Source organism: Poromitra crassiceps (assembly GCF_964638095.1).
Source record: "Poromitra crassiceps genome assembly, chromosome: 18".
In the NCBI taxonomy this organism is placed as follows: Eukaryota; Metazoa; Chordata; class Actinopteri; order Beryciformes; family Melamphaidae; genus Poromitra; species Poromitra crassiceps.
The window spans coordinates 1248333-1392511 of record NC_139636.1 but is presented as its reverse complement, the minus strand read 5'-3'; the positions used below and the strand labels follow the sequence as shown (position 1 = coordinate 1392511).

At 43.3% G+C, this 144179-nt stretch overlaps 2 protein-coding genes and 1 long non-coding RNA gene across 8 annotated transcripts in view; 2 read left to right on the top strand and 1 right to left on the bottom strand.

Moving 5' to 3' along the window:
• The window catches only part of map1ab (microtubule-associated protein 1Ab), a gene marked incomplete at both ends in the record, with an annotated part of 96730 nt that extends 81695 nt beyond the window's left edge, over positions 1-15035 (top strand). Inside the window, 6 exons of the mRNA XM_083654133.1 lie at positions 748-885; positions 1405-4927; positions 5288-10361; positions 11142-12631; positions 12875-13107; positions 14880-15035. Coding sequence (XP_083510259.1) covers positions 748-885; positions 1405-4927; positions 5288-10361; positions 11142-12631; positions 12875-13107; positions 14880-15035 — 10614 coding nt within the window. The remainder of the gene's footprint in view (positions 1-747; positions 886-1404; positions 4928-5287; positions 10362-11141; positions 12632-12874; positions 13108-14879) is intronic.
• A 12221-nt stretch (positions 15036-27256) lies between these two features.
• On the bottom strand, positions 27257-139641 carry ppip5k1b (diphosphoinositol pentakisphosphate kinase 1b). Of its 5 annotated transcripts, none has more exons than XM_083655008.1 (29): positions 139378-139641; positions 137635-137830; positions 133655-133745; positions 133073-133158; positions 131602-131756; positions 125600-125701; positions 124994-125155; positions 93926-94047; positions 92271-92372; positions 91675-91761; positions 90752-90827; positions 87594-87703; positions 83079-83164; positions 81654-81779; positions 74265-74386; positions 72921-73103; positions 70612-70753; positions 69707-69930; positions 68035-68162; positions 65658-65781; positions 63941-64048; positions 62364-62480; positions 60301-60441; positions 58122-58233; positions 54150-54299; positions 47270-47332; positions 37088-37225; positions 36162-36275; positions 27257-30127 (listed from the first exon to the last, which is right to left on the bottom strand). In XM_083655008.1, exons 1-29 carry the CDS (start codon positions 139543-139545, stop codon positions 30036-30038), a joined length of 3627 nt encoding a protein of 1208 aa, XP_083511134.1. In that variant the 5' UTR covers positions 139546-139641; the 3' UTR covers positions 27257-30035. The 5 variants fall into 5 exon arrangements, with proteins under 5 accessions (XP_083511134.1, XP_083511135.1, XP_083511136.1 ...); XM_083655009.1 differs by having other exon boundaries at positions 65667-65781; XM_083655010.1 differs by lacking the exon at positions 47270-47332.
• Positions 109627-115133, top strand: LOC310793400. 2 transcript variants are annotated; one of them, XR_014553523.1, is made up of 4 exons: positions 109627-109734; positions 110053-110176; positions 114659-114865; positions 115037-115133. It is a non-coding gene; the product is annotated as an uncharacterized lncRNA (long non-coding RNA). The 2 variants fall into 2 exon arrangements; XR_014553524.1 differs by lacking the exons at positions 109627-109734; positions 110053-110176 and adding an exon at positions 112967-113054.
• Positions 139642-144179: the final 4538 nt, after the last annotated feature.

Here is a 144179-nt window from a genome sequence, read left to right as displayed (position 1 = left end):
TGGAGGAGGATCTTACCACCATGATCATCAGCAGAGCTCTCCTCTAGAGCAGTGAGTACACATCTCTGGGGCCTGTACTACGAATGGAGATAAACAGATCCAGGTTGACTTAACCAGACAATCACAATCGAGCTAAACGATCAGCTGGGTCTGTCAATTTAGGATTTCCCTATCTAGCTCTGAGCTCAAGGCTGGCTCCATAGGGTCCCATTGCCGTTTCCCCCCGGAAACGCGGTTTGTTTACCAAAATGCTGCTCGGCTGATCCCTCGTACAATATATATTGAAAAGGTCTTGCATTTAACCTCAGGATTGTATAAGTGGGTGGGGTTTAACACAGGAACAACAAAGAACCTCCGGCCCCTACAGGCGGGGCAAGTCAAAGGCCATTGTCTTAATTTAAATATTCCACCAGGGATTTTAGAAAGACTGGTGGAATTTTTCAATTTGAATTCCCCACATTTGAATCCTGACAATCTTGACGCAGCTGACGTGCCTCTTCCTTTGTCATTGATGTCACTGTTGTCTCTCATTGAACTCCTCTCTCTTTCTCTCCCTTTCTCTCTCGCCCTCTCTCCCTCTCCCTTTCTCTCTCCCACCCTCTCGCTCTCCCTCTCTCTCCCTGTCCCTCTCTCCCTCTCTCTCTCCCTCTCCCTTTCTCTCTCCCTCTCTCTCTCCCTCTCCCTTTCTCTCTCCCTCTCTCTCTCTCCCTCTCCCTCTTCCGCTCTCCCTCTCTCTCACTGTCCCAGATCCAGTCTCTAGTCACAGACTCAGCAGGAAACAAGCTTCTGGTCTTGAGTGGCCAGAGCTCAGATCACGGTGACCTTCTTCTTCAAACTGGGGTTTTCACCTACCAGACTTTTTCACGTATCGTTGCTGATCCTGGGGTAAGTCAAATCTACTCTCTTCTTATATTTTGTGATCTTTTGAAGGAAAGTTATAAATGCACAGATTCATACATGTATGTGAATGGTTTGATGTTGAGTACATGTTAAGGATCTCATTTAATGGTGCTGTAGATATAAAGAGACAAATTTGGCTAGAAATACATAAAATACCTAAAATGTGTAATGAATTGTAACTGGGAGGCACAAAAGGGATTTGCCCTGCACAAAAGAAGATAAAATAGGAGAGCATTCAGGCCCTCCCATTACAATTGAACTTGATAATTCATTTATGTGAATATATTGCACAGTCTTACACAGTGTTTTATATACTTGTAGTCCAACTAGGCACCTATTTTCTGCAGTGTTGTTCATCAAACAACAAATAAATGTTAACATAATAAACACATCCCTATACTTTACTGTTTTATTCCATTATTTTGTAAGCCTTGACAACAGAAATAAACCACATCTATACATCATCACTGACCATGATGTGTCTGGGCATGTTCTTCCCTGCAGGTCAGTGAATTACTGGGCACAGCAGTCCCCAAGCAGCGGGCAACACTTACTGTGTCCTGCCGCGGGGAAGTGGGCTGGAGCTCCCTGGGACAGCAGCAGCACCTACGGGAGTTCCTGGAATACAAACTAAACCCTGAGCCGGTGCTCCCTAAGATGGAGGGCGTCACCGAGTTCACGGAGTACATCTCCGAGACGGTTGACGTGCCTTCACCGTTCGACCTCCTGGAGCCACCCACGTCCGGAGGCTTCCTGAAACTGTCCAAGCCATGTTGCTATATCTTTCCCGGTGGGAGGGGAGACTCCGCTCTCTTTGCTGTGAACGGCTTCAACATTTTGGTGGATGGAGGCTCAGAACGAAGGTCCTGCTTCTGGAAGCTGGTCCGTCACTTGGACCGCATTGACTCGATTCTGCTCACACACATCGGCGCCGACAATCTCCCAGGCATCAATGGGCTTCTTCAGAGGAAGATAGCAGAACAGGAGGAGGAGCAGTCCCAAGGCTCCACCAACTATAGCGAGTGGATGAAGAACCTGATCTCTCCAGAGCTGGGTGTGGTGTTCTTCAACGTACCGGAGAAGCTCCGTATGCCAGAATCAAATCTCAAAGTCAAACGGAGCATTGAGGAGGCCTCGCTCACATTGCAGTACCTTAACAAACTGGGAGTCAAGCCGGAGCCTCTCCATCGAGTGGTCAGCAACACCATTGAGCCCATCACCCTGTTCCACAAGATGGGAGTGGGCAAACTAGACATGTACATCCTGAACCCTGTGAAAGACAGTAAAGAGATGCAGTTTCTAATGCAAAAGTGGGCGGGCAACAGCAAGGCCAAAACTGGCATTGTGCTCCCTAATGGGAAAGAAGGAGAAATATCTGTGCCCTACCTGACATCAGTTACAGCCTTAGTTGTTTGGCTCCCCGCCAACCCTGCGGAAAAGATCGTCAGGGTGCTGTTCCCTGGGAATGCACCACAAAACAAGATCCTAGAGGGGCTGGAGAAATTAAAGCACCTTGACTTCTTGCGCTATCCCGTGGCCACACAAAAGGACATTGCTTCAGGTGCTCCTCCCTCCGTCGTAAAACAGACAAAGTTAAAACAAAGGACAGACAGCAAAGAAAGCCTCAAATCCTCCCCCAAGACGACTACAAAAGCCCCAAAGAAAGAAACTGATGGACAAGATGACGTGTCAGTGGCCACAGAGGCAAAGAGTGATTCTGTAAAGGAAAATAAGGTTGAGAAAAAGGAAGAGAGAAAGACTGTTAAGACTCCAAAATCCAAGGCCGATCTGCCAGAAAAGAAAAAACTTGTCAAAGAAAAATCCTTAAAAAAGCACTCCAAGGAGCGGGTGTCAAAAATGGATGAGAAAAAAGACAAGGAAAAGAAAGAGATCAAGAAAGTAAAGAAAGATGACTCAGCTAAACAAGATGAGAAGAAGGATGGAAAGTCCAAAGAGGACAAGAAGAAGGACGCATCCAAACCTGAGCTAAGAAAGATTACAAAGCCTGACCTAAAACCCCTGACACCAGAGGTCAGAAAGACGCTACATAAAGCTAAAGTGTCAAGTAAAGCCAAGGCTGGCAAAGTAAAAACAGGCAAGGCAGTGCCTGCTCAACCCAAACCAGAGGAACCAACACCCAAAACTACTCAGCCAGAACCAGTAGAGAATGGAGCTGTTGAGGACATATCTGCCTTCTCCACACCAGAAGACCTCACCAAGGAGTATGAGGAAATGAAACAAGCTGAAGTTGTAGCTGTGTCCTCAGAGCCACTTGGCAGTACTGAGGTTGCATCAGAGCCAATGTCACAAATCCTTACTCAAGAGGAGGAGAAAGCACAAGAAACCGTAAAAGAGATTCCACCCTGCACAAAGTCTCCTGAAAAGGAGGTGTCAGAAGTGAAAGCTCAAGGTGAGGCTGGACATGAACAGGAGGTAGCATTAGAGGTAGAAGAGGCTGAAAAATTTGAGGATGAGGGAGCAGCCATTGATGATGAAGAGGAGGAAGAGGAGGAGGAGGCAGAACCTGCTGAAAGGAACACGGTAGAGGAAGAGGAGGATATGGGGATAGGAGAAGAGGAAGATGAACCAAAATGGAAGGAGGCAAAAGACAACGGGCTTGATAGGAAACATGAGGTGGAAGAAATGGAGAAAACAGAAAATCTCTCAGCTAAGGTTGAAACAACAGAGGAGTTAAAAATGACTCCACCCAAAGAGGAGGAGGAAGAGGAGGTTGTGGAAAAAGCTGAACTGGAGGAGGTAGAAGATTTAGACGTAATAGCAGATGAAGAGATCAAAGTCAAACCTGGAGATGCTGCAGAAGAACAAAAGGCCCAGGTCATGGAAAGCAAAGCCACTGAACTTGTGACTATGGCCAAAGACGAGGAAGATGAGGAGGAAGGCTACCTGTCACATGTGGGAGGGGCTACAGCTCCCATAACCTCAGTAGCTCAAGGAGCCGTTGCAGCAGAACCCATCTCCTACATCCAAGACGAGACCATTCCTGGCTACTCCGAGACAGAACAGACTATCTCTGATGAGGAGATTCACGAGGAGGCAGAGGACAGGATACCACACCTTCAGTATGATGTCGGCACATATGACATCTCCGTTCCAGATCAGACAGGCTCGTTTGTAAACATCCACGGCATGAGGGAGATGCAAGCTGCAGCTATGTCAGATAAAGGTTTTATATCAGGTGTACAGGAGCAAGTATCTGTGTTCACCAACATCATTGCTGCACCTTTGGCAGAAGAAGAGCATGTGTCCTCTGCTACATCTATCACAGAGTATGACAAATTGTCCTCCTTCCCCACCTCTATTGCTGAAGATCAGTCTGTGGCATCTGTCACAGCACCTCAGACTGAAGAAACAGACAAAAGCACTTTGGGTATAGATACTGTAAACACTGTTCCCCAGTCAACGCCAACCATCTCACCATCTTCCTCTTTAGAGGATGATAAGTGCTTCAAGTCTCAATCTGATGACTTGCAGCTTGCTGCCGCCAAAGTGCAGACAGGGGCTAAGGTTCCTGATGCTCATGATGAAGAGGAAGAGGAAGAAGAGGAAGATGAAGACCAAACTCCTAATGTTGACATTTCACTTGAAAAAATCCAAGAGGGCTATGCTAAAGAGAAAGATATTGAAAAGCTCGTCGGCTCAGTGTCTCCAGTTTCAACATCTATCGAGGAAACCAAACCACTCTACCCACTTGTTGAAGAGGAGCATATAGATACCGGTGCACCAAAAGATATCTCATCTGTTGTGCCCACCAAGCCTTTTGGAGCAGACTCAATAACTTCAGAGAGTGAAGAGCGTTGCTTCAGTCCGGATGATAGCACTGTGAAAATGGCCTCCCCTGCACAGTCTGGACCTCCTAGTGCAGCCCATTCTCCACTTCGTCAGTCACCAGTGGAAGAGAAGATGAGGGGCTTCCCTGAATTAGAGCCACAAAAACAAGAGGAGGTCCCTGATGTCCTCACCAAAGCCGAAGACAAAACTAAAAAGAAAGACGAAGCAGAAATAGATAGTAAGACACCAAAAGTTGTTGACGAACAGAAAGCTCAGCATGCAGTATCAATGGATAAACACTTTGATCTACTACTAGCACTGATGAAAGAGACAGAAGAAGATGAAGATGAACAAAAACAAAAGTTGCCTCTTGCTGCTGCACCTGTAATGGGAAAAGTTGAAGCATCCATGTTAGAGAAGGATTCTCTCACCGAGGACATTTCTAGTGAGAGAGTATTATCTGGACACAGTGATGAAGAAATTGATGATGGCTGTCAAGAGAAAGGACCCAAAGTGCCTGAGAGGGAGAGTCGTTTCCTGGATGACGATGATGATGACAAGGGAGATGATGATGATGATCATGATGATAAATCTGCAGTTAAAGCTGTCAAGGAGGAACAGGGAAAAGAGGCAGCAAAGGATGGCACTTCCGATGTCAAACAAATCAAGGATGAGCAAAAAGATCCTACACAGGATGATACTTCTGATATTAGAGCCACTAAAGACGAGCAGAAAGAGATTGAAAAAGACCATATCCCTGATATCCAGCTTATCAAAGGAGAAGGAATGGAGAAGGATACTCCTGATATCAAACAAATCGACGATGAAAAGAAGCAGGAAGATACCATACAAGAGGACGGTTTTGACATCAAGCCCAAAGATGACACAAAGGCGAAAGAGATGAAAAAGGATGACGTGTCTGATATTATTGAGGAAGGGAAGAAAGAGACAGAAAAGGATGATACTTTTGACATTAGAGGTATCAAGGATGAGGAGATTGTAAAGGACCATAGTACTGATATCAAAGCCATTAAAGATGAAGTGGAGAAAGAGGAAAAGAAAGATGATCTGCCCATTATTAAGCCCATTAAGGAGGAGGAAAAGGAGCTAGAAAAGGATGCTACTTCTGCTACCAAGCCCATCAAGGATGAGCAGGGCAAAGAGAAAGAGATGGATGATACCTCTATTGCTAAACCCACCAAAGAAAAACCCGCCATGGAAGAAGAAAAGGAGCAAGAGACGAGTAAAGATGCTAAATCTACTATTACATTGACCAAGGTGGAGGAAAAGGATATGACGATGAGTAAAGATGAGATTTCCACCGTCAAACCAACCACGGAAGGAGAAAAGGAGGAAAAGACAAGTAAAGATACAAAGCTAGAGGAGGATATAACGACAAGTAAGGAAGACACTTCTGCTGCCAAACCAACCATAGGAGACGAAAAGGAGCCAGACGCAGGTAAAGATGATACTTCTGCTATCAAACTCTCATGCAAGGAAGATACTTCTTCTGTCACACCAACAAAGGTAGAGGCAAAAGAGACATTTAAGGATAATGCTTCTGCTGTGAAACCAGTCATGGATGTAGAAAAGGAGCAAGATGTCAAACCACCCAAGGAAGATGAAATGACCGCTATGGATGATACTTTTCTTTCTAAACCCACCATGCAAGAAGAAAGTAAAGATTATATTTGTGTTGGCAAATCAACAACAGATGAGGCAAAGGAGAAAGCTGATATCAAACCCATCAAGGAGGAAAAAGATACAATAATAACAAATATTTCTGATTTACTTCTAAAAGGCATCACAGACGATGAGAAGAAGGTAGAGTTGGATGAAGTTACAACATCTGATGTAAAAGCCCTCAAGGAGGAGAAAGAGACAGCAAAAGATGATAGTGTTATTAAACAGGTGAAGGATGAAGAAGAGGCGATAGAAAAGAGTGATATTTCCACCAAGGATCAGAAGGAAAAAGAGACACTAAAAGATAGCACTTCTATCAAAGCTGTGGAGGATGAAGAGAAAGAGGTGCAAAAAAGTGATATTTCTGATATTAAACAGATAAAGGGGCAGGAGGCTAAAGAGTTGGAAAAGGGCACATATGAAAAGAAAGATGATGATATTGAAATGGATGTCAAGAAAAAAGAGAAAGAAACCGATGATGATTCTGTCCATGCTGAGCATACCGAGGCAGAGGCGAAAGAGCATAAACTTGAAACTATCAAGGATGAAGACAAAGTCAAACAGGACAGTTATGAGCCTGAATCAATCAAAGATGTGGAGAAGGGAGAGCCTAAGGAGGTGTGCGTGCCAACCCAACACGTGCCTGAAACCAAGACGGAGGATAAAAAAGAAGTAGATCATCCTGTGGCTGAGCTCGTGAAAGAGCAGAAGACCGAAAAGGATCATATCTGTGAGGCCGGTGCTGCTAAGGATATAGATGAAGATGCTTCTGGTGGTAAGATTACGGAAGTACAGAAAATGCAGCAAAGCCTTGAAGATACTTCTGTGACTGTTTCAAGTGAAGACAAGAACAAAGTGGAAGAGGACATTAGTGTAGCACTGCACCATGCTGAGGAGAAGAAAGAACAAGTGAAGGATGAAGAGGGAAATGTTATCATCAGTCAAGAAGAGAAGATGGAGAAAGAAAAAGACGACACCCATGTTGCGGAATTGACTAAAGAACAGAAGATGGAGAAAGAACAAGAAAAAGAATACACTTATGGCATTGAAGATATCAAAGATGACAAGGTAAAGAAAGAGGAGGAAGAAATGTCTGAAGGTGAAACTGCGAAAGAAAAAATGCTTAAAGAAAAGGATATTGTTGACACCAAAGACGAGAAATGGGAGAGAGAGGAATTGCAAGAGAAAGACCTGAACAAAGCCATCAAACAAACTGCACAAACGATATCAGGAGAAGCAGTGGTGGCATCTAAGTCAGAGTACAAGTCTGGATTTCTGGTTCAGTCCTCTGATGACGACAGGGAAGAAGATGAGGAGGAGGACATGTGTATGGGAGGAGCAGGCTCCAGACCTTTGTCAGTGGAGCCTAGAAAATCAGAACATGACATCACCTCTGCAGGCCTTCCCTCAACTCAAACTTCACAGAAGGTGCCTAGTGATCAAACTAAAGAGGGCACGATGCAGGAGCCTTCTCTTGATGAAGACATCAAAGGGTTAGGAAAAGAAGAACACAGACTTTTACCAGAAGCAGACAAGACTGTTGCAACAACTGAAACCATGTCTGCACCCCTTGCCATGCCAGAGACATCATTTACCACTGCTACATCAAAGGAGGAGCCAACCTCTATTGGAATTATTTCTAAAGAAGAACCGACTGACAGTCAACCCAGGAGGTGCACGCTTCCAAGCACTGAGAGCCAACCCAGTGTGGAGGAAGCACCCCAACTAGAGAAACAGATCCCAGCTCAGCCAAGCTCAGTACTTACTCCTGAAGAAACAAGCTCAGTACTTACTCCTGAACTTACTCCTGAAGAGAAACATAAGCAGGATGAGAAACCAGGCAAGGAAGCAGAGAGGGAAATGGAAGGAGAACGAGAGGTGGCTTCTCCAGGATTATCACAACGTTGTTCGTATTTTACGTTGGACAAAGATTCTGAGAACATTTCTGGCCATGCTGATGCTGTAAAATCAGACAGTGCGACTGCAAAAGTGGAGGGTGTTGCCTCAGAGAAAGAGATGGCCAGTGGAAGCCAACAAGAGGAAAAGCAAAGCTTTGGTCCATCCAAGTATGATCCATATGAAAAGCCTATCTCAAAAGATCATGATTCAGACTCCAGAGAAGAAAGTGCAGCTTCCCTAAGTTTTGATCGTGCCTCTGACATTGGCATTGATGATAACAGGAGAGCTAGCCCGACAGAGTCTGCTGAAGCCATGTTCCCCCTGGATGAGCTATTGATCAAAGAAGAGCCCCTGTCCTTCAGTAGAGTTGACTACAGCCCAGTGTCTCTTACAGAGAGTGAAAGAAGCAGCCATCACAGTCAAAGCGCCTCCCCTAAATTTGAAGACAGAGAGAAAGGCCAAGAGGAAGAGAGTGAGAGAGAAGAAAGACCAGATACACCTTATGTTGAAAAAAGCTTTACATCCATAGATGTGCAGGACAACAAAATGGCCCAAGCTGCTGAGTCCTGTTCTTATGCCTTCAGTCTCAAAGAGGACAAACCTGAAAAATCAGAGAAAGAGAAAGAGGGTATGAAGGGGAGCACTTCATCAGCCCCTCAAACAGGGGCTGTAGGAGATGATGTTACAGATAAGGTTTCTACCAGTATAGATATGCATGCATCAATAAGACAGGAAACACCATCTCCTTCTTGGAGCCAATCAGACCTTGGCACCCAGGCAACTACTTCCATGCCTTTTGAAGACTTCACAGAGAAGAAAACCACAGAGAAGGAGAAGGAAAAATCATCTGCTGAGTCATTGAAAGAAAAGATGGAAACCTCTGACACCGAAAGAGATGGATCTCCCTCTGGTCGGTACTCGCCAGCGGAGAAAGACATGAACCAGCGTGCTTCACCTTGTGAGAAAGAGGGAACGGCCAGTGATTCAACAGCTGCCCCTGCTGCCACACTTTCAGCACATCACATAGATGACAATGTCCTCGCATCTGACAATAGCCAAATTAGTAGCTCTGTCACTTGTAAATCTATGCTAGACTTTCCAGAAAGAAAAGATAGCATGGTAGATAAAAGGTTACTTGTTGAGGGGGAAGATTTTGATGATGAGGATGAAGATGAGGAGGAGGAAGAGGAGGAGGAGGAAGAAGAGGAAGATGAGGTCAGTGATGTGGATATGGAGAAAGGTGCTAGAGAGCAATCTGAAAAAGAAATGTGCCGACATAGCTCTGGGGATACTGCCACCACTAGGTTAGTAGAGACAGAGGACTCAAATAAAAAGTCTCAGTCACCTGAATCAAGCCCTCTTAAATATGAGAAAACCTCTAGACCTGCAGCTGATGATGCATCCACTTCCAAAGTCATTGAGACAGATAAGCAGGGCTTGGATGAGAAATCTCCTGAAACGAGGCCTCTCAAAAAGGAAAACACAGATGAAGCTACAGCTAATGAGAGAACTCCATCCAAGGTTCCTGAGACAAAGAGTGAAGATGTAGACAAAAAGACTCCATCGCCTGAACCAAGTCCTCTAAAAATGGATGAAATCGGTTTCACTACATCCGATGGTACAACCTCCCCAAAGCTTCCTGAAACAAAGAAAGTAGAAGACACAGACATTAAGCATTTGTCAACTGAACCCACTCCTCCAAAAAAGGTGTCATCTGCTGAGGATGCCGCCTCCTCTGAAGTGCTCAAGTCAAAAGAAGATGAAGACAAAGTGCCTCTATCACCAGAGCCAACCTTTTTGACAAAAGAAGAACCAATTGCCACAAGCAGCCCACCAGACCATGCAGAGCCCAAGCCTATAGCCAGTGCCTCCCCGCTGCCAACAGGCAGCTATGCCGATATCGGACAGAGCGGATCTGGAGAATGTCCCTCAGAGTCTGAGCATTCTTACAGTGAGGACAGCCTAGTAGAAAGAAAAGAAGAAACCCTGGTGTCCTCCGACATCTCCAAACTATCCAAGTTATGTGACGATAAATGTTACAGACAAGGAGACACTGAAGTAGAAAGGCCGACGCTAAGTCCAGATGAGAGGCAAACGCAACATATCACTACAAAACCTAAGGAAGCTGCCTCATCACCTTGCACATACACCACCATGACATACTCTTCCTTGACATACTCCTCACACAGTTACTCTTCATCAGCCTCGGCTCCTATCCCAGCTCCTGTCAAAAACGAGCCACCTTCATTCATAGAGTCTACAAGCACTGGAGGGCTTCAGACAGACGAGTACATGGAAGTGACCACGAAACCTGCAACAACTGCTTCTAGTCTGTCAAAACTGTCTTCGCCTAGTCAGTCTGAGACAAAACTACCACCTCCAGTCTTGTCTGCCACTGCCAAAGAGATTGTGGAATGTGATGGTTCTACACTCCCTGAAATGGACAAGAAGAGCTCTGATAGTTTTCATGCACTAGAAACTACGGATATGACTTCAGTTGCAGCACCATTTCTACAAAGTACCCAACCAGTAAAGCCAACAGAGAGTTTCTCCACATCAGGGGCTCCGTTTGACATTTCTTCCCCGCAAATCACTGAATCTTCTGACAGAGGGTCCCAAGGGCCAGCACAACACAAGGAGCCTGATGCATGTGAGAAGCAGGACAGTACCCGACCATGTCTTATTGGATGTCAAAGCACCACAATGGCTGAGCGAAAAGAGACAGTTTCAGAGTCATATGTAGTAGAAAGCACCATGCACACTACAGAGACAAAGACAGTTACTATAACCTCTACTACTATGGTATCTCAGCCTGAAGTGGTGACAGAAACAACACAGCAGACAGCCTCTGCTACCCCATTGTGTGTTAGCTCTAAAGACGCTCTCAGTGGAGCAACCAAAACCTCATGTGCCATAACAGAGGAGAAAGAGACAAAGGAGGAGAGGCTAGAGTTTAGGGAGGAAAAGAAAGATGGAGAGATCAAACCCCTGAAGGAGGAGGCCACGGTGTCGGAAAAAGAACCTAAGGAAAGGGATGAAAAGACAGAGGTTGTTAAAGAAGACATTGAAGTCAAGGGGAAAATAGAAGAAAAGACATTGGAGGGAGAGACATGTAAAGAGAGCAAAGGAGAGGAGAAGAAAGCTACAGCTGATCCAAAGACGAGTGAAAGAGTAGAGGAGAAAATGTTGGAGAAGCCACCAGACAGAATGGAGGTAAGGAGAAAGAGTAGCATATCCGATTGGGAACTCCTACAGAGGCCTGAAGGCTGCCCAAGTGCCCCTCCTCCAGGTTATGGTGATGATGATGGTGGTGGTGATGATGATGATGATGATTTGGAAGCAATGGAATGGATGACCACTGCCCATGGTACCTCTCTATCCTCCAAAAAAGATACCTACCAATCAGAGGCATCTAGCAAAGCAGGTGGACAGTCTGAACGCCCCTCTGACTTGTACACAGGAGCCACCTCCTCCTCTTTCTCCCCTCCAGGATACTCCTCTTGTGAATACAAACATCGCAAAGGAGAACTTTCTCCATCCTTCATCAACCCCAGCCCCCATCTGCTCTCCAGTGATGAGGGTGAGGAGGACGGACGTAGTGACCACTCCCTGGAAGGGGATGAGGATGATCGTGAGCAACACTCTGTGAAAAGGAGGTCACACAAGCAGAGGCATCACCATACTCCGAGTCAAACTGGAGATGCCGGACAGGGGCCACAGCAGTTGCCTGGTCCCATGTCTACTGGGCTGACTGTGACATTAGCTGGAGAAGAGACGCCACCAACATCCGCAAGCGAATCGTTGCCTTCACAGTCAGATTCTGACGTCCCTCCAGAAACGGAGGAATGCCCGTCCATAACAGCCGAAGGAAATTTGGACTCAGATGAAGATGCTGAACATCTGCCAGTGGACAAACTGTCTGCTCCTGGAGCCGGTGGGGGCCACCATCCCTCATCACCTCGGTCAACCGAGAAGACACACGACCCTCTTCCCACACCAATGAAGGACCCTCTTCCCCACCTTCCCCACCCGGATGTGTGCATGGTAGACCCAGAGGCTCTTATCAATGACCTTAGCAGCACAGACAAACCTCTCAAGAAGGAGCACAAGACCACCAAGGTCCTTAGAAAGGGCAAACCCAAATCAGCTTCCCCTGCTCGGAAGGGGGAAGTCAGGAAGAGATCCTCCACTCCAGTGAAGCAGACGTCTAAGGACTCTGCCTCACCCCGTTCAGCCTCTCTGAAGAGGAAAGACACGGAGAGAAGCTCCAGGCTGATTAAGATGTCTGAGACCCATGAATCTAGGAGTGAGATCCACCACCCTGGGAAAGGCTTGGTCAATGGTATCAAAAGCAGTTCAGGTGCGTTAATATCTTGAGACTTTTCTACGTCCTAGAGAAAGATATTGTGATACTATGTCTATACAGTATATTTCATAAATATGACATTAACATTATTTTTAAATGCTATGGGCTTCTTTAAAGTCCTTGTATCAGATTCAATCAAATTTAAATGTACAGTATAATTTGTTAATTGGAAAAGATCATCCAATTAAGTCACTTTCTTAGACACTAACACTGGTTTCTATCCTGGTTCTGTTCCAGGTAACAACTCTCAGAAAACTACTTCAGCCGTCCCCCCTGGGCCACCCATCTATGTGGACCTGGCCTATGTGCCCAACCACTGCAGTGCCAAGAACGTGGACCAGGAGTTCTTCAAGAGAGTGCGGGCTTCTTACTACGTGGTGAGCGGGAACGACCCGGGCAGTGGAGAGCCCAGCCGCGCAGTCTTGGATGCCCTGTTGGAGGGCAAGGCTCAATGGGGCTCCAATTTACAGGTAGTTAGTTCCTTAGCTATCCACCTGTCTGTCTTTGCCACCATTTCTCATGTTTTCTGCATGCAAATGTGTTCATTTGTCATGCTCTCCACATTTGTAAAATGGTAAATGGACTGCATTTATATAGCGCTTTTATCCAAAGCGCTTTACAATGTGCCTACATTCACCCATTCACACACTGAAGGCGGCGGGCTGCCACGCAGGGTGCTGGCACAGCCATCGGGAGCAATTCAGGGTTCAGTGTCTTGCCCAAGGACACTTCGACATGTGGACTGGAGGAGCCGGGGATCGAACCACCAACCTTCTGATTAGTGGACGACCCGCTCTACCTCCTGAGCCACAGCCGCCCCCAAATGGCACCATTTGTGTCATATACATCCTACTACTACAGTATAAGAATGAGAAGTGTCTGTGTGAGTGAGTGAGCAGCCATGCCATTACGTACAATCGGGCTGTAAAATTACACAGGAAGTGTCAAGATTTGGCCAACTAAATGGGTAAAAATGGCTAATTAGTGGCCAAAATGCCCCAACACAGGTTCAGCACCATGGAGGGCTCCAGAGTTGGGCGCAGTTTGAATCAGCCAGTGAACTCTGGAGCAGCACGCAGGTGAGCTGAGTTGTAATCAGCCACTGAAGAGCACTATGAAACCCCTCTGGGGAGAGAGAGGAGAGGCCGCATGCCAACTCTGTGAGCGAGGCCTGACTAAATGGCCAGTCACACAGGGACGGGTATTCTGCTAATACAGACAAGAAGAAGAAGTAGAAAATGTGTGAGGTACACATCTCTGTTCATGCAAACAGCTCGCTCCTTCAAGCAGTTAGTGTGAATAAAGCATATAAAGGGTGATTTAAATGTTGTAATGGGTAAGATGCATGAATTAAATGACTTTGACCTCCTGAGATTGTGCAATACAATGTCTAGAGTTGACCGACAATGATGTGATAAAGGGGCAGAAAACTGGGGGCAATAGCATGATCCTCCCACACGTTATGCCCTGCCGCTGAAACTCCTCACTGTCAGGTGAAAAGAAGTGGCTGGTGACTGCACATATATCGGAGGAAGCATGTGCATTAGTCTAGAACTCTCCCCAGCCGCCAAAAATTTGGTAAGAACTGAGTGATGCTATGAAGTTAGTATAGACCAAGACCTGTGTGGAACATTTCACCACCTTGCTGAATCCTCTCACCTAGCCATTAAATGGATTCCTGGTAGACCAATTCTAAACATCTATTTGGTATTTTGGTGAGCTTGATATGATATTTAGATATGATGACTTTTACATGTTTTTCTGTCTGATTTCAAATGACTGTGCAGTAGGAAGAAATAATAACGTTGTAATGTGAGGCGTTTTGGTAGTGAATTTATCTCTGCCCCAAAAGTACCCAGATGGCTCTTATGTATCTGTAATTTCATTGTTGTGTCAGTTACAAGCTCTCTGCTCATTTACCGTATTCACTCATCCAAAGCCTTTGTCAATTCAAACCAGTTGTCACTGACAGCTGTTTGACAAGGAGTTTTACAACATTATGCCAATGTTTCCTCCAAGAGACATTGTGATCAATTTTGATGACTCAACCAGCTGTGACATTTGCTGTTCCATAATGGTGACGTTATTCACAGTGATTTCCATGTCTGTCACTTGAAACTTGGGCAAGGCTCTGGTTACCACGGTTACCATAACGTTCTGGTTACCACGGTTACCATAACGTTCTGTAAATGTTTCTCTCTCCACGCTCTCCCCTCCCGTTTCTTTCTCTGCTCGTTTCTAGGTGACTCTGATTCCCACCCACGACACGGAGGTGACCAGAGACTGGTATCAGCAGACCCACGAGAAGCAGCAAGATCTCAACATCATGGTGCTGGCCTCCAGCAGCACCGTCGTCATGCAGGACGAGTCCTTCTCCGCCTGCAAGATCGAGTTCTGAGCTTCATAAGCCCCTCCCACGCTCCCCCTCCCTGTCATCTGTTCACACTGGAGGTACAGCGGGGGTGTGCGGTACTCTCGGCTGCTTCAAAGCTTCTCGCTCTCTCATGATACCCATCTCCATTGCATTTGATGCAGTCCTCAATATACTCGATTCTGTCAGCTGAAATCAAAGTAAAAAATGGGGCTCGTGCTTTGTGTGACAGTGGGGTTGTCATGAAAATAAGACCATACTGTAAGTTTGTGTTTGCCTTCTGGACTGAGTTGTACAAGCCATATTATGGTTTGGAACTTTGGACACAGTCAGAGAAATCTGTTTTTTTCCCAAGTGTCTGCCCTAACACATTTCTTATACTAGCACTAATAATTGTAGCAAAAATTGGATGGGTGTTAGAGACAGCACTTTGTCTTTGATAATAGACATTTTCAACAATGATATAATCACACTTAACATCATACTTTGCCTCACATCTAACAGACAAGTGGACAAAATTTCCCCAAAAATGCATTAAATGCATAATGGCACAATTTATCTTTAGCATTAGTGGGGAGTACTTCACACCATCACACCAAATTATAATTTGGAAGAAAAGAGGAAAAACTCTGAAATAATTAAATTAAATACTCCTTCAAAGCAAAGTGGCAAATGTGTAATCCAAAGGGCCAAAACAAGTGCCAAAACACTTTCAACATAAAACCCCGTGTTCGTTAACTCTCCAAAAATATCTCCTGAATTGACCAATGATGAACAGCTTGTTGATCTTTAGATTATATGCACAGTGTTTTAAGATGGGTATTATTGTTTCTGAACTTGGTGGCTTTATTTCCATGAGCTGTAGCTCACTGCACACAAAGAGACAGGATAGCATTGTGCTCATGCTACACAGCAGTGTCTGGGTTCACTCAGATCCATTGAGGTGACATAGGAAGGATCGATCTTCGTCATTTGTCGTGACGTTTGAGGAGGTGCCCGAGGTCGGCACTCTTCAAGAACTAGCATCTCTGAAATCTTTCTTCTTGGCTTTCACAGCTTAGCTGATGCATGATGCTTGCATTTTAGCTCGCACTCTTTCCTCCAACAGAAAAAAGAGAGTTGCATAGGGTTAAAACCATTTGTTTAGCCAGCCTCCCAAGTGGGGAATGGAATGCCGTGTAGTGTAGATAGGTTACCACACCGTTTGGCTGTGTCTACGCTCAAGTGATCGTTAATTCAGTAGGCGCCAGGCAAAGGGATGATGTTTCTACACTAACCATCGCTCTGCTGGATGTAATGGTTCTTTGGATATCTTAAGTCATTGTCATGGTATTTGGTGGTTGTATGTACTCAAGTATACATAGGGTAAAACATTTCTATATCGATATAGAGGTTATGTTCAATAAATTATATATTTTGTGATGACGCGGCAAATTATGATACCGAGGCGAATGCTGTTTCTTTGGTCTTGCATTTGAGAGTAATGTTTAAAAGGATGAATCACATTTTTACCATTTCCTCCTGTTCAATTACATCACACTGTCTCAATATCACTAGGCGATGGAAACGGCAGTGACCTTTTGACAAATGTAGCAATGGAAGCTTGTCCGCCCCTTGTGACTGAATGTGATGCCAATGTGAATTGCAATATACATATTTATTATTAGGGTTATTTTTCAGAAAACGGAAATCTACACGAGGTGTGTTAGGGAGAAGGCTGCTTTCATGTGCCTTTTAGGTTGTGGTACTGGGTGGGGCCAGAGAGAGGGATATTTTAAGGATATGTCAGCCATTTTGAGGAAACCGACACCAGGGTAAATCAACGAAAATGAATAGCCTATACCACTTTGAAACAGAGGACCACTGAATAATACCACTTTGAAACAGAGGACCAACCAGTTCATACAGCACACACAACTCGCTTGTGTCAACTTGTCTCATATTGTGCCCAATGTACTCACAAAATGGCTCACTTATAGAGCTATTATTTACATTTTTGAAAATATGGTTACCATCCGGTTAATAAAGCGGTCATCCCATGTTCTGAAATGTCACAGAGGGAAAAAGTATCAAACCAATATGAATGTCTAAGAGCAGGTTATTGCACCAAATAGGAATGCACTTTTCAGAGGCGAGGGAGGAGAGTTTAGGAGTCGGAGCTCTGTTTGTAGTCAGAGAAAGCACAGAAAAGCTACAGTAGTGTTACCATTCAAATAGATGGCCAATGCTACGAAGCTGGGTAGCGCAAAAGCACTGTACATGTAAAATAATGTACAAGGTGTTCCTTGCTATTACAGAGGGACAGCAACACCTGCAGGAATGTATCTAATTGTAATCAAACGTAATCCCTTAACTTAATTGAATGAGCATGAATGTGATAATGATCATGATGGTACTGGACGCCATATAGAATGTCTTGAAGTCGTTTTGTGCATTTCAGTATGATAGACACTGGAGAGTTGTTTTTGTAATGCAGCTTCGTTTGTTTCCTATCGTTGTGCAGCGAGGAGTTTTCTGTGGATTCGGTACGACGTGTTTTTCTGCTCGGGCACATGATGTAGTGGTGAGGCTCAGTCATGTCGTTCACAGCCAGACTCAGAGTAGCTTATGTATTCATGTTCAACTTAAAATAACTAAAGTGAGATGTTTTATTTTATAGGAATACAGTTTTACAATTGCCATTCATGCTGATGTATATATACCATTTTGAAAAACTTATTTTAATTGTAACTTTCCTTAAATTTGCGCTGCAGAACTAACACGATTTTGATTGCTTTCTGTTTACAGTGTTCTCTCAGCAATTTGTTCTATGCATTTCTGCTGCGACAGTCATCTCATGTTGGCTGGGCGTTTCATTTCGGCAGGCTGAGTTGAGGCTAGGGATGAGGCTGGGCGGGCGGGGCAGGCTTGGATTTTCCGGAGAGCACCATGTTTGAGTCGTAGCTTGGTGGTGCCATCTCCCGACCCACGAGGATGGCTTGATAGAAAGTTGCCAACCAAATGCAGGCAGGATCCCCTGCTTGCACAGTATATCTTCAGTCAAGTCTTTGTGTTGCATTACCGCCTCCTTCTGTATTTATCCATCCACTGTTTCCCTACATTCTGTCCTGTACTCTCCGATCATCCTTAACTCAACTTTGTCCTCTTCTGAAGCCACATCCCTTGATAAGTCTCATAGAGGTGAACAGTCATGTGACATTTCTTGCCCCGGAAGAGAGTTCCCCATTCATTTCTCCATAGACATTTTGAAAAATCCTTATGCGAGTTATAAGGCTGGAACCAAGCTAACCCATGACCTACTGAATCGTGAGTGACCATAAAACATTTCAGTTGGAGCAAAAACAAAAAATAAATATATTTTTTAATTTTTTTCCCGGTTGTAATTTTTTGTTTTTGCTCCAACTCAAATGTTTTATGGTCACTCACGATCACCAGCCTTAAAACTCGTATAAGGATTTTTTTCAAAATGTCTATGGAGAAATGAATGGGGAACTCTCTTCCAGGGCAAGAAATGTCACATGACTTGTTCAGCTCTATGCTTATGATTCAGAGGCAGACATAGCTTTTTTCCCCCATTGTGGGAGAGTTTTTCAGTTTGCAGATGCAGATTGTATACGCACAAGTACACACACAAATCCTTGTTTGGAGGGACTTGATGTCCAAAGGCACACTCTGTAGTGCACACGTCCTGCGAGGGCACAGAAAGGACAATGAAGGGATTTGTGAATTTATAAGCAAAGGGTCCTTTCAAGCCCTTTCTCAGTGCTGTTGGGATGTGTCCTGTAGTGCACAGTGTTCAAAAAGCCAGTTAGAAGCTTTTTTATTGTATGAACTGGGTTTTTGTGGATGGTGTGATATGTTGTATTGTCTTTGAGTAATCTTCTAAGTTGGCGGACTCCAAATACTTGGCCTTGGAACCCAAGGAGCTGAACGCTGTGAAACACTCAATACTAAACTGTATGACTATACAGATGCTGAATGCACTAAACTGGAGATCTATTTTTCTGAATGTAGAGTTGGTACTACCTTTCGAATGCTGCTGCAGGATCAAAACAAATAGACAAAAAAGAAAAACGTTCACACACCAAGAGAGCAAGAAATATATTTGAGGAAGCGCAGAAGGAGGGCAGATGCGATGCGTTCTGATTTCGATGGACTGTACGTAGGTGCAGTGGCTGTTGTTTTGTTTAGGCTTCTGTCCCAAGGAGGAGAAAATGTTGACTTTTGGCATAGCAGAAAGCAACTCAGATTCCACACAACATATTTAACAGTAACACAGAAAAAGTACCTAACTGCAGCTGTAACTTTCTCCTTTTCCTGAATATGACTTGAAACACATGCAGACTCAAAAACCTTGGATAAAATAATCAAACAAATGCTACATGTACATGTATGTACTGTATGCAAATTTGTATATATTTATCTCTCGAAAGAATAAATCTGAAAGATGTAATCCTTCTTGTGATATGTTTTCATTTGAGCTGATTTTAACGACGGTATCAAAACTGCTACGCCTTGAAGCAAGAAAACGACGCAAAATGCTGACAAGATATAGAATGACAAAGTGCATCTTTGAGTTCAGTTCCATTGCCATACTTGCATTAAAAATAAGAAATCATTTGACCACAATACAGTGTCATCTCTCCATCTAATCTTTCTGCATGTGATTTATTTAGTTATAATCCTGAATGTAATTGTTTAACATGGAAATAATAATAAATAAAAAAAACAAGCTATTTTAAAGAGGTATATTTGAAAATTGCTAATTGTCTCAACTGGTACTGAAATGACCTAATATAATACTGGGCTGTGCTTTTATTATTTGCCCTATTAACATGTTGTTAAGAAGACGCTGTATACTTGTAGTTCTGTTTGATTCTTATTTTGGGATTGTATTAATCTTAGTTATGTTTCTCTCTCTTCAGCGCAATATTTGGTATCTCTGTCTCTCTCTTTAAATCTAACTTGTAAAACTAGAACTACTGCAGATTCATTGTAAAAGGGAAACAGCCTGGTGAGCATCAATTAAAAGTACATTGAAATCTAAATGTGTCTCCTGGGTCTTGTTTGTGCCTCTCTTCTCAGGTTATTTTATATATCATATCAATAGTGTCATAGAGTAAGTGATTACATCCAACAGGATTACATTCATATGACATGAAATTGTAACTGGAATCGGTAATCATCTACACTGAGAAAATACAGTACGGTAATCAGATTATATGATTTTGAAAGAAAAAAAAATATGCTGCTTGACAGAGCATTGTAGCCTACTTCCTTTTTGTTTTAGACCATGTACTATTCAAATGGGATCTTATGGTTGGTCCACAATATACTAAATCATGTGTGTCACAAGCATCATTCTCACTTTAATTTTAGAGATGTTTTTGACAACTTATGCATTCTCAGTGCATTGCAGGCTTGTTTTGCAGCAGCCAACATGATAAGGCAGTTGAGAATTGTTATCGACACTTGGAAATGAAGAGATTAAACATTCAGTGAGTTCACAAAGTCAGCCTCTTATTCATTGTCAGTGGAGCAGCTGCAGGCATTGTGTATTGAAGATACCAGGCTTGGCTTTATGAATACAGATGTTTTTTTGTTTGTCGTCGTCGTCGTCGTCCCCCCCCCCCCCAATCTTACTGATGACTGAAACTGAACTGGTTTCATGTATGTGAACTCTACTTTAGAGTGCATTTTGTGTATAATGGATACACCGAGGGAGGTCATTTTCAAACTACGTGTAGTAGGGGGACACTAGGACCCATGGTAGCTCTTGGCCAATCAGATGAACTATGAATGTACTAATCATGTACAAAACACACACAGAGTCACATATTTTATATACTGTATATGTTGTAAGCCTAATTTTTGCCATCACAGCTGCTTTTTACATGTATGGGATAATACAAGCTAATATACAAGGTGTCCCAAGCTCTGAGTCATAAACTCAATTAGCTACAGAAGCTAATGTTCACATTCAGTCCTTGTATATTTCTCTCATGTGTTCATCATTCCTTTCCTCTGTGTGTGTGTGATTGAGAAATGAGATGCAGGTGGTGTTCATCCTAATTGGCCTGGTCAGGTGTCAGATTGCTGCTGGCTGATTGGCTGGTGGAGAGCATTTAAGCCAGCTGATGCCATCCTGTCGCCCCTTGCTCTCCTCATTCCCGACAATGTTGGCTGCTGTGCTGACTGCTGTGTTCTGTCAGGTAGGAACTGTGTGTAGACCTACTTTAGTAGTTCTGCAGAACTTTATTAAGATGTGTCTTTATCTTGGTAGACCTGTGCAGTCTAAACTGTAAATAGTAACCTTCCAGATCTACACTTTTGTACACTGTAAATAACACTTACCCAAGTAGCAGAAAGTAGGGGGAGAAGCCCTTTGTAACATTTTCTCATGTTTATTTTGTAGAAGCTTATAGGTAAGAGCTGTGTCTCTTATTTAATCCATCATTTTCTTAGGTAAATTTAAGGTTGGGGATTAGTTTGATTGGTTAGTTGTGTTGGGGCCATGCTGTGCTCTGAAACTAAACCTGCTACTTGTGAACTTGTGATGGTGGTTTGGCTGATCATCCTTGGGAGTGGGAAGAGTGGGGGCAGTTTTGTGTTGCGGTCCGGTTCCCTGAGGCCGGTTCCTAACATAATTGGGTGCTCGTCTGCTTTTCTCATTCGTCAGCACGTCGTCTGTGTGTGTATATATATATATATTATAAGTTTGTCTGGTGGGCAGTCTTTGTGCAGGTGGTAAATGGTGTTAGTCAAGGTGCCTTTGCATGGAGCTGAGGAAGCTCATGGTGGTAAAGCTGGTGGAGATGTTGGAGGAGGAGCCGGTCAGAGGGGACCAGTAAGACTGAGGAGGGGCGTGACAAGGCAGGGCCGTCGGTAGCACCGTTTCTCCTCTTTCTGTGTAGACTGCTACCCTACAAGAGTCTCCGTACATAGACTTGCCTGTCACTCTGACTACCAAGCCGTCTAAATAAGCGATACAGACGTATTTACAAGTGTCACAGAAACATTTCAAAGCCACATATTGAGAAGAAGGGTTCATAGCTTCTCGACGTCGGGGTTAGAAAGCTCGTCGCTGCTCATAAATGCCTCTTTTCATCTGAAGTCTGTGCTGGTGATATTTTTACAGAGCTTTCGGCCAGAGTGGCGCTGTTGAGCGCTCGGACGGCTGGGAGCTCTAACCTGGAAAAAATATCACCAGGACAGACTTCAGCTGAAAAGAGGCATTTATGAGCAGCGTCGAGCTTTCTAACCCCGACGTCGAGAAGCGATGAACCCTTCTTCTCAATATGTGGCTTTGAAATGTTTCTGTGACACTTGTAAATACGTCTGTATCACTGATTTAGACGGCTTGGGAGTCAGAGTCACAGGCAAGTCTATGTACGGAGACGGGACTCTTGTAGGGTAGCAGTCTACACAGAAAGGAGAAACTGTGCTACTGACGGCCCTGCCTTGTCACGCCCCCCCTCAGTCTTACTGGTCCCCTCTGACCTGCTCCTCCTCCAACATCTCCACCAGCTTTACCACCATGAGCTTCCTCAGCTCCATGCACACCATTTACCACCTGCACAAAGACTGCCCACCAGACAAACATATAAAATATATATATACACACAGACGACGTGCTGACGAACGAGAAAAGCGGAAGAGCCCCCAATTATGTTAGGAACCGGCCTCGGGGAACAGGACAGCAACTCAAAAGTGCCCCCACTCTTCCCACTCCCAAGGATGATCAGCCAAACCACCATCACAAGTTCACATGTCCCAGGTTTAGTTTCGGAGCACAGCATGGCCCCAACAACAAACTAATCCCCAACCTTAAACTTACCTAAGAAAAGGCTGGATTAAATAAGACAGCTCTCACCTATAAGCTCCTACAAAATAAACATGAGAAAATGTTACAAAAAACTAAAGGGCTCTCCCTCCTACTTTACTTGGGTAAGATGTTGGTGTACAAAAGTGTAGAGCTGGAAGTAGCTATTTACAGTTTAGACTGCACAGGTCCACCAAGATAACACATCTTAAAGTTCTGAAAAACTAAGGAGGCCTACACAGTTCCTACCTGACAGAACACAGCAAAGAGAGCCATCATAGTTAGGAGTACAATGAGTACTTGAGGAAGGAATGATGTGAAAACATGACAAAGACTCAAACGTTTAAATTCTGTAGCTTACTGAGTTTTGAATGATAGCCCCAAACATTGTATTTCACTTACTTCCTGTTTCTGCACTGTTGAATGGGGATGCCTTGCTGTCATTGCCACCGATGATGGCTGCTCTGCTGACTCTTGTTCTGTGAAGTAGGAACTGTGTGTAGGCCTACTTCAGTAGTTCTTTAGAACTTTAAGATCTGTCCTTGTCTAGGTAGACTTGTGCAGTCAAACTGTAAATAGCTACCTACCGTCCAGATCTATACTTTGTTACACTACATAACTCTTACCCAAGTAGCAGGGAGAGCCCTTTAGTTTTGTAACATTTTCTCATGTTTATTTTGTAGGAGCTTATAGGTGAGAGCTGTGTCTTTTATTTAATCCTTCTTTTCCTTAGGTAAGTTTAAGGTTGGGGATTAGTTTGATCTGTTTATGTAGGGGCCATGCTGTGCTCTGAAACTAAACCTGCTACTTGTGATGGTGGTTTGGCTGATCATCTTTGGGAGTGGGAAGAGTGGGGGCACTTTTGTGTTGCAGTCCCCTTCCCCGAGGCCGGTTCCTAACATAATTAGGGGGTCGCCCGCTCTTCTCGTTAGTCAGCACGTCGTCTGAGTGTGTGTGTATATATATATATATATATATATATATATATATATATATATATATATATATATATATATATATATATATATATTTTATAGGTTTGTCTGGTGGGCAGTCTTTGTGCAGGTGGTAAATGGTGTTAGTCAAGGTGCCTTTGCATGGAGCTGAGGAAGCTCATGGTGGTAAAGCTGGTGGAGATGTTGGAGGAGGAACCGGTCAGAGGGGACCAGTAAGACTGGGGAGGGGCGTGACAAGGCAGGGCCGTCAGTAGCACCGTTTCTCCTCTTTCTGTGTAGACTATGCTACCCTACAAGAGTCTCCGTACATAGACTTGCCTGTGACTCCCAAGCCGTCTAAATCAGTGATACAGACGTATTTACAAGTGTCACAGAAACATTTCAAAGCCACATATTGAGAAGAGTTCATAGCTTCTCGACGTCGGGGTTAGAAAGCTCGACGCTGCTCATAAATGCCTCTTTTCATCTGAAGTCTGTGCTGGTGATATTTTTTCTGGGTTAGAGCTCTCAGCCGTAACAGCGCTCAACAGCGCCACTCTGGCCAAAGGCTCGGTAAAAAAATATCACCAGCACAGACTTCAGATGAAGAGGCATTTATGAGCAGCGTCAAGCTTTCTAACCCCGACGTCGAGAAGCTATGAACCCTTCTTCTCAATATGTGGCTTTGAAATGTTTCTGTGACACTTGTAAATACGTCTGTATCGCTGATTTAGACGGCTTGGGAGTCAGAGTGACAGGCAAGTCTATGTACGGAGACTCTTGTAGGGTAGCAGTCTACACAGAAAGGAGAAACGGTGCTACTGACGGCCCTGCCTTGTCACGCCCCTCCTCAGTCTTACTGGTCCCCTCTGACCTGCTCCTCCTCCAACAAACATCTCCACCAGCTTTACCACCATGAGCTTCCTCAGCTCCATGCAAAGGCACCTTGACTAACACCATTTACCACCTGCACAAAGACTGCCCACCAGACAAAAATATATATATACACACACACACACTCACAGACGACGTGCTGACGAATGAGGAAAGCAGACGAGCACCCAATTATGTTAGGAACCGGCCTCAGGGAACCGGACCGCAACACAAAAGTGCCCCCACTCCCAAGGATGATCAGCCAAACCACCATCACAAGTTCACAAGTAGCAGGTTTAGTTTCAGAGCACAGCACAGCCCCAACACAACTAACCAATCAAACTAATCCCCAACCTTAAATTTACCTAAGAAAATGATGGATTAAATAAGAAACACAGCTCTTACCTATAAGCTCCTACAAAATAAACATGAGAAAATGTTACAAAAAACTAAAGGGCTTCTCCCCCTACTTTCTGCTACTTGGGTAAGTGTTATTTACAGTGTACAAAAGTGTAGATCTGGAAGGTAACTATTTACAGTTTAGACTGCACAGGTCTACCAAGATAAAGACACATCTTAACAAAGTTCTGCAGAACTACTAAAGTAGGTCTACACACAGTTCCTACCTGACAGAACACAGCAGTCAGCACAGCAGCCATCATCGTTGGGAATGAGGAGAGCAAGGGGAGACAGGATGGCATCAGCTGGCTTAAATGCTCTCCACCAGCCAATCAGCCAGCAGCAATCCAACACCTGACCAGGCCAATTAGGATGAACACCACCTGCATCTCATTTCTCAATCACACACACACAGAGGAGGAAAGGAATGATGAACACATGAGAGAAATATACAAGGACTGAATGTGAACAGCTTCTGTAGCTAATTGAGTTTATAATGACTCAGAGCTTGGGACACCTTGTATATTAGCCTGTATTATCCCATACATGTAAAAAGCAGCTGTGATAGCAAAAATTAGGCTTATAACATGTACAGTATATAAAATATGTGACTGTGTGTGTGTTTTGTACATGATTAGTTCATTAACTATGGGCTTAATTAATTTTTTTTTTTTTTTTTACAGTGCACCTGAACGCAACATGCAAGATACCCGCGTGTCCAAATGTTCATGTCATTCTGGCCAATATTCTTCTGTTATAGCATTTCAGTCTGGAATATGGAATATCTTTCAATAATCTTTATGACTAAAAGGCCAAAAGTAATCTCATGTGTAAGAAATGGCTGTTCTACATTGAGGTAGAAATTTAAATAATTAACTTGTTGGTTTTGGATTTATTTAGCTTCAAGAGTGCATGTTCGTGTGACCCTCAACACAGGCTAGGCCACGCAGCAGCTGAGCTGCGGGTGAGGCCGCGCTCGGGGCTGGAACCCTAGTCTAAAACAATCTCAATAAGACTGCATGATTCTCAGTTTCTAAATTCAAAGCTACTGCAATCATTTGGACCTTGATTTATCTTACATTGTTTCATGTAGAAGGTAACATAATCCATGGGCATTTTTCCATGTGTTTGCATCAAGGTCCAATTTGTAAGATTCCTCCACAACAATACACAAACACAACACAAACACTAAGTCACAAAGTTTTGGTACTGTTGCTCAAAGATTGTTTAAATAATCAGACTGCATCCATCTTTAAGTCAGTGGGCCACACCTTATAGAATAACACTGTGTTTATCTCTATGGGATATAGATTGTATAGAGATGAACGGATGGTTATGATGTAACCCAGGTTTCCTGAGGGGAGACTTCTAATAATAATAATGGAAAAAGGAAACGACTAGAGAAGAGCCTAGACCTCTAGTCTACTGTAACCTGTCCCATTTCATTATCATCTGAAATCATCCTCTACTGCCGAGGTTTTCAAAGTGGGAGGCGGGCCTCCCCAGGGGGGCTCAAAGCAGTTTGAGGGGAGGCTCAGTGAATGAAAGTGAAAAAAGATTAGTTATCAAACGGAGATCAAATAGAATAGCCTAAATGTGTGTGATTTGGTTAAAGACAAGAGATACAGCAGTTTTCCTCCACTGTCCAATTTCATCCTCATCTGAAATCATCCCCTACTGTAACCTGACCTGTCCTGAAGATTTTGCCTTGGCCCTGCACCTTGATTTGACTTCATTTTGGAGTGTGCTCGCTACTATTGTTTTTTGAGTTCACAAAATATTTACACAATGAGATTTTTGATAATCAGCAATGTGGATATAATGACTAAGTGGGTAAAGACAAATAATAGGAACAGCTCTGGTAAGTTCAGAAAATGACATCACTTTACTGTAATGCAGTCAGACTTTAAAACCAGGAAAAATCAACACTTAGACAATATCACGATATCCAAAATCTAAGACCACCATATTCATTTCACCATATCCATATTATATCCACATCCTAACTTTGCAAGACAGCTCGATATTGCCCAGCCCTACAGTAACCTACTTTTGACTTCTCTACATTTGCCCACTCTGGGACAGCTAGACCATAGGGACATGGAGACAGGTACATGCAGGTGGGAGATTGTTCATTATCTCAGTTGTAGGCTCTCTTTATTTGTTGTAAAAAAAAATAATGATCAACAAGTGAATGATGGATTTATTTTATTCCCCTCCCCCCATATATTGTCCAAGCTTGACCTCATGAGATGAAGTACGATGAGTTCTAATCGAACCGCCTTGTTGCCGATGTCCAGCAGCTGATCACCAAACCGGTGGGAGACCAACTCTTCGCGACAATACATCTCATTAAATAGCACATTAAATAATGACATAAATATAGCACTAAAATTACCTACATCAACCCATCTTAAGATATTAAGTTAACAAGTTATCTACGAATTTAAAACTGTTTCCATGAAGACTGAAAACAAATAAGTTTGTTCCACAGCAATTGAAAGTAATAACAAAAGACACTTGGGTTATCTTCTTCAGCAACTTTTAACCATGTTTGGGGATCAGTTCAGTTTCAATTAAATCGGTATGAAATGGATTCCCCCCCCATTTCTTTGGAGTTCATATATTTCACTTCCTAAACCAAAATTATTGAAAGTGAATTGACCCTCAATTCAGCCACATGTTGGAGAGAAAATTTATAAATCAGCCATAAATCCATGATATGTATACCCAAATACCAGTCATTACCACTGGAAACAGTCATTTGAATTAATCGCACAGTAAAAACACATCAGTAGGCCTACTTTGGTGTGACAGCAGATTGCAGACACTAACAGTGTTTGAGAATTCAGCATCAACCGAACTCAAAATATGCAGTCCTCAGGTATTCATCATATTTACGTATAATTACATTTATACACAATTATTTACTAGATCAAGTGGTTTTCCCTTTGAACTTGAAACAAACCTATACCACAGATTTTCTTGACATCAGTTACATCAGAGGTTTTCAAAGTGGGAGGCAGGCCTCCACAGGGGGGCTCCAAGCATTTTCACGGGAGGCTCAGTGAATGGAAGTGAAAAAATTGTACATTAATTATCAAAAGGAGATCACATAGAATATCCTATCTGTGTGATTTTGTTAAAGAGATAGTTCAACACACAAGCGCCACACATCGGTGGTGGATGAGTTGAGTTCCCCTCTCCGGATATGTGAAACGCTTTGAGTATCTAGAAACACGCTACATATTCTCACTTTCCCCAAGTCAGAAACAAATGAATGCCTCCAGACAGGCCAGTATTTGGTGTCGTCTGAATTATGTATCTTCGCTCAATTGTTGAGTGTCTAAGGGATCAAATAACAATCGCAATCTCATAGGCAGCCCGGAATTGAGCGAGGGGGACTCCTTTTTCCAAGCTTTGTCTCAGACATTGAAAACCCCTGAGTTACATCATTCTGATATGGTAAACAAAAGAAGATGATGAACCAACAAGAACCACACAGCAGCAAGAAAGTCCTGGGTGAAGTTCATTGCTGGCATGTGTTGGAGAGGATTGATCAAGCTGGCTCAAGGGTTTTGCCCTTAAATCCCTGTATTCTGAAAAGGTAAAGATGTAATCACCCAAATTGAGGGTGCGTTGGTTCAAATCCACAATAACACGACAGCCACTGTACTTACAGTGTGCACTGAAGACAGTTGAAACACTGGCTTGGCACTGCAGTTTGGATCTATAAAATGGGCCCTGTTGCATGAGAAGACTACTTTGACAGTGTGCAACTTTCTTACCACTAACTTCACCATGAGAGAATTGACACACAAAAAAGGTTTGCATCTGTGTTCTGGCTCCCAGCCTCTTGGCGGAGTGAACATAGTTACAGTACAGACTGGAAAAGTGATCTGATGGTTACATTAACATACTGGAGGCTCCAAACGGCAGTGAGATGTAATGGTTTTGAAAATGTAAACGTCAATACCCAGAATTCACACTTGTGTTTCGCAACCAGCCAGTCTGAGATCCAGCATACAGTACCAACGGGCCAGAGAAGCAAAAGATCTAACGTTCTCTGCACTCTGGCTGCTCAGGTTGTATTTCACATCTATGTTTTGATTTTGGTGAATAGGTTGAATCCATGTTGTTTTGACCTCTTTTCCACAATAGCCTTTTTTTACTTGTCTAGGTGAGAAACTCTACCCAGAAGTGCATGTTCAGGCAAAGTATGAAAATAAACTAGAAATCTCAGGAACAACTACAACAACCGCTTGAATTTACAGTAGCAGGGAAGTTAGCTAGTTTACTCGCTAGTTAGCTACTAGCCTAGCTAGCAAATTTGTGGGGGGGGGATAAGGTCCATTCTTTTGGTTCCTTTTCCACAATTTATTCAAACATAATCCTGTAATGCATCATCTCAATGACCTCAAGTTTAATGAATATTTTGTTTTATAAATGAGGCCACTGGTGTGTGTGTGTGTGTGTGTGTGTGTGTGTGATTCTGTAAAACTTGTTTGCCTTATTGCTCCTCAGCTGAACAGCTGCATAGAAAACAGGAAGTGTTTCGGGCTAGAGCTGCATCCAAACTCCGTCAGAGGCACCAGTGGTGTGAAGAGTGGCTCCATGGGCTGTCACTCAAATGGAGCTGCTCTCTGATTTGGCACAGAAATCGAAAGGGAGGGATTAGAGGCGATTGGTTTTGAACGGTCCAGTGGATTGTGGACGCGTGTGATCACTGTCAGGTGTTTTTTTTTTTGGGGGGGGGGGCAGCTGTGGGTGGGGCACAGCAGAGGAGTGAATGTACATTTTGAGTCTTTATGTTGCACAGTCTCAGAGTTTATGTAATATCTGAGGCCGGGTGGCCGCTTGCTGTGATTCCTTGTGAATGTGAGCGGACGGCCAGAGGGACGGAGAGATGGAGACATTGATCTCCTGGGGCAGATGTTTGTCCTTGGTTCCCCCGGTAGTCCTTGGTCTTTTTCCAGATGTTGTACAGAGACGTAGGGTCTACTCACTGAAGCTGAAGTGCATCCCGGGGCACTCTGCGATGGGGGAGGAGGGGCCTGCACTGGATACAGCGCTGGAGGGGATGCTGCCTTCTTCACACGCAAACACACACACACATGCGCACACACACGTACGTACACACACACACACACACACACACACACACACAGTGTATTGTTAATTATCCTTTAACAACAGAAACATACACATGGCTTGTACACAGTACCCCCCCTAACTTTAAAGGGAGGCTTTGCTGATTTTCAACCCGCTTTGTATCATTAAATGTCAGTAATCCTTTACCTTGTCTTTATGTTTTCCTGCAGCGAGAGCTCCACAGTTTATTCCAGCACTTCTGTGTCCAGAATGATGCAAAACGCATCATTTTGTACAGGAAGTGAACAGATGTTGTTCGAGGGCGCTGTTAGTCTTTCTTTTTATTATTTTCTCTGTATGCGCACATCCACAGAGAATCACATCGAGAGCCTTAAAGGGATATGCCAACATTTTTGGAGATTTGCCTATTTGCCATATTATTGCCGATATTAAATGTAGATGCCTTTATCTTCACTGTGCGTACAGTACAAACAGCGGTACACCCCTCACTGCTAATAGCTTAGCGCTACAATGGCAGTCTATGGTACACAGCTGCCTATCCCCATTCAGTTGCCCAAAATACACATTCCAACAGTGCCAGAAACACTCACGTGTACATGTTGTGACTCGTGTACTCACCATGCGATGAAATAATAATCCAAAGTCCTATATAATAATAATCCTAAATTACTTCCTCGTTTGCCATGAGGCGCATGCGCTGTACTGCACACAGTGCATGCACCTCATGGCAAACGAGGAAGTAACTTCGGTTAAAGAGGGAACCCTCTTTGTTAGTAAATATGATATTCCTGGAATGGGAATTTAAAGGCGATTAATTCGCACGTCAATAATATTTTTCGAACCTATACAAGTCAATGCAACTGTGCATACCAACGGTGAAGTTTCGCTGAGCATTATTGCGGTTAATTTTTTTCCGACCAAGGTCGATTTTTTTGCTTCCGACATGTACACATCTGTTGCTGTGATTGACAGGTGGGTCAAAATTCGCGTACCGCAGGTATGATGTAATTTTGTAGGCCGAAGGCGGAACTCCCGGACATGGTGGAGCTTGAGGGGAAAAGTGAATGGGATTTTAGAATGTGGATTTAACTTGGGGCACTTTCACACCTAAATTGTTTGGTCCGGACTTTTGGACTTTCCAGTTTGATCCGAACCAAAATGATAGGTGTGAAACCTCCCCCGGACCACGGTGCGGACCAAACGCCCGGTCCTTGGTCCGATGAAAAGAGGTGGTCTCGGTCCGGACCAAGCTGCACCATGGTGCGGTTCGCTTGCAGTGTGAAAGCATTTTTGGATAGTTCGGACTTTAGGACCAAATTCAGGAAGTTTCAGTTTCAGCCGTGGGAGCACATGGGGAGAGGAGGAGAGCAAGTTTGTAATTGAAATATGGTCTGACAACGTTATAAAAGTCAAATGGAAAAAATACACTTACCAGCTATTTTCAGAGAGGATGAGAGAGAGGGGGGACGAGAGAGCATGATGCATGTCACCCAAAATAGTCCATTAATTATTAATTATCCGACAACGCGTGCAGGCAGGGGAAGTCACAGAGACCGTACGCAAAAGAATGACAGGCGATCCAGTCGGATAAAGGTGGGTATTTTATGGAAATAGGCGCTGTTTTTATGTTGAATGTATGATCTAACGATCCATAAATCGTAATTAGCCGTTTATTGTTCTAGGCTTGTATCACTGCCGACAAGGAAGGCAGCATTAAACTGACAGATTTCTGAAGTTTGGTGTAAAATATGCGCTCCATGCAAGTGAGAACGGTACACTCTAAATGCTGGCAGCCTCGCATTCTTCAGCTTTGAGTTTGGATGGCAGTAGCCTATATTGTAGTCATAAAATGACGAGTTGGTAGTTTTGCGATTGGTGTGAGTCAATCTCCAAAACGCTGTTTCAAATAGCGAAGAAAATAACATTATCTCGATATTTAGGTCAGTATGATGATGATGATGATGATGACGATGATGATTGACGCACGCCAATCTAACCAATCAATGTCAAGTATAGGGAGCACATGTCATGTAAAGTCCTTTGGTCCGCTGGCATAATTGCAGTGTGAAAGCAAACCGAACTGGACCAAATGTATACAATGTAACAAAAACATGAGTTTGGTTCGGACCTTGGTCCGGACTTTTAGGTGTGAAAGCGCCCTTAAATGCATGAAATAAGGTCTGTGGTTAACAAAAGTTTATGGGAGTGGTCATTTGTGTTCAACAGGATAATCTTCACAAACATGAATCACTTCTATGCCTTTTGAAGCGTTTTCTGAAAATTGCATAAAAACCCCCATTTACGTTTCAAAAGTCGTATGGCGCTGAAGTAGAAAATGGTATGCTATGGAATGCATTTGTTGAAGCCATGCGTGGGGACCATGGACATCGCCATGATAGCTAGGTTGTGTCTTCTTCTTTTCTTTTTTGCTGTGTGGTGGAGACTGTCCGCTTATTGATGATTATTATTGATGAGGACTTGAAACTGATTACTCCCAGCAATCTGAATATTGGTGAGCATAAACATACTCTATGTTTGTGCTCTACATTATCTGATTTGCATAGCGCTGCCCTACAACTGAGCCTGGTACAGTGAATCTACATGTATCTGGAGGCCATAGGACAACATACATGTCACACCACCAGCAGAACAAGTAAAGTGTCCTATTCTTTCTGCTTCTATCCTCCAGCATCCTTCCCTGTACACGACTACAGAGGGTGATAAACTAGGCTAAATGGTGACAGGCAGCAACCTAGATTTGGAGCAGGTACAGCGAGAGAGAGAGAGAGAGAGAGAGAGAGAGAGAGAGAGAGAGAGAGAGAGAGAGAGAGAGAGAGAGAGAGACATCCAGAGTGAGCACAACAAAAATGTTAAAAAAGCAAAGAAGGGGATGAAAAAATAAAATAAGAGACAAGTGAAGACAGATCTGAGAGCAGCTGCTCCATCAAAAGCCAAATTAAACCGGCAAACACCCAGGAGGAAAACAAGAAAATAAATAAATAAAAACATTGAAAAAACTAGGTACATGTACAGTAGGTACATGTACAGTAGGGAGGGAAAGAAGGAGTGGCAACATTGTGGGGGGTGGAGAGGCCCAAAAGGGGGCCGGGTTGTTCTGCCCAAGTCCTATTTTCCTGGACTTTCTTAACTGATAGTGATTCCTCGGTGTGCGCTGCCTACAAGATGTTTACATTCTGCTGTTATTTCACTTGACAGTTTCAGGGCTGGGAAGAGGTGGGTTATTTTTATATTTGTCTATTAACACAGCTCACACTGAAGAATGCAGACTGATGATATACAGCTGTAACTTGATGTGTGTTAAATTGTTATTTTAGGTGTTTCCCCTAGGATGGATTTGTAGCAGCGAGTGGGTGGATGGGGGTTGGGGGGCTGTGCATGCAAACTTTTTTTTATTAGCGTGCCCTGCCTACTCAGGTCCTGCCTAGTGTTGCGAACTTGAAATGACCCAACCTAAAAAGCAAAGTTGGGAGAAGTATATTCCTCTATACAGGGGGGAGCGGGGAAGGGGAGGGGGGAGGAGTGGAACAATATCTCCAACAAAATTAAATTTGCTTATTCTCTGAATAGTAAAAAAAAAAAAAAAAAAAACATGCTGAGTAAGCTACAGTAATATAGTGCAAAACCTTTCTTTGAATGGTTTTTGAACTTGTGTTAGTGTGCATCTCTTTTTATTCTTGATTGTTCTATAATGATGTTTGTTGTTTCGGGACCACAATGGAAATAAGTTTGATGACTTGTTTGTGATATCCTGATGAATTATTTTGTACTGTATGCTTGTTGGTCTACGGTATTTTTTGATTTGTCAAATGAATTCATTCATTCAGGTTGGGGGGTCAGCGTCTTGCTCAAGGACACGTGGCTGCTGATGTGCCCCTACTTGTGGGGATTGAACGTGTGGCCTTTGGGTTACAATGCAGCATCTCTTACCTCGAGGTCACCCCTAGATAAATGAATGCCTGTTAAGTCTGCCTCTATCAACATGAAGGTCGTGCAGAACATGGGGGGAGGCAGATTAGCGCGTCTTTTTTGATCCAGGAAAAGGTTTTGCTGAGCGTGCAGCATGCCAGCATCGCCCTGCTTCACATTCACACAGTTACTCTATTGAGACATGGAAGCTGCACATCACACAGTTACTCTTATTGAGACGTGGAAGCTGCACATCACACAGTTACTCTTATTGAGACATGGAAGCTGCACATCACACAGTTACTCTTATTGAGACATGGAAGCTGCACATCACACAGTTACTCTTATTGAGACATGGAAGCTGCACATCACACAGTTACTCTTATTGAGACGTGGAAGCTGCACATCACACAGTTACTCTATTGAGACGTGGAAGCTGCACATCACACAGTTACTCTTATTGAGACATGGAAGCTGCACATCACACAGTTACTCTTATTGAGACATGGAAGCTGCACATCACACAGTTACTCTTATTGAGACGTGGAAGCTGCACATCACACAGTTACTCTATTGAGACGTGGAAGCTGCACATCACACAGTTACTCTTATTGAGACATGGAAGCTGCACATCACACAGTTACTCTTATTGAGACATGGAAGCTGCACATTACACAGTTACTCTTATTGAGACATGGAAGCTGCACATCACACAGTTACTCTTATTGAGACATGGAAGCTGCACAGCACACAGTTACTCTTATTGAGACGTGGAAGCTGCACATCACACAGTTACTCTTATTGAGACGTGGAAGCTGCACATCACACAGTTACTCTTATTGAGACATGGAAGCTGCACATCACACAGTTACTCTTATTGAGACATGGAAGCTGCACATCACACAGTTACTCTTATTGAGACATGGAAGCTGCACATCACACAGTTACTCTTATTGAGACGTGGAAGCTGCACATCACACAGTTACTCTTATTGAGACATGGAAGCTGCACATCACACAGTTACTCTTATTGAGACGTGGAAACTGCACATCACACAGTTACTCTTATTGAGACGTGGAAACTGCACATCACACAGTTACTCTTATTGAGACGTGGAAACTGCACAGCACAAATACTTTTCTACTGAGGATTAAATGCCTTGTTGAAGTCAGGGTATGAAATTAACACCAGGTAGGGAGACATTTGAATGAAAAACATATAATTACTTTGGCCTGTTAAAACTATTCTAGGAAGGATGTTTTTTTGTTTTTTTGTTTTTTGTCACCAGCCCTTGGCCTTAAGACATTTATTGGATTCAGTGATTTTTCCAGTCAAAACTAAAAACTAAAACTAAAAATACTTTCTTCAACCTTTATTAACCTTTAAGCTGTTGTACCAGGGGTCTAGGGGTCATTATTCATACTGTATAAATTGGACTTCACAAGACATACTATTCCACACATTTAGGTAGTCCCCAAAATCTACTCAGCCTGCCAATTGGTCAAATAATTTCTATATGCTAAGTGTATGGGAAAGGAATGACAGGAACCAAAGTCACTCTTTTCATAGTGTGACTTGACGGAAGCAGGAAGCAGGCTGCTGGACTAAGCTCCATGGTGCTGAACCATTTCAGTCGGCAGCGGAAGAAAATCTCTTTCCGCTCCCTTTCCACTCTGCCATTGGCTCCGCCCGGCTCTGAATGTCGGGCTGCGACCATTTATGGATTTCCTTTGCGCTACCTGGCTGCGTGTCGAATCTGTTGATCTCAAATGCCTCTGCCGCTGTGAAACAACAACAACAACGCTAGCTCGTTGCTACACACTGAAAATGTCAAGTTTTGATGAAGATTTGGAATGTGCAATAAAGCAGGCCTGCTTTGTACTTTCGGTGGATGGTTGTAAAGGTAACGGAGCCTTTTCCCCGCGCTAGCCCAGAGTGAGATTAACACCAGCCAGACTCTCTCCTGCGCGGACACAGTGTGAAACGGTGAGAGTCTGGCAAGCGATTTTCACAAGCAGATATCTGTCAAAGGAGACAGATAGGCTTGTGTGTTGCAGAAGGCTGTATAAGCATGAGCACACTCACGCCACAGAGGTCTGCTCGCCGGGCGAAGAGACGTCTCAGATCCCGAGGAGGACAGCGCCTGCTGGGGGCTGTACAGAGACGACTGGCTCTGGGAGTCAAACAGGGCCGAAAGCGCTGGAGGGATCAGAGACAAACACATCATACTCATCAGTTTATTGACCAAGTGCCATGAAGCCACGCTCATTTCACTTTACAGGAGATCCATTTTACATCTGAAAAACGTTGTCAAGATGCTTTTTTCGATTCAATAATACAAATAATTTACTGACTCGTATAATATGTGTGGTGGCCTGCAAAAACCCTTCACATGGTGGGAATCTGACATTTTCATTTTTTGACATTTCCATAAATTCACTCAAAATCACCCAAAAGCTCAAAGTAGCAGCAAAACTCACTTTCAATCTTCTTTGGCTCATTAACAACAATGTCTAGCAGTGACATGTGAAGGGTTCTCCCAGGCCGCCACACATATAATGAACCATTTCAAAGGTCTCAATGCAAGATCAATCATATCTGTGTCTGAAGCACCAAAAATCCACAATCCTTCTACAGTCGAGTTTCTTCTGTGTAGCAACACTGTAAAAAATTGACATTTTGACTTTTAATTAACTTTATTCACCAGATAGCTTTCTCTGGTGGACAGGAACTACATTAGGAGAGTTAAACATGCTACTCTTACAAAATGGCTGCTAGCATGAAAGTAAAGCACATTATGGGTTACTGTCACCTTGAGGCTATTTTGCTTACAAAACAGTTCTGTCTCTGAAATACTGACTGATTTCACTAAAATGTTTACCAAATGTATTTTTGCACTTTGAAATAAAATGTAGTTTTAATTATATTCCACATAAGATAGTGTGCAGGTTGCCTACCTTGCCTCTATCAATGGAGACCCACACAGCTAATAAGGACTCATGCGTGCCTACCTTTCATGGTCTTGGCGTGGGCCTCGCTGCTGCTCTCACACATCGTGTTGAGGAACTCATCCACCTGCTTGAGTGACAGCAGGTTGTGCAATGTCTCCAGTGGGTAGATAGAGGGCACCATGGAGCAGCCTTCGAAGCCTGCAGTACAGACAGGGGGAGACACAAAACGGAGCCGGTCGCACCACCCCTCCATCAGAGCTGGGTGGAGGAGGGGTGACACCTCCGCTCCCTGTGCATGCGGGCTGTTCTCCTGGTGGCCGCCCGTTCTCTCAATACTGGCAGGGCAGGAAAACCTTGGTCTACGCTGGACAAGTAGTGGACATATTTGCGGTAGAATAAACATTCTTAGTCTGTTCTATGCTTGATTGTTGATCAGTTAGATCTCATTAGTTTCGTTCTCTGTAAAGTCCTTTGAGACATGCTTATGATAGAGCTCAACAGTCAAGTTCAAATTTTCGATTTTCCCCCCGTTTTACATTTTTTGTTTTTGCTCCAACTGAAATGTTTTATGGTCACTCACGATTCAGTAGGTCACGGGTTGCCTCGGTTCCAGCCTTAAAACTTGTTATATAAGGATTTTCCAAAATTTATATGGAGAAAATGAATGGGGGAACTCTCTTGCGGGGCTGGAAACGTCACGGAAAGTCACGTGACTGTTGTTGAGCTCTATAAAAAGGGCTGTACAAAAAAAGAAGTCAGTTGAACTTGAGTACGACCTCCAAATGATGGTTGGTTGCCTTTCTGCAGTGGCTGGTAGAGGAGAGAAACTTCTTAGCCACAGCCAACATGTATCAGCATTACAGCTGGCCATTGGCTGATGAGCTGTTGCCTGACTGGAAGAACAGAACACTGCTGACCAGAATGTCAAGAAAGGTCACATACTGTATAAGACGGTTCGGATCAACTCACTCAAAATTAAGCCACATATTATAATAATAATATTATATATATTCACTGAAGATATAATTCACTAAGCTCCAACTAGGGTCAATGCAAAAAAATGTATCCCAAACCTGGAATATAAAAAGTTACATTTAACACATTAAAGCTGTGTTGTAGTGCAGGTTATCATACAGAGTGCTATATTAGGATAACACTCAATTAAATCTGAATCTTTCTTATGAATATGTAGTTTTGCCATGGTGGCAGGCTGACTTTCACACACAAAACGCACAGCGAATCAAACCAGTGGCATTCAGTGCAGCGCCGCAACGAGCACCATGATGAAGCAGTACCATGACAAAAGGAATGGATGGTCCATCCATCTCCCCAGAGAACATGCCGTCGCTCAGCCTTGCATTTCTCTCTGACTAATGTGCTAGTCTAGAGAGCTACAAATGTCTCCAAGGCAACTCCCTGAAATAGCTTATCTGATTCATAACAACACAAGCAGAATGATCTGCAGTCTTAATGGAGAGAAACCATTCAAGGCCTTGATAAGCAAGATATCAATGTCCGCCTCTTAATAAATTCGACATCTAACTTTTGGTGGGATTCATCAATGTTAATGCCGTTTCTCGCAGGATCAGTCATGAGGAGAGAACACAATACAGGAAGTCAAAGGTCTTAAAGGGAAAAAAAATCCAGCCTTGGATTCTCATTGTCAGACAGATATTGTCAATGTGTGACCTTCAGTCAGACAGATATACTCAATGTGTGACCCTCAGTCAGACAGATATACTCAATGTGTGACCTTCAGTCAGACAGATATCCTCAATGTGTGACCTTCAGTCAGATAGATATCCTCAATGTGTGACCCTCAGTCAGACAGATATACTCAATGTGTGACCTTCAGTCAGACAGATATACTCAATGTGTGACCCTCAGTCAGACAGATATACTCAATGTGTGACCCTCAGTCAGACAGATATACTCAATGTGTGACCTTCAGTCAGACAGATATCCTCAATGTGTGACCTTCAGTCAGATAGATATCCTCAATGTGTGACCTTCAGTCAGATAGATATCCTCAATGTGTGACCTTCAGTCAGACAGATATACTCAATGTGTGACCTTCAGTCAGACAGATATACTCAATGTGTGACCTTCAGTCAGACAGATATCCTCAATGTGTGACCCTCAGTCAGACAGATATCCTCAATGTGTGACCTTCAGTCAGACAGATATCCTCAATGTGTGACCTTCAGTCAGATAGATATCCTCAATGTGTGACCTTCAGTCAGACAGATATACTCAATGTGTGACCTTCAGTCAGACAGATATCCTCAATGTGTGACCCTCAGTCAGACAGATATCCTCAATGTGTGACCTTCAGTCAGATAGATATACTCAATGTGTGACCTTCAGTCAGATAGATATCCTCAATGTGTGACCTTCAGTCAGACAGATATACTCAATGTGTGACCTTCAGTCAGACAGATATCCTCAATGTGTGACCCTCAGTCAGACAGATATCCTCAATGTGTGACCCTCAGTCAGACAGATATCCTCAATGTGTGACCTTCAGTCAGATAGATATCCTCAATGTGTGACCCTCAGTCAGACAGATATCCTCAATGTGTGACCCTCAGTCAGATAGATATCCTCAATGTGTGACCCTCAGTCAGACAGATATACTCAATGTGTGACCTTCAGTCAGACAGATATCCTCAATGTGTGACCCTCAGTCAGACAGATATACTCAATGTGTGACCTTCAGTCAGACAGATATCCTCAATGTGTGACCCTCAGTCAGACAGATATCCTCAATGTGTGACCTTCAGTCAGATAGATATCCTCAATGTGTGACCCTCAGTCAGACAGATATCCTCAATGTGTGACCCTCAGTCAGATAGATATCCTCAATGTGTGACCCTCAGTCAGACAGATATCCTCAATGTGTGACCCTCAGTCAGACAGATATCCTCAATGTGTGACCTTCAGTCAGATAGATATACTCAATGTGTGACCTTCAGTCAGATAGATATCCTCAATGTGTGACCCTCAGTCAGATAGATATCCTCAATGTGTGACCTTCAGTCAGATAGATATCCTCAATGTGTGACCCTCAGTCAGATAGATATCCTCAATGTGTGACCTTCAGTCAGATAGATATCCTCAATGTGTGAACTTCAGTCAGATAGATATCCTCAATGTGTGACCCTCAGTCAGATAGATATCCTCAATGTGTGACCCTCAGTCAGATAGATATCCTCAATGTGTGACCCTCAGTCAGATAGATATCCTCAATGTGTGACCTTCAGTCAGACAGATATACTCAATGTGTGACCTTCAGTACATTCCAGGAGTTGTTTTGGGTTTCCCTGAACCTGCCTTGTCTACTCAACCTGACGCTGCCAGATGGATGGTTTTGTCTTCTTGTGGCGTGATCTGATCTCATGATCTTGTGCGAATCCAGCTGCCTTTCAAGGTTATTGTTTACTTTCTGTTAGTGATTTCCTACATTTCCCACAATGCCTTTGGACAAGTTACCCATGAGGACGGGCCGCAGGTATGAACGTGTTGCTTTCAAACAAAGGTGGGTGTATGGGCATATAAATATGGCTAGCTAAGCTAATGTCATGTCAATTATCACAGCTGCACCTCTTACTGAAAACTCATGTCTTGTGGCTGTATTGCATTCTGGGATATTGAGGCTACTGTCAGTGGAGAAATTGGTCTGTCATTTCTATCATGGACTTCTCCCTGTAGGCAAAATGGTGAATCTGGAAAGAAGCCACTAATATTTGATTCTGAAGGACTCACACCAACATGTAATGTTTACTGTTTATGTTTACTGTTGCTGTCTGATCGCTGAAACATTTTCAAACTCCACTGCTGGAAATATCCAAAAGTGACATCAAATAGTTTACATTTGGCCCATTATCCACAATATCCAGGGTAATAAGAAAATACATCAAACAACAAAATCGGCCCAAACCTGCACGATACATCACCAATACCAGTTTTAAATAGAGCTGCCGAAAATAATCGATTCAGAGATGCATCGCGATGCTTAATAGGACGATTCTGAATCGATTAACAAATATCAAAAATCAATTATTTAATTTTATTTTTATTTTTTTATAATCAAATAAAATAGAATGTAAGTACATGCAGTTGTTTATTTTAATTATGGATCATAATACAATGCAATTCCAAATGCACTTTTATTTTAAAAGTAGCCACACAGTGAGAAAAAAGAAAGTGAGAAAAAATAAATCATGTATTGCGGAAAAAGTGATGCATCGATTTAAGATGCATCGTATAATCGAATCGAATCGAATCGTAGACTTGTATAATCGAATCGTATCGAATCGTGAGATCAGTGAAGATGCACAGCTCTAGTTTTAAACAAGCTTGAAGTGTTTTAGGGTGGTTTTTCTTTGAAGCCCTGCCCTTACTTTATGACTGTGAATGTAGAACAGTGTTCCCCTTAATGTCAGGCCTGGAGCGATTTCGAAACGTACCCCGACCGGCCGGTGGGGTGGGGGTGGGGGCCGTCGCTGGCAACGCTAAACTTTTAGCTAACCTGTTTTTTTTTTTTTTTTTTTTTTTTTTTTTTTTACCTTTATTTATACAGGGGTAGTCTCACTGAGAGCAATGCTCTCTTTTTCAGGAGCACCCTGTTCACATTCACACACACATTCATACATCTATGTTCGCAATGGCATCCTAAGTATCATCATACTATTATGGGATGCGATGGGAACAGTTGTATTATGGGATGTGCGTTTCCCAGGCAACGACACGTATTGACAAGTTTTGGAACAGCGCCGCACGCTGGCACAATGCTCCTAAAAGCAAAATGCGTATTGTTTTGAATGATTTGGCATCTTCTATTTCTGTCAACACAAGTATTGTTGTATTGTAATAATATGTCATAAAGGTTTATTGAAATTTTGGGGAGAGCAGGGAAAAAAAGAAAAAGAGTAGAATGGTAGGGGAAACAAATATGGCCAATGCAGCATTATCAATCAGGCCAAGTGTGGTACTACACAACGCGGGTCACAAGCTAAGATCAATGTTCAACATGAGGTCTCTTTATAATAATAATAATAATAGTAATACATTAAATTGATCAAGGCTTCTGTTAAGAGTAGGACAGCACGCGCTTTAACACCTGAATATTTAAAAGCTGTGATGTCTGGGCGGCTCAGCAAACAACATTATCCACAATCAACAATGTCAAAAGTTTGATTCTGGCTCCTAAACTTTACCCCCTGCCCCAACGTTCCTGTCTGTCTTTACTTTACATTTTCTAATAAAGCAGAAGTAGCATAAAGAAAAAGAAAAAGAAAAGTCCTATAAGATGTTTTTTATTGTCTCTCTCTCTTTGCTGCAGACCTTTCTCTCCATACAGATATCAAATTTAGCTCACACACCAGATGCAGCAGATGAGCAGAAAACACTGATGCTACACTGCACCATTCCTTCAACCGTTTACCTATAGTCATTCACGAGGGTGGAGGACAGGAAAGGGATGACAGAAACATCTGGAACAGCAAAGGAATAAAACAAAATGAAATGACAGACATGTCAAATTGTAAAAAGTCAAAATCCTAGTGTACTAATCTGTAGCAAGTGAGAACCAAGCAGGTCTCAAAACATCTGCAGGTCATTAACAGACCATCTTCTCTGCTGACTGAAGAAGAGAATAATTGGGTAGCTGCATTAAGGTGACACAGCGCACCAAGACGTGCTCCAGAAACTCTCTACAAAATCAGCAGTTTTTCTGAACAGGCCACCGCTTAATTAGCCAATTAAAATCAGGGATGAGAAGATGACCCAGATCTTTCATCAGACACTCAAATATCTGCCATCTGGCCAGGATACCAGAAACATCTTCTGCGAGCGCTGAGGGAGACGCAGCGGTACCCCGTCATGACCTCCCACACAGCACACCAGCCAAATCAGTCCCGTCAACGACTCCTCTCTTAGACCAACTCTTTTCTACAGTTTTCTTTTCTGTGTGCTAACTGCTACTAGAGGAGGGAACATGCACACGGTGCAGTCCAGGCAAGCTTCAAACTCGTCCACAGAAGACCAGGTTTCTGTGCGCCATCGAGTGTCATCCACCCAGCATGCATGTAGAGCAAGTGGTCTTCCTTGTGCAGTCACATGGTATGATTACCAATCAAAAGGCAAAAGGCAAAGTGGTGCATAGAATCCGGCATGCATGCAAGAAGACATCAACAAAATAACCAAGATGTTTAAGGATGGACATGAAATGAAATGGAGCAATGAGGATAAATATAGAGAGAGAGAGGAGAGAGGAGAGAGAGAGAGAGAGAGAGAGAGACAGAGAGAGAGAGGAGAGAGAGAGAGAGAGGATGAATGCAGAGGAGGAAAAACTGAGTAAGGGCAAAATAACAGGCTAGGGTGGAGAAGAAAACAAAGGGTAGGCTTCCCCTTTGTTTAGTGTGTTGTTTTGTTCATGATGAACACTATGTAAAGCTCAGACTGCAGTGGCAGCTCCTCCCTGCCACAGCACTGCACCAATGGGGTGAGGTGGAGGAGGAGGAGGAGGAGGCAGCGATAAGTGCGTGGGCTCTACGGGGGCTGACCGTGGACGGACTCCTGGCCGGACGCCAGCCAGGTCTCCAGGAGGCGCAGGTGGTAAGGGCAGCAGAGCAGGTGGTGGTCCATGGCCCCGTCCACAGCGGGCAGCCCCCCCAGCGGCCGGGCCACGGGGTGGACCTCCACTAGGGGCTCTGAGGGACAAGAGGCAGAGCAGGGAGAGAGGAGGAGAGCACAGTGGAGCAGGAGGACAGGAGCAGGGAGAGAGGAGGAGAACACAGTGGAGCAGGAGGACAGGAGCAGGGAGAGAGGAGGAGAGCACAGTGGAGCAGGAGGAGGACAGGAGCAGGGAGAGAGGAGGAGAACACAGTGGAGCAGGAGGAGGACAGGAGCAGGGAGAGAGGAGGAGAGCACAGTGGAGCAGGAGGAGGACAGGAGCAGGGAGAGAGGAGGAGAACACAGTGGAGCAGGAGGAGGACAGGAGCAGGGAGAGAGGAGGAGAGCACAGTGGAGCAGGAGGAGGACAGGAGCAGGGAGAGAGGAGGAGAGCACAGTGGAGCAGGACAGGAGCAGGGAGAGAGGAGGAGAACACAGTGGAGCAGGAGGACAGGAGCAGGGAGAGAGGAGGAGAGCACAGTGGAGCAGGAGGAGGACAGGAGCAGGGAGAGAGGAGGAGAAGAACACAGTGGAGCAGGAGGACAGGAGCAGGGAGAGAGGAGGAGAGCACAGTGGAGCAGGAGGAGGACAGGAGCAGGGAGAGAGGAGGAGAGCACAGTGGAGCAGGAGGAGGACAGGAGCAGGGAGAGAGGAGGAGAGCACAGTGGAGCAGGAGGACAGGAGCAGGGAGAGAGGAGGAGAACACAGTGGAGCAGGAGGAGGACAGGAGCAGGGAGAGAGGAGAACACAGTGGAGCAGGAGGACAGGAGCAGGGAGAGAGGAGGAGAGCACAGTGGAGCAGGAGGACAGGAGCAGGGAGAGAGGAGAACACAGTGGAGCAGGAGGACAGGAGCAGGGAGAGAGGAGGAGAGCACAGTGGAGCAGGAGGACAGGAGCAGGGAGAGAGGAGGAGAACACAGTGGAGCAGGAGGAGGACAGGAGCAGGGAGAGAGGAGGAGAGCACAGTGGAGCAGGAGGAGGACAGGAGCAGGGAGAGAGGAGGAGAACACAGTGGAGCAGGAGGACAGGAGCAGGGAGAGAGGAGGAGAGCACAGTGGAGCAGGAGGACAGGAGCAGGGAGAGAGGAGGAGAGCACAGTGGAGCAGGAGGACAGGAGCAGGGAGAGAGGAGGAGAGCACAGTGGAGCAGGAGGAGGACAGGAGTGGTGAAGGGCACAGGGCTAAAGGAGCAGTGAGGCTTTGGCTTGGTGGATTGTGTTTGCAAAGTGGCTTCACTAGATAAAGAAATAATTTAGAAAACACAGTCAGTAATAGTAGAGAGACAAGTAGAGAAAATTGCAAATATGCTGCATTCTTAGCCTGATATCAGACTGAATTATCAACTAGAACGACCGCACCGCGGATATATGCCTCTGCCAACAAGTGAGCAGTCGACATCCATGTCTGTCCAGACTTTGACGTTTGAGCCAAATGTGAAGAAATTCCTTACTGAGATATGGCGTTAACAAGCTTGAAAATGGCGTTTGAGAGGTCACAGTGACCTTGACCTTTGACCACCAAAATGTAATCAGTTCATCCTGGAGTCCAAGTGGACGTTTGAGCCAAATGTCTATTGTTTATTAAAACGGATCCCCATTAGCTGCTACCTAAACGACCACTAGTCTTCCTGGGGTCCAATACAATAATATACATTACATAACAGACAACGCAATAGAATAATGTGACAAAATTCTGGGCGTTCCTGAGATAACGCATTAACGAGGTCGAAAATGGAGTTTGTGAGGTCACAGTGACCTTGAACTTTGACTTTTGACCACCAAAATCTAATCAGTTCATACTTGAGTCCAAGTGGACGTCTGAGGCAAATTTGATGAAATTCCGTCAAGGCGTTCCTGAGATATCACATTAACGAGCTTGAAAATGGCATTTGTGAGGTCACAGTGCCCTTGACCTTTGACCACCAAAATCTAATCAGTTCATCCTTGAGTCCAAGTGAATGTTTGGGCCAAATATGACGGAATTCAGTCAAGGCGTTCCTGCGATATCGCGTTAATGAGCTTGAAAATAGTGTTTGTGAGGTCACAGTGACCTTGAACATTGACCACCAAAATCTAATCAGTTCATACTTGAGTCCAAGTGGACGTTTGAGGCAAATTTGATGAAATTCCGCCAAGACGTTCCTGCGAGATTGCGTTAATGAACATCGGACGGACGGAGAGACAACCCCACCGGCTTCCCACTCGCAGACACGGCCAAGCCAAGACACTGACCAAGCCGGAAGTACCACTGCCAGGAATTGAACCTGGGGCTCCGTGGTGGTAGGTGAGAGCGTTCATCACAGACACCTCTGTATTCAGATATTTTAAGGAGATGCCAGGCTGTCAAAGAACCCAGTCCAACAACATACTGTTGACTGTTGATACTCCTGCTTAAAGTTCAATCAATCAATTTGAGTCTGCCTGAGTGAGTGCCAGCGGTCATCAGACTGCTTCCACACGCTGGCTCCCAGAGCTATTTATCTAAAGAGGAGACTCATATCCAAATATTACAATCCCTGAGCAATAGCTCTCAATTCCATTTTCTCAGCTTATAAGAAACAGCCCTGCCTTTCCACTTGGTTGTATAAAACTGCCTGAAAAATATTTCAGGAAAATAATGAAGGAATTGCCATACCGCAACTTTCACACACCATGTCTAAAAAATATTTTCAGAAAACAAAAACTAGTATAGGGAGAGTTGCTAATTTAGTTCCCAACTGCTACAGTTTGCAAAAGAAATTGAGCTACTGCTCCTCCGCAAACAGATACGGACAATAGAGCAACAGATACTCAAGACAGTAGAATGGTGTACTGTTCATCAATGAAATATGACACTGCGTATTTTAAGTGACATGGGATTTTGGTTAAGAATAAAAAATAAAGGTATTTCATTTCAATTGCCTCAGAAATAACACAGTTTGTTGTGAAATGGTACACTTATTTTTAAGTGATCCAAACTGAGAAATGAATAGAAGGTTAATGTAAAAGCAACTCTAAATTTCTGTGGTCTAAACTAATGAATTAATGACCAAATGAAATAAAATTGCAACTTTGACTTTGAATTCCTGTGGTACCAACTAAACAATCAATGAGAAAATGAAACAAAATGACACATTTCAATACATTTCTGTGGTCCAAAAATGAGAAATGGATGGAATAGATGGGGTGAAAGGAATGGGTTGGATTGCCACAAAGTGCAAGTGAAGACATGTGATAATGTTATGTGCACAAACACCCACACGTGGAAATATATCAAAGGGAGATATGTTCCACATAGAAACATCCATCCTGTGGAGAGACAGCAGGATCACAGGGGCATATTAACAGGTGCAGGCAGAGCAGACGGTGTTAAAGGTGAGGGCTGAATCCAACAAAACACCGAGGGGGTGTGCTGATTAAACTCAGGAGGAAAAATCGTGATCGTGGAGGCGTTTGAATTTTAATTACGCAGCCAACGTCAAACCCCAAAAATAGAAAACAGGAAATGTTCTCCCCAAAAAAGGTCATGCAAGATAACAGGGAAGCTGGAGGAGTGTCGAGATATAAACGTGAAAAAGAGGCAGACATACCATTAGTCGGATGCCTGGCATACGACACAGAAAACCTCTTTACTGCCGGCATAGAGAACAGCTCTGAGGAGATAAGAGAGGTAACTGGTGTTACTGGGACTGCAGGCTCCTGGTACCTGTGTCTGCCTGTGTGTGTGTGTGTGTGTGTGTGTGTGTGTGTGTGTGTGTGTGTGTGTGTGTGTGTGTGTTTACATGTGTGCATATGAAAGAGAGAGGGAAAGGAAGACATATAGAAGGAGAGGCAGCCAGAGAGAGACAGACAGAGACAGGCAGAGAGAGGCAAGAGAGAGAGAGGCAGACAGACAGAGAGAGAGAGAGAGAGAGAGAGAGACAAGACAGAGAGACAGGCAGACAGACAGAGAGAGAGAGGCAGACAGACAGAGACAGGCAGACAGAGAGAGACAGGCAGACAAACAGAGAGAGGCAGACAGAGAGACAGACAGACAGAGAGAGAGACAGACAGAGAGACAGGCAGACAAACAGAGAGAGGCAGACAGAGAGACAGACAGACAGACAGAGAGAGAGACAGACAGAGAGACAGGCAGACCAACAGAGAGAGAGGCAGACAGAGAGACAGACAGACAGACAGAGTTGGCCCGTCGATTCATCAACGTCCATTTGTTTGCCAACCAAGATGCGTGAAAATGAAAATGAGGGCATCTCTGAATAAACAGAACAGAGACAGAGCATCAGAGGTGAATGGGAAGGCTATGGAGTGGATGCAGTAGATCAGGGTTTTTCAAAGTGTGGGAGAGTGAGCCCCCCCCCCCCCCCCCACACACTTATTACTAGAAATCTTGCGCGTTCGATTCCTATCGCCCACCGTGCAGGCTTACATACGCAGCTTGCCCGCAGCTCGTCTGCGGCATGGCCTCACCTGCTGTATTGGCATGCGCCTGCAGTGCACAATTGCACAACTTCGCCTCACTGATGACATGACTCACTGATGACATGACTCACTGATGACATCACAATTGCTCGAGTGACCATCCCTGATCACATCATGGAGAGCTCGAGTGACATCACTCAGCGCACAATTGCTCAAATTCGCATCACTGATGAAGTCAGTGAGTGATCAGTAGTGAGAGAAAAGTAGAGTCCGCACATTGACTGATTATGTCATAGACACTTTGACATCATCAGTGACATCACAATTGCTCGAGTGACCCTCACTGATGACATCGAGTGCTCGAGTGACATCACTGATGAGGTCATAGACATTGTGACATCATCAGTGACATCATCACTGACCAAAATCATCACAATGTGGGACCAAAATCGCACAGACAGACAGAGCCCACATACACAATTATATGATGATGATGATGATGATGTATGTTCCACTCGGGCATAAAAATTAGTTCCAAAAATGTTGTAAAGGTCTTTATTCTATATTCTTTAAGATTTTAAAAGCAACTTTATCCTTCTTTTTCAAATACCTACTTTTAAACATCTTTATCCACTCTGAAGGACTTTTAATCGTGTTTTTTTTGGACAAATCATTTTTATAACGAGCGGGATACCTGTCTCTCACCAGGGCTCTCACCTCACTCGCCTCAACAACAGGCACAGGCAGCCAGATTGTGTGAGCTCCGCCCCCGGCTGATTTGCTGCGCAGCCATTGTGCAGCCAGCGTGGCCAAGTTGCGCATTTTCTTCCCTCTGTTTTTCCCCATCCCACCGGCGCACGGCCCGCCGCCTCCCCTCAAGTTGTCTCATGCCCCACAGGGGAGGCGCGCCCCACAGGGCAGGCGCGCCCCACAGGGGAGGCGCGCCCCACAGGGCAGGCGCGCCCCACAGGGGAGGCGCGCTCCACAGGGGAGGCGTGCCCCACAGGGCAGGCGTGCCCCACAGGGCAGGCGTGCCCCACAGGGGAGGCGTGCTCCACAGGGGAGGCGTGCTCCACAGGGGAGGCGTGCCCCACACTTTGAAAAGCGCTGCAGTAGATGATGGATGTGTGGGATGAATGGTCGGCATGCACAGGAGCCATATTGGGCTTTAGTGGGCTGGGCATTTCAGGGTGACAGGAGACAATTTGTGAATTCAACCTTTCTTTCTTTCTTTGGAGTGCTATTGACGTTCTCTTTAACTTTAACAAATGCCCTCACTCTGAAGGCAGGTAAACACAGGTGGGGGGACTCTAGGACCAAGGGGAAAAAGTAAATGCAACTGATCACACTATGGACAAAGACAAGAAAAGGATAAGATGCCTAAAAGCAAGCAGTGATTCTCAACCCTTTTTATATCAAGGACCCCTAATTTAGTCCACATTAGAGTCCACAGCCACACGTGAAATCCTGTCCACAATTCCACGACGATCTGTATTGTAGGTAGAGAGATAACAGACGATCTGTATTGTAGGTAGAGAGATAACAGACGATCTGTATTGTAGGTAGAGAGATAACAGACGATCTGTATTGTAGGTAGAGAGATAACAGACGATCTGTATTGTAGGTAGAGAGATAACAGACGATCTGTATTGTAGGTAGAGAGATAACAGACTGTCTGTATTGTAGGTAGAGAGATAACAGACTGTCTGTATTGTAGGTAGAGAGATAACAGACGATCTGTATTGTAGGTAGAGAGATAACAGACTGTCTGTATTGTAGGTAGAGAGATAACAGACTGTCTGTATTGTAGGTAGAGAGATAACAGACTGTCTGTATTGTAGGTAGAGAGATAACAGACTGTCTGTATTGTAGGTAGAGAGATAACAGACTGTCTGTATTGTAGGTAGAGAGATAACAGACGATCTGTATTGTAGGTAGAGAGATAACAGACGATCTGTATTGTAGGTAGAGAGATAACAGACTGTCTGTATTGTAGGTAGAGAGATAACAGACGATCTGTATTGTAGGTAGAGAGATAACAGACGATCTGTATTGTAGGTAGAGAGATAACAGACGATCTGTATTGTAGGTAGAGAGATAACAGACGATCTGTATTGTAGGTAGAGAGATAACAGACGATCTGTATTGTAGGTAGAGAGATAACAGACGATCTGTATTGTAGGTAGAGAGATAACAGACGATCTGTATTGTAGGTAGAGAGATAACAGACGATCTGTATTGTAGGTAGAGAGATAACAGACTGTCTGTATTGTAGGTAGAGAGATAACAGACGATCTGTATTGTAGGTAGAGAGATAACAGACGATCTGTATTGTAGGTAGAGAGATAACAGACGATCTGTATTGTAGGTAGAGAGATAACAGACGATCTGTATTGTAGGTAGAGAGATAACAGACGATCTGTATTGTAGGTAGAGAGATAACAGACGATCTGTATTGTAGGTAGAGAGATAACAGACGATCTGTATTGTAGGTAGAGAGATAACAGACGATCTGTATTGTAGGTAGAGAGATAACAGACGATCTGTATTGTAGGTAGAGAGATAACAGACTGTCTGTATTGTAGGTAGAGAGATAACAGACGATCTGTATTGTAGGTAGAGAGATAACAGACGGTCTGTATTATAGGTAGAGAGATAACAGCAACACTATGATCAAAACAGTCATTCTTCTACATTCTCTAATTGCGTTATCTTCATGTAAATTAAATAATGGTGACGTTTTAACAAGCCGTCAATTTGCTGGGGACCCCCTGGCTGGAACCCCCTCAAGGACTCGAATCGCGATCGCACGTTGAGAACCACTGCTGTAAAGTACATCAAGATCTTTCACTCAATGACAGCAGCACAGCAGTCTGTTGTTTGATCTCGGTGTGTAAAGCAGCAGAGGACTTGATTCCAGAACAATTCCTAAAATGACCGCTGGCCCCCGACTCTCCCCCTCTAAATGAACAGTGTTGACGTCAGTCCAAACCCACACCTGTCTCCCAGACAGCAGGACATAACATGATGTAAAGCAGCTGTGAGGTTTCCAGCTACTAGTGACCAGTCCTGCAGCCAGAGTGACACCCGGTGGCCAAACTGAGCAGCTCAACACACCCGCAGTGAGAGAATAAATAATTTAATAAATAAAAAAATAAAAAAATAAAAAAATAAACAAACACCTGTGGTTTTTGTGCAGACACAGTGCGTGGTTCAATAAAATCAGTTGATAAAATTAGCCGTCCTGCTGCTGAGGTCTCAACTGATATTATATTACCAAGCAGGCATGTGTAACTGAACATCCAGAACTGTGTGTGAATAACACCCAACTGATACTGTATTACCAAGCAGGTGTGTGTAACTGAACATCCATACGTGTGAATAACACCCAACTGATACTGTATTACCAAGCAGGTGTGTGTAACTGAACATCCATACGTGTGAATAACACCCAACTGATACTGTATTACCAAGCAGGTGTGTGTAACTGAACATCCATACGTGTGAATAACACCCAACTGATACTGTATTACCAAGCAGGTGTGTGTAACTGAACATCCATAACGTGTGAATAACACCCAACTGATACTGTATTACCAAGCAGGTGTGTGTAACTGAACATCCATAACGTGTGAATAACACCCAACTGATACTGTATTACCAAGCAGGTGTGTGTAACTGAACATCCATAACCTGTGAATAACACTATTGGTACTGTATTACCAAGCAGGTGTGTGTAACTGAACATCCATACGTGTGAATAACACCCTATTGAAACTGTAAGCAGGTGTGTGTAACTGAACATCCATCCATTTTTGCTTTTCACTTGTTGTAATGTTATTGAAATCTGTTGAATTCTTCATCTCCTGTTTAGTTGTCAGTTTTATTGTTTGAGTCAGCCGAGCCATACAGATTTTCGTCATCTTCGCTGCCATAAGATCAAGGACCACAATGGAAATAAGTCTGTGACTTTATTGTGTCATCCTTGTCAGTTTTTAAAGCTATGATGTATTTTATTGTATTGTTGCTTTTTCTATTGTCGAATAAAATAAAATAAAATCAAACGTGTGAATAACACCCAACTGATACCGTATTACCAAGCAGGTGTGTGTAACTGAACATCCATAATGTGTGAATAACACCCTACCGGATGTTTTGGAAATTGGGATAATAAATCCCATTGGTGGCTGTGAAAATAGCCTGCTATACTCACCCTTTAAAAAGGTACATTCCGCAATGTTTTTGTGTTAAAATAAGTCTTAAATGGCTCTATATTCTGACAGCAATCACTGAAATAGAGTGTTTGGTCAGTGACTTGAAATCCCCAAACCCCCCACTGTCCTCTATCTCTCTCCTGTAGTCCTGCATGCAGGGCGGACCTATCTCCGCAACTGTAACTCGTAGAGACTCAGGCCTGACCTTCAGTTTCCCAGAAAATGTCAACTCTTCTCTGATTGGATAGTTTGAGATCAGCGACAATTTTTATTCAATCAGAGAAAAGTTAAACTTTTCTGGGAAACGGAAGGTTGGATCGCATTATGCATGCTGCATGGTGAATCATTATGCACGCTGCATGGTGAATCACATCATTATGCACGCTGCATGGTGAATCACATCATTATGCTATAATATAGTATTTTTATTTCAGTATTTCTATTTCAGTGATTGCTGTCAGAATATACAGCCATTTAACACTTATTGTAACACAAAAACATCACTGAATGCACGTTTAACAAAACGAGACAGAGGGAAAATTGGGGAGGGAGTGTGTGTGACTGGGGATTATTAAAAGGTGGATGATTGGTTCTTGAAATAAACTCAAATAATAAGATAAGTTTCATGGATTAATCTGTGATTAATGAAAAAGCCACACCTCTATTTTACTGTGGATTATGAAATTAAGTTGCCTACGAGGTGACCCAATTAGTGCACAAACATGATGTTCAGAGACAGAGAGAGAACATTTCCACACATTAAGAAGCCATGCAGGCGCTGCTGTGATCGGAGAGCGGCCGTGCTGATCTGGAAGATAGCCGTGGTCTTTCACACAGTCCAACCACAGTCCAACACATGCTCAGCACAATTGCACAGCCAATCATTCTGCTGTCAGCATCATCATTATGCACGCTGCATGGTGAATCATTATGCACGCTGCATGGTGAATCATTATGCACGCTGCATGGTGAATCATTATGCACGCTGCATGGTGAATCATTATGCACGCTGCATGGTGAATCATTATGCACGCTGCATGGTGAATCACATCATTATGCACGCTGCATGGTGAATCATTATGCACGCTGCATGGTGAATCACATCATTATGCACGCTGCATGGTGAATCATTATGCACGCTGCATGGTGAATCATTATGCACGCTGCATGGTGAATCATTATGCACGCTGCATGGTGAATCATTATGCACGCTGCATGGTGAATCATTATGCACGCTGCATGGTGAATCATTATGCACGCTGCATGGTGAATCATTATGCACGCTGCATGGTGAATCATTATGCACGCTGCATGGTGAATCACATCATTATGCACGCTGCATGGTGAATCACATCATTATGCATGCTGCATGGCGATTGGTGAATCACTCAAGAAATATGACGGTTTCAAACAGCTGATTTGCTTGTTTTGGAAAAGGGGACTAGAGAGGGAAACGTCCTGCCTCTCTGCCGTCCTGTCCCATAAATAAAGGTTTCTGAAGCTCATAGAGGGATAGCACGAGGAAACGGAAGTCGTTTTAAAGCCCAACTGTACCCAGAGAAGAGCTGTGAGTCGTTCTCAGTGCCTGGCAGTAAAACAATACATAGGAAAGGACAGATGGGGAAAGAGACCTTGTGGAAGAGGACAGATAGCTGTGAGAAGCAGGGCAACGTACCGAACGTACCCTTGTGGAAGAGGACAGATAGCTGTGAGAAGCAGGGCAACGTACCGAACGTACCCTTGTGGAAGAGGACAGATAGCTGTGAGAAGCAGGGCAACGTACCCAACGTACCCTTGTGGAAGAGGACAGATTGCTGTGAGAAGCAGGGCAACGTACCGAACGTACCGATCTGGTACGGCAGACTGCCGGGGGACAGGGGCGGTTTGCGGTTGTGGTGGTGTTGCGTGCGGACGTAGTCCCGCAGGTTGGGGGCGCTAGAGGACACCCCGAGGACCGACGCACTGAAGAGGCCAGAGCAGAGGGAGCCTGTGTGAGGAGGGAGGAGCCGCAGGTTGGAATGGGATAGGGGGAGGGACAAGATGGGAGGGATAGGTGGAGTGGTAGGGGAGGAGTGGAGGTGTGAAGGGTGGATATTAGTTTTTAGTGCACACACCATGCCGTTATTATTAATAATAGACTGTTGCTATGGGGAGATTCTGGTGTGTGTGTGTACATCTTATAATAAGAATGCGAAGTGTCTGTGTGTGAGCGAGCAGAATTGTGTTTCAGGACGACCTAATGGAGAAGGATTCATTAATTAGGTAATTAGGGCTGATTAATTGCCCTAATCACCATCACCAATTCTATAGAGGAGTGATATCATCAGTGATTTATGGTGAATTTGAGTGTGTCCTGGAGGCTTTGGAAACCACTGCATTGTTGAATGCATTGTTGTTGAAAACTAACTCGAAAGGAAATTTGAATGCTTTCTATGATTTACATGATTCCTTCCCAGGTCGAGAAAATTATGCAACCGGTTGTGTTTATGAAACTCTTTCAGAAATGACTGGTTTAACTGAATCTGAAAACAAAGCACTTTGTAGCTCCTGAAAAGCGGATATATCAGATGTATACATTTATTTACAAGGTCTTCCTTCACCTGACAGCGAGGGCATCTCTAGGGTGTAGGTGTGGGTGCATGCAATATGTATAGAGGCAAAGTGACCGCCTACTTCCTGCTTTAGCACTGTACCAGAGATTTTCATCCACCATTTATTTTCCCATACACATACAAAATGCTTATAAAAATAGTTTTAATTGTTCAAACCAAACAGTTCAGATATATTTAGAAACAGGAGAGACCACATAGCATTTCACTCAAACCAAAACATTAAATAAATTGAGATTTAAAGAAAATATTTTTTCAATGTCGTTTCTTAAAGTTTTGGTCCGAGGGAAATGTTCTATGGTCTCTCCCGATTCTAAATATAGCTGAACTGTTTGGTTTGACGAAGCAAAACTATTTTTTATAAGCATTTTACGAAATGTCTATGGGAAAATAAATGAGGGATACAAATCTCTGGTACGGTGCTGAAGCAGGAAGTAGGTAGGCGGTCACTTTGCCTCTCTATTGTATGTGTGCATAATGTGTAAACAAGTGCGCCCAAGTGTGTGCACAGTGCAAAACAAGGCAAGAGGCACACTCACCAAGTCCCACATGATTATTTCAGACTGCTGCTATACATTAAAAGGCAAAGTTATTTGATTGACATTGTTATATTTCTGACAATTTGTTACATTTGGATTGAATGGTCGCAGGTCTCCGCTCCTAAAAAAAAGTGTTGGTGTTACATTGTATACATTACACTGTATGCAGCTTACAAACAGAGGTCAACCCTGCCCCTCTTGTTTGTGACCATCATCGAAGTGTTGGTGATGAGGAAAGTGGTGGTGGGGATATGGGGGGGGGGGGGGGTGATCACTCTATGAGCTCTTGAGAAAGTATTCACACTTACTATACACAATCACCTGCTATGCCCCACAGTGTTGGTGATGAGGAAAGTGGTGGTGGGGATGGGGGGGAAGATCACTCTCTGAGCTCTTGTGAAAGTATTCACACTTACTATACACAATCACCTGCTATGCCCCACAGTGTTGGTGTTGGTGATGAGGAAGGTGGTGGTGGGGATTGGGGGGGGGGGGGTCACTCTCCAAAGCAGGGATACTCAACTTGCTTTGCCCGGGGGCCACTTTCGTGAAATGATAGAAGGCCAGAGGCCAGTTAATAAACAAACAATATACATTTTTCTGTAGCAGATTGTATGTGTCAGACGGAGTTTAGTCTGACAATGTTGTGCACACCGGATAGTTACTTAGGTTAAGTACATACATAAGTGCCTGGGTAGCGAGCAGACGGCGGTATTTGACAATTTAGCAGCTAAAACATAGATTATTGAAAGATATTCCATATTCCAGACTGAAATGCAGAACAGAAGTGTGAGTATTGGCCAGAATTACATGAACATTTGGACACTTATTCAGCGGTTATCTTGCATGTTGTGCTCAGGTGCACTGTAAAAAAAATATATAAATTATTATTATTATTTTTTGCAATTCCATCGCGGGCCACACAGGGGGCGCCCGCGGGCCGCATGTGGCCCGCGGGCCGCCAGTTGAGTATCCCTGCTCTAAAGTATCCACACTTACTATACACAATCACCTGCTATGCCCCACTCAAAGGATGCCAGGCAGGGGCTTAAAATGGAGGCGCTTTGATGTCTTGCAAACAGTTTCACTGCCGCTTTCACACTTGTGATCTTCAAGTACTGGCTGACAGCAGCACTACATAGGATAGACACTGTGCAGAGCAAATAACACTTAACATATTCAAGGTTGGAGTTGGAGATCTTCTGGAGTGATTACCAAGCTATGACTAGTGAAGCAGTTTATTGAAGCCAAGCGCTGTACTTTTGACACCCGGTCAAGCGCAGGTGACAAAAATTCTTTCCACAAATAGGCATTCAGTCCCATTGTCACCTTCATGGCTTTATGGTTTGCTCCACTCCACACTCGTCTCAAATGAGTCGAGGTCTTCCCATGCTTGTGTGAGTATAACAGTGTCACCATGTTAGCAGGCTGTTTGGGGTTAGAAGCCCTTGGGAACTGTATACACAGACAAAAGGAGGGTCCTTCAAGGTTTCTTTGGTTAAAGCAGTTGTTCCATAGAGAGCCAAAGTGGAACGTCACTTCCTGCTTCAGCGCTGTATCAGAGATTTTCATTCGCCATCTATAGACATTTCCTAAAATGCTTATAAAAATAGTTTTACTTGTTCAAACCAAACAGTTCAGATATATTTAGAAACAGGAGAGACCACATAACATTTCACTCTGACCAAAACGTAAAAAGATTTGGGTTTAAAGAAAATATTTTTTCAATGTTTTTTTTTTAAAGTTTTGGTCAGAGTGAAATGTTCTTTGGCCTCTCCCGATTCTAAATATAGCTGAACCATTTGGTTCGACCAAGTAAAACAATTTTTACAGGCATTTTACTAAATGTCTATGGGAAAATAAATTGTGGAAGAAAATCTCTGGTACAGTGCTGAAGCAGGAAGTGATGTTCACTTTGCCTCTCTATATGCAACTCTAACTACTCAGTTATATACCATCGTTCCATTATAGGGGATTGAATCACACATTTGTATTCCACAATGCTACAGTATTGCCTTTTGGAATGGCGCCCTGTATATATTTATCTCACCCATCTGGCACTGGGGGCTTTGGTAACACAATTAATGTATACTTACTTTGGAATTTAATAGCAGAATGGCAAATGCCTATAATGATACTTGGGATATTTTTGTGCCTCAAACACCTAAACGGCATAGGAATAGATCCAAATTGATCACCAGAAATGAGTTCCCCATCTTGTAGACATCTTGGAAATAAGGGACAAAAACAGTAGTCACAGCTAGTGGTGATATCTGTATGGCTCTGAGCAGTACGTGACATCAGAGAGCTTGAACACAACTCTCTCCACTGATCTCTCCCCTACATGGGTTGGGTCTCGGCCCATTTGGCTGCTGCTGTGCTGCAATGGAAGCTATGCAAGCATCCATCGGGGGGGGGGGGGGGGGGGGGGGGGGGGGGGGGTGATGGAAAGAGAGATGGAGTGAGGGAGAGAGAGGGGTTAGGATGAGTGACAGAGAGAGAGAGAGAGTCACAGCTGTGGCTTGAGAGAGGTGGAAGTTCAATGATGAAAGATGGAGATATGTGCGGTGATGGCAGTGTGTCTGTGGTTGGCATAAATTCTATCTCTCTGTCTGTCTGTCACACACACACACACACACACACACGGAAGGAGGTGCCCACCTAGGCCACTGGCCGGTTTGACCTCAGGAGACTGGCGCGAACATGAGGACAGGCCGCGTCGGTAGGACGTGGAGCCTTTGGAGGAGTGGGTGGGAGAGGTCTCAGAGAGGACCTGAGTGGGGCCATGGAGACCGAGGGTTAAGGCTGAGACAGCTGCCCCAGTAAATCACCACAAGCTATGCTGGAAACCTGTGCTCTCCCATTCACTTCAGCCAAACAGTAAGGCTTGGATGGAGAAGAAGAGAGAACAAAGCAGAGAGCACAACTAGAGGCTGGGAAGTGAAATATGGCTGTTGTGGATAAAGCTTGTTATTTCAGCTGCACTAGGCGAGATTTACATGTCAAAAACACATCTCTGTCGTATCAGACTATCAATAGAGAAGAGCGTCCCATCCTCATGAATTGAGACATGGTACTGTAGCTTTGCCCAAACAGAGTTTTGCTGTTGGGTATCAGGTCAATGGTGAGAAATCTTCTCCGCCCACTGGATGTGACAAATCAAAACAAGAAGAAAGAAATAATTTAGTTGATTGTCATTACATGACTTCTGGGTATTAAAGCCGCCCTCCAGTGTATTCTGTCATTTGTAAGATATTTCATCTGTTTCTGAGTCATGCCTTGACCATGTTGATTAGCCACACTGTTCACCAAATAACTTTAATTTTGTGCTCAGAAAGTTAAGTTAGTTGCTAAAATGGAATGATGACATACGACTCAATAGAACACTATAGCCGTATACGTAATGACAATTTGATTCTGACTGAGGGCGAGCTGGCATGTTACTTAGCTAGCTAGCTGTTAGCTAAGTCCACCGCCTAGTGGCTGTAACCACATTCGTCGGACTCAAAATGCCACCGAGTGACCAAAACACTGGCTCGTTAACCATTGAGTCATGCGTTGACGGACATGACCTCTGTTATACGGATTGAGAGACTTAGGTTCCTGAGGACCAACTCACTTGAAAAATTCTCAGCCATCTGGGACCCGTTCATCTGGGAAACATTGAGTCATGCACTTTCCTAGCCTGGCTCCAGACCGTTGAAGCCACACGTCCACTCCACAGTTGTGAATTTGGCTCTTCTTGGTCTGGAATCGCCTGGTGCAAACGCCTTTTCTCCGGTTGAAAATACAATGATGGACGCTAACGCTGTTGTCAGTCATGCACAACAGAAACAGCTGTGGTCAAAGCTAGTCACAGGTTGATGTTGCCGCACGGACCGTGATGGACATGTAACTTCCTGGTCAGACGTAAAGAGTAAAGCACGTTACTGATATTCTGCTCTCCGTCTCGTCATTATGTGATCTTAGAGGCATAAAGATTACACAATATAACGTAGCTAGCTAATGCTAGCCAGCTTCGCCACGTTAAGCAGCCAACTTTGACCGACTTTGTACTTTTCGTTTTAACGAACGTCTTATTAGTTACTGCAGTGTACGATAAGACTTACGTTTAAACGACAACTACAAAGTCGGACGACTTTTGCTGCTTAACGTGGAGAAGCTGGCTACCATTAGCTAGCTACGTTAGCTTGTGCTTGTGACTAGCAAGACTGCTGTGGCGGCCCTGCCGATTGGTTAGGGAAGACCGAAACCCGCCCCCTAGAAATGCTCTGAAGTGAGCGCAATCTCAGACGAAGAAGAGGCAATGAGTTCATGAATTGACGATGCAGTTTGCACATCAGGCTAGCACTTTCCAATATCCCCATCCGTTTTTAAATACGTATGGCTGCTTGTTGATATCTAATCTCAGCAAGAATGCGTCTATTCCTTGTAGCTAAGCTACGGAGGACTACTTTATCCGACGTAACTTGCACTGTTTTAACAGGCAGAACTCCTTGGTGTATAGCACAGAATCAGATGACGTGCCACTATGCAGCAGACGCTCATAGAATGTTAGAACGTTTGAAAACACCGTCAAACAGACTGAAAAACTAACTGAAGGGGGGCTTTAAAGTCCTCAAAATGTGAATAGTTACTTCTTGTTGCCAATTTGCAATATTGCCTAGTGCAGTTTTAATTTTGGTGCATTCATGTTGGAGATGTAGTCCTTTTTAGGTAGAGCTGTAGGTAAATTTCACAACCCATCCGCAGCCAATTATAGACTAACATTATTATATGTTCAGCCTGTTGCTGCTAAACTATTGGTGTTAAAGCTAGTAGTCCCGGCCTAGTACTGTACCTCCATGGAGCCCGTCTTGCGGTTGCGGATCATGGGGGATCTCTTCTGGATGCTGATTGGCTCAGTGAGAGGAAGTGCCTGGTCAGGCTGGTCCTGGGAGAGATCCTCCAGGCTGCCCTGATTGGTCCGCTTGTCTTGGTTCTGATTGGTCGGGGAACAGGAGAACACAAGAAGGAAATGAACGGCAGCTATGGAGACTCTGCCTCAGATATACAGTCAGATTAGGGATGTTCATCAGTTATCGAAAATCGATAATTGATCGTTAACTCATTGAGTGCCAATGACGACAGTTGTCGTCAATTCGAATACTAACGTAGAGTGCCAAAGACGACGATTGTCGTCAATTGCGTTTTTTGACGGTGGGACGTGGATCAAAGCCTAATATATCTCCTGTAAAATTTTGGGGCATGTTGAATGTGTGTAACCTATTTTACCGACCCATTAGGTGGCGACAGTGCTCTCCAGATTAGAGGAAGGTCCGAAAACAGCAGGAAAAACGCCCGTGATCAAAGAGAAACCGCTCATGCTGTAGCCAGAGCCGTATAGATTGCTCTGACTTGCAGCTGATGTCGGCTGCGAACATCAGTCAATCCGCGCACACAACTGTGCCCCTCTGCCTCTGTCTGTCTGTCTGCATAGTTTCTTCACACGATTAGCCGCCAGAAAGGCAGCACCCGACGCCGAAGGGCCAAACCTTTCCCTACAGTCCGGTTTGGCATTTCCTTGTCGCGCTGGGAGCCGGCGCAAAAAAAACGGAGCGCTCCGAAAATAGACTGGGTGCGTGTTAGGCTGTGTTTAGTGTGGGGAGGAGTTTGCAGCTGAGGGGGGGAGAGGGGGGTGGGGCACGCAGGCACCACACAACTACACCACGTCACTACATCAGAAAATATTATCTTCAGACTCAGTGAATGTGCTTGAAATGCTGCATTTCACAAAAGGCGGAATAACTCAGCTTCTAATTTGAAAAGTGTATTTTTGCTCAAAACAGCCTATCTTCTCCGGCTCATAACTAAAGAACGGAAAATGGGATCAATAAACTTTTTTTTGCAGATGATAGAAGAGAGTCTCATCGTTCTTTGGGCGTGTTCGGTGTTTACATATCTATAATGTAACTAATATCACACAATATTCTGTGGGCCTCGAGAAATCACTGAAAACGCTCTGAAACTCTGGCACTGGGAGCGTTCGTTCTCCAAAAGTGGCTGGCACTCAATGAGTTAAGGAATGGAATCGATCATGTGGAATTTTTATCGATTTTGTTATTATTACATTTTTTTTTTTTTTTTTTTTTGCGGACTAGGTTTGGGTGGAATTCGTTCCTCCTCGCCCCACTCCATTGCACAGCCGACTAACGTGAGGTGGAGCTTCATATAGTCTCTAGTTTTCTGGCTGGGCACGGGCCTTTGTGCCAACAAAACTGTTTTAAACATGGGGAATTCACACCGGCATGCGCCGGGGACAGCAGAGTGTTGGAGAGGAGACACATTGAAATAAAGAGTTCATTGAGGAGAACACGTTGTCTTTCGTATTTTCTGCCATAGGCATTCATTTTGTAAAAAAAAAAATATATATATATATATATATATATATATATATATATATATATATATATATATTAAATATTATTATTAATATGATCGATAATCGATAGTTGATCGTTAATTTTCCCCGATTTTCGATTATGGAAAGTCAGATCCACACAAATCAGCATGGACAAACAGGAAGCACAGGAACTGATAATCTATTAAACATAACCAGTTACAGTACGATAATGAGGGCAGTTAGTTAATGAATTAATGAGCAAATATTTCTGTCAACACATTTGCCTACACAAAACACATGGGTGATATTATGAACTCTGGCTTTTAAAGCATTAAGGCGTTACATTAGTTTGAAGAAAATCAGTTTAACCTCATTACTATGCAAATGTATGCAGCAAGGTGCTATGAATGCTAATCTGTGGTGTCAGTGTGAAGTTTATATTACAAATTCATGATGACATGATGAAGTACCATGGTAACAGGTCACAAAAATCTACCACATCTATCCACATTAAAACACACCTCAGAGGATGCTGGGCGGAAGCCAAAGCCGAGAGGTACGTTCTCCTCATCCTGGCATCCTTTGACTCCTGGGCTGAAGTGGAGTTCCACATGGAAACGCTCCTCTGAGGAGGGGTCCTGGTCAACACACACACACACACACACACACACACACACACACACACACACACACACACACACACACACACACACACACACACACACACACAAATATAAAAGGCTCCTCTGAGGAGGGGTCCTTCTCAACACACACACACAAATATAAGAGACAGCACAGCAGACATAAAGGAACCTTTCTGCAGGTTTCAACAAGTTAAAATTCTGACTTTTTAACCTCTTGCATGGCACCGTAACCCCGGCGTTACGTTTCTGATTTTTTGCTGTTCATCTGTCATTTATGTGATTAATTAGATAGTTAATTCTGAACAATGCTATTCATGCTACATACCAAATTAACCGGCTGCATCTTGCGCATCGAACCATGTCTTCCTTTTTCAGATCAGATCAACACAGCAGAAGTTATAGCTGTCTTTGTACAAAGACAAAGACAACATTTCAGATTATTTGGCTTTTTCAAATGGCTTTTTCAAATGGCTTTTTGGAAATCCGCCTAGGTATCTCCCTACAAAACCACTGCCAAATACTCATGTTTTTGTATTTTTTCATCTTCTTTGAGTTCGGATGTGGTAAGGCCTGTGGCTATGTCTCCATTGGGTTTCTAGCCATAAATACAACAACCACAGGTAACTGTTTACACTCTAAAAGTGTTTTTTATCCTAGGCGAGAATCAACCACTGTGTTTGAGCTGGTGTTACTCAGGGTCAGTAACACATAGAGTCATTCTGACACTTGGAACAGAAACTTCAAAGTCTTACCTTTCAGAAAAGGTCAGGCAGTTGTCTGTAACCCTAGCGGTTCAGCAACAGTAAGCATTTTAGTTTGGGTATGTCGTTTTCACCATTTTCTTCAGAAATAGGTGGCTTTAGAAGAGGAACCATTATGAATGCAAGTTAAGACCTATGTCACCATGCTGGCAAAAGGATGAAGGATATGAAGGAAAATCGGACTTTGATGTTCCCGATGTGATACAATATTGGGTGATGGCAGCAGCATGCGTTTGCTGCTGGCTTTTTATGACGGCTTTATGTTTCACACTTCCCATGTGATTCTAATGCCTTTATACCCAAGTTTTCTTGCACAGGCTTAAATTTGTTCTTTTCAGCCGGCTTCAAACAAGCACTAAATGCGCTGTTCTCGAGCCAGATCTCATTGAACTTTGCACTGGGTCTGCTCAGATCAATTCTGACCGGGCTGAACAGTGTGCATTAGTGGTTACACATTTACAAGCGAGACTGAAGTTAATGCAACGTCAAAGAAGTAACCTTAATTTCATAATCCAATCAAATTTTAAGAACTGTCAAAATCATATTGAAGATATTTTAAGGTCTAAAATTCAGATTATTGGATTTTAGACCTTTTAAGGACCCACAGAAACCCTGCCGCCATAAATAAAGTAAGATGAGAGAATCAGTTGACTTCGTGGTACTGGACAGTGAGGTGTTATTCAACAGGCAGACCTTATTGTTGTCTTCATACAGCATGATGACTATCTGGGTCATGTAGTTGAGTTCAGTCACAGCACTAAGGTAGTCCATCGCCTGCTTCCACTGCTGGTCCTTCTCCTCCTGAATACAATTCATCAACATGACAACAGGAAGAAGTGCAAGGCAAATATCAATTATCCAATATCAAAGGAAACAGGAAAATTGCCTTTGTTAATGACAACAACAACAACAACAACAACAACAACAAAGAATCACAAAAATGTTACTTTTGGACAAACTTTATATTAATCATTCAAGTCCTGACTAAATCATTTTGGTCACCAACCTACTAGGAAGCAGCAATTTCATTTGAATTTAACTTAAATTGTGGAGCACATTTCTGATACTGACTTTGGCTACTCAGTATTACTAAATATCTCTAAACGTACACCCAGTAGATCTATGCTAGCCTGGGTAAACCCAGCCTCCACGTGACCTCTATCTATCAAGGTTCAAGGTTTTTCTTTATTTGTCTCCCTTGGGAGAAATTTGTCTTGGAGACAGGGCCACAGCTGCATACATAGAACATTTTACAGAAATGTTCTATGTGCTATCAGTCACAAGTGTGACTGATAGCACATTGATAGAGGTCACAAGTGTGACTGATAGCACATAGATAGAGGTCACAAGTGTGACTGATAGCACATAGATAGAGGTCACGTGGAGGCTGGGTTTACCCAGGCTAGATCTATGCTGGTTTGTCCACACCTACCACCTATCAACCCCCCTCCCCCACCCATATGTGTTTCCATTCTAATTGAAGTACATTTGAGAAATGTAGCTGCTGCTCTCTTCAATTAGTGCAGCAGTAGAAAGCTTCCACTCAATTCCACTTCCAACATTACAAGCAACTGATAGTGAGAAATAGGGATGTTCATCAATAATCGAAAATCGATAATTGATCGTTAAGGAATTGATTTGATCATGTGGAATTTTTTTCGATTTTTTATATTTTTTTTTAATCAAATCAAATAGGCCTAAATGTGCTGAAACTACAGTATAAGATTGGATTTCACTACGTGGTCGCAACCAGGTGAGGGCGCAATGGGACTATGACACAACTGAACAGAACACCTCTGAGTGGGGCTATGGGCGTGGTCTCACTGGGCTTGCTGCAGTGAGAACAGCAACAGCACAGCGATGAGGAAATGAACCGAGCCAAGCAAAGTTTTGTTTCGGACCATTTCGAGTTAAAAGACGACATTGTTCATTACAAGAACTGTGATGCTGTTTACAAGTACAACACGGCTAAGACGCGAATGATTCACCACTTGAACAGCGTACATCTGAGCCTGGTTAACGAGGCGCCCCTCGTCCTCGGCCCATGCAGAAAAGATCACCCGTCTGCAACCTCATCGAGACCTGATCAATGTGATTGAGCCAGCTATACTATGCGCTTCCCTCACGGAGCACCATTACCAGGCGGATTGAAAAGCGATTCATAGCGCTTCGCACATAGGCATTTTGTAAAAAAATAAAATAAATAATAATAATAAAAAAATATATTAATATTATCGATAATTGATTGTTAATTTCCCCGAATTTCGATTATGGAAATTGATTCGAAATGAACATCCCGAGTGAGAAATAACAGTTCCTATTCTAGCAAATCATCCATAGCAGACCCAGAGGGAAAGTACATCGTTACCTATGGAAAAGAAAAAAATAAGCAAAGACTTTCAAACCGTACGCAACGTACATCCAGCAATCCTCCGTAGCGGAAGACGCTGAGCAGGGAGTGAACGTGACTTTCGCTGGTGAAGTAGAGGCGCGTCCGGACGTGGCGACCAGGAGACATCACCCCTCGGGAATACCTGGACACCAGCGGACAGGAAATGACACTCCAGGGACTTGTACAGTATAACCACACACAAACACATTCTGGATATATACATGTATATGTGTGTGTTACTGTATAACCACACACAAACACATTCTGGATATATACATGTATGTGTGTGTGTTACTGTATAACCACACACAAACACATTCTGGATATATACATGTATATGTGTGTGTTACTGTATAACCACACACAAACACATTCTGGATATATACATGTATATGTGTGTGTTACTGTATAACCACACACAAACACATTCTGGATATATACATGTATATGTGTGTGTTACTGTATAACCACACACAAACACATTCTGGATATATACATGTATATGTGTGTGTTACTGTATAACCACACACAAACACATTCTGGATATATACATGTATATGTGTGTGTTACTGTATAACCACACACAAACACATTCTGGATATATACATGTATATGTGTGTGTTACTGTATAACCACACACAAACACATTCTGGATATATACATGTATATGTGTGTGTTACTGTATAACCACACACAAACACATTCTGGATATATACATGTATATGTGTGTGTTACTGTATAACCACACACAAACACATTCTGGATATATACATGTATATGTGTGTGTTACTGTATAACCACACACAAACACATTCTGGATATATACATGTATATGTGTGTGTTACTGTATAACCACACACAAACACATTCTGGATATATACATGTATATGTGTGTGTTACTGTATAACCACACACAAACACATTCTGGATATATACATGTATATGTGTGTGTTACTGTATAACCACACACAAACACATTCTGGATATATACATGTATATGTGTGTGTTACTGTATAACCACACACAAACACATTCTGGATATATACATGTATATGTTACTGTATAACCACACACAAACACATTCTGGATATATACATGTATATGTGTGTGTTACTGTATAACCACACACAAACACATTCTGGATATATACATGTATATGTGTGTGTTACTGTATAACCACACACAAACACATTCTGGATATATACATGTATATGTGTGTGTTACTGTATAACCACACACAAACACATTCTGGATATATACATGTATATGTGTGTGTTACTGTATAACCACACACAAACACATTCTGGATATATACATGTATATGTGTGTGTTACTGTATAACCACACACAAACACATTCTGGATATATACATGTATATGTGTGTGTTACTGTATAACCACACACAAACACATTCTGGATATATACATGTATATGTGTGTGTTACTGTATAACCACACACAAACACATTCTGGATATATACATGTATGTGTGTTACTGTATAACCACACACAAACACATTCTGGATATATACATGTATGTGTGTTACTGTATAACCACACACAAACACAAAAAAATTCAATATCATGGAAATATCATGGCATTGAGGGAGTAATTAAAGCAAGAGTATTCCCGAGCAAGTATTGAGTGCATGCATGAACATAACTTTTCAGAAGATCGACATTTCTGTTTTGAAAACACCGGTTTTTGATTGGTTTTATGTGATATTTAATTTCTTGAAATACTGTTTTGGGGGGTTTTATGAGCTGGAAGCCAGACTTATGCAAAGTTAAACAAATAAATACTTGAAATACTTTACTTTGTGTGTAATGAATCTATAATCTATGAAAGTTTCACTTTTTGAAAGGAATTATGAAAAAAAACTAACTTTTCCATGATATTCTAATTTTTTGGAAAGGATCTGTATATGTGTGTGTTACTGTATAACCACACACAAACACATTCTGGATATAAACATGTATATGTGTGTGTTACTGTATAACCACACACAAACACATTCTGGAAATACAGTATGTAGATGTGTGTGTTACTGTATAACCACACACAAACACATTCTGGATATATGTAGATGTGTGTGTTACTGTATAACCACACACAAACACATTCTGGATATATACATGTATATGTGTGTTACTGTATAACCACAGACAAACACATTCTGGATATACAGTATGTAGATGTGTGTGTTACTTTATAACCACACACAAACACATTCTGGATATATGTAGATGTGTGTGTTACTGTATAACCACACACAAACACATTCTGGATATATGTAGATGTGTGTGTTACTGTATAACCACACACAAACACATTCTGGATATATACATGACGTATATGCGATTATGTGCGTTTCCGTGGTGGTTTGTGGCCTCACAGCGGGTGCAGCTTGTTAACCCCCTCGTCCTCCTGGGTCCTCTGCAGATCCAGCTGGATCTTCTTCATCAGAGGAACGCAGTACGCCTGGGAGATGGCCAGCTTCTCTGCTCTGCTGATGCCATACTCCTGCATGATGTGGAGGAGCAAACAGCCTTTTTAACACGGGGTGACTACAGGTTTCATTCATTTATTCACTCTTTTTTTAACTGCTAGTCTCGCTTGCCAGACTTCCCTCCCTTCCGGGAGAGAAGTCTGGCTGCTGGTATATAAGCTCTGCCATTGGTGGTGACCATTTCAGTCGCCAGTGGAAGAAAATCCCTTTGATCCCTCTGATTGACCGGCTGCAACCATATATGGATTTCCTTTCCGCTCCCTCCGTGACGAATCTGTCTATCTCAAATGCCTACGCCGCTGTGAAACATGAACAATGCTAGCTCGTTGTTATACACTGATATATCCTGAGTACTTTCTTTTAAACCTACGTAACTGGGCTCCTCCTAATTTCCCCGTTAAAGTTCCATATTATCTTATCAACACCTTGCATTTCCACTCATGCTTTCTGTGAAGTGAAAGCAAAACTTGACTATAGCTAGCCCTACTTTAGAGAGGGGTTAATCCCAATTTAACAACAGTGGGTTATACACAATATGCACCTGGTAGGGACTGCAGCACCAACTATAACAGATGATAATTCAATCAAATTGGCATCTGCCAGCCTCAGCCAATCAGGAAGGTGTTGAAGTCTGGTCACACTGCACTGTATTTATGTAACACTCTGGAAATGTCCTCATCTTATACTCAGCTCTGGATGATGCTGCCCTGCTAGCACAACCTGATCCAAGTCTTTCCACATGACTTGCACATAATTATTTCTGACACGTTTCTGCTCATAAGACACTACCATCTGTAAATCTGATGCACTAAATAGCTAATGATGTGCACTGGACTGTAAAATTACAAATCTGTAAAATGCAAACATGTGACACTAGTCAACATGGTGAGAATTATTTTGCCAAAATAAGATGTCTGCATTTGTAAGATGAAGACTTTATCTTTAAACAGGTTTTATTGTTGCAATTTTCTCTCTCCTGTTCTTTGCTGTTGCAATGGCTCATTTCCCCTCAAGGACCAGTAATGTTCACCTTGATGTAAAATGTCATGACTTTTCCATAATTAAAGTTAAAAAGTAATATAGATATACCGTATAAAGGGGGGGGGGGGGTCCCTTCCTGGTTTGTGAATGTTGTTTTTAAACCCAGGAAAGTTGCTTATATTGTTTTATTATTTTTCCTATTCTTACTTTTATCTACTGTTTTTACTGCCTACTTTATATTCTATTTGCTTATTTGCCATTTTCCTGCTTTCACTGCTGAATGGTTTTACCCTTTCTGCTGCAACGACAATGAGTAATGAAATGCATGAAGGTATATTTCTCTAACACGATCCATTTGTTCCCCAGGTAATGTATCAAATTCCCTGACTTTCCCTGTCTGGGATACACCTCTTAAAATTCCATGATATTTCCTAAACTTTTGTGACCAGTAGGAAGTTACCTTGTACTGTATATTAAAAAGTATAGTGTCATATAACTACAGTATATCAGACAGGGCACAGGACACCCTGAAGTAAACGGGCTATATCTCTAAATGACAGCAGTATCCTCCGTTAACCTGCGGTATGATGATGTCAGCCAAGGCCCTGGACAGTCTGAACAGAGCCAATGTGTCGTCCAGGGCGAGCGAGGCGTTGTGCTGCGTGTCGTATTTCACACAGTCGTAGATGTCGGGGATCTTGCTGATGTCGTAGCGGCCGTTCTTCATGCGGAAGTCTCTCTCCAGCTTGGACCAGCGCTGCAGCATCAGCTCCAGGGTCTCACTGTGGTAAAGCTGCAGGTCTGCGAGAGGAGGGGAGGGATATGAAGCAAGATCAATTAAGCAGAAATACTCACACTACATCTCTCCAGCAGGTGGTGCTAATGTAGATCTACACATGGAAAGGCAGAGCTAAGTGGAAAAACCATGCTGGTATATTAGAAATGTTGACTTCTATATTTGACAGGCACTGCTGTCAACAGATTGTAACTTTATGACATAAGAGGAAACACTGGTAACAGTGCTAACAGTACAAAAATAATAGGCTCCAATAATTCAGTCTAAACAGAAAACACATTTTTCATGTTTTCAATAAGTGTATGAATCAGAAGCCAAGTCTAGCCACAGTTGAAGGGTCGAAAAGGTCATGCAGTTCACTAAAAATATATTTTCATCCACAATGGGAAGGGGGGGGGGGGGGGGGTCTTGCACTGAAATATGTGACTTTAAAATAATTAAAATAGGTTGTTTTCCCCAATGGTGGCTGAAAATACAGTATATTAATCACTTTAGTTTACTACATGGGAATATTTTATTATTTTCTGCATCTGTCAGACACAGCGAGCGCATAAAGGGCCAGACAACCCAGTATCTAGGCTTTTTAATAGTGGACAAACTTGTTTTTTTCTCCCCTCCAAATGCAGTTGAAAATTTGAATCTTTTCTGCACTTGAGCCCATACAGTTGAGTCTAGATTCAGACTACCTGCAGACTTGGGGTCCTCCAGTCTCTTGCGGATCTGCGAGGTGAGGCTCTGGATGAGGGCGTACACCTGGTCACAGGTCTTGACTGGATTCTCTATGAGCTTCATGGAATTGACCAGTGATGGGCTTCCTGTCGGGGCCAACTGGGAACCAATGGGGGAAACAGATAATATACATACTGTAATATACTACAAGCAACATAGTCACTAAGGAGTTGGATAGCTTTATATTGACAATACATGCATGCACGGGGGAAACAGATAATATACATAAACTACAAACAACATAGTCAGTCACTAAGGAGTTAGATATCTTTATACTGACTGACAATACATGCATGGGCTTTCTTACGTGAAACTGTAGAATAAGCATCCATTCCTAGATTGCCGATGTTCCATGTCCCCCCCCCCCCCCCCCCCCCCAAAACAGAATGCTAACGTAATGCTAAGCTAATGCTTGTAATGCCTTCTTTGACGACAGACTTCACTAAATATTCCTGAGACCCTAAAATGATGAAGTAAGAGAGAAGGTAGGAAAAGAAAGGAGAAATTAGAGAAAGGAAATTGAGAATAAAGGTCCTTACACATCGGGAGCGTTTTTTTCGTGCGATTAATTCGCACGTCAATAATATTTTCCGAACCTATATCAGTCAATGCAATCGTGCATACCAACGGCATACACATCTGTGGCTGTGATTGACAGACAGGTGGGTCAAAACTCGCATCGCAATTTCGTGCCGTATATTCTTTTTTTTTCACCTTTATTTATACAGGGGGAGTCTCACTGAGAGCAATGCTCTCTTTTTCAGGAGTGCCCTGTTCACATTCACACACACATTCATACCTGGAAGCTGACCAGTACAACCACAGTCTGATCTGCTGGCCACTGATCAGCTCCACTGGAGCAGATGGGGTTAAGGGGTATTCGCATCGCTCTTGATGTGTAAGGACCTTAAAGAGCTAAGGAGAGAGAGATAGTAGTGTTACAAAACTTTCGCGTCAACACCAATTCAATAGCCGCTACCAGGGGCTGACCCAGGGCTTCGGATCCAGCTAGCTCCCTGGAGGTATCACCGGATGACATTTCTGTGATGACATTATCACTGCGACAATGACATCACAATGCGATCTGTGACATCATGTGAAATGTGATGTTCCTGTCAGATGATGTCATAGTCAAGCATGACATCATCACCGGGGGAATCACAATACAAACCATGCTATCACCGATGACATCACAATTAGACTCATGGCATCATCGGCAGTGTGACATCATCGGCAGACTTAACACAGCACAGAGTTCGAGATCCAATGGACAAAACGTAAGCTCCATGCCAGAGATGGAGGAGATTGGGATCCTGATGCCTACAGGCATCAATCAGTCAGACGGAAGAAGAACCAGGAGTACGATCAGGAAAGACAAAACAGGCATAACTGGTGGCGAGGTGCAAAGTGGCAACCAGTCAGCACTACTTCACACGAGCAGGTAATGATAGAGCAGAGTGTTCTAGGACCAGACCATCTGGTTCAAGAGCGGGTAAGAAGGTGGGACCTTGACTACGTTCTGACAGATGTACAGTATGTGCAGTATCCCCCAGTATCCCTGGCTGCCTTACAACCAGCCAGGTCCTCTCTTAAAGAGATAGTTGGGTTTGTTTGAAGTGGGGTCCTATCAGCTAGTTCCATACACTAACTGAAATAGGTACAGTGTTCTGGACGCTGAGCGCACCGTCTATCGAGACCCGGCACTCTGAAGCAACAGCCTCCACAGCTCTGTCTCCGATATCTGTGTACACGTACGCTCTATATTTTCAGCGCTTTACTTTTCCACCAAACAGCCATCTCATTCGGCACTACTTTTTCTCCCAACCGTACAACTACCGTATTCCTCCGCTAAACGCCTGCACATTGCTTCAGAGTGCTGGGTCTCGATAGACGGTGCGCTCAGCGTCCAGAACACTGTACCTATTTCAGTTAGTGTATGGAACTAGCTGATAGGACCCCACTTTAAACAAACCAAACTATCCCTTTGAGAATCTCTTAAGTGACACCAATAAAGTGTTCCCATAAGCTATATCCTGAGAGAAGCAAATTACAATGAGAAATAGACTTCCATAACCATATATTCACCGTTCCTTGGATTAGTTGAAAGATGTGAGGTATGCAGATGTGTAAAAAAAAAAAGAAAAAAAACTTGTGGAGCCTTATCAGAAAGTCACAAGCCAGCATGAAGTGCAACCAGATATATCTTATCACATGCAGTGATTTTGCACTTTTCTTTTTAGGGTTTCACGTTTGAAGGATAGCCTACCTTCTGATATTCCTCCTGTGTAAACTCCTGGTTCCTTTGCATGATTTCATGCAGCCGGGCCTTGACCTTCTGCTGGCAGTCAGTCAGAGAGTCGCTGTCGCTGTCCAGCAGTCCGTTCATGTTGGCACTCTTCACCATCTGGACCAGGATCGGAGTCAGCTCCCCTTCCAGAGCCAGCAGACCCTACACAGAATATAATCAATCAATCAAATGTTATAGCACCTTTCAAACAAATCACGTGCATTTCAAAGTTCTTTACAAGCGATTGACAAAATAAAAGTAAAAAATAATAATAATAGGCCTAATAAGAATAATTTGGAGACTTCAAGTCATGGAGTGGCATTTTTATCTACTGTAATTCATCAGCTCAGAGAGAAATAGATGCAGGGCCAATTGGATGTAAGCTGTACAAGTTACAGTGAATCAGGGGTGTCTCATTTTCCCTTTAAAAAGGCCATACTTTTTCAACAGCTTGCTTTCTTACTACAGCTTCATCAAATCTTAAATCCTTGGTGTGTCTGGACTGCAAAACTTTTGTTTTACAGACTTGTTAACAAATTCAAAACTTGTTAATCCCTGAAAATTAATTCCCCGTACTTTTAGTTGCTGTTTAGGTACTCTTAGAATGAAATATATTGGCATTTTGTGTGACTTGTTTCCAAGGAGGCACAATGCTGCAAGATACAATATCACTTCAGAAATTTAAACAATAGCAATTGTATACATACAAACACACCGGTCTGTCGACATAGTATACATATAGTATACACAAACACTCCAGCATGCAAACTCATGTATGCAAAACAACAGACCGATGGGGGCAGCCGAAAGCACACAATGGCTTATGCAATGACATTTACTGTACATTAGGACTTTGTCTGCATTAACACTCTGCATTCATCCATACATGAATGTGTACCACTTAAAGAACACATAACCACATGCTAATGTCTATGACTTTATTCCCACTCTACCCAGTAGAGCCTAGATAATAATTATGTCCATTCATATAATTTCAGTTTCCCGACTGAAAAACATTAGAAAGGAAATAGATCTCAATAATCCAGAGGGATATAGGTTCAGATCTTTTAAGGATTTATATTTGGCCCAGTAGGCTAGCTACCAAAATCTAGCCTAGATGGCTAGCTAGTAGCGAGCAAATGACCCTGCTAAATTCAAGCAGTCTTTGTAGTAGTTGTTCGAAAGATGGCTAGTTCGTTTCATAACTATGAGGTCTAGTCCTCAGTCACTTACGTGTTGTTACTAGTTTTATGCCAATCTTCCAGCTAGCGTTTCCCACCTCAAGTTTTCAAAATGGCCACCATGGGAAACGGACAGAGGTACCTTGGCAAAAGCAGCGGCTGTCATCTGAACCCTGCCTTCATCGGAGGCGTAGATCTTGAGGTCGTGGCGGTACGTGCTGTGGAGGCGCAGCAGGCCGCACCCAGGGAACCCAGCATAGTCACCTGCAAGATTTTACACACCGCCGAACAACATCGTTAACTATACTGTTTGTACCAATAAGATCTAATACTTTTTCACAGGGGAAAAGGACATTGAAAGAAGAGAGGAAAAAAATAAAACTGTTGTTGATTGTTGATTGATTTCCATTCAAAATTGTCACAGACAATACACTCCAGCAGCTGGGCTGGCACATCACTTTCAGTTCAAATGTGTTTTCTTCAAAATGGAAGCATTGTGGTTGATTTCCCCCCATTCCCCTCCTTTTTCGAAAATTTTAAATGGTTTGTTGCACTTGACCCAGTAGTGTAGTTTAGGCTATGATCACAACGAATTGAAAGTGAGGCAATAGATGTTATTGAGTAAACCCCAAAAATTCCTTAAGACAGCTCCCTGAAAATGAGATTAGATACTGCGGATCACCTACCTGGAAAGAGAAAGGGAAATACAATAAATACATTAAATACAATTTAATGTACTTATGGTTTGTAGTATGTGGATACATAGTCAAGTCAAGTCAGGTTTATTTATCACACACACACAAAAAACATTTCTCGAAGGACTTAACAAAAACAAGCCTAGGCAGATCAAATCACACTTTTGCTTCATGCATTTATCTTTAGTGTAAAGCCAGATCACCTGATGTTGTACCATGACTATATCCAAGGGCGTAAGTAAGCATGGTGTATAGACATTGGGCAGGTCCAAATGAGTGTCCCAGATTTTTCTAAGTTAATTGTATGAGATTTATATATGAAAATTCAAACATAAAACACAGTTTTGAGGGCTACATTGACCATTTGATTTCACACCTCTTCCACTCCATCCCTTCCTCCCAGACACCAATTTTTGTCTTTTTTTAGGGGGGACAAGCGGGCTTTAGGGTGAGATAGCAGGTCAACAGATATGCCACATAGAAGTGGTACACATCATCTGAAGCTGGGAACCTGAAGATTAATTTGAGATGCAGCTCAGTACTGTGTGTTAAGATTTTCTAGTCATAAACCTGAAATAAACATTGTGTTTTGGTTAGGTGTCTCTTTCAAATGTTGAAAGTTTATGTTGTATTGGGCTTAGAACATTATGATGAGAAGTATATGATGACCATCCCCATGCGAAGTTATATTTCATAAAGTTGTTAAATATTTGGGTTTATAGCATTTCTTTCACAGATTTGGGGTAAGATCTAACCATTTTTGACCACTTGAGAATTGAGAATTGATCAAAAATCCCTCCAAAATAGCACATTGGGGGACCAAGACCTTGAGGAACACCATACAAAAATGTGTTCATGATAGTAGTCCAGTATCCTCACTCAAGCTTTAAAAATGAGTCTTCTACAGCCTCTGAAAGACAACAATGTCTGCCACAGACGGCTGTACTGTATTGGGAGTAGTATTAGTGGGGACATGACTTCCCCGCAAAGAATGCATGGTTACGCCCATGACTATATCAGGTTATCCTGCCTTGCTTGACAGGCAAAGAGAAGGGGCTGGGCTCACCTCCCTTTCCAAGTCAAAGATTTAATTCTGGCTAAAGTATACTGGTTTTTGGCAAACAAACATCATCTCAAGAAGAACCCATGGGGAAATGGTAGCAAGATTAGTGTGAGATGATCCGCATTAGCTCAGCAAAATGGCAGTCACTTTAGCTGCTGGGGTGACCATACAACTTTTGCAGCCGTGGATCACCTCGGGAGAAACTTCAACGACGATACAAACAATCCACAGCAACCTTGATGCAGGACAGGCAGAACGAGTCGCCGGATTAAATTGAATGGAATCAAAATGAGATGAGAAATGAAATGAAATCAGAGTACGTTAGTGAACGCAATGACAAACGCGGTAGAATTAGGCAGAAAGTGATGTCGTAACGGAAGAGCGGTGAGATCCAGGAAAGCCCTCTCTTACCACGGTCACTAGGGGACTCACAGCCAAGGGAGCGGCGGTTACCGGCTAGTAGTTTACAGTGCAACAACAGGTAAGAAGAGAAGAGCAAAGTTAATAGACACAACTTGTGCTGGAGAAAAAGGTAGTAACAAAACAATGGCTGAGATGAGAAAATAGCCTTTTTAATAAATAAACAAGTAAGCAAGAGGGGATAGACTACATTAGGACTGGGCGATATGAACTAATCATATCGCTGTATTTTTAGGCTGAATGGCAATGTATGCCAAATCACGATATCTAGTCTCATATCACAATATATCGATATAATATCGATATATTGCCCAGCCCTAGACTACACTACATACAACTATAGCATCCACGTTCAGTTATGCTTCAGTTTCAGGTTGCTGGGCATGTTGTGGGAGCTATATTGCATGCACTACGAAGGATAAAGCATTAAGTAGGAAGACCTAAAAAGGCGATCTACATAGGACATACAGGTACTGCTAAGTTGAAAGAAAGCTCTGCAAGGTGGCCAAGCAAGTGGTGAGACAGACTTTCCTGAAACCAAAGCGTCACAGGTCGAGGCCTGTAACAGTAAGGTTTGCACCAGCAGTTATGGATCCTGTCATCCTTTCTCCCTGGATAAGATGATCAAGTTTAAAGGTGATACATGTCGTCTTTTAAACATCGATATATCATTGTCCAATAAATTGTGATACCTCGGTGTAAATACCGTAAACAAATGGAACGATTGAGACGATTCTCACATCAGAGGTAAGAGGTATTGTTAACGTTGGTGTTTCTCAGAATTAAGTCTTTTGTTTTGCGGATGTTGCAACTTGCCCCTCCCCCCACACTCTGGGTGCGTTTGTTTTCTCTTTTGCTTTATTGACGAGGATAAAAAACAATTTGAAAGTGATGTTTCTACAGGCTGGCAGAGGCTAATCATCTCAGCAATGATGTCATTTGTTTACGGTTATTATACCCATGTCTCAAAGTTGATGCTGTAATGATTTGTGTAATGTAATGATTAATATGCACGTTTGCTCCATCCACAAAGGCAATAAAAACAGCTTGGTAATGGATAATTACACATTATCACTGAGTGAATAACAGCTTGGTAAGGGATAATTACACATTATCACTGAGTGAATAACAGCTTGGTAATGGATCATTAGACATTATCACTGAGTTAATAACAGCTTGGTATTGGATCATTAGACATTATCACTGAGTGAATAACAGCTTGGTAATGGATCATTAGACATTATCACTGAGTGAATAACAGCTTGGTAATGGATCATTAGACATTATCACTGAGTGAATAACAGCTTGGTAATGGATCATTAGACATTATCACTGAGTTAATAACAGCTTGGTATTGGATCATTAGACATTATCACTGAGTGAATAACAGCTTGGTAATGGATCATTAGACATTATCACTGAGTGAATAACAGCTTGGTAATGGATCATTAGACATTATCACTGAGTGAATAACAGCTTGGTAATGGATCATTAGACATTATCACTGAGTGAATAACAGCTTGGTAATGGATCATTAGACATTATCACTGAGTTAATAACAGCTTGGTAATGGATCATTAGACATTATCACTGAGTGAATAACAGCTTGGTAATGGATCATTACACATTATCACTGAGTTAATAACAGTTTGGTAATGGATCATTAGACATTATCACTGAGTTAATAACAGCTTGGTAATGGATCATTAGACATTATCACTGAGTGAATAACAGCTTGGTAATGGATCATTAGACATTATCACTGAGTTAATAACAGCTTGGTAATGGATCATTAGACATTATCACTGAGTTAGTAACAGCTTGGTAATGGATCATTAGACAGACATTATCACTGAGTGAATAACAGCTTGGTAATGGATAATTAGACATTATCACTGAGTTAATAACAGCTTGGTAATGGATCATTAGACATTATCACTGAGTTAATAACAGCTTGGTAATGGATCATTAGACAGACATTATCACTGAGTTAATAACAGCTTGGTAATGGATCATTAGACATTATCACTGAGTTAATAACAGCTTGGTAATGGATCATTAGACAGACATTATCACTGAGTGAATAACAGCTTGGTAATGGATCATTAGACATTATCACTGAGTTAATAACAGCTTGGTAATGGATAATTACACATTATCACTGAGTTAATAACAGCTTGGTATTGGATCATTAGACATTATCACTGAGTGAATAACAGCTTGGTAATGGATCATTAGACATTATCACTGAGTTAATAACAGCTTGGTAATGGATCATTAGACATTATCACTGAGTTAATAACAGCTTGGTAATGGATCATTAGACAGACATTATCACTGAGTTAATAACAGCTTGGTAATGGATCATTAGACATTATCACTGAGTTAATAACAGCTTGGTAATGGATCATTAGACAGACATTATCACTGAGTGAATAACAGCTTGGTAATGGGTCATTAGACATTATCACTGAGTTAATAACAGCTTGGTAATGGATAATTACACATTATCACTGAGTTAATAACAGCTTGGTAATGGATCATTAGACATTATCACTGAGTTAATAACAGCTTGGTAATGGATCATTAGACATTATCACTGAGTGAATAACAGCTTGGTAATGGATCATTACACATTATCACTGAGTTAATAACAGCTTGGTAATGGATCATTAGACATTATCACTGAGTTAATAACAGCTTGGTAATGGATCATTAGACATTATCACTGAGTGAATAACAGCTTGGTAATGGGTCATTAGACATTATCACTGAGTTAATAACAGCTTGGTAATGGATCATTAGACATTATCACTGAGTGAATAACAGCTTGGTAATGGATCATTAGACATTATCACTGAGTGAATAACAGCTTGGTAAGGGATCATTAGACATTATCACTGAGTGAATAACAGCTTGGTATTGGATCGTTAGACATTATCACTGAGTTAATAACAGCTTGGTAATGGATCATTAGACATTATCACTGAGTTAATAACAGCTTGGTAATGGATCATTAGACATTATCACTGAGTTAATAACAGCTTGGTAATGGATCATTAGACATTATCACTGAGTTAATAACAGCTTGGTAATGGATCATTAGACAGACATTATCACTGAGTGAATAACAGCTTGGTAATGGATCATTAGACATTATCACTGAGTTAATAACAGCTTGGTAATGGATCATTAGACATTATCACTGAGTTAATAACAGCTTGGTAATGGATCATTAGACATTATCACTGAGTTAATAACAGCTTGGTATTGGATCATTAGACATTATCACTGAGTTAATAACAGCTTGGTAATGGATCATTAGACATTATCACTGAGTTAATAACAGCTTGGTAATGGATCATTAGACATTATCACTGAGTTAATAACAGCTTGGTAATGGATCATTAGACATTATCACTGAGTTAATAACAGCTTGGTAATGGATCATTAGACATTATCACTGAGTTAATAACAGCTTGGTAATGGATCATTAGACATTATCACTGAGTTAATAACAGCTTGGTATTGGATCATTAGACATTATCACTGAGTTAATAACAGCTTGGTAATGGATCATTAGACATTATCACTGAGTGAATAACAGCTTGGTAATGGATCATTACACATTATCACTGAGTTAATAACAGCTTGGTATTGGATCATTAGACATTATCACTGAGTGAATAACAGCTTGGTAAGGGATCATTAGACATTATCACTGAGTTAATAACAGCTTGGTAATGGATCATTAGACATTATCACTGAGTTAATAACAGCTTGGTATTGGATCATTAGACATTATCACTGAGTGAATAACAGCTTGGTAATGGATCATTACACATTATCACTGAGTTAATAACAGCTTGGTAATGGATCATTAGACATTATCACTGAGTTAATAACAGCTTGGTATTGGATCATTAGACATTATCACTGAGTTAATAACAGCTTGGTAATGGATCATTAGACATTATCACTGAGTTAATAACAGCTTGGTAATGGATCATTACACATTATCACTGAGTTAATAACAGCTTGGTAATGGATCATTAGACATTATCACTGAGTTAATAACAGCTTGGTAATGGATCATTAGACATTATCACTGAGTGAATAACAGCTTGGTAATGGATCATTAGACATTATCACTGAGTGAATAACAGCTTGGTAAGGGATCATTAGACATTATCACTGAGTGAATAACAGCTTGGTATTGGATCATTAGACATTATCACTGAGTTAATAACAGCTTGGTAATGGATCATTAGACATTATCACTGAGTTAATAACAGCTTGGTATTGGATCATTAGACATTATCACTGAGTGAATAACAGCTTGGTAATGGATCATTAGACATTATCACTGAGTTAATAACAGCTTGGTAATGGATCATTAGACATTATCACTGAGTTAATAACAGCTTGGTAATGGATCATTACACATTATCACTGAGTTAATAACAGCTTGGTATTGGATCATTAGACATTATCACTGAGTTAATAACAGCTTGGTAATGGATCATTAGACATTATCACTGAGTTAATAACAGCTTGGTATTGGATCATTAGACATTATCACTGAGTTAATAACAGCTTGGTAATGGATCATTAGACATTATCACTGAGTTAATAACAGCTTGGTATTGGATCATTAGACATTATCACTGAGTTAATAACAGCTTGGTATTGGATCATTAGACATTATCACTGAGTTAATAACAGCTTGGTAATGGATCATTAGACATTATCACTGAGTTAATAACAGCTTGGTAATGGATAATTACACATTATCACTGAGTGAATAACAGCTTGGTAATGGATCATTAGACATTATCACTGAGTTAATAACAGCTTGGTAAGGGATAATTACACATTATCACTGAGTTAATAACAGCTTGGTAAGGGATAATTACACATTATCACTGAGTTAATAACAGCTTGGTAAGGGATAATTACACATTATCACTGAGATTATGTTTGTGATTATTAAGAGAAATTCCTCCATATTATTCCAGACAGAGACATTCAGGGAATTCAATCAGTTCTCAGGGAATTTTACAACTGTGAAATACCAGAATGTATTTTACAAAAAGAAATCCATATATTTATTGCACTTTATTGTTGATTTTTTATATACTCACGTATATAAAAAAAATCAACAAACGAGGATGCAAATGTTTAGGTCATGGACTCACTACAACACTTATATCAAAAGTCATGGAATTTTACATCAGGGCTACGGGAACCCTGATAAAGTGAGGCAATAAATGACGTACTGTACATGTATTTGCACGTGTGTATGTGTGTGTGTGCGCCCGTGCATGTGTGTGTGTATCTCTCAGGTGAGTACCTTGACCTCCGGGGTACATGCAGCGGAAGGCCCTGCCCAGCTCCTCTGCCTGGACCCGGCCTGCCGGGGTTAGCTCCCCTCCCCACTTCAGCACCAGCAGCAGTGATGGACCCTCCTTCTGGGAGTCTGAGGAACAGGTAGAAACATACCTTCAAGATGCACTCACTTTGTTACCGTATTTTTATCAGTAATCTAAAAAGTGTGTGTGTAGGGGGAAAGATTGGTATATTTTCATATCACAATTATAGATTTTCTTTTTTTTTTCTTTGTCTCTATCCTGCTGCAGTTTGGCTACCGATGTATTATCTATATCATCATCATCATCATCATAATCATCATAAGTAAAATTGCCTAGGTGGGTGGGCGGTGTCTGTCTGTCTGTCACGTCACGATTTTGGTCACGAAAAGTCGTCTGTGTCGTCTGTCTATGTTTCTCTACTATATTGGAGGGCAGATTGCCCAACTGCCTCTCTACTCATGCATTGTGACATTTGTGATGTCATCAGTGTTGGGGGTGTAACGCATTACAAAAGTAACATATTACATGTAATATATTACTTTTAGCAGTAACTCAGTAATATATCTTATTACCTGTAGGATTTGAGTAGTATTATACCAGTTACTTTGTCAAGTAACTAAAGTTACAAATTGAGTTAAACATTTTAAAATCAAAGCACATATTTAAATAAAGATACAATAATTTCCTAATCAAACTGTCTGTATTTATTCAAATAACCACTATAGATGACAATAACAAAGGGAAAGAATAACATTTAGAATTTTGGACCATTTACACTGACTTCAAGGCGGTTGACATTAGTTATCGGGATGGTTCTGGGGCAGCGATGTCATTCTGCTGCTGCTGTTGTTTTGGTGAAAGTAATGCAAAAGTAGTGTAATAAGTAACGAGTTACTCTACACAGACAGTAATATTGTAAAGTAACTTATTACCTTCAAATGAAAGTAACTAGTAATATGTAGTATATTACATTTTGAAAGTAACTTGCCCAACACTGGATGTCATAAATCAATAGTGACATCATCAGCGATGTCATAACCCTTTCTCTACTATAATATAACTGAAGGGCGAGGCGAGGCCATGCAGCAGCCGAGACAATTTGCTTCAGGTCACGAAAGTGACATTGGGCATAACTGACATAGGCATTGTGAGATCAGCCCTCCCGAGCACTACTATAATTGGAGGGCCATCATCATCAGTGATGTCATAAATCCCTCTCTACTCATGCATTGTGACATCATCTGTGCTGTCATAATCAAAGTGACCTGAACAGCAATGTCATAACTCTTACAATTATAAAGCCCTTTTCCCTTCCAAACATGATGATGTTGATCCCCCCCCCCCCCACACACACACACACACAAACACTCTTCATATCGTTTGCTCTGTGTGTACTGCATTTGTACCTTCCTCTCCACTGGAGGCTTTGGGTTGGCCGTTGGGAAGGTAGGTCAGCTGAACTTTCCTGTTGATACCTGAGAAATGACCGTACCTGCCGGGAGCAGACACACACACACACACACACACACACACACACACACACACACACACACACACACACACACACACACACACACACACACACACACAGAGAAGAATGGCATTTATCCCCTTTGCATTAACTTTGCTGCTTCAATATTAAATAACACATTTCACAAAACACACATCTGACAGGACATTGAATCTAGGGATGCACGATATATCGGCAATCATATCGGCCGATGCATCGGTCCAATGTTAGCAATGTTAATATTGGTTAACGGCATCAGCCAAAATGTTCATATTGAGAGAAAAACTACGTGATAAATCTCAGATTTATGGGCTTTTCCAGATGTTTGGAAAATAAAGAAAGACATCAGTATGTACAAAATGTGATTATCATAAAAAACTTGTTTTTATATAGATCATATCGACATCGGTAAATATTGGTTATCGTATCGGCCAAAATGTTTATATCGGTGCACCCCTACTTGAATTTGACATACGTTCCATACTCAATTCCAACAAAAACCTAAAAGCAGAGTGGAACAAGGCAGCAACTTTTTTCCAAATCTGACACACTAGTCCAACGCACTCAAGAGACTCAGGTTGCACACAACCAAATAGAGCACACAGATGGCAGGAGGTTTGACAATCATTCAGTCACTCAGTCAGTGCTTTGCAGGTACGCTACATATAGGTAGCTACGATTGTTCGCCAAGTACATTTTCAGTGTGTGTGTGAGCCAATATTCTGGGCTAGACCATACTTTGGCTCATGGCAGGCTTTTGTCTGTGAAGGGTGAAACCTGATACTTATGCTAACCCTCCTGTGATGCTTAAGGTCATACACACACACACACACACACACACACACACACACAAAAGAGTGTCCAGTTGTCCCGTGTTCTATAGTAAGAATGTAGCACATCCCGCAGGCTAATGTCCACATAGTTCTGTAATGTGGCAGGCAGCTGATCGGACGGCTGAGCCACATGATGATGGACCCCGCGTCGAGATAAATATGGCTGAGTGCCAGGCAGCCAATCTGTGTTATTATTACACGGCTTAGCTCAACAGGCTACTCAATTGCCACCCCCACATTGCCGTGTAACATTTATTTTGGTGAAAAGCATGTGTGTGTGTGTGTGTCTCTCGAGACTTCTGTTAGCAGTGACCTGTTGCTAACGGCTAGCAGCTGGCGCTAGCATCAATGCCTGACAGAAACAGCTGATGTCGCCGGAGAGAGAGAGAAAGCAAACGCGGACACCTTTACAGTATGTAACGTTCATTGAACTGAAGACTAAAATATCTCCAAACTAAGCCTAAGGACATGATGTTGAGTTAGCCAACTGCTAATCCTAGCTGAATACTACTACTTAGTAGCACTGTCTCATGCTATGTTAACACGTTCACTGCCGTGGACGAGATATCTCGTCAAGCAGAAACCAACGGTTGATTGCCGTGGACGAGATATCTCGTCCAAAAAAAAAAAAAAAAATTTTGACGGTGGGACGTCGATCTAACGCTTTTACATCTCCTATAAAAATATGGGAGGTATTGAATGTGTATAATCTATTTTACCGACCCACTAAGTGGCGACAGTGCTCTCCAGACGAGAGAAAGCCAAGAAAAAACAGCCGCGTGAGGAAGCCATTCTCATGAAAATGGATTGGCGAAAACGCTTTCGCTTTCGCGCTGGGAGCTGGCGGTGGGGGATTGCAAATTTGCATAATAGATTATGGGTGCAACACACTTTGAAACACGCAGCATAAATAAGACCAGAATCGCAAAAGCTTCATCAAAGCTCTCAACCAAAACCCCAAGAAACGAGCGAGCCCATCCAGACTCGCCCGACGAGGGGCAGCCAGGCAGCACAGACAGCAGAAACTCGCTTGTGACACAGGCTGCAGCCACGGAGGGAGGAGGAGAACACACACGGAGGGAGGAGTTTGAAGGAGAGGGGGGTTTCCTGCTGTTATGGAGGAAATTACTGTTCAAAACTATTGTTTAGATGTCTGACGTCTTACTGATGCCAAAAATAAATGGTTAAAGTGACTGTTCTATCGAATTTCACAAAAAGCCATTTATCTCAGCTTAAATTTTCAGACGCTGAAACCATGCTGTATTCAACTGCTAATGCCTACATAACTACTAACTCTACAAACTAACTCTTTTAAACAGAGAAAGCACACATTCTATTAGTTCTTTTGAGATATTTTGTGTTCACAAAATACTAGCAGAAAAACACAGTAAAAAAAAAACTGTTGGCAGTGAATGTGTTAAATTGGGTTCATGGTCCAGCGCAAGCTATGAATGGAATCTAGATCGGCACATGGATCTGCGATGTCAGTCCGATGTCCGATCCGTGAATTACATCAGTATCGGGTCCCATCGCTATCCCCAAAGGGAAAATGTACCGGTAGTCAGGGAGAAGGAGGACTGGAGGGGTTTCTCTCAAGGGGAAGGTGAGAGGAGGAGGACAGAGATTGTGTGACATGTGGTCAGGATGACATGCAGACAAAGTAACACGGCACACACTGTAACAAAGTAACACGGCACACACTGTAACAAAGTAACACGGCACACACTGTAACAAAGTAACACGGCACACACTGTAACAAAGTAACACGGCACACACTGTAACAAAGTAACACGGCACACACTGTAACAAAGTAACAGCTATGCACACACTGTAACAAAGTAACAGCTATGCACACATACTATCAGCATTAGAGCTGTGTGACTCTGTGTATGTGACCACAGTGTTATGGCAAAAAAAGAAGCCATTTTCATTAAAAATGGATGTTAATAGTAATGATAAAACTCAGTGTACAAAACATTAGCAATACCTTCCAAATATTGACTTACAGTATATCCCCATTTTACATAACCCATGTTTGAATCATCTTCTTAGCCCGTCTTCAGCCATTCAGCTACTCTTCTCCATGTTAAAATCTCATTAAAACCCACTACTTTCATCTAGACCAGTGGTCTTCAACAGGGGGGGCCCGGGCCCGCAGAGGTACACCAATTTTTGTCAGTAGCCTAGTCTGTGAGCATTTTAAAAGTGTATTTTAGAGGGAAAATAATAGAGTAAACGACAAAAATGATTTACAAAGCCAATCTGATGAAACAATATGTGAAACACATTGTTCGCTCCTTGCTTTAATCTATTAATGAAGAGGTGTCAATCCTGATATCCTGGGGCCAGTTGCACCAAGTGGTCTTAACTATGCCTGGTCGTAACTCCTACGTCGGTCTTAGTTAAGACCAGTCTTTAGAGTGGATTTACGCCTGTTGCACCAACAGGGCTTACGTCTGGTCTTAACGATGCGCGTCCATGTGAATTTCCGGGGAATGCCCCCTGATCGGCACAAAAATGTGCCTCGCGACCTGCTTGGAGCGTCACTGTGCCACTACGCTCTATCAGCCCCTACTGTATGTGCATCACTACACCCTCCCTCCTCCCACCCTCCCTCGCTCCGGGGGAAAATGGCGGCGATTGAGTGCCAGACAGTCTGAATGAAATTGAATGTAGCGTTCCCAATTCTATGTATTAAATTCTAAAAAACGACCCTCAACATTTGGGAAGGCTAAGCCACACAACTAGTTCGTTATAATCGAACGTCATGCTTCGAAGGCGACTTTACGACGATGAGGACGGTGAGGACTCAATCATAGCAGGTCTCCGCTGATAGACTACCACGGAGATCTCAGGCACCTTACGCCTCCTCCTGACCAGGCGTAATATTTACGACCGGTCTTAGTCAGAAAAAGGCTTACAACCGGCGTAGCTGTTAGGTCGTAAAGTTACGACCGGCGTAGCTTAAGACCAGTCGTTAAGACCACTTGGTGCAACTGGCCCCTGGTGTGCACTGGATTTTAATTGTTATTATAGGCCACATTTAAAATGCAACACAAGTTTAGTTTATTTTTAATCGTAGGGGGTCCCTGCTCTTCAACCAAGGGGTCCTTGGGCTGAAAAAGGTTGAAGACTCCTGACCTAGACTCAAACGATGGTTGGTCTATTTAACAGACAGAGCAGGTGTTCCTAATATTTTGTACACACAGTCTAGGTAGAGTAAGTAAGAAGGAGGGTGAGGGAGAGGAAGGTGCGTACCGCGTATCATTCAAGCTGGATTCCCTTTGGGAGAGAACGGAGGGGGAGTTGGGTGAGAGTAAAAGAGGGGGGCAAGAAAAGATACAGAAAAAGAGTTAGAGACACAGGAGGGAGGGAGGGCTTCCAAGGTAATCATATAAGAAAGATGTCAGATCCTTTGTGGAGTGTTGAAATGTGAAGCTAGTTTTGCATCGCAGACAAGAGTGGACGATTACCGACGACGGATGATGGCACGGAGAGATAACATGACGACGATGATTGAGTGTGTGTGTGTGTGTGTGTGTGTGTGTGTGCGTTTGCGTGCGCGCGTGCACACTCACATCTCCAGGACAGTCTTGAGTTGCTCCAGTTTAGATTTCTTCTCTTCAATCTCACAGTCAGTGTGCTGGCCCAGTTCCACCAGCAGCAGACGAGCAATATCCAGAACTTCCTGGGAACATGCAGTGTAAGTTAAGCTGCCTTAGCCTTGTGATTTCATTGAAGTTCATGTTATTATCCATACTCAAAAATGGGAGTTTCCTACACTGACTGGATACTATGTGAGACACTAGACCTATACACATTGGAAAAGAGTGAGAAAGATCGTTTTGTTTTCCCCTTTGAAAGACTAACAGAATGTTTTCACTGTTTACAGTATGTGCATTTAGACAGCAAAGTATAACTATTTAGACAGCGACCCAATGATGTTTGATGCCCTTCAAAGTACTTATGAAGGGCAATATACATTATACGTGAGAATTTATACATCCAGTCTGAAATCGTTCATTGTTCTCAACAGGAATGAGGCATAATGAACCAAAAGATGTGTATAAAGGCCCAATTATGCGTAATGTTAAATACGGATACGCATACAGAGGGAGCTTTTTGTCCGTACTCTGCCTTCATTTCATGTGTAATTCGGCACGTTTTCTGAAAGTTTACGGATACGGATGAAATGGAGCGGGACCACACACACACTCACACATTTGTCTCTCTACTGCCCACTAGTGGATGTATTGCTTAACATGGTGGTACCAATGTGAAAGACACATGGAAGTATGTGTGCAGCAGTGGTGGCTGGTGAGCTTGGAAACAGGGGAGGAAGCTAGTGCGGCGACCGAAGGCTTTTTTTTTTCACGTGTGCGCGCGCGCGCATGTGTGTGTGTGTATTTGCCATGTTTCCCATGCTGTCAAGCCTCTTAGCTTTCCACCCAGTGAGGAGCATTGCATTAGCACCCAGTGAGAGGACTACAGGACGGAACAGCACCTGGCACCTGAGGCGGTCCCAGGGAAAATATGACGTGTGCTCTGCTGCTGATACTCTCACCCACAAGCAGTTTTTGCCCAAAACGCCCAAATCTCATTTTAAATTAGCATTAGGATTAGACTGTTGTGATGTCATTATTCAGTTTTAACCATCAATAATTGTTCCTTTTCTCATTATTTCATTTCTCAGAGTAAATACTGTATATTTATTTCGAGATTTTTGTCAATTATTTGTGCTGTTATGGTTATAATTAGCCTAGTTACTCACTTCTACACTATCTTAGATTGTGTTACTTATGGATGGCATGGAATTATAGTGAAAATAGATTATCCCCCCTTTTTGCTGGGGACCCCACTTTGAAAACCACTGGCTTAGGCTAGAACTGTTGCGAGAAGGTTTCAGGATTTATCTCTATGCATTAGGCTGTGATTACTATTTATATAAATCTATTTATTCACATAGATTCATGATATATTATGGTATACAGCCTACCTGTGACATCAATGTTTTGATTCATCCTATGATGTCTCACACTCAGGTGTGCTTTCACAAGACAGGTGTTGTCCATTCAATCAGCTAACCTGTCTTTATAATGGCTGTCTTGCACTGTTTGTATGATACTTGACAAAGTCTATGGCCGAAACTGTTGTCAAATAGCGTTAAATTACACTTAATTGCATCTGGAACGAGAGTGTGTCTTCCTGTGAACAGTGCTGCACTACTCATTTAGTTATCAACTTTGGAGCGTTATTTACCCCCCCTTCCCGACATCCTAGGTTGACATGCTTCATCCCAATCGATTCCTTATTTCTTCTACTTTCATATGATATAAAGATCACCACTCAAGCTTTAAAATTGAGCCCGCTGTCAGCTATCGATTTACAGGCCAAATTCAGTTAAAAAATGGGTGAATTTAAAGTTTGCGGGTTTTAGTATAAGAAATTACAGGATAAAACTTCAATACGACAAAAATAGCGCTGCTCGGTGAACCATTTCCACGCCGAATTTAATAGAAGGTTCGGATAACTTGAAATCAATTGACTTACTTGAATATCCGTGCTGTCTGTAGGGGAAACGCTGCAGTCGAGACGTTGCAAATATTCCAGTTTTCTGACATTGCAAAAAGCCCGTATCGCGCAGCTCGTCTCCCCGCAACTCGAAACTCGTTTTGGTGGTAATCCAATATCAACGACTGTCTGGCTTGTGAACACTTACTGATTGATAAAAAAGTAAATAAAAATAAGAGGGAAATATGATATGCTGCTACTGTCTCAGTAAATCCTTCCTGTCAGGTCAAGCAGTGGATTTCACCTCCTTGATTCAGCGTGAGAGACCACAGACCAGGCAGTGGAACAACGTTGCCGATTTTCAGACGTATTCATCAGCATTGGACAATACAGAATGTCAATCAATGTCAAGCAATCTATCTATCAAACAACAACCAATTAGGGTTTCACCTGGTTTCACGGGCTAAGGGAGAGCTCCCCTCCTCCTCAATCTGATTCGTTGGAAAACACATCACTCTCACTGTTTTCTGTGAATTACAAGTCTTTTTCAACCAATCTTATTTTTTCATTAGATAAATTACCAAATAAATCAAGCCCACAGGGCGGGTGTTTTTTTAATCCCCTCCCCCATGCTGGGACCAGGGCCAGAGTGACTCGTCTGCATGGAGCTATATAATGAATGAAAAAATGAGCGTCTGCACATAAGAAAAAACACATTTGATTGATATTTTATTATTAAAAAAAATATGAAAAATGAAAAATATAAAAATAAAAATAAAAAATATATTTTTTTAATATATATATTTTTTTATATAAAATCCCCAATCTAATAGAGGAGGACCATCCTCCTATGCCTCACTGGAAAAACCTCCTCTGGTGTGCAGTGACGTTTACATAATTTGAAACGGACAACGGTAGAGTGTGAGAAAGAAATAAGTACAACTTTATATGTATAGCACCTTTCAAGATGAGTGTCACAAAGAGCTTCGGAAGTTAAAAACAACTATTACTGAGACAGACGGTAAAATACAAGAAACACACATACAGTACAGTAAGCGCTTCACAAGTGAAAACATAAAAAGATACAGTGACAATACAAGCAACATTACTAAAGGCCTGTTTAAATATGCCTTGAAACGCCACTGAAATCTCTCCACGGTATTGGCACATCTAATGTCAATGGAACAAGAGACAGAGATTGAAATCAAGTGAAGTCTTCACTGACCTGTAGCTGTTTGGGCTTCTTCAGTTTTACTTTCCCTGACTTGTAGCCTCCGCACTTCTCAAACAGCTCGAAGAATCTGGGAAGGACAGATCCAATTAGCTAAGTTTGAATGGGAACTGCAATTTTTTTATTTATTTTTTTTACATCAAACACATTTTCTGATGTGCCGAAAGATTTCTAGATATAACCGGTGGGGGGGGGGGGGGGGGGGGGGGGGGGGGGGGGGCAACTGGGTTTTTTACTCCGACTCCTACTGCTTAAATTTGGAGATGGCGTCAAGAGGAGAAGAAAGCAGAGGCAGACATGTATAAAATATCATGAACACCCGGCTTTTTCTTGAAATAGAGTGACCAAGTAAAAACTCTGATCCCATGACAATTCCACCCATTAAATCCATTTGAATCATCAATAGGAGATGTGGATGGGGAGGAGACTAGGAGTGGTTGAATTAGGTTTGTTTGTTTTTTGCTCAAGGAAAACTGAGATAGTAGATAGTAGCTCTAAGACTGAAAGATTCAAGAGAGAAAAAAGTAAACTCTTGACCTGTATACCCAATTTCAAAGTAAAGAGGAAATAATTACAAAACAATTATAGCCACAAGATCTTCATCGGGGCAAGACATGGATTATGCAATTAATTCTTAGCAAGGTGGTTGTGTTTTACATCTTGCACACTTCAGTGTTTATTCGAATATAACCTCAGATATCTTACATTGTTGAAATCGACATGATTCTTTCTACCCAATATATACACAGCCTCAAAAGAGGGCTTATCGCTTGTAAGATAAGGTAAGTCAAACACCCTTATGTTTATCTTTTTACAATACATCATGCCAAAAAGTATTTCATAACAACATAAATACTTGAACGCTGTGTTGCTCAAGGGCAGGAGAGACCTTTTCATGCCCGAACCACGAGACTTACAGGGGGTGTCGCACCTCCATTTTCATCTTTTGCTTTGGTGTGCGATCTCCATGGCGGATGATGGCAATGACACAGCGCAGCTCCATCCTGGAGGAGCGGAGAGAAAAATACACCAACTCAGTTATCTCACATCACTTACCACCCAACCTCAGCTAACCTCCACCCAGCCTCAAATTGCTCATCGCCTCTCGGGCGGCTGAGATTTCACAGCTCACCAAGATCAAGCCTCTCAGCACTTGAGAAAATGAAAGGATCTGGTTCAGAGACCCTGACTCAGCACTGTTAATGTGTGATTTTTTTTTAACTCCAAACCATTACTTACCTCTTGAAGTTTTGCTGAGCATGTACGCTGTTTTTCAACAATGCCCTACTTCATACTTATTTATTTATTTATTTACAGGCCAAGGTTCCTACATTCACTTGGAAATAAAATGCAAGCACTTAATTTCAATAACTCTGAAGGTCTTGTTTGGAGAAATTCACGGACTCAAAAATTGTACTTTTTGACATTAGTCAAAATTAGACATAACAGAGGCTTCATTTTCCACCAGGCTGATGCAATGCATCATACATGTATGTGGCGTCTCAGTACGTACATGGTTCCTGAGGTTGTTGGGACAATGGGGATGTCTTCAGCTTCCATGGGGATGGACCAGGGGATGTGGAACTGGGGAGCAAGCTCCCTCATCACCATATTCCTGGAAGGTAGAGAGAAAAACAACTAACTTAACATTTACTTTGTATAGCCATTTTCAACATAGAGTTTCCAAATCTTTTCAGAGAAGAGAAGAACTAAACACAAGGCCAATACAAGTAAAAACTGTTGGCACCTACAAATGATGCGGGAACCTCTTGGGCTAACCAGTAACAAAATGCATCATCCTTCCAAGTTTCATCAAAATCAGATCGGTGGTGTTGGTGTAGCAATTACGGCCTTTCAAATTTGAACATTTTTGACATTTAAATTATAGCATCGCAGCTCTATCAGGCTAATCAGTATATTTTAAATGCCAGCGTCAGGTGCCAAAATGCATCATTGCTCCAAATATAATCAAAATCAGACCAGTGATGTCAGAGATAACACATTTTAGCTAAAGATTTGATTAAGAAAGAACAGGCCAACACACAAAAATGTCCTTTCAAAAGTTTAATAAGTCATATGGGACAGACAGCAGCAACAGACGTTTCAGCCAAAAGGCCTTCTCCTTTTGCCTGATAGGTCTGTTGTGTGCTGGCCTCTTCCCTGCACCTAAGTTTTCTCATTGGATTGAGTGTGCTGTGCTCGCTATTGGTGAGTAGCTAAATATTTGACCCTTTAATTACTGAATCCCCCATTGGGCCAATCATATTTTGCTTCCTGTTGCAACGAGGATGCTGCTTCCTCCTGTGCATTAGGTTTCCCTTTCATATAAACAAGATGTCAGTACAGACTGGAAATCCTCTCAATTGTTTATAATTATACAACATGTATGTGGCAATATAAAAAAATGTATAAATAAATATAAAATGAATGTGGCAATGATTTACTGATGTTAAAATGCTACAGGTAGCACCTTTAAACTGTTATTATTTGTATGGCAAGATGTTGCTGTGCATGGTTTGATTATATCTTTATACAATTTGTCCATGCCACTGGCCATTTCTACGGGGAAGCTACATCTTCTGCACTTCCTGTCTGTAAAATGTATGAGACGCTTGAGTTACTCTTCCTGGAAGGAGAGGTGATAAATCATGAGGTAATTGAGGTGTCACGCTGACAGCTGTATCCTCGGAGCTGTCCAGTGCTGTAATGAATTAATTACAACTTGGCTACGGTACTTCAGGGACCATCTCAACTTAAAAAACACAGCAGAAAAGACCCGGAAAGCCAGACACAGCAGTTGTTATCCAACACCAAAATAACAGCTTCTGTTATCACAATAAGCAAATTCTGCTTACAGTCAAACCTCCCTTTTCCAAACAGGAAAGCATTTAAACCAGACTACACAAACCAATACAGGTGAAATACATTGACATGTTTATTGCAAATTTGAGCTTTGGTTTGATATTTCAATGTAATTCTGTTTAACTTATCAGAATATTTCAGTAGTGCTAACAACTTGTATAAATGAGGGTTCTGGTTCCATTACATATGTCTGTAATTACATTCATTATATTCTAATATTCTATTCGATCAAATCCATTTGTATTGCACTTCATACAGTAGGAAAGTAGTAATTATTTGCTCAGTCAGTGTTTAAATGATACCTACCCGAGTACTTTGGCACAGTCATCGTAGTACTTCATGGAGTTTTTGACAAAGCTGAAGCCGTTGACGTCGCAGACGAAGGAGTGGCCGTTTGCTCTGAGCAGGTCGAACCCGCACACCGTTTGCTAGAATGACACGTGGAACTGGGGTTACATTAGTGATGCTAAGAGGCATTGTAGTCAAGATGCAAAGCAGAGATCACATGATGCGAAGCAGAGATCACTGTAAATCACAGCCTCCACCCAGCTGGCACACAACGTCATTAGACGTTGATCTTTGGTTGGATGGAGGTCGTGACGTCCGTGACCATAATCCAATGTCAGTCCAACGTCTAATGTCAACGTCAGGTTGACGGTTAATACTGACGACATCTGACGTTGATATTATGTTGGTTTTAAGTTGTGTTTTTAAATAACCAAAATCCAACGTCTGGTAAACGTTGTAATATTAACATCCACACAACGTTAAATTCTAACATCATCAGACGTTGATATTTAGTCGATTTTAAGTTGTGTTATAAAGTAACTAAAATCCAACGTCTTCTAAACATCCCAATATTAACGTCATTATAACGTAAAATCCCAACATCATTCGACGTTGAGATTATGTTGATTTTAAGTTGTGTTATAAAGTAACTAAAATCCAACGTCTTCTAAACATCCCAATATTAACGTCAATATAACGTAAAATCCCAACATCATTAGACGTTGATATTATGTTGGTTTCAAGTTGTGTTTTTAAATAACCAAAATCCAACGTCTGTTAAACGTTGTAATATTAACATCCACACAACGTCAAATTCTAACATCATCAGACGTTGATATTTAGTCGATTTTAAGTTATGTTATAAAGTAACTAAAATCCAACGTCTTCTAAACATCCCAATATTAACGTCATTATAACGTAAAATCCCAACATCATTAGACGTTGATAATATGTTGGTTTTAAGTTGTGTTTTTAAATAACAAAAATCTAACGTCTGTTAAACGTTGTAATATTAACGTCCCCACAACGTTAAATTCTAACATCATCAGACGTGGATATTTAGTCGATTTTTAGTTATGTTATAAAGTAACTAAAATCCAACGTCTTCTAAACATCCCAATATTAACGTCATTATAACGTAAAATTCCAACATCATTAGACATTGAGATTATGTTGATTTTAAGTTGTGTTATAAAGTAACTAAAATCCAACGTTTTCTAAACATCCCAATATTAACGTCAATATAACGTAAAATCCCAACATCATTAGACGTTGATATTATGTTGGTTTTAAGTTGTGTTTTTAAATAACAAAAATCTAACGTCTGTTAAACGTTGTAATATTAACGTCCCCACAACGTTAAATTCTAACATCATCAGACGTGGATATTTAGTCGATTTTAAGTTGTGTTTTAAAGAAACTGAAATCCTACGTCTTTAAACGTTCCAATATTAACATCAATATAACGTAAAAACCCAACATCATTAGACGTTTATATTATGTTGGTTTTACGTTGTGTTTTTAAGTAACCAAAATCCAACGTCTGGTAAACGTTGTAATGTTACTGTCCACACAACGTTAAATTCTAACATCATCAGACGTTGACATTTAGTCGATTTTAAGTTGTGTTATAAAGAAACTAAAATCCAACGTCTTCTAAACGTTCCAATATTAACGTCAATATAACGTAAAATCCCAACATCATTAGACGTTGATATTTTGTTGGTTTTAAGTTGTGTTTTTAATTAACCAAAATCCAACGTCTGTTAAACATTGTAATATTAACATCCACACAACGTTAAATTCGAACATCATCAGACGTTGATATTTAGTCGATTTTAAGTTGTGTTTTAAAGAAACTAAAATCCAACGTCTTCTAAACGTCCCAATATTAACGTCAATATAACATAAAATCCCAACATCATTAGATGTTGAAATTCTGATGGTTTTAAGTTGTGATTTTAAGTAACCAAAAATCCAACGTCTGTTAAACGTTGTAATATTACCGTCCACACAACGTTAAATTAGAACATCATCAGACGTTGATATTTAGTCGATTTTAAGTTGTGTTATGAAGTAACTAAAATCCAACGTCTTCTAAACATCCCAATATTAATGTCAATATAACGTAAAATCCAAACATCATTAGACGTTGAGATTATGTTGATTTTAAGTTGTGTTTTTAAGTAACCAAAATCCAACGTTTGTTAAACATTTTAACATTAACGTCCACATAACGTTAAATTCTAACATCATTAGACGTTGATATTTAGTTGATTTTAAGTTGTGTTTTAAAGAAACTAAAATCCAACGTCTTCTAAACGTCCCAGTATTAACGTCAATATAACGTAAAATCCCAACATCATTAGACGTTCATATTTTGTTGGTTTTAAGATATGTTTTTAAGTAACCAAAATCCTACGTTTGTTAAACATTGCAATATTAACATCCACACAACGTTAAATTCTAACATCATCAGACGTTGATATTTAGTCGATTTTAAGTTGTGTTATAAAGTAACTGAAATCCAACGTCTGTTAAACGTAGTAATATTACCGTCCACACAACGTTAAATTCTAACATCATCAGACGTTGATATTTAGTCGATTTTAAGTTGTGTTATAAAGTAACTAAAATCCAACGTCTTCTAAACATCCCAATATTAATGTCAATATAACGTAAAATCCAAACATCATTAGACGTTTATATTTTGTTGGTTTTAAAATATGTTTTTAAGTAACCACAATCCTACGTCTGTTAAACATTGCAATATTAACGTCCACACAACGTTAAATTCTAACATCATCGGACGTTGATATTTAGTCGATTTTAAGTTGTGTTATAAAATAACTAAAATCCAACGTCTTCTAAACATCCCAATGTTAATGTCAATATGACGTAAAATCCAAACATCATGAGATGTTGAGATTATGTTGATTTTATGTTGTGTTGTTAAGTAACCAAAATCCAACGTTTGTTAAACGTTTTAACATTAACGTCCACACAATGTTAAATTCAAATATCATTAGACATTGATATTTAGTTGATTTTAAGTTGTGTTGTAAAGGCTCTCTGCGTGCGATAAGTCTGCTCTGGGCAAATTGCCGGCGAGACGATGAGGGAGACGGCCGCCCTGTGAAGCATCTGGGGCTCCTGCCTCACCGTCCGCAAAGGCATGTCCTCTGGCTGGCCTGTAAGGGCCAGCTGCTGTGCTGCTGGGTGTAGGAGCACGGTCCACTCTGAGCGGTCGTCCATTATGGCGTATGTGTCCAGCCTCTGGTCCCCATGTTGGGTCACCACTTTGCAGACCTTACGGAGGGCATGACGGTTTCCCCATGGAGGTTTCCCAGTGTAGTCGCCCCCCCCCCCCCCCCCCCCCCCCCCGGTTCCCCCTGGGGGAGCAGGGTGGCTTGATCCGTCAGGGGGAGCCGGGTGGCCGCTTCTTTCTGGGGGAACAGGCTTGGGGCCCGTTCTTGGCTTCCTCTGCTCGGACTTCTTGGCATCCCTAGAGGCCTTGGCTGGAGTTGTCTCCATGAGCCCGGGCAGGGCCAGGAGGTGAATTCCGGGAATAGGTAATCGTGATGGCTGGTCCCGCCCTCTGGGGGGGTCCCAGCTGTCGTGTCCGGCTATCTTGTGGGAATGGTTGACGCCGGCCGGCTGACTGTGCCCCGTGCTGTTGGTCCCAACGTTCGCCATGCCTACCTGAGTGTGGTGTATCCCAGTGGCGGGCTCGGCGGAGCCGTGCCCGTTGCACTCTATTGCATGCTCAGGGTCGGCGACCTTTGTTGGTGGACGTGTCCTGGGTGCGGGTGTTGGTGGCATTGGCAATGGCCGTTGCCCTTGTCTGGGCAGTGGAACCGGGGGTTGCGTAGTTTGGGTCATTGGCTCTGGGGCTGCCGTGCTGACCTGACCCTGGTCGTGGGAGGTGCGAGGCATGGGTGAAATGTTGAGCCGGGGTGCGGGCACCGGTAAAGTGGGTGGCGCCCTCCGGGGTGCTAACCCTGAGGCCGGTACGCACGCCGGCTCGAAGGACCAGTTTGTAAGGAAGTTTATGTGCTTGCCTTGTGTGAAGTGTGAAGTTGCCGGATCTTAGGTAAGGGCTCACGGGCAGTGGTCGATTAGAACCACAGAGATGTCTTTTCAGGCTTTAATGAAATATCAGGCAGATAGGAGCAAGGCAGAAGCCACGTATAGAGCTTACAGATTGCAGAAAGGGGAATAGGACCAAGAAGCATATCATAACAGAACAACACCTTTTTATACCCCCCCACATTCGGGGTATGACACCGTTGGTGATGTCACAACGTCCGGGGAGGTATGACATCATCGGTGACCTCATAAAGTCACGTCTGCCATCACAGTCAGCCTAGACCGTCTGCCATCGCTGATGACCTCACAAGTGAACTCTGACATCATCATCGCTGATGTCACGGCGGTGTCATCATCATTACGTCGTTGGCTCTGGAGCTGCCGTGCTGACCTGACCCCGGTCATGGGAGGTGCGCGGCACGGATGAAATGTTGAGCCGGGGTGCGGGCACCGGTGAAGTGGGTGGCGCCCTCCGGGGTGCTAACCCTGAGGCCGGGACGCACGCCTGCCTCTGGTCTTGGGAGGCGGGAGGCACAGGTGGAACTGCTAGCCTGAGTCGTTTTTGAGATATAAGCTTTTACATATTACATGATAAAGCATGCGCGGTGTACACGCAGGGTGAACACAGCTGTTTCTCAAGAGAGGTGAGGGCTAGAAGGCTGATCTTTTGGTATGTTTGTGGCACCCCCTGCTACTCTACAACCACCAAGTGTCAGCCTTCTAGCCCACACACAGCCCGCCCACATGCCACCAGGGCTACTTACTATCTAAATTGATCTCAGAAGGGTGGGGGGTGACGCCCCTTGGCCTCGCCCACTTCCATTTAAGGTTATCATTGTAGTTCAGGACCTCCGGCTGAACACACGTGCAAAGAATTTAGTCATTCTATCCATCCGTTGCAATGCTATGGCAAATTAGCTGTTCCCCGGCCTTCTGAGCGACCCTGATTGGCTCTCATCTTGGTATGGCTTAACGGAATGAAGCGATATTCGCTACATCAGTTCAGGACCTCCGGCTGAACACACGTGCAAAAATTTTAGTCATTCTATCCATCCGCTGCAATGTTATGGCAAATTAGCTGTTCCCCGGCCTTCTGAGCGACCCTGATTGGCTCTCATCTTGGCATGGCTTAACGGAATGAGGCGATATTCGCTACACTAGTTCAGGACCTCCGGCTGAACACACGTGCAAAAAATTTAGTCATACTCTCCATCCGCTGCAATGTTATGGCAAATTAGCTGTTCCCCGGCCTTCTGAGCGACCCTGATTGGCTCTCATCTTGGCATGGCTTAACGGAATGAAGCGATATTCGCTACACCAGTTCAGGACCTCCGGCTGAACACACGTGCAAAAGATTTAGTCATTCTATCCATCCGCTGCAATGTTATGGCAAATTAGCTGTTCCCCGGCCTTCTGAGCGACCCTGATTGGCTCTCATCTTGGCATGGCTTAACGGAATGAGGCGATATTCGCTACACTAGTTCAAGACCTCCAGCTGAACACACGTGCAAAAAATTTAGTCATACTCTCCATCCGCTGCAATGTTATGGCCTTAAAGCTGTCTTTGCTTCTGTCAAAATCGCCTTTGTGTCATTTACCACAATTCTGTAAAAATCAGTAATTGAAGATAGCACGAAAACAACTCTTTGACAATGTACTATGGGTTCTCTGATTACACTGTAGCGAGAATTACTGCTCCCCGTTGAGTGGAACCTTGTCCCTGACACTTAAGAGTTGCAAACTTTGCTCAATATAGCTTATTTTTGTGTGATTTTTGAGACTTTTCAGCTGTGCGGGGCCACAGCTCCCTGAGCGCAGCTCCAATTTACTTAAAACTTGCTGAGAGGAGGGTTTGGACTGTCTTCTAGCTGTCCAGCAAATTTGAAAGAGCATGCTTTAATGACTGGTTTTTCCCAAATTGTCTTATATGACACACTGCCATGTTTCTGTTTTCGGGAACTTCTACACGATGCTAAATGGCTACCATCTGACTTTGCCTGCACGGAATGAGGCGATATTCTCTACACTAGTTCAGGACCTCCCCCTGAACACACGTGCAAAAAATGTAGTCATTCTATCCATCCGTTGCAATGCTATGGCAAATTAGCTCTTTCCTGACCTTGTGAGCAACCCTGATTGGCTTATTTTGTGCATCTAGTCTTGTAGCGAAGCTTGTGGGCTTGCCTCGTGAAGTGTGCTGGATCGAAGTTGAGGGCTCACGGGCAGTGGTCGATCAGAACCACAGAGATGTCGGTCCTCGGACGCGGTTGAAGGAATACCACTCGTGACCTGGCTGGTTGTAGGCAGTTGGTCACCAGGGCCTGGCTGGTTGTAAGACAGCCAGGGTTCAGCTCGGGTTCGGATTTGGTCGTGGTAAGGGTAGACATTATGAAGTAGAAAAGAAGTATATAAGAAGTAAGTATACCGGATACAGCGTCACAGAACACCTTGTATATATATGTTATGTCTGACATCGCCGATGACCTCACAGGTGAACTCTATGCTATGACATCATCGGTGACCCCGTAAAGTCCCGTCTGCCATCACAGTCAGCCTAGACCGCCTGACGTCGCCGATGACCTCACAGGTGACCTCTGACGTCATCATTGATGATGTCACGGCGGTGTCATCGTCATTACGTCGTTGGCGCGCCGGTTCGCGAGCATCGACTGCCCCAAGAACAGGCCTAACGGTGGGCCATTATGGACCCTTTTCTACAAGTCTATTGAGGGTAATCTTCAGCCACATCAATCACATGGTTTCCTCCCGGTGTGCAGGGACCATATTTTCCATTGGGTAATGTGGGACGTGCACACGGTGACCTTGGAACTTTGACTCCACATGCCTGTCACTCTACTGAGGGATGGTACGCTCATGTGTATATTACAAGTCTTTGGTGTCTAAACATGATTATGAAACAATAAACTCCCCAAGTCCTTCAGGAAAAAAAGTTCCTTTGATCAACCTCTGCCCTGGGGGCCTGACAGCCCTTATGCCGCTGAGTCCAATGTTAGCAAAACGTTCTCTGAACATGGTAGCACTCCAATCTTTTAATATGTTGTATATGGGTCCCATATGAGTAGATTTGTGTTGTTTGGTGCCAATTGCTTTTCTCGTTTCAAGATTGCGGGCGCTGGAACATACACAGTCGTGCCAAAATGAAATGGCCGCCATTCAACCAAAAATGGATGAAACGACTTGAAACTTGACATAACACCTCATTTCTATGGGTGAAGTAAACCGCAGGACAACACACTGCGGCCCCCACGGACCCCGCCCGCAGCAAAGCACCCCCGACGTTCACTTCACATCAAAGATGCCTTGCCACAAGCAGAAACCGCAGGAGCTACGACATGCCGCCCCCACGGCGGTATTCCTTGGTGAGAGTGTGGCCAGAGCACTCACACCGTTGGAAACCCTTCTACATCCTCAGCAGGTATCTCAGGGTCACCAGCGTTTCGCCCCCCCAGCCTGTACGCCTCGCCTGAGTGGGGCTGCGAAGATTAATCTTCGCCTGTAGAAGGGCTCCAACTGTGAGCTCTAGTCAGCCACACCCATCTTGCACCCCCTCTTCTTGTGCTCTGAGCAGGTTGAGCAAAGAGGTCCAGAGCACTGTGGTTTAACTCCTGACCCCGGTCCTCCGCCAACTAACAAGCAGTACTAATAAACCCAGAGATAACTCTCTGGATAGTATCAGGTGCTTTGCGTTGCTGTAGCTGCTCTTTGCACTTGGTCTTGTACTTGTAGCTAGCTTGCGCAGTGCCTCAGGGTGCCAGCCCTAACACTGTTGCGTGCCGTCTTTCCGAGCTGTCATCCGTTCTTTCACAGATGTCCGTGGGTCTTCCCCCACCGCCAATCTATACATATATTATGAATATATACTATAGTCAGATTTACATTCAAACATAAGTTGCTGCTATTTGGGCTACTTGGTGTTGGTGTGTGCTGTCTGGGCTACTTAATAATATATAATAATAATCATAAAAAAGGTATTCTGAACAAAGTAGCGCTCCGCCCTTTTAACCCACATTTTTTCTTCAAACGACACGAAACGTCAGCATCTGCATCGTTAGACTGTCCTACACAAAAGTATCAAACAGCTTTTCGATTGGTCAAAAATTGAGCCCACAGTGCATCAAAATGCACTGCCTAAACAGCATCTTAATTACCCTAATTACCTAGGGTAATTAGGTTGTATTTGTGATGTCATCAGTCACTCGAGCAATTGTGATGCCATCAGTGATGTCACTCGAGCAATTGTGATGTCATAAATCCTTCCTGGCTCACCCTATATAAGTGGAAGCAGTGTGTCCTTCCTGGCTCACCCTATATAAGTGGAAGCAATGTGTGTTTTTACATGCAAGCATCCAGTCCCATAAAACACCACTATTATGTTTAGGTAGAGGCTAAATAATCACACCATGTTGCTTGTTTCATGCTCTTTACTTCCCTGCCGTAAACCCACGCTTTTACAACAATGCCGTACATCGGGTGCAGTAACTCTTAAAGGCACAGTAACATGTACCTAAGTTAACAAGGCCAACCAGGCCGTAACATAACGTTATCAGACAACATTTTCTCCCCCCACCCCCCTTTTAAAGAACATAACATTCAGTCCACAACCCCCTGTGTCCCTTATCACCCAGTCACATAGTCTCCATGCCAGGCGGGCGGGACCCTCACTCTCTGAGGGCGCGCAGGCTGGGGAACAGCCTCTGGCTGTGGCGGTAGGTTACCCCCCACCCGATTTGCTCCTGGTCTGGGCTGCCAGCCGAGCGCCGTCGCTGCAGACAGGGGTGGTGCAGGTGCTGTTGGAGCTGCGACTCTGTGCAGGCGGTTTGCGTGCCACCGGCTCCCGTTGTCCAGTCTGTACGTGGCCGGACCCAGCTGCTGAGTCACCTGGAGGGGTTCAGACCAGAATGACTTCAGCTTGTTCTGGCGGTGGGGATGTTTAATCCTGACCCAGTCCCCTGCAGACAGTGTGGGGGTCTGTACTCTGCGAGAGGCATCAAACCTCCTTTTCATCTGGGCCTGTGAACCTTGGACCCGGGCTCTGACTTTCTGGAGCCCTGGCCTCTCTTGTGCAGGAGCTGGCTCAGCTCTCAAACAGTCCAGTGGTTGCTTTAGCTCGCGCCCGATCATGAGCAGTGCAGGTGACACCCCCGTGGTGGAGTGCTTGGATGCCCGGATGGTCAGGAGAGTTTGGTTGAGTGTGGCACTGAAGGTTTTCCCTTCCTCCAGGCAGGCTCGGATTCCATTTTTGAGGGTTTTATTTAGTCTTTCCACCCCCCCATTACTCTCCGGGTGATACACTGCTGTCCTGATGTGTCTGATGGACCGCAGTGCCAGGAACTCTGATAACTCTGCTGATGCAAATTGGGGCCCATTGTCCGTTGTGATGACACTGGGTAGGCCCCATCGCCCAAACAGGTTGGTGAGGCGGTCGATGACTGTGTGTGTGGTGATGGAGCTCAGTTCGACAGCCTCCGGCCACTTCAAATGCAGGTCATGCACCACCAGCAGGTAGCGCGCATGTGCGGGCGCCCCATGGAGCTCCCCACAGAGGTCAACCTGGATATGTTCCCATGGTGCAGATGGCCAAGGGATTGGAGTGAGGGGTGCTGTAGCCGGCTGGCCTGTCTTCCCGCTCAGAAGGCAGCAGGCGCAGTTACGCACCAGCTCCTCTATGTCAGAGTCTATATGGGGCCACCACACTGTATCTCTGCAACGTTGCTTCACCTTGACCACCCCCAGATGCCCCTCGTGCGCCATGTGCAGTATTCCGGCCCTCAGAGTCTCCGGTACAATGGTGCGGTGGCCGTGAGCGAGGCACACAGCCCCCCAGCAGGAGAGCTCATCACGGACCCGGTGGTAGGGAAGCAGATTGTCGTCCACCGTGGCAGGCCAGCCATCTTGGACATAAGCCCAGAGGGTTCTGAGAGTCTCGTCTTCAGCTGAGGCCTGCTGCAGCTCTGCCAGGGTGACTACCATGCTGAGGGGCCCATGCAGAATGTTGACCCAGTCTTCGTCGTCCTCCAAATCGGGTGTCACCCCACCCGTCTCCTTCGTCACGGAGACCGCTCTGGATAGGAGGTCAGCCGCTGTATTAGCACGCCCCGGCACAAACTTAAGGCTGAAGTTGTACTGATTCAGCCTATCAGCCCACCTCAGCAGTCTGATGGGCCTGTGCCCCGAGCCCCGGGTTGCCAGCAGTGCCGTCAGCGCCTGATGGTCCGTGCGGATGGTGAAAGCCCTGCCGTACAGGTAGACGTGCCAGCGTTCGCACGCCCACAGACAGGCCAGGGCCTCCCTCTCCCCCACAGAGTACTTCTGCTCCGCCGGAGAGAGTGCCCATGAGGCGAAAGCTACAGGGCGTTCCACCCCCTCCTGGACCTGGGAGAGCACCGCACCAAGCGCCACCCCAGAAGCATCACAGGTGACCAAGGTGGGCGCGCTCAGACTGAAATGCGTCAATGTGGGTGGGGACGTAAGCTGCTGCTTGATGGCATGCACGGCCTGGCCTCATGGCAGGCAGGGGTCCACTCCCACACAGCATCCTTTCTGAGCAGCTGGCGCAGGGGGGCAGTTGAGTCAGAGTAGTGTGGTATGAACCGCAGATAGTAGGTGGCCATCCCCAGGAAAGAGGAGAGATGGGATGGCGACTGCGGGCAGGGACAGAATGGCTTCAGTGTGGGACATGATCGGGGCAATACCGTCCTTGGAGAGCCTGAAGCCGAGGAACTCGACCTCCGCAACTCCAAACACGCACTTTTCAGCATTAAGTGTGACCCCCTGCTGTTCAAAACGTTGGAAAACCTGCTCCAGGCGAGCATCGTGCAGCGCGGTGGAGGGTGCGTGTACCACTACGTCGTCCAGGTAGATGGAGACCCCCTGGATTCCGGCCAGGATGAGTGACATCTTCTGAAAGCAACTTGGGGCCGATGACAGTCCAAACGCCATGCGTTTATATCTGAAAACCCCCACGTGCGTGACAAACGCTGTGAGGCTCATGCTGGCAGGTGCCAGGCGAGTCTGCAGGTAGCCGTGACGTAAATCCATCTTACTGAAGACAATGGAGCCGTGGAAATGACTAGTAAGCTCCTCGGCCGTGGGTAGAGGGTACTTATCCGGGATGATGGCTTTGTTTACATCCGTCAGGTCGACACAGAGGCGCAGCCCGCCCCCCCGTTTCTTGGCTATCACCAAGTTGGATACCCACGGTGATGCGTTGATTGGTTCAATGACATCCCCCTCCACCAGGCAGCGTAGCTCCGCCTCCACTGCATCACGGAGGGCGAGGGGAATGCACAGCAGAGGCTGGATAACGGGGCGGACAGACAGGTCAACAGTAGGCCGGTGAACAAATCCAGACATGCAGCCCAGCCCTTTAAACAGATGTGGGAAACGGTCGGGCCAGGAAATGGCGACCTGCAGGACATGCAGGCCCCTCGCATCAGTCATAGTAAAGCCCAGGGCGAGGAACAGATCAAGACCCATGATGTTGGCTCCCCTCTGTGTGATGTAGAACTTGGTGTCAGGGGCACATTGTTGGTCATATCTGACAGGAAGGCGGGCCACACCCAAAGTGGAGATGGGGGAGTGGCCATAACCCGACAGAGCGTTACCTGCTGCTTCCAAAGGCACGTGTTTGAAGAGTCAATCATACGTGCATTTGTTCAGTATTGACACTTTTGCCCCCGTGTCCACCAGGAGCGGTACGCTTGCTCCACCCACACGACATGTGCAATGCTTGAGTGAGGTCTGTGGGCTCTGTATTGTGTTGATTGGAACAACAGCTGTATCTGAGTGGGCAGGAGGGGAGCGACAGCAGCGTGCAAAATGATTCATCATGTTGCAGTTACGACAGCGCTTGCCCACAGCAGGGCATGACTGATCTCTGGTTGCATGTCTAGAGGAGCCACAGTTATTACAGCACTTGGGCCCGCCCTCTCTAGGGCCTCTGTCCACTCTCTGTACATCCCAACTGTCACTCACCACGTCTGCAGCAGCGGTCCCCGCCGTCTCCTGAGCCACAGTCTGAACTGACGGGGCGAATGACGTCACAGGCTCGTGCACAGCGCGGCCCAACTTGCGCACCTCCGATAGAGCCGTTTCCAACTGCTTCCCAATCACTAACGCATCCGCCAGTGTCATGGAGTCTGGCTCCAGTAACAGCCTCTCTCTCAGCTGGTTACAGGACGTTTTCTCTATCAGTTGGTCCACTATAAGTCCATTCTCTAAAACCCCAAAGTCACAAAGCCTAGCCAGCTCGCGCAAGGCAGACACAAAGTGCGCGACCATCTCACCCGGCTTCTGAGCCCTCTGACGAAACTCAAAGCGGTGCATGCGTCGGCTCCTTCCCGTGCTGAAGTGAGACTTTAGGGCCGCGGTAGCTGTAGCATACGAGCCATCCGTTAACGTGAGTGTGGCGAAGATCCGCTGTCCCTCCTGGCCGAGGCAGTGGCGGAGGAGCGCGCACTTCCTATCCTCTTCCAAATCCGAGTGCCCCAAAGCCAGCAAATAATCCTCAAACGACCTCTGCCATCGATCCCAGGGAACAGCTGGGTCACTGGGGACGGGTAAAAAAGGTGGCGGCGGCGGCAAAATCAAGTCAGCCATCCTCGCTAAATAGGCTAAATAATCACACCATGTTGCTCGTTTCATGCTCTTTACTTCCCTGCCGTAAACCCACGCTTTTACAACAATGCCGTACATCGGGTGCAGTAACTCTTAAAGGCACAGTAACATGTACCTAAGTTAACAAGGCCAACCAGGCCGTAACATAACGTTATCAGACATAACAACCACCACCAAGCATCCAGTCAGCAATGGGTCGTGCCCGGCCACAACCCATTGCTGCGCAGCAGCTATAATTTTAATTATATTTCATTGGGGATACTGTAATCCTTTAAGGGACCACTCTCATTTGTTTTGAAACCTATAAATAGCATATAATACTATACCTTTCCCCGCTGTGTAAGTACGTTGAGGGCAACGTATACTTATTTATAGTGTGCAGTAGCTATAGTAAAGATAAATTAAAATGTGCAATGTGTATACAGTGTTCCTGGCCATGGCATAAGGGGTTATCATACCAGTTTTTTATAAAGCAGGCTCTGGTAATGTTATACCTTCAAGGATTTTAGTAACCACATACTACTACTGATGTTGTAGAGGTTTTAAAGGCAGCCGTGGGGGACCAGTTCCCACCATCAGCTGTCTCTCTCAAGGGCCTGGCTCAGGTCTTGAAGCTTGCGTTGACACGGGTGTGTCTGCCAGGACACGGTCTAATAATCTCTGAGTACTTCTAATTATCCCGTCCTGTTCCGGACTGCTATTGGCTTCGTCTCCTGAATCACTCTGCATGGGGCGTGGTGTTCGTGGCATAGTTAAGAAGAGCTCATTCTACTTGATGTCATACATCGTCGGCAGGGGCATCACATCTGTCATGATGTCACAGGGCAGCATTGTGATGTCATGGATGGACTCAGGGATGTCATGTGATGGACTCAGAAGGCCCAGAATGTGCCCTGGGAGCTGGCCGGCCCCTGGTGTTGATGCGAAGTCTCCGAAACAACTGACATAATTATTGTTATTGTTATTATTATTGTTATTATTATTGTTATGATTGCTATTATTGTGATTACTATTATTATTAGTATTATTCTTATTATTATTATTAGTATAATAATAATAATAATAATAATAATAACAATAATAATAATAATAAAGTCTGACATTTAGTCATTTCTGGTCATATCAAAATCAAGACTGAGCAATTACAACATTTTGATCAAACACAAATATAAGTAAAATTAATAACAAAAAAGAAGTCAGAGGTCTAATCATAAATCAAAATCTGATTGATTTATACTACCAGGAAAGACAGATCCTCAAGAACAGATTGGAGAGCAATCGAATCAAGCTGGAGTTAAAATAAATATTGCAGTTGAATTCAGGGAATGTGGGGTATAGGGATATATATTTTTTTTAGAGGAAACTGGACGAAATAGAAGAATATAGTCAGGATAGTGTTTTAGAAGTCCGTTCTGATCCACACTCCATTTCAGAAGGTGGCGGTAATGCACCATAAGTTGTTTGCCAACCGCCATAAAACACTACTAGAAGAAGAAGAAGCTGGCCTGAGTTTGAAGTTCCTGCGCGGGTTAAGCCATGAAGATGTTCACTTTTTGGCTCTCATCGGATGGTCTCATGGGATTAGCAGTATATTCAACTAAAGTAAGCAGGAAAGGTAAGTCCACTACTAGTAACAAATGAGGTTAGACCAGCCAAATCTGTGTTTTTAAGTCGCGCAAAGTGACGCTAATGGCGTTAGCATTAACGTTAGCATTGAGCTAACGCTAATGTTATGGGCTACGATTGCAACTCCCCAGCTGTTACTGTTAGCCTACATTACTAACGTGATTATAGGTACAGGACACACTGGGCTGATGTACCACAGCCTGCCAGTTAACTTTCAGACCATGTCCGGCTAATTTGAATGAGTTTAGACTTAATTTAGTTTAAAGTGTGTTGTTACTAGTTAGCTTGCTAGCTAGGAGTTCTCTTCACAATGCATGGCTTGCAGAAATGGAAATTCTGGGCCAAACTCAATTTATTTGGTGCAGGGTAATGGATAGCACAACTTAGTTGTGTCTTCTGATTTACTTCTCAACATGTGCTCATTAGCTCAGTGTCTATCAAAGTGTTTGTATGCAAAATGAGAATGTAGTGGGTAGCTTCAGCAGCACACATTGCTGTGTATTAATGTGTAAATGTATTCTTGTTAAGTTAGCTAAGAAAGCAGTATGATGAAACAGTATGAGATTTTGGTTGATTAAATTGATTGAGGACAAGGATGTTTGTACTCTATAGACCAGGAAATAACTGGGAGCCTGTAAGATGTTTCCCACCTGCTGCTGCAGTGTCCTCCCTGAAATCCATCCACAGCTTTCCCCCACCTGGATTTCATCTGTCTCCCTCTGCCTCTATGCTTCAGGTAAAATCTATTAGACTTCTGAGTACAAACTTGCTTGAATGATTCATAATTCACTGTATGAGAGAGTGACTGAGACGCTTTTATAGAAATGTCAGAGAAACCTGTATGTAAGTCATGCCTTTGCATATCTTTGCCAACCTACAGTGTGTCTAGCCACATATGTTCCGCTGTTCTCTGTTCCTCTGTGATCCACTCTGAACTCGCGTCACACAGCATAGCATAAGGAAATTGGGTTTGGGCGGCAGTTAAAATGATATTCCTGCATGAAACAACCTTTAAAAAGCAGTCTTTCCACAGCCTGTGCTGAATTTACAGCAGGGTGTTTGATCTCACTATCATGGTGCACGCGTCTGAGCAAACATACAACATTGCAGTCACACGGATACGGCAGCACATTGATCAAATCATCAAATCAAGTGTTGAACTTGAATGATTTGTGTCTTGTAAGGACATACAGGCTAGGCACCACAAATATGGTGCATGACAGAAATAAAACTGATCTATCTAGTATCTATCCAGTGCACCTGGGAAGTAAAACTTCATGAAATATTATTATATCTTTGGATCCGCGATTGGACGTCGGAGACGGGTAGGAGAGCGTTTTGAACACTCTACTCCCCCAATTTCCTTATGCTACGCTGTGTGATGCTAGTTGAGAGTGGACCACAGAGGAACGGAGAACAGTCAGGCTGGGGACCTTCAACCTGCCTCTCGTCTCAACATCGCCCAGCAGATACAGGTAGAGCTGTTGTGTGGTGTGTTTCATTTCATGTTCACATGGATGACCAACAGAAGTTTGATGACCACTATTGACAAAGGCGCATTATCTCACAACACTACTATAGACGGTTTTCACAGAATGGCCAGTCCTCCACTTTAATGATTTTTTTAATGCAACAGGAAGTGAGCTGGGGTTCAATTTAGAATGTTTTTGTTGTCAAGTTAAAACCATTTATAATAAGGCATTATGACTGCATACAACCACACATAACATTACACTGCGTCATTGTATGGTAACACACTTGTCTGCTATCTTGTCTCTTGTGTCTGCTTCCAGGGCCAACCAAGTGATGCATCTGCCTCCCCCTCTGTCCAGCCAATGGACACCTCCACTGCCATCCACTCCAACTCCTCACACCTCTTCTGCCCAGTCTGAGGACAACAGCCCATGCTGGACCCAAGTAAGAAAACATCTGCATCTCACACTGGATATGCAGTACAAGCAACTTAAAAAAAAAATCTACTCCAAATTACAGGATTATTATTAACTTGTTGGATTAAATGTGGATGCAGGGGAATGTGATTGGCTCATTGTTGTTATACAATCTCTTTACTTCCACGGTGATAGACAGCTTGAAGTCTGGCATTGTAAGTGTGTATCTAACTTCTGTATCATGATGTACTTACTGCCGGGCACATTATAGAGAGCCAAAGTGAACGTCACTTCCTGCCTTTCTCTCGGTACGAGCATCTGGAAAAATATGAATGGGGGTGAATGGTGAGAGACAATACTTTTTTGATCCCGTTTGAATTCTGCCACGGGGTACACATGTACATTTGTCAATTTAAAAGATAACTTTGCAATTCAAGAAAGTCGCAGTTTGTTCTGAAACTGAAACGTAAGGTTTAGTTTTGTCAATCAACTACATCTCTCGTGTCTCACAATACGTCACACCATCAACAACGTGGACTGGCAGGAGAGATGTCACTTATGCGACTGGTTGTGCATAGTCTTTCTGATTTATAACTTAGGGTTAGGGTTAGGCACAGGGTTAGGGTTAACCCTAACCCTAACCCTAACCCTCTGCACAGTTTTACCACAAACTGCGACTTTCTTGACTTGCATGGTTATCTTTTAAATTGACACAAAATTACATTTGTACCCCGTGGCACAATTCAAACAGGATCAAAAAAGTATCGTCTCTCGCCGTTCACTCCATTCATATTTTTTCAGATGCTGGTACAGAGAGAAAGGCAGGAAGTGACGTTCACTTTGGCTCTCTATATAATGTAAATCCAGCTTACAGTCCCTGGCTGGCTCACTATGCTGCTTCCCAGCCGGGGAGAAAGGCGCTGCCGTCATGCCGCCAGGAATGAGCCATGAACCGCGGATGGGACATTGTGAATAGCGATATTCTAGAATGAGAGTTATGAAAAGCCAATTAAGTTACATAGGCCTTTGCATTAACATTAATCCAAGTAATCTTTTGCATGCTTATCTGCACAGATATGGACATTTCCGGTGATCTGTGCCTCCTTGTGCTGTTTGATGCCCGCCCGGTAGTGATGCGCGGGTCACCCAGAACCCGCCGGGTCCCGCGGGCTGGGCCGCCCGCAGGCGGGCTGGGTTGGCAAATTATGAAAATATCGCGGGTGCGGGCGGGGCAGGCTCAGAACGTGACAAAGCAACATTATTAAATAATTTAGAGCAATGAAACACGCAGAGTAATTAACCTTAAAGACGTTAACTCTCTCTCGCATGTAGGTACACACAATCAGACAGACTCCTGCTGCACTCTCTATAGCCTACATGGAGTAAAGAAACGCTTCAATGAGGTAGCCTATGTGCTCTCAAAACAAACACTTTGGAAGGATTATTCGCTGTAATTATTATTTGAAGTGTCCATATAATGCCACCGCAGATTTTCTGTTGTGGACTCGACTGTGATCTATTTGTCAACTTTACTGCAACGTGAGTAGGCTGTGAACAATTGAGTGCGCATGAGGTAATTAAAAGAAATCAGACAGCGAGTCTGGCCGTATCTGCAAGCCGTGTGCGCACCTGCTGCACTACTACGTTTAGCCTACTACTGCAACAATTGAGAGCGCATGAGGTAATTAAAAGAAATGGGGAAGAATAAGAACTGTTTCTGTAGCCTGCCTAGTGCCTACCTCTATACCTGCTACCTCCATTTGAAACACTGCGCGGTCACGCCATCCGCACTTTGGGGAAGCGTAGTCGGTCGCGCTATCTGAAGACCATGGATTAATTGAAGAAAGACCGACATGAAAGCAGCAGCGCAACTCATCCAGAGCAGGCCTAGGCTACAACTGTTGTCGCGCAGGGCAGCATGTGAGTGTCTGTGTGTGTGTGTGTGTGTCTGTGTGAGAGAGAGAGAGGGGGGAGAGAGACAGAGTTATTAGCTGCTTTGCACACCTTGGAAGCTCTGCTGTGCTCCTCCTGCGTCCGGAGACATATTACATTAAATTGGCCTTAAAAAAACCTGACCCGCGCATCACTAGAAAGTAGACATCATTATTGTAGTAAGCTAAATTATTTCATACTTGTAAAATAAAACTAGAGAAATTATTCCATTTTCGATTTGGGTCTTTCGAGAGGGGGGTGGGTCGTTCTCGCGTGGGATCCTTACGTCACCTGACAACTTGGTTTTCACTTTGAAAAACATGTCAAAGAAGCTGTCTGAGAGAGCCAAGTCATTAAAAAAATCGATCCTAACCCCTAAACTAAAAAGATTATTGCTCCTAAGGGACCCTAAAGCTGCGTTCACACCGACCTATTAAAGTTTTTCGCTGGCATCGAAAATACGCTCTCCGCCCGGGATGAAATATCCCAGCTCGAGCTAAATTACGCTGGCATCAGTCGCTCCCTGTTCAACGCTGATTGGCTGCCGTGTGAGAGTGTGTCAAATATCACACTGGCTTGGAACAAACCGCTGGTTATTGTGTGGCAACAAACCGCATTGACAGCTGACATGAAGGCTACGTTCACACAGCCAGCCTTAGTGCTTGAATCTAATCTTTTCCCACCTAAGTGACTCAGGTCAGTCTTTTTTATGACTGTGTGAACAGTACAAGTCACATTGAAAGTTACTTTTTTAAAGACGACCTGGGCTACTTTCAAATGTGGAAAAACATCAGATTCGAATCTGATGTTTTGGAATGTGACTCCGGTGTGAACAGACATCTTGCCCATATCTGACTTAATGCTTCAATGTGACTTTTACGTCATTCCAGAGCGACATTCGTCACTATTCTGCACTGGCGGGAGGAGGGAGGACCAGATTGTGATTACAAACATGGAGGACAGCTGCGAGGGAGGTAATCAGTGGAGGAACAGTGAGGTTTTAGACCTCATAAGTATTAGCAAGAAGTAGCAGCTATTGCTCCACAGAAAGCCATTATTAAAAAAAAATCTAAAAGCTCTCTTCCTCGCTATCATCTGCACCTATATTCCCTGTCTTCCACTGCACAATAACTTGTAAATTGAACCGTAAACAACAGATGAAACAACATCGTCAGCTACCGCCATGTTTACTGCTGTCTTCTTCTGGGTTTATGTAGAACAGCAGTGTGCTGCACATGCGGGTCACTTCAGGTCCGCGACCTGTTCACACTGGAGTCTGATATGGGCCACTTTTAAAAAGTCTGTGTGAACAGCCACACAAAAAATCAGATGTGAGCAACAAGTCAGATTCAAGCACTAATGTTTGCTGTGTGAACATAGCCGAAATGAAGTCTGTACTAGCTCACGTTAGGAGCACGCTGATAGGCTTAGCTTGTAAACAACTACAGTGGCTCGTAGTGGACAAATATCATGACATTGCGTAACGTTATAGCCCCCAGATGTCCGTCAATTATTGTGCCTGTTGACGAGCGATTTAAACAGAGCGACAGAGTGATTCCATAGGGTTGAATCAAGCGACAGAGAGAAAAATAAATATCTCGGTGTGAACACAGTTTTAGGAGCAAGAAATAAATGAGCACAGAATGATTAAAAAATGAGGAGGCTCTAGTTAGTCTCAAGAGATCAGAATGAGCAACAGATTTTTTTGCTATGGTTAGATGGATAACAGTGAAACTATGATCAATATAGTATTTTTTCTATGTTCTCCAATTGTGTTAACTATTAACTACTACTAACTTAACTACTTTATTCAGAATTGACATCACAACATACGTTTACTTGCATTTCACTTATGGTTATCCGCTTGTGTAAAGTAAAGGTAAAGTCCCACTGATTGTCACACACTTGAGTGTGCGAAATTTGTTCTCCGCATTTGACCCATCCCCTGGGGGAGCGGTGAGCGGCAGCAGCACCGAGCTCGGGAATCATATGGTGATCTAACCCCCCAATTCCAACGCTTTGATGCTGAGTGCCAAGCAGGCAGGCAAATGGGTCCCATTTTTATAGTCTTTGGTATGACTCGGCCGGGGATCGAACTCACAACCTCCCAGTCTCAGGGCGGACACTCAAACCACAAGGCCACCGAGCTGGTGTAAGCACACAAATTGAAATATATCATGAAACGACAATGGTTTAAGCAAGTGTACTCAAACTTTTGACTGAGTAATGGCTAACTTAAGTTCTGGCCAAGGGACAACAGTTGGAAATTAGCCATCTGGCTAACACTGTCACATTGACAGTGATGTTATGTGCACTGTAGTGCGAAAGCATGTGAACTAAGCACAAGGCCAAAACACATGCTGTGTGGCACTAAAAATCATTTTCCAAGGTTGGCAGGTCTGCTGTAGCAAGAGTGAGCAAAATCTCAGAACACTGGCAATTGTACAGGAAAGAGGAAATGTCACAATTAAAAAAAAAAAAGATAGTGGAATATCCTCAACTGTTATGTACACAAGGCTGAATTAATTCAGTGATAAGCTCAGTGTCTTCTTGCCCCTAACTGTAACTTCTGTTCCAGCTACTAATGTTGGAGAAGACTTGCTGCACTCACTCTCCCGGGATGAAATCAACAATCTTTTTCCCGGTCCTGAAAACTTCCTGAGGCTGTATGGCACCTTGTGATGTGAGACAAAAGGGTCAGTGCAGGGAGCACGTCAGTGCAACACCAGCCCCCTGCAGGAAGCACCAGCACCCCAGTGCAACACCAAGATCACAGTGATAACATGTATGTGGTATTGCATTTAATATACTGTATGCATCTGTGAGTCTTTGGATGAAAACGTTAGGCCACGCAACAGCTTTAGTGTCTGTCCAGGGATCTTAGTATTCCATTCATTTGTAAGAGTTTGGAAACCTAATATTTCCCAATACTTTTTTCTTCTGATGTAACCTGCAGCCAGCACCCAAGTGCCATGCCGATCTGAAACCAGCAATGCCAGTCACCTGCAATGAGCACCGCAGAGCAACGCCAGGATAGCAGTGATGAAACATGTATGTATTTTTTAATACTCTGTATGCAATATTGCAACAATACATTAGCCCACAGTCCACATACCTTTTGTTTTTGGGTCATGGTTTCACTACGCATTTTATGCATAAGGAGAAAAAAATGCTTCCATTTCTAAAATGGAAGCATGGAAAATGGAAATGCTTATTAGCAAAAAATCTATTTCTGGTCTATAATATGAAAGTATAAAAAAACACTTGCAAATGTAAAAGTGCTTCTTAGCCATGACTACTTGTAGGATAACCTAGGTAATAACATTACGAGACATTGTACATTTTATTTTCGAAGCAAATAGATAGCCGGAGCTACTTTCCTGATAAAACAGGAAATGTCAGGAAAGTAGTCTCTTATGGGGTTGTGTTTCTGTGGCTTTCTCTTTAAAGCTGGAGTGAGTACATTTACAATTGCTGGAGTGAGTACATTTACAATTTGTTTATATAAACAAATGTCCATTACGTTCAAGGCATTGCCAAACAAGTTCCCACAATGCTGTATTTCTCAATATACCAGAGTTTTCAATCCGACACAGTCGTGCCCGACAGGTAGAAAACTCAGGTATACTGAGAAATGCACAGAGAGAGTTATGTGGTGCAGATAGGCTTAATCAGCATTGTGTGAAGTCGTTTTGCAATAGCTGAATATGTGCATAACATAAACATTTGTTTATGTTATGCACTCCAGCTTTAAGCAGCGAGGCCCAGTTCCATGTCTTTACGGTGAGACTTGTGCAGTATATTGGATACTGCATGCCTACATTATGTTTTGTACTTTGTCATTTTCACAATGACATAAGGAGAAGTGTTCACACTGTGATTTTTGTTTTAAGAGTCGCTTTATTGAAACTTGGTTTCAGTATCTGGTCAGCAAAAAAATTATACAAAATCTTTTTCTCCGATTTGATGTATAATGATTGTTTTAACTGTGATGGTTTTTCTAATTGGTAGTTTTCTAATCTTTTACATTGACTTTTGTCATCTAGGTTTCAGAAGACCCAAACGGTTTCCTGCGCCAACAACCTCTATCATCTCCAGTTGTGGTCATCAGTGAGGAAAACTGCATGATCGCCATGGGAGCATGCCAGTGGCGACCTTCGAAAGAGATCGGTTGAAAGAGGGACTTGTCTACCCGATGGCATATTATTATGTCCTACACCTCACTTACTCCAAGTGTGACTCAACAGTGCTCTCAGTACTGCAAGCTGAGATCCACCATGATGCCATCCGTGATGGACATTCAACCCCTTCCTACAAAAAGCCTATGGGCGAATGGAAGGCCTTCATGAGTGAGGTGAGTGTGAGAGAGTGAGGGACAGGCAAATGGAAGGCCTTCATGAGTGTTCTTTTTTTGGAGGAAAAATATATATTGGTCTGCCATCACTGTAGAAATGTCTTAAAACCTTGTCAATTGTTGTCTGAGCTTCAGTTCTGTGTTGTAACAGTCATGTTCTGCCATTTCACATTCAAGACCTTTTAAATGTGTTATTTTTTCGATGTGAATATATATGTTCTCAATCATGATGTTCATTTACGCTGAGTTAAAAATAATTTGCGTGCTTTTAAAACAAATAATTTTATGTTACATGCATGTGACATTGTGTCCATGTGGGGGTGTGCGAAGAGTGCTCCAAGTGGTGCTCTGCTTTAACTCCCTGTCGTGGGCGTCCCCCCCCCTCCTCTCTTTCACTCATTCAGAGCTTCAACACAACAAACATGGCTGCTGTGAGCACATACGGTCTTGTCCGGTCTTGTCTTGGACATGGACAGAGCGAAATATGGGATTATTTTGCTTACGTTACATTGCTGACAGTGACAGGGACTGACACTACATAGCCCGTCAGTAAACAATGTTTAAAAGTGCGGAGGCGAACTGGCGAAGGGAGCTGACCAAACGCCGACAAACATCCCGACTTAAAAGAGCAACAGGTTAGCGAATGTGATCGATAACCTAATTACATTCCCTCAAATAAGTTTTTTATTTTGTGACGAGCAAACATTTTTCACCGTCAGTTTGACGAGGAAATGTGCTCAGTACGAGCGACCCTCTGCCAAGTAACATTATTGAGTCATGACGCTGTTTATTTAATAGGGTGATCTGGTTGTAAAAATAAAACATTTACATCAGAAAGACATTGAAAGCAGTGATTGATAAATGAAATCCAATGTTTTTCTACAAATTGCATCATTGGGAGGTTGATTCTGGCACTCAATATTAAGGGTGGGCAATATATCGATTTTATATCAATATTGTGATATGAGACTATACATGGCAAGGCTGTCCAAACCCTTTTGAATGGGGGCCAGATTTGATAATGTGAAAATACCTGGGGGCCAGCTACTTTCTGTTGTATCTGAATTCTGTTGAATTGATACAGTACATAGAAGTTATGGCAAACTTAGTCTCGACGCCAGACCCATGAGAGTTCTTACGCTGATACACTACGTTACTGCATGCTGCAGAGCTCTCTCTGGGTCTGGGACACTTTCCCTCAGAGGGCTGGTTATGGGAGGGAACCGTTCACTTGGCCAGTCATATGCCAGTGATGGCTTCAGTCCTCTCCAATCAGTAACGACTTTGCGATCAGACAACACGGGAGGCGCAGCCCATTTGCTCTCTCATCGGTGCTACGACCTGTCACTCATTCAATTTCAACCCGCCTTCAAAACCAGCAGTGGCTGTTAACTGGCACAGACTCACTTATGTAGTATACGGAGCGCAGCAATTCAACGTAATATTTGAGTCTGGGGAGAGACTATGGCAAACTAAGACAGATGGAATTGAATGCTTATGGGAGAGGAGAGTGACTGCTGTGAGGAAGATGTTGAAGATGATGATGGCTAAGACACATCCTTGTTTTACTCCTACTTTGACGTAGAAGGGTCAGACTGTTGTCCACTTATTTGAACGTGGGCTTGCATGCCGTCATGAAATAGCTTTAGAATGGAGAGGAATTTGGGTGGGACTACAAATCGACTGAGTAGGTCCCAGAGTAGCTTTTGATTTACTGTGTCGAATGCCTTCGAGAGATCAATGAAAGCCATATACAGGTCTTGCTTATGTTCTCTGCACTTCTCCTGGATCCAGGCAGTGGTGGCCGATACAAATTGGCACTGACCTCAAACTATCCAATCAGACAAAAGTTGACATTTTCTCGGAAACGGAAGGTCAGATCGAGATGCCTATAAAGGACTATAATATATTTTCTCACCCCAAATCCATCCATGAGTCTCTACGAGTTACAGTTGCAGAGATACGTCCGCCCTGCATGCAGGACTACAGGAGAGACATAGAGGACAGCGAAGTTGGGGGTTTAAGTCACTGATCAAACACTCGATTTCAGTGATTGCTGTCAGAATATAGAGCCATTTAACACTTATTTTAACACAAAAACATTGCTGAATGTACCTTTAATGTGATAATCTAATTTCTTACGTTCTGAAAATAAATCCTGTTTTCTAAAATTCTGTATTCAATGTTGATTTTTTTCTTTTTGTGATACGAAAGTTTTGACATCAACCAGATTTAAATTTCTACCCATGTCTAGCCAACATTGGAGGCTGATGCCTAGCCAACGTTGGAGGCTGATGTCTAGCCAACGTTGGGTTTTAATGGCAACCCCAACCAAAATTCTGTGTCTATATAACGTTGGAGGCTGATGCCTGGCCAACGTTGGAGGTTGACGTCAAAACCCCATGTTGAGTAGACATCAACCCCAAACAAAATTCTATGTCTATCCAATGTTTGAGGCTGTCTATCCAACGTTGGAGGCTGATGTCTAGCCAACGTTGGGGGCTGATGTCTGCCCAACGTTGGGATTTGATGTCAACCCGATTTTAATTTCCAACCAAAATTCTACATCTATCCAATGTTGGATGCTGATGTCTAACCAACGTCAGAGGCTGATGTCTATCCAACGTTGGAGGCTGATGTCTTGCAAACGTTAGGTTTTGACGTCAACCAGATTTTCATTCTCTAACCAAAATTCTACATCTACCCAACGTTGGAGGCTGATGTCTATACAACGTTGGGGGCTGATGTCAGCCCAACGTTGGGATTTGATGTCAACCCGATTTTCATTTCCAACCAAAATTCTACATATATCCAACGTTGGATGCTGATGTCTAACCAACGTCAGAGGCTGATGTCTATCCAACGTTGGAGGCTGATGTCTTGCCAACGTTGGGTTTTGACGTCAACCAGATTTTCATTCTCAACCAAAATTCTACATCTATCCAACGTTGGAGGCTGACGTCTATACAACGTTGGGGGCTGATGTCTGCCCAACGTTGGGATTTGATGTCAACCCGATTTTCATTTCCAACCAAAATTCTACATATATCCAACGTTGGATGCTGATGTCTAACCAACATCAGAGGCTGATGTCTATCCAACGTTGGAGGCTGATGTCTTGCCAACGTTGGGTTTTGACGTCAACCAGATTTTCATTCTCAACCAAAATTCTACATCTATCCAACGTTGGAGGCTGATGTCTATACAACGTTGGGGGCTGATGTCTGCCCAACGTTGGGATTTGATGTCAACCCGATTTTCATTTCCAACCAAAATTCTACATATATCCAACGTTGGATGCTGATGTCTAACCAACATCAGAGGCTGATGTCTATCCAACGTTGGAGGCTGATGTCTTGCCAACGTTGGGTTTTGACGTCAACCAGATTTTCATTCTAAACCAAAATCCTACATCTATCCAACGTTGGAGGCTGACGTCTATACAACGTTGGGGGCTGATGTCTGCCCAACGTTGGGATTTGATGTCAACCCGATTTTCATTCCCAACCAAAATTCCACATCTATCCAATGTTGGATGCTGATGTCTAACCAACGTCAGAGGCTGATGTCTATCCAACGTTGGACGCTGATGTCTTGCCAACGTTGTGTTTTGACGTCAACCCGATTTTCATTCTCAACCAAAATCCAACGTCAGTTCAACGTTGGAGTCCAACGTCGATATGACGTTAAACTGACGTCCCGTGCCAGCTGGGCAGTGGCTTCAAGCAGCTTTTATAAAACAGCAGTAACACACTAGGGCTGTGAATCTTCACTGGCCTCACGATTCGATTCGATTACGATTCAGAGGGCTACGATTCGATTCGATAACGATTATCGATGCATCTTAAATCGATGCATCTCGATGCATCTTAAATCAATGCATCACTTTTTTTCCCGAATACATGATTTTTTTTCTCACTTTCTTTTTTCTCACTGTGTGGCTACTTTTAAAATAAAAGTGCATTTAGAATTGCATTGTATTATGATCCATAATTAAAATAAACAACTGCATGTACTTCCATTATATTTTATTTGATTATAAAAAAAAAAAAAAAAAAAAAAATATATATATATATATATATCGATTTTTGACATTTGTGAATCGATGCAGAATCGTGCAGGTCCGCATCGCGATGCATCTTATAATCGATTATTTTTGACACCCCTATAACACACCAACATGCTTAAACTGTCGCTGTGACGATATGTGTGTGAAAGGATGAAACTCACACACTGAAGAAGGCTTTGGCCGAAACATGCTAAACTGTCTGTGTGACTTAAGCTCACTTCACATGATAAGTTGTGCACTTTTCTCAACGTGAGGTAGAGCAGAGCGCAAATCTGCAGGACAAGAGGTGAGCAGCCAACAGTGCGAGCATTGAACCAATCAGACACTCTGATTGGTTGAAATGAAATGAAAGGTCAGCGACAAGTTGGTCAGCATTAAGATATTTTGAACGCTGGGCGCAGCGCAAAAGTGTCAAAATCGAGCTGTGCGTGTCGCCAAGGGTAATGCTGCCACCTAGTGGAGCAGCAACGCTCTCCCCATAGGAAAACAACAGGACAGCCAGGTGCAGAGCTGTTTTACCGCGGATCATGTGTAGGGGGCTTAAGAAAGGTGTGTGAAAGGATTAAACTCACACACTGAAGAAGGCTTTGGGAGAAATTGCCTCTGTGACTTAAGCCCTTTTAGATTGGCCGCAAAACCCACTAATATCCACAACTACTGGCTTTTTCTTTGGTCTAAAAGTTACCAAGCCATTTGGTTTAGACCAGAGATTTTCAAAGTCTTACACTGTGGGCCTCCCCTCGGCCCTCGGACAAGCCTGGAAGCCTCCCCGCACAGTTTACTTAGTTTTGCTTAATTGCTGGATGCCTATGGGATCGTGATTATGTTATTTGATCCCATAGACACTAAATAATTGAGCCAAGATAGCCTGATATTGCTGTTTAGAAAAAGAAGGTTGCGCTTCAACAATGGGCTTCTCAGTGGAGTGCTAAACCCAAAACCCAAATCATGTTCCAAAAAAGATGAAAGGGTAGCACATGATGTGCTAACTGAGATGTGCTGCACATCTCAGTTTTCAAAGTCAAGGAGGACAAAAATACTCACATTTCACTTAATTTATTTGGCTCAGAGAACAAAAACAAAAGCGTTTTGTTTTTGTCCTTGACTTTGAAAACTGAGATGTGCTACCCTTTCATCTTTTTTTTGGAGCCTGATATAGCTGTTTGACTTCAGACTACAAAAATAAATAAAACAAATGTTTAAGAAATCTTCTATTCCTTTATCAGTAAATGTTATTTTCCTGCTGAGCAATATACAGTAGGTCTGGAACAGAACAGGTATTAAAAAGGTTGCTAAAAGACACATAAGTAGCGGTACGAGTAGTGAGTCCAATGTTAACACATTAATATTTATATGAAGCATTATACAGTCAGAGGTGTGTGTTCATCTGGTGATTCACAAACAGCTCGGAATACAACTATCAACTCAACTATCGGTTTTATAATGAGCATTTGCCATCTGGACCTGCCTGTGGGAATAATATGATGAAATATATATAAAATAAATATAATATATGATAAAAAAAACTGTCATTACATATTTTTGCACTCATTATGCTGTAGAAGTCTTGTTCATTTGTTTCTTGGAAGTCCAGTGTGGTTTTGCTGAGCCAACCATAACGAGCTGTGGGTGTTAAAGGAATCAACAACACAAAGCCTCCCTCCTCCCTCCCAAACAGCTGAATGTTTGCCGATTGCAGCACTTAGTAGTAGGAGTAGTAGTAGTAGTAGTAGCAGACACAAACACAAAATACCTCTGGAAGTTCAGTCAGTGGCTTTGTTTACATCCAAGCATTTTTTTTTACCCCCGACTCAACTGGTGAGCTAATAATACAAGTTCTGACTGCATGTAACAGCTAAGCCTGAGTTTAAGCTGTAAACAGTGTTTTTGTTTGTTCATATTGTTTGTAAACATTTGAGCATGTATTTTGATTCACAGTGAAATCTTTTGTCAGGACACACAGTGTGGAGTCAAAGAATATGATCAGATATCTGGCAAATCTGGGAACAAATTCCTTACAAAAAAAAAATGTGTCAATGTTTTGAAAACAACTGACAATTTTGAAAAAATTACATTTCGGAGCTGAAAATCAGAGGCCATCTTGGATTTGAAGGGCAACAGAAAGAAATGGGTTTGCGACAAGCGGGGTAGGGTTGGACGATGTGTACCAACTTGAATCATCATGATGTCCAGGGTAAAAATCAACAAAAGTGATTCACGGTCGTGAAGATTATCCTGCTGAACACCAAATTATCACTCCCATAACCTTTTGTTAACCACAGACCTTATTTTATGCATTTAACACATTCACTGCCAACAGTTTTTCCAATACAGTAGGTAGCTTCTGCCAAGGGTTTTTTTGAGGATTCTGGCTCATCTTTCAAGAGCCGAGGATTATTTTCTGCTAGGACTTTGTGAACACAAAATATCTCAAAATAACTAATAGAATGTGTGCTTTCTCTGTCTAAAAGAGTTAGTTTTTATCATGTTCTGTTATGTAGGCATTAGCAGTTGAATACAGCATGGTTTCAGCGTCTGAGAAGGAAAGCTGAGATAAATGCCTTTTTGTGAAATTCGATAGAACAGGCAGAACAGTCACTTTAACCATTTATTTTTGGCATCAGTGAGACATCAGACATCTAAACAATAGTTCTGAACAGTAATTTCCTCCAAAATAACAGCACCCCCACCCCCCTCTCCTTCAAACTCCTCCCTCCATGGGTGTGTCTCTGGTGGCTGCAGCGTGTGTCACAGGCGAGTCTCTGCTGCCTGTCTGTGCTGCCTGGCAGCCGCTCGTCGGGCGAATCTGGATCGGGCTCGTTCGTTTCTGGGTTTTCGGTTGTGAGCTGGGATGAAGCTGCGTGCGATTCTGGGCTTTCTGCTGTGTGTTTCAAAGTGTGTTGCACCCAGAGTCTATTTTTGGAATCCCCCACCGTTGTGCGCCAGCTCCCAGCGCGAAAGCGTTTTCGCCAAACCATTTTCATGAGAATGGTTTCCTCACGCTTTTTCCTGCTGTTTTTGCTCGGCTTTCTCTAGTCTGGAGAGCACTGTCGCCACTTAGTGGGTCGGTAAAATAGGTTATACACATTCAATAGCTCCCATATTTTTATAGGAGATGTAAAAGGGTTTGATCCACGTCCCACCGTCAAAAAAAAATAAAAAATAAATTTGACGAGTTAACACATTCACTGCCAGCCGTTTTTTTTTTACTGTAGTTAGCTTCTGCCAGAGGTTTTTTTTGAGGATTCTGGCTCATTTTACAAGAGCCGAGGATTCTTTTCTGCTTGGACTTTGTGAACACAAACTTCACAAAAGTACTAATAGAATGTGTGCTTTCTCTGTCTAAAAGAGTTAGTTTGTAGAGTTAGTAGTTATGTAGATATTAGCCGTTGAGTACAGCATGGTTTCAGCGTCTGAGACTGAAAGCTGAGATAATCGCAGTTTTGTGAAATTCAATCAAACAGGCAGAACAGTCACTTTAACCATTTATTTTTGGCATCAGTGAGAGATCAGACATCAAAAACAATATAGTTCTGACGCCCTCTCCTTCAAACTCCTCCCTCCGTGGGCGTGTCTGGTGGCTTTCAGCAGCGTTTGTCACAAGCGAGTTTCTACTGCCTGTCTGCAGTGAGCAGCCTCCCTCCCTGGCGGCCCCCTCTCGGCGAGTGTGGATGGGGCTCACTCGCTCACTCGTGTGTGTGTGTGTGTGTGTGTGTGTGTGTGTGTGTCTCCTTCAAACTCCTCCCTCCGTAGGTCACAGGCGAGTTTCTGTTGCCTCACGGATCCCAAAAAAAGAGAGGGGAATCGCAGGAGCGGGGAAGAGGAGAGGAGAGGCGAGGGCGGGGGGTTGGACACGGGAGAGAAATTCCTTTGCGATCCCCTTCTTCCAATCTTGAGGCGTACTCCGCTCTCGGTGTGCTGCTGCTGCTGCTGCTGCTTGTCTGTGCTGCTGCTGTGCCTGTCTGCCTGTCTGCCTGGCGGCCGCTGGGCAGGTCTGGATGGATGGGCTCGCTCGTTTCTTGGGGTTCTGAGAGCTTTGATGAAGCTTTTGCGATTCTGGTCTTATTTATGCTGCGTGTTTCAAAGTGTGTTCCACCCGTAATCTATTATGCAAATTTGCAAAACCCCACCGCCAGCTCCCAAGCGCGAAAGCGTTTTCGCCAATCCATTTTCATGAGAATGGCTTCCTCACAGTGCTTTTTGCTTGCCTTCCTCTAGAATGGAGAGCACTGTCGCCACTTAGTGGGTCGGTGGAATGGGTTGTACACGTTCGGTCGCTCCAATATTTTTATAGGAGACGTGGGGGGCATTGATCCACGTAGCACCGTTTTTTTGACGTCTCAACTCGTCATTGGCAGTGAACCGTTGGAATTTTTTTGACAAGTCAACTCGCCATTGGCAGTGAACGTGTTAACTCGTCGACGGCAGTCAACCGTTGTTGTTTTTTTGACGAGTTAACTCGTCGACGGCAGTGAACGTGTTAAGATTACCTTGAAGGCCAGGCAGACCTTGCGGGCCACCAGTTTCTCCATGGCAGTGAGCATGACGGGGTAGCGGATCTCTTTCCCCTCGCTGTCCCTCTCCACCTTCCCGTCCAGCGCTGGAGACTTCCGGGCCTCAGCGTGGGCGTAGTCTGGACCCACCGTGTAAACCTGGGGTCGCCAGAACAGCCAACGCACGGCACGCACACACACAGAAAACACACACAGACAGAAAATGTCTCAGAAAAGAAGATTAGGGTTCCTACACGGTTTCCTGACAGCGGCTGCGTAATAAGAGCACCCCTCTATCTGAACAGTAATCTTCACATCAATAAAAAGGTAGAATTATGTGTGTGTATCAGACTTAACCACAACATTTGTCATACTTTTCCATACTTTTTTGTTATTTTCTTCAAATTACCAAAGTATTCAAGACCCGGAAATGATCAAATTCATTCTTAATGCTTTTCCAGACCTGTGTAAGAACTCTGGATGATGGTGATTTGTGAATTTGGGGAACTGGAGAACTGCATGATTCTATCAGCATGGGCCACTGGTGGCAAAATGTATTCAAGGTATACAGGTAGACTTCTAACAATTGAACATCCACAGTACCTTGACATCGGTACCGTCTGTGGGCATGAACTCCTCATAGATGTAGGATCCAGTCTTACGTACGGTGCTTTCTGGGGAGTACACACTGCTGCGACTCCCTATCTACAGCAAGGAGAGAGAGAAACAGAAAGAAAGAGAATGAACAAGGTGCTTGCAACTAAACCTTACATTACCTTATCACCATCTAATCACCCAATGCTATAGCCCTGGATGAGGTTTCCGACATAGTATTGTAATGAACCAGCCTGGAAAGGGCTCTGTCGGAGACCAAACAACACAGGAATATGGAAAAATAGATATAGCTTTATTTTATTAAGGTAACAACGCAAGAATTAATGGAGGGAATCACAGGTGAATTACGGGGTTCCAATGGCTGCTGGATTTGGTTGCTGGCATGGCACGGGTAGGCTGGCCTGCCACGCGGGCTCGGTCTCAGGCTAGCAACATCAATCATAACAACAACACACCGCCGTTCTGGTCCAACGCTACTTCCACAAAACTCATTGTCTACCAGCTACTAGCTACTGCCAACATACTCCCCGGATTACTCTCATCTGTACTCATGTCTCATCTCCAACTCGGACTCACCCTCCTGCTACTCCTAACATTTCCCTCTGGACTCCCATTTTTTCCACCTACCCCCAACTTCCACTAACCCTCCCCCGACTCACCTACGCTGCTACTGACCTTCACTCACTCAACAACAACTACCCAATTCTCCGCTAACGCTGCTATATCCACCGAGGCTCCCCACACAATCGCAACCGGACTCTATGCTACCCTGAAGGCACTAACATCCCCTCACTCTGGACTACCACCCGCATCCCTGTCAATGTCTCACACCGCACCACTAACCTCAGTAACCTCCGCTCTCTCCCCCTGCTCCCCCATCCATCTCCCTTGCACTCCTGAATACTCGCTCCCTCTCCAACAAATCACCTCTCATATCTGAACCCATACTTGACAATAACATCGATCTGCTCCTTCTCACCAAAACCTGGCACCCCCCCCCCCCCCCCCAACTACAGCTACCTCTCCAAACCCCGCCTCTCTGGGCGAGGTGGGGGACTCGCCGTCCTGTACAATAAGTGCATCTGAATTAACAAACTGGACGTCAACCTCCCGCCCATATCATCATTTGAATATCTTGCATTTACAGTAGGGAATAGCATGCACAACTCCTAGTTTTTAAGCAGCTTAATTGGTGCAGGTTGCAGGGAGATCACAGGAACAGAGGTAGGCAACAGCACTCACATTAGAAGTAGTTCTTGAAGTTTTAATAGGGACAAAAACAGACCTTAAGCCAAGTGATTTACACTGATGATTACACCCCACTCTCTCATTCGATCCCCACGTCAGCTCCATTGTCAAGACTTCGTTTTTCCATCTCCGTAACATAACCATAATCAGACACTGCCTCTCCCCCCTGCTGCTGAATCCCTCATCCACACCTTCATCTCCTCCCACCTAGATTACTGCAACTCCCTCCTCACCGGCATCAGCTCCCGCTCCAATCCATTGGTTCAGAACTCAGCCGCCCGTCTGCTCACAAGAACCCGGTCCCGGGACCACATCACACCCGTCCTCCACTGGCTCCCCATCAAACAACACATCAACTTCAAACTAGCCCTCCTCACCTTCAAACTCTCCATAAACTGGTGCCCCCATACCTGTAACCTGACTGACCTCCTCCTCCCCCATCACCCCTTCTGAACCCTCCGGTCCTCATCCACTGTTCTCCTCACCGTTCCTCCAACCAAACTTCGCAGCTTCGGCGATTGAGCCTTCTCCAGAGCAGCCCCCCATCTCTGTAACTCTCTCCCCCAGCCTGTCCGAGACTCACCCTCACTCACCCTCTTCAAATCCCACATAAAAACCTACTTGTTCTCCCAGGCATACAACCTCCCCTACCCATAACCACAACTACCGCCCCACCCTGCTCCTTCTCTCCTCTCATCTGCCCGCCATCTCCCCCCCCTCCTTCTATGTATCCCTGCTTACCTTCGCTATCTTTCTCAATCTGTTCCCTGTCCATCATTTCTATTTTCATTCCTCTTACCTGTTCTTTGTCGACTCATATTGTCAGCGTCTTTGGGTCACTGAAAAGCGCTTTATAAGTTACATGAATTATATTTATTATTAATTATCACTGAGGGAGTGTCTATCCCCCTGTCTTAAGGCAAACCACTACAAACTGATGAGGCAAACCACTACAATAGCAGATAGATCAAACAGTAACAGGATTACGCACGGCATGGCACACGTGAAAAGATGGCACGCAGAGCATTCAATAAATACAGTAGCCTACACAGCAACTTAAGTTTCCACACTAAGAGGGGCTATCCCAAAACGCCCGGGTTACACACGTCAAACTGGGACAGAGAGGTGACCCCCAAAACGCCCGGGTTACACACGTCAAACTGGGACAGAGAGGTGACCCCCAAAACGCCCGGGTTACACACGTCAAACTGGGACAGAGAGGTGACCCCCAAAACGCCCGGGTTACACGCGTCAAACTGGGACAGAGAGGTGACCCCCAAAACGCCCGGGTTACACACGTCAAACTGGGACAGAGAGGTGACCCCCAAAACGCCCGGGTTACACGCGTCAAACTGGGACAGAGAGGTGACCCCCAAAACGCCCGGGTTACACACGTCAAACTGGGACAGAGAGGTGACCCCCAAAACGCCCGGGTTACACGCGTCAAACTGGGACAGAGAGGTGACCCCCAAAACGCCCGGGTTACACACGTCAAACTGGGCCAGAGAGGTGACCCCCAAAACGCCCGGGTTACACGCGTCAAACTGGGACAGAGAGGTGACCCCCAAAACGCCCGGGTTACACACGTCAAACTGGGACAGAGAGGTGACCCCCAAAACGCCCGGGTTACACGCGTCAAACTGGGACAGAGAGGTGACTCCCACCCACAGGTCATTTGGCCTCCCACAGTAAAACCTCCCGGCTCTTCCTCTCCTCTTATGCACGACAAACAGGGGTAGGGAAGGAATGACGCACGCAACATTTAACATGGATGAAATAATAAAAGGTTCAAACTTAACTCGCCCAGCTGGCGAGACCCTCGGCGGTGCTGGCAGCGCACGGCGGCGTGCCGGACGCTGGACACAAGGCTGGAGAGCGGTGTGGCACACGCTGCTAAAAGCCCCCGGCCCTGTCTGGCTAAAGGAGGCTACCAGCCTCCCCTCCTGTGAACTCGGGATACCTCCCCCTAACTCGCTGTCTTCGTCGCTGGCAGCCCTAACCAGCTGCGAACGCACAGCCTGCCCCCAAGAGTACACACACAGGTTAGACGAGCTCTCCAGCAACACTAGCTGTGTTTTACATGCACACTTTTTCCTCAATCTGACTGAAGTCAATCGCTTTGAAGGAGATGTGATTTAATACGCTCTGCTGTTCACATGCGCCCAGAGCGTGCACCGATATAATTGAACAGCTGTGCGACGCGCGCAAAAGTGATGAATACACAAACTTGACTGGTCTGCCAACTCTCGCATTGTCCGTGAGACTCAAGCAATTGACACTTCTCACATAGTTCTCACACACTTCTTCAATTAGGCCACATTTTCTTGCAGTGAAGAATAAATTCATACTGTAGGCTATCATACCGGTAGCCTAAAGCGTGAATTATGCCAGACATATGGACTGTCACACGGAAATGAGAGACACAGAATCCTGACGACAAAACGCTTGGAGCTTTCATAGCCTAACGTTACTCCGTTCGGGTTTCTCGTCGCCGGAGTGCTGAAAATCTCCACTTTGTCCACGCGCATGCGGTGTAGTTAGAACATCTCCTCCTCTCCTGCCCTGCTGCAGCAGGCAGGAGTCTCCTTTATGTCAGACAGAGGGCATCATGGGCATGTGCAGAAAGAACACAGCCAGAGAGTAAACCGTTCCATCGTTTACATGATAACATTTTTCCTTTGATCGGTTTATGAAAAGGTTTAAACTACCCCTCTGCAACCGATTGAAATTTCAATCGGCACGGTGGAGCAGTGGTAAGCACTGTCGCCTCACAGCTAGAAGGTCCTGGGTTCGATTCCCACCTGGGACGCTGTGAGCACTGAAGGAGTGCGTGCCGTCCGCATGTCCTCGAGTGCCCACCGCCCGGGTGGGGTCGTCAAAAGGGCCTTTCTGTGTGGAGTTTGCATGTTCTCCCCGTGCCCCCTGGGGGTTTCCTTCATATAGGAACCCGTCACCAAAACATTAATCAATATCCTGGTCGCTGAAGTGGTGCCTCCTCTGGTTGTTAGGTGTGCCTGTTTGGAGGGAGGGGAACTCGTTGGAATAGCGTGATCCTCCCACGTGCTATGTCCTACCGGTGAAGCTTCCCCTGTCAGGTGAAAAGAAGCGGCTGGCTACTGCCCATGTCTCGGAGGAAGCTCCGAGACAAGCATGGAGCCAGTTTCGGCTCTCCCCAGATCGGCAGAGGGTGGAGCAGCAACCAGGATAAATAAATTAAAATTAGCACTAATGGGGGATAAAAATGGGATAAAAAAATCGGGGGGGAAATATTTTAATTAAAAAGAAATCACTCAGTTTGGGGTTGAGCCGATTGAGGTGTTTATATGGAGCATTTTTAATCGGTTTGGGCTTATACACCTATTTCAAGCCGATTACTATGGTCCATGTGCCTAATGAGAGGACTCTGCCATTTAACCCAGAGACTGACATGCATAGTCCCACGGCTGGAGGCAATCCCCTCAAACAGTCCATCATAGATTGCGCATCGCTCCCCCGCCCCCAAACATCACCTCCCACAGCAGGTTTACCACAGTATTTTGTGTCACTGATGTGCCTGATTGATTGATTGATTTTATTTATGGATATAGCAGAACAAAATCCAAGGGATAGACATGTAAAAGTGCGAACATCAAATAAACAAAATAGAACAATCAACAATGAAAAGAACAAAAGATATAAACCACACAAGTTCAATAATCTTCTGACTATAGGCTATCTTTGCAAAAAGGTCACAGGTTCGAGTCTCTGCAGCAGACATGTGTCCCGTCACTCTGAACCCTGACCTTCCAGCGTTTTTCCTGGCTCAGAATGGGCCTTAGGGGGGTGATTACGGACAACAGTAAGCATGATTGGTCCGCGTAAAGACTGAACTAAAAACATAAGCTAGCTAAAACCTTTTTGGGGGTAGGGCTTGGAGATCGTAATATTGTGATATGGCATGAGTGTCGTCTTTTCCTGATTTTAACGGCTGCATTAACAGTAAAGTGATGTAATTTTCTGAACTTACTAGACTGTGAAATCACCAATACCGTAAATTTCGGACTATAAGCCGCGGCTTTTTCCCCGTTTTTTGGCCCTGCGGCTTATATAACGGTGCGGCTTATCTATGGATTAAAAAAAAAAAAAAAAAAAAAAAAAATCTCTCTTTTTTAGCACTCTTTCTAACTATAAATCCACTTCTGTTTTAATTTCCTCTCTTGCCCTCTTTTCACCACACCGCGGACACTGTGTGCACTGTAAAAAAAAACACAGGTGGTGTTGTGTTATGTTGTTTTGTTGAAATGTTAATAAATGGGAGCTTCCTCAAACAGCCATCTCTTTCCCGACAATCCCCTCTGTGCATGAACCCTTACATATGGTAATTAAACATTAAAACACAATAAAAATAAAATAAAAAAAAAACAACATTAAAACACCTGCGGCTTATAGTCCGGTGCGGTTTATATATGTAACAAACAGGCAATTTTGCTGCTGCGGCTTATACTCCGGTGCGGCTTATAGTGCGGAAATTACGGTAGTCATCTCTACAATATTGTTGTAATTTCGGTATCGAGGTATTTGGTCAAAAATATTGTGATATTTGATTTTGTCCATATCGCCCACTAGCCCAGCCCTATTGGGGGGCACCAAAAGTTCCTCTATGAAGGAAAAACCCTGCCTTCTCGCTCATTGGAATTGGCTGTGGATCTACGCCTCAGCCAACATGTTCTTCCCGGCCCAGAGCTTTGTTTGAGGAAAGCTACCTTTCTGAAGAGCCGCTGGCTGCCGCCTCCAGCTGAGGTGGGGTAGTAGATGTAGACGTTGTGGTCCTCGGCACACACAGGTTTCTCCACGAAGGGTTTGGGGAACACCTCACCGTTCACCTCCACATGGTCTTCCCCCTCAACCAGGTTACACTCTGCAGCAGCACAACGACTTTGGTTTTTCACTTTGTTGGGGAATTACACACACATTAAGCCAAAAAAGTCAACTACTTATTTCCAATTAGGTGTTTGATCTTAAAAGCAACATATTTATTAATGAAAGGGGCAATGGAAGAAGTTTGTATTTTGTATGAATGAATAAATTAATCTGAGGATTTGAGCCACTGACCTACACTCTGTTAATAGCGTTTCCTAAGTTCTAAGTTTAGCTCACACAGATTAAAATGAACTAGTTCACATTCATAGTTGAATTTTGAACTAAGTTCACAGTCTCAAAAAATTAGCAGTTCAGTTCATAAGCAATTCATTTATTTTTTATTTTTCATCATTTAGTGCATGAGCGTGCATGTGAAAGTAGTTCTTCTGCTTTAGGGCTTTCAAAATAAAACTCATTGTAATGTTAACCTTAATATTCATTTTGAGTAGTGATTTACAGCCACAGTTTCAACTCCATATGTAATCTTAACATCAGTATTTTGATACAATACAAGATGTGCTGTTTCATTCATTGAAATGCCTTTTTTTCTCCAAAGGTGAGAATTTGAAAACCTTTATTCTGAAAGTAAATTGCGGCATTTCTCCGTTGCTAGTCTGGGTAAACTGTTGCTGTCTTGACGCAGCCCAAAAACAGGCTCCCCACTGTGTGTCAGTCAGCTTGTGTGTCTGAGCCCCCCGCCCCCATAGGCAGAGCATAGGAGGGGTTCTATTCCCATTTTCAAATTCAAATTCCCATTCAATGCACTGATGTGGGAAAAAAAAGAAAAAAAAAATCCACTATCAATATTTACTTTGATTTTAAATACATTTTTAAATATGATTTTTTCCCCCATCTCAGACTCCAAAATGGACAGAAGATCTGGACAGAAGTTTATCCACAATTTCATCTGCATAGGAAGAAGATAGGAGAAGAGCAGGTGGACAAACATACAGGGCTACAACCGTTCCCCTGCCACAGTAGAGGACAAAAGTGGTGAAAATGATACTTCTGTTGCCAAGTTTGATCTGCAGGCGGTAGGCAGCAGTTTCCCTGGCACAGTTTACTGTGGCTCTCCTATTGAAAACAATGAACATCCGTTCTGCCAGTTTACCACATACTGCTACAGTGTGAATGGGGCATTAGATTACCATTAGATTAGCGCTGGCCGGTAGGATCCCATAAACCATAACATCTAGAATACATTATCCATAGAAATTAAGTATTAAATTAATGATTTATTCAAGTTTATGTACATAAGGCAGTGGGGTTCATGCATTCAACTCTTTCAACGAAAAAATAAGAATCCGTCCTGACCTTCAGGATTGTCAGGGTCCCGTTTCAACACGGCGTAACGAGGTAGGTCGATGCCCTCTTCCTGTAGTATGCGGTACACTTCCCTCCTGGCAAGAAATCAGACACCTGTTCAGATAACCTCCAAGACAGAAACTGAGATGGTGTATGTGCTTCTGTTTGAGCTTCTTTTCACCTGACAGGGGGAGCTTCACCGGTAGCACCAGGACGTAGCACATGGGAGGATCACGCTATTCCCACCAGTTCCCTTCCACCCCGACCAGGTGCCCCAACCGAGGCGCTAGTGCAGCGACCAGGACAGATACACCCAAATCCGGCTTCCCACCCTCAGGCACAGCCAATCGTGCCTGTATGGATGCCCCGACCAAGCCGGAGGAAACACGTGGATACGAACCTGCAACCCTTGTGTTGGGCAGGGAATTAACCGCTACACTACCCGGACGCCCTGTGTATGTGTGTGTTAATGAGTGTAGTTGCTGTGTGTGTGTGTGTGTGTGTGTGTGTGTGTGTGTGTGTGTGTGTGTGTGTGTGTGTGTGTGTGTGTGTGTGTGTGTGTGTGTGTGTGTGTGTGTGCTCATATTGTACCTGTCCTGTATGAAGTACTGCATGTTGAGGTCATTGATGAGCAGTGGGTTTCGCAGATTAGCGTACTGCACAGCTTTGTCCAGAGGGAAACCTGAAAATGATCACATGCAGGTGATGACCACTATTCATCGGAGCAGGATCAAAGAACATTTACAAATAACTGAAGGAATAATGTGCAACATTTTCATATAAATGTCAGTTTTAGTACTCTCTATCACCGATTGATATAACACAATAATGATTCAATCTATAGCCAATTCATGAAATCTGTTACATTTGTACTTCTGACTCAGGTCCTAGTCCAACACATTAGCAATCGCTAACGTTAGGAAAAGTCCTATTACAAATACATTATTAGTAATATTAATTAGTGGTATTATCAGTATTAGTAGTGACATGTGTTTTTCATGCAGGAAAGTATGACTGTATAGCATTATGGCAGAATCCAGGTCATTCAAAAGCACACTCCTCAATAAGTTACAGGACAGCATGTCTGGCGAAGGCTTTATCAATAAATAGACATGTCGAGCACTATGGGAGGGAAGGAACATTTTCCACTTGCTAATCATAGTCTGGAGCAGTATATTCCCATGGTCTAAAAAACACACCAACTTAATTTCCCATTCCATTAAAAATAGAATGGAAAAACAGTCCCATAACATAAATAGACAAATCACTGAAGAGGGAAGACACTTATATGTGCATGTGTATGGGCCACAGTATCACCACATATACTGCTGCGTTTAGTGTACAGGTAAGTCAACAGACTAAAACCTAAATGCCCATATGTGGACAGCATTACATCATTTGAGAGAGAAGCCTTGTGCAGTATATTGTGAGGTTGAGTTTATTGACCTAATTTTGCCCTTGAAAAACCACACAATGTTAGCTGAGGAATTCATTCAAAGCCTTTGAGGATTTCCATACTGGCACTGCACATCACCACACCAGACAGCCACACACACACACACACACACACACACACACACACACCAGGCTGTGTGGTTGCTGCCAGATGCTGTGAGTCAAGAGGATGTAGAGCGGCTCCCTATCCCATCATGCACCAGTACATGAGAAGCCGGTCTCTGCTGTGACACACAGTAAGGAAGTGGTGTTCCCTAAAGCCTAATCATATCTGCCCTCCTCAGTGGCTGCGTTTACATGCATGGAGATTTGCGTTCTCAACCCAGTAACTCAAGTAACCTGGTTTTGTGTAAATGTCGCAACCAAGCGGTGGTGGGGGTCACGCTTCTTCATAGTTAAGGCCTGATAAAACTCATTAAAACTTTGCACTTACACAGCAGATTACCCCTGCTCTAGTCATCAGCCTATCAGAACACGTTTACCTTGTTGAAGCAACACATACTACCAATGATAGGGAGGGAAAAAATCAGTAGTACGTTTGATTTTTCATTAAGGGATAGCACTGCTGGTATTGATACTGTTGCAAATGAATATTGTATCCGTTATTTAATTTTTTTCTATACTATCGTCGATACCTTTTGCAAATGAGTATTGTATCCATTTTTTAAAAATGGTATTGATACTATCGCATTAACGAGCTTGAAAATGGCGTTCGAGAGGTCGCAGTGACCTTGACCTTTGACCACCAAAATCTAATCAGTTCATCCTTGAGTCCAAGTTGAGCTGACGTTTGAGCGAAGTTGGAAGAAATTCCGTCAAGGCATTCCTGAGATATCGTGTTAACAAGCTTGGAAATGGCATTCTGAAGGTCACAGTGTCCTTGAACTTTGACCACCAAAATCTAATCAGTTCATCCTTGAGTCCAAGTCGACGTTTGAGGCAAATTTGATTAAATTCCGTCAAAGCGTTCCTCAGATATCGCGTTTATTTTATTTGTTATTTTATTAGTTTATTTGGACGGGACAGTGCAAAATCAATGAACACAGAAACCACAGAAACAGATAGTAAAACCTGGAACATAGTAAAAGTGTAAAAATTGCCGGATTTAGCACGAGGCTAATTTCCATCCGTTGTCCCCATAAAACATAAAACACAAAAAACAGAGCGTAAAACGTAGAACATAATAAAAACATACATAGAACATAGGTAGCAGCAGTACACTCTAAAACTACGTAAAACAGGAGTAGCAACAATACACTCTAAAATACATGGCAGTAATTACTCTTAGAAAAATAAAATACATAATAATAATACACAAAAAAAGAGAAGAAAAAAACATACTACCTGTGGACACATGACTGGTTTGTTTTCAGCCATTTTTTAAGACTACCTTTAAAAGCGGCAAGGGTGGGGCTGTCCCTTCTGGAGACGGGGAGACTATTCCATATTTGGCTGCCTTTTATCGATAGGACATTTTGACCAAACGTGGTCATTCTACGATGGACCTTGCAATCACCTCTGGTGTCTGATCTAGTGCCGAGTCCAGTGGTTCTATTTTTTTGGATGAATTCCTGTAACGGAGGGGGAGCTAGTCCATGTAGGCATTTGAAGAAGAAACAGGCACTCTTTAAGACCTTGAGATTTTCAAAACTCAGGAAGAGATGTTGTTCCAGAATGTTACAGTGGTGGTATGACAAAGGTTTTCTAGCAAATGCCTTGATGGCTCTGTAATATAGCTGTTCAATAGGTTTTATGACAGTGGCACCTGCAAACGACCAGTTTGGGAAGCAGTATTCAATGTGAGAGAAGATCATGCAGTGAAGATATGTTTTAGCTGCTTCAACTGTTAAGAAAGGCCGGATTTGTCTAAAATTAACTAAGTTGAAATTAATTGTGCTTTTCATTTTTTTTATGTGTTTCTTGAAAGAAAGGTTCGAGTCCAAAATGACTCCGAGGTACTTGAAATGGGAGACCAATTCCAATTCCTCCCCCCCCAGAAACACATTGGACCTTGTGATACCAACTGGTCGTTTGCTGAACATCACGCATACAGTTTTTTTTGTATTTAGCAACAGGCACGTGTTTTGCAGCCAGTGTTGGACCTTTTCCAATACATTTGTGAGTTTACAGGAAATCAGGTCGGTTGTTTTTCCCTGTACAAAAATGACCGCGTCGTCAGCGTACATCTGCACATTGAAGTCAGGGCATATGTCCGGCAGGTCATTGATGTACAGGGAAAATAATAATGGCCCAAGGATCGATCCTTGTGGCACACCAACTGGGTTATTGAGAAAAGGGGACTTGACACCATCAACCATGACACACTGTTTTCTGTTTGTTAAGTAGGACTTAAACCATTTTATAGTATCAGCAGAGAAGTTGAAATGAGACAATTTACCCAGGAGTACTTGGTGGTTGACAGTGTCAAATGCCTTTCTGAGATCCAAGAACACAGCACCAACATATGTGTTTTTGTCGAGCATATGCTTAACTTAATGAACAACAACACAACGTTAATGAACATCGGACGGACATACATACAGACGTACGTATAACCCAAAACCATAATGCCATTGGCCTGGCTATCACCGGCAGAGGCATAAAAATGCCCCCAAAAATGATCTAAAACAAAAACCCAAAACAATAACCCAGGTTAGCTTGTACTCATATTATGAGAAAACCAGGTTAATATGCCTGGCTTAGCCCGATATTAAACAACCAAACTCTGCACAAACTCAGACTCGCAAAGCATAGGTAATTTTCCATGTGAAGAAGAAACCATGGCAGCCAGCAGTACTTACTATTACCATTCGAGTCATCATTTCTGACCCCTGTAACAGAAGTAACCTAATATTGTTAAGTTGATGAGGAGAGAGATAGCTGGGGTGTGCACATTTTCATACTTTTTTGCCAGCGGATTGTTCCATCTTTGGTCAGGAATATTGATTCTGTTAGTTGCTCAGTCACAAGCTATCAAAGATTCCAGTAAACAACGTAACCCCATGAAGGATAGCCAGTAGGTGGGTTACTCCATGCATGTAGATGTACAAGTAGCCAGTGAAGCAACAAAACCCATTGTGCCACAGAATGCATTTAACCATGTAGATTGATTTTACCTTTGGAGTGGAAGGAGATGAGGCAGTCGCAGAGAGGCCAGTTCTCCACAGGCTCTTCCAGGATGACCCCCTCAGGGAAGATGACCACGTCGATGTAGTCAAACTTACACAGGCGCTCCAGGATCTCCGTCATGGGCTTGGATTTGGACTTCTTCATCATGGAGCAGATCCCGACCACAATCTGTCGCTCTGACGGCTGGGAAGCGAAGGGGGGGGGGGGGGGGGATTGGCGATCGAGAGGGACAGAAAAACGTGTAAGGAAGCTGACCTTTTCATTAATAACAAACCTTTAACATAATAAAACAAGGCAATCAGAATACCGTATATGCAGCTAATAGGGTCGTAATCCTGTCGACATAACAGCTTTGCTTGCTTGTCATCTACCATTAATTAAAAAACGAATTTGTTGAACTAAATTTGTTAATGAGAAGTTCCTACTTTAGCAGTTGTAACATTGTTCTATAAAAAAAATTAACTGTTCGATGACTGTCTAATGTGTCCATTAACAGCCATGCCATTTGTCCTGTTCACTCAGTTGAAGTCACTCTGGATCACAGCATCAGTCAATCGACAAAACATGTCAACGTAAAAGAGATCAGGAAGTGAGAGCGACCAAGCGAGCATCTATATTCAGGGAAGATCATCTTTGGCACCATAAAGTCTTTTTATAGAAGCACTACCACACACGACAGACCACAAGCCTGCCAGTTATTTATCTATTGCATTGTTCTCACGCAAGCCTCTGTAAATCCCCCGTCTTCATCCCCTTTTCCACTCTCCCCAACTCCAAATACTTTTCCCTCCTCAATGTTTCCAGCCCCATTCATTTCCTACTGACCTCAAATGACCATGTTCGAAATCCCATTTTTCAAGGTGTAGATGTTTAACTCTGGCTCATAAGTGTGTCTGGTTTATAACACATTCATCATATCTGAACAAGAGCTTCATCACAGCTACTACAAACATGGCACATTCATAAATAAAGATCTAATGCCCATGACAGAGTAGACGTCAACACAACAAGTAGGCCTTCATATTTGTGAATACAAGCCAATGCTGATATTAAGCTGGTGAAGAAATTTAGGCAAATATTAGTCTAACCCCCCTCCCCCCCATTCACCAGCTACTTTAGCCGATTTGTGCTAGAGTAGGATAGGATTTTAGAGTAGGAGGATAGACATCTCAATTACTTTGTCAGAAAAGGTCTTAAGAAGACACACAACTTTAATAATAACAACCTCATAATATATTTGGCAGAGTGACCTAAATATGAAGAGTTCATCCTTCAACCAGATCGCCTGTCAGCAATGAACCGCCCTGCTGAAGAAAAACACTAAATCCCTACCAGCTGCAGGGGGCGCTGTTCTGTATGGGGGGGAGGTGTGAAGAGAAAACAAAGAACAGTTGAAGGGAATATACGTACGATTTTGTATCAAATTCCACAAGCAACAAAAGATATAAAAAGGGATTATGCCAAACTTTTGCGAGTGTAATTTGCATTAGGAAAGGCAGTTCATCCCAAAAGAAGTTGAATATTTGTACATCAACTGCCGAGCCTTTGGGAGATGAGCAAAGATGTCAAAGTAGGAAAGCACATTCTTATAATACCTGAATCAATAAGAGTCCACCTCTTTATACACCTGCATACTATGAAATGTATCTTCATACATCTTTATAGTAGTGAATGTTTCACTGCAACTTTTTATAGACCTGAACCAACGGCCTACAGGACACTCCACCTACCGACTCATCCGACTCATCCTCCATTTCCCCTTCTCCTCCAAACACCTGGTTCTTCAGGCCTGCCTCCATTGGGCCCACGTGCCGCTCGTCATCTTCGCTGCCAACCATAAACAGAGGAGTGTATCTGTGGCCCCGCCCCTGTCCTGCTCCTCGGCACGCCTCGGACATCAGAAACCGCTCTGCAACATGGCTGCTCCCCAGTGGCTCCGCCCAGCAGGGGTGGTGCGAGGTGGGAGGGTGATAACGTCAGCTAAACAGCAAGAAACCCAGTCGACTGTGTGACACCTGAGAGCCTGGCGACAAAGTGTGTGTGTGTGTGCGTGCGTCCGGCTGCGTTTCTGGGCTGGCTGGTAACGGCTATACGTGGCTACACACACACACGTGTGTGTGTGTGTGTGTGTGTGTGTGTGTGTGTGTGTGTGTGTGTGTGTATTGAGGTAGTAGAGGTGAGGATGAGAGGTAGAACAGGAAGTGTGTGCTGAGGCAGGCAGTCAGGATCCTGGCAGGTGAGGCGTGGGGGAATGTCCCTGTCAGGGGAGGGGCGGTGTGGGTCTGGGAGCGAACATGGCCCCCCAGGGTGGAGCGAAGCTTCTCTTCAGAGGAAACCTCACGATCAGTCTGTGCACACCATTATTCCTGCCCTATAGGAGGGGGGAAAACACACACAAAAGACAAATTATGTTACAATTAGGACCACAACTAACAATTATTTTCATTATCGATCAATCTATTCTGATTATGTTTTAATCAATTAATGATTTAGTCTGTAAATTGCCAAATAATGACAATGCACATCACAAGTTACAAGAACCCAGAGTGATTCTTAAAGCTGCTGACTTTGACCAGCAGCAGGAAAAAGTAATAATTTTATAATTATATATATATATAATTACATGAAATAAGAGAAGCAGATAGTGTTTGTGACCAAGCTGATCAACCAATTGCTCACAGCAACTGTGTCAGTTAAGAATTGAATGGAATGGAGCTACTATGATACTCACAAACGAGTAATACTTAACCCTTTCCCCGCCAGGGTTTCTGACCATTTTCACTGATCTTCCGGGACCCACAGAACTGTGACTATATAAACACAGTAAACACTAGTCTTGCAGTGCCACATCTGCCATTTGTGAAAGAAACCTCAAGGTTGTAAGTTCACACCAACGTCACAATATCAGATAAACCGAGGGGACACCGCCGCAGAAAAGATTCAAGATAAAAAATACCAAAGATTAAAGGTAACCTACATTTTTATCATGCTATGGGCTGGAAAGAATTCTTGCTATTTTGACCATTGACCGATTTACAAATATTGTCAGTTTACACATTTACAAGTACTGTATATAGTCCAGTGTGAGAGCACATACAGTATGTATGCAAGCCAAGGTGTGCAAATGTGTATCATTAGATATTTACATGATCAAATGTACAGAGCGAATGTGCATGTTAGTCATTCACATTAACTGTTTTAAAGATGTAACGTATCAGATGTTCAGGAATGTGTCAGATTATGGGTTAACATCCAAAGCATGAACACACCCCATTTCCTACTAGAGTTGAACAATTAATTGCAAAATAAAAAATCGCAATATGAACTTCTGCAATTTCCAAAGCGCAGTGGCAGCAATGAGCCATTAATTGCTTAAGAGAGAGCAGCATCCAAAAGAGATTTCTAAACAAGGTGTTTTAGAGCTGCAGGTAATGTTTGATGCATGAATCATACTCAAACTCAGTAAATTGTGCTGACCTTTTTGCGGGCCCTATATCTGGCTTTGTCCAGTCCAATTTGCGTGACGATTTGGGTTCCACTTCTGTTGAGATGTCTGCTGCACTCTTTGTACTTTGCATCACTGATGCTGTCATAGATATTGTGACATCATTGTGATGTCATCAGTGAATGTAACCAAAGATCTCAATTGCACAAGTGACATTACTGATGATCTCACAATGCCTATGGCAGCATCAGTGCCTATGACATCATCTCTGCCCTATTGGCATGACATCACTCACTGATGACATCACAATGATGTCACAATGTCTATGACCGATGGTCTATGACATCATCAGTGATGTCATAAGATGATTTTGGTCAATAATCACTTGACATCATCCAAACTTTGAATGTCACCCAAAACCCTCCACATTAACAAAGCCGCTGCCTGCTACAACAGGCTCGTGAACGCTTTATCGCGCTGGCCATATGCTAGGTTACGAACGAGCTAGCCTTGTTTTTCTTTTCTTTTTTTCAGAATCACTTCTGAAATAATTTCTGACATGAAAAATAGTGATGATATTGATTGCAGTTTAAAGTGCAATTGCATTATTCTGTCAAATAGTCGCAATTAGCCTAGATCTTTTTGGCAGTACCTTTCAGCCCCGTTTCCTCCTACTTGAAGGGTGGAAAAGCCTTCAGATTTGAGACCACGTGACAATAGAGCCCAAATTCATGTTTTTACTGTTGTGTTTTAGGGTGGCAGCTCCTTGCTGGGATGACCCACCGTGCCTATTCAGTGGAAGGTTTAACACTGAGATGGTCAGTGCTTCACCTAACCAGTTCAGTGTTGAACCCCAACACACTGATGTTTTGTACTTCACCTGTCCTAACTAGTTCAGTGTTGAACCCCAACACACTGATGTTTTGTACTTCACCTGTCCTAACTAGTTCAGTGTTGAACCCCAACACACTGATGTTTTGTACTTCACCTGTCCTAACTAGTTCAGTGTTGAACCCCAACACACTCCCTCCTTCCTTCCCCCCCCCCACCAGCCCCCCACCAGCCCTCCAACAAACCAAAGCCGTATGGTTGGTTCGTCCGTCCAGTTGGTCTGAGCCGGCCGGCTGTCAGTCAGTGGGTCAGTAAGGCCGTCTCCTCCATGTGACCCTGCCTGTCACTGAGTCAGCACATCTCATCTGATAAAGAGCCTGCCATGAGCTGCTGTTTGTTGTTGCCATGACTACAGGACCTGAAGAAAAGCCTGACTGTCACTCTATTGTGTCCTGTATCTACCTGGAGTGGGATCATATTACTCTGCTTTTCCATGTTGCTGGCTATTGTGAGCCATTCATAAAACATCCTTGAGGCCAATGTATGGCTAAAATTAGCAGCAAGTCATGTTTATCCCAACTACTAGGGCTGAGCAATTAACCACAAATAGAAACCAACATTTTGAATCTCTAACCGACTTAATCTTGCCCATGTCAATTAATTTGGTAATTCAATTAATTAATGTTAATTTCGGTTCATGCTTTCCCCAATGCGTGCGTTCATGAACTGTCCCCTTCAAAAAAAGTCTGTCATGTTCAGTCACGTGCCTCTGACCCGTCAGACTAACGTTAGTGCGTGTTCAGGGGTTCATATTGCCCAGCCCTACTAACTACTAAATGCACCTACAATAGTGCCCGCGGCGCTTAGCTGAGCATACATGCTCTTTTTTAGCACCTGTTTCATATTCATGAAGTAAGTTACATACAGTACATTCATATAACATAACTCCCCAGTAGTCTTCAATTGGTGGCTACTGACAACTGTCAGTAGGACACAGATAATATTGATCTATATTTTGGGATCGTATGTATGGTGCAAATCCACAATATTGTATTGTATGAAATCATTAGAAGTACCTCCCATGCCAGGAAGTGATGTCATTGATCATGGTTGATTGACTATAGAGAGGCAAAGTGGAACGTCACTTCCTGCTTCAGCACTGTACCAGAGTGGATAAAACAGATTTTTTTTACAGTCTATGGAAGAAGAAGAAAAACTCTGTGATTGTGTGTTTGTTGGAATCGACTCTTGCTCAGCCACAGCCTCTTCACAACATGATGCAAGACAACACACCCGTTGCTTCTGCTATTGGTTTCTTCCACTTCCCAGAATGTCTGCAGAGGTTTGAGAAGCTGTTTGTTCACATTGTTCTAACAACTCTGACTTTGCCCTTCAAGTGACAACCCAACATATTCTCATTCCATAGGAGTGATATATATGAGCCTTCTCAAGACTCAGAAGCTTAGTTCTACTGCATTCATTCATTCGTTCATTCTACTGCGTGAGAAAAAGACTCGGGGGAGGATTTGGGAGAAGACAGATGCAACTAACCCCTAGATGTGTATTGTGTTTATTAGTCACTCAATTCCATGAAAGCAAAATAACTTAAGTTATGACTTAAATAGGATATGACTAAACACTGGGCTGCAAACTCCTCAAACCCGGTGTGGCAATAAACAGTAAGCCTTGTGCTTATGGTAACACTATAGTGGAGTGTGTGCAGTAACTGTATCTGATCTGAGCCCACACAATAGTCTGCCACAGGAATGAGTGCTAAATGCCGCTAGGTAGCATCGCCTGGTTCCCTCGTCTCCAAGTCAACAGGATTTTCGTATGGGGGTTTTTGACAATTGCATTCATGCTTCAAAAACCATGCATTGTGGTGTTGATTGGTGAAGATGATCTTGCTGAGCACAAAGGTCTGTTTCATACACTTTTGTTAACCACAGACCTTCTATCAGGAATCTAACAAAAATTCCCATACTGGACAAAATCATGACTTCCAGACTAGGGCTGGGCTGGGTCAAAAACAAAATCTATATATCGATATTCATATGAAGGAACTGATATTGATTCCTAAATCCCAATATCGATCAATATCTCGTAAACATCTGTAAAAAATAATATTTTTAATAATGCAGCAGGTTAGAGGGTTCCTTCTCCCTTGTACAATTTACAGCATTAGTTATTTGAGAATCTCTTTCATATCCCAGGCAAAATTGGCAGTGTAACTGATATCGAATCATATCATATCGA

Excerpts from the sequence above, each read along its gene's own strand:
- ppip5k1b (XM_083655008.1), bottom strand. The coding sequence starts at position 139,545 with ATGTCCGAGGCGTGCCGAGGAGCAGGACAGGGGCGGGGCCACAGATAC. Across the intron at positions 92,373-93,925 it reads GACTGTGCCAAAGTACTCGG|GAATATGGTGATGAGGGAGC; the intron begins GTAGGTATCATT and ends TCTACCTTCCAG. Across the intron at positions 68,163-69,706 it reads CTGACATCATCATACCGCAG|GAGTATGGCATCAGCAGAGC; the intron begins GTTAACGGAGGA and ends CACATCATGCAG.